The sequence below is a fragment of the Hippichthys cyanospilos genome, chromosome 1, assembly GCF_059441005.1.
Source record: "Hippichthys cyanospilos isolate Australia breed blue-spotted pipefish chromosome 1, RoL_Hcya_1.0, whole genome shotgun sequence".
In the NCBI taxonomy this organism is placed as follows: domain Eukaryota; kingdom Metazoa; phylum Chordata; class Actinopteri; order Syngnathiformes; family Syngnathidae; genus Hippichthys; species Hippichthys cyanospilos.
The window spans coordinates 35,890,441-36,034,619 of NC_142369.1; the positions used below are offsets into that span (position 1 = coordinate 35,890,441).

Consider the following 144,179-nt stretch of genomic DNA (forward strand, 5'->3'; position numbering starts at 1 on the left):
AATGAAATGTGAAATATGAAACGGGGGAAAATATGGAAATATGGGAAAATATTGGAATGTCCGAATTACTGGAATGATGGGAATGATCCCTAAGGCAAGATGAATGAGCTAAGTATTGTGAATATGAAATGTGAAAGCTGTAATATATGAAATGTAAAATCGCCCATTGTTAAATCAATGGGACTTTTGGCATGGAAAACAGGGAATTATGGGAAATCTGTAAATATTTGGAATGAGAAAAATGGAAGCAGTCGTCACACGATTAATTGGAATAATATGAAATTGGAACGGTGTGAATCGGATGAACTGGACATGAGATTTAACGCGCAGAAAACTGGTGGAGTAAAAAAGAGGAATACTGTAACATGTGTGAAGACAAAGCCACATTGCCGAGCCATATGAGTCCGACCGCTCTTTGATCTGAGCTGCTTTGTGGATGAGGTGCTCCAGCGCAGCCTACGCTGTCTTTCTCTCGCTCTCACCCTAACAAGTTCACTACTGTACAGTATATAAGGTTTAACAATTTGAGATTTAAGGGAATATGTGTACTGCAGATATATGTGTCTTATGTGTCTTTCATGTTTAATAAATTAAAAAAATATATGTATTTTTTTTTTTATATGAAAAGTGGGGGCGCTTCTTCGCGGATTTTCAGCCGGTTCAGAACCGTATCTATCAGGGCTCCCATGTTACGAGATTAAGCCGTTCCGCAGTTGGCCTCACCGTATGGCGGGCAATCCAAACCTATACTAAATAGCTAATGCGTTTAGAACCCCAGGTAAAAACATCAAAACTGTAGAAACATATTAAAAATTGGTACCAAAACAGTATAGTAAGTGCTACATGTATATAACATACTGTACATGTACATAATCAGAAAACATCATAAATTAAATGTCTAGAAAGGATTTATTTACCTTTGAGTGGTGCTAGTTATGCCCAAATTTCCTAGTAAGGGTAGCCTAGGCTAGGTTAGCTTTGTATTTCTTGATTATCTCCAGCTTCGTTTCCAAATAAATCATATTCTTACTTCTCTCTTTAACATCACTAGCAATGTTGGGACCCATGACTAACCCATTCAAGTTGGAATTAAGCAGTAAAATGCACTATAAATACGGTTTTGTAACCACTCACAATTGAACAAAGCTTTACCGTTCCGTCATTTTCAAATGAGTGAGGCCGACCAATAGCAGACCAGCATTGGAGTGACGCGTTGCACAAAAGTAGTTTGACAGCAATAGTAAATAAGTGCAATTACCTAAATACGCCAACAGATGAAGGCAAAACAACACAAATCCAATCAACCCCGTCGTTTCTTGACAGTTGTTTTTGTCGCAAATATGTAAAGAGGGGACGAAAAAAAAACTTTGTATTCCACACCACAACATGAAAAAATGTAAGCCAGGAACGCTGTAACACGGGGGTCCTGTGTGTGTGTGTGTGTGTGTGTGTGTGTGTGTGTGTGTGTGTGTGTGTGTGTGTGTGTGTGTATATATATATATATATATATATATATATATATATATATATATATATATATATATATATATATATATATATATATATAAATATTAAATAACATGCCATACAAAAATTGAAACTTAACTCTTAACTGCGAGATTTTTTTCAATAAAATAGTTTTCATATCCACCACCTTAATAGGATGTAGCCTCAAAATGGATAGTGATAATGGGATACTTTAAAAGTACAGTAGCTTGATGCAATTTTGCTACTTTGGCATTTAAAATGTTAAAAGGAAAAACAAAAAAGAAATACCTAAACAAATATTGTTAGTATATACTGTTGCTGCATCTTTGCATTCGTCAAGGTGAGCCTGAAATGAGGTTTTGTCTGTCACTACCTTTGAACAGTAGCAGCAATGATAGAGATTGAACAAAACTGTACACAATGACAAATCACAATATTTATACACTACCATATTTACACAGATATGAGTATGCACAATTCAGTAAACTAGAGATGGACAACTACCAATACTAGGTGATGGTATAGGGTCAAAAACCAAATTACTTCTATGTGCCGAGTTAGAAAGTTTCGGTTGTTTGTTTAATCGTAAATGTTCTTCATCAAAGGTACTAGTGCAATTGGTAAATTTTCATCAAAATGAACGAACACTGACACGTTTGAGTGGCCCAAAACAAATGTTTTGTACATCCCTTAAACTAACAAAACATTCAATTTCATATTGTTGTCATCATAAGCACTTGGTATGGCAAGTGCTTACCATGACAACAAGAAATCATTGAAGTCAAAAATTCATGCTTAACAGTCTAGCCTTGATTATTTTTGGACTTTGGTCTATCTTGAAAAAAGGTTGCAATAAGAGAATAATAAAGGAACCTGATTTTGTTAATTTATCAATCCTAAATAATAACAGTAGTTTTGTTTATTTTGAGCGTCACTCTATTGCAGAGTGACTGATATCTTGACACTGTCGATTAAGTGTTTACAGGAACATGCCCCCCCCCCATTTATGTCAAATTTAAAAGTTTCTTATTTCCTTACAATCATTGAATACAAACCATTTGCTATATGGTTTCCTTGCTAAATCGCCATTACTGTATTTAGAAAGAGCAAGCATGGACCGCGCTTCCGGGGTCGAAACGCCCCCGCCTGTGATTCATTGGTCAGCAGTTTAAGAACTGTCCAATCTCCAAGCACAAAAAAAGTTATGCTCCCAAAAATTGACGCCCCAAATAACGACGCCCCATTTCCATGTCTTGCAATCTGCACACAGACATATTTCATCCAAATTGTTGTTTGGCAATTCTTTCAAAAGACACATTACAAGACGCGCAAAAGAGTCAGTCAAGCTAGGATTGTCAATATAGAATCTACAACTATGCCTCGAATCCTGAACGGCATCGTTGCAATGTGTCCTGATTTGGGAATCGGTCGAGACGGACATCTGCCATGGCACCCCACAAGACTAAAGTAAGTGAAATTGTTATTCCTCGGTGAGCGGATCCTTGTGTTAGGTAGAGAAACCATAGACATTTAAATACGTTTGTATTCCCGGGACACGTGACCTGGCCGACGGGCAGACATTTTTTTCTACTGTTGTTTTTGCAAAGACTGCACTTTGTTGCTATCACATAACGTGTTTCGGAAGAAAAAAAAAGCACGTTCCGGTCCGAGGCAACAAAGAAAAATAAGTTTAAAATAGTTGCGGCGCGAGAATCTCATATATACCGCGAGCAAAACATCACATTGGTGCCGGATGAACCTCCACTCAGAAAGACTCATTGAAGCCTGCAGCAATATTGATTGTTAATATATCGCATTACGGTACAAGTTCCAAATAAGCGCCGTTGACCACCTTCAAAATAAAACCGCCCTAACTTATGCAACAGTGACTCCCATTACGCCTTAATTAAAAAGGCTGTTACATGATATTTAAACATTTTCGGCAGTCTAAAACGTCGTTTTAAGCATCAATATTTGCAACCAGGAAGTAAAACAGCTCAATTACAGAGACTGCACCTTACCATGTAGGTGTCAAACCCCCTTCATGATGTACCTAGCTCAATGCTGGCCGAAATATGCACACAACAACCATCATCTTTACTGCTCATCTTCACGAGTCAAGGATGATTGAGACTATTTCAAAAGTGTGAAAAATGGGGCCCAAACCAGGCGTTTTACGGATATTTAAATGCAGGACTGGAAAGAAAATTATTAAATATTCTAAATTTGCTATACCTTAACCAGCCCAGGAATCAAGCACCCATACAATTATCCAGATCATGTGTTATATTTTAAAATAAAAAGCCCCGGAATTCTGCAACTTTTAATTTTACAGTTGATTTAATAATAATGATGATCATAATACTAATTTACAATTTTATTTTTCCGCAAGCAGATTGGTTATACTTAGGAGTGAACTATGCCATTTATTCATCAAAACTACTTTCACACAACTCTTGTGATTTGATACAGTGGGTTGAGATTAACCTGTTCCGCGGTTGGGCTCATAAGGCGAATTCAGCGAATGGCGGGCAACCCAAACCTATGTTAAATAGCTAATGTATTTAGAACCCCAAGTAAGAACATCAAAATTGTGAGTGCTACATATGTATAATATACATGTATACAATCAGAAAACATCACAAATAATAACTATAGAAATGATTTATTTACCTTTGAGTGGCGCTTGTTATGCCCATATTCCCTAATAAGGGAATATTAGGGAGTATCCAGTATCCAATCTAACCCTTTCTTCTCTCTTTAACATCACTAGCAATCTTGGGACCCATGGCTAATCCTTTCAATTTTAAATTAAGCAGTAAAATGCACTATAAATACGGTTTGGTAAATACTCAAAATCGAACAAAGCTTTACCATTCTGCCATTTTGAAACAAGTGAGGCAGACCAATAGCAGACTACCATCTCCAAGTGGATATCCCGACCAATAGCAGACCAGAATTGTAGTGACGCGTAAATAAGTGTAATTACCTAAAAACGCCTGCAGATGGAGACAAAGTAACACAAATACATCCAAGCCCCTAGGGTCAAGACAGTTGTTTTTGTTGCAAAATTGGGAACATACCATAAAGAGGGTATGAAAAAACTCACTATTCCACGTCGCAACATGAAAATAACAAGTCAGGGATGCTGTAACACGGGGTCCCCCGTACATGTATACAGTCAGAAAACATCATAAATAAAAAAAATATAGAAAGGACTTATTTACCTTTTGAGTGGCGCTTGTTATGCCCATATTCCCTAGTAAAGGTAGCCTAGGCTAGGCTAGCTTCGTATTTCTCGATTATCTCCAGCTTGGTTTCCATATAAGTCAACTTTTCACTTCTCTCTTTAACATCACTAGCAATCTCGGAATCCATGACTAACCCATTCAAGTTGGAATTAAGCAGTAAAATGCACTCTAAATATGTTTTTTTAACCACTCCCAATAGAACAAACTTTTACCATTCCGCCTTGAGGTTGAGTGAGGCCGACCAATTGCCGACCAATAGCAGACAAGCATCTCCGTGAGGAGATGCCGACCAATAGCAGAACAACATTGTAGTGACGTGTTGCATGGATCCAGTATGACGGGCAACAGAACATAAGTGCAATTACCTAAAAAGGCCTGCAGATGGAAACTAAACAACACAAATACAGGCAAACCCCTAGGGTCATGATAGTTGTCACAAAGCTGAGGAAAAAATACCTTAAAGAGGGGACAAAAAAAAAACTCAGTATTCCACATCGCAACATGTAAAAAACATAAGCCAGGGACTCTGTAACCCGGGTGTCCACTATATTGGTGTCCCACAATCAGACCAGTTCTGGGTTGGAGGATTAAAAAAAAATACTTTTACACAAATCTGGTGTTGCCTTTTTAATACAACTCCTCTGAATTATGCATCATTAAACATTGTCTTTATCTTAAGGAGGCCGTAACATGAAGTCACCTTTTTGCTGCTCTTAACCATGTTTCAATGTTGTTTTCACATCCTAAACTTTCCCAAAGTTTTAGTTTTGTTTTCATGGATGCATTTCTAAGCATTCATCTCTCGCACCGGCCCTGCCTGTGCAAGTGAAAACAGCTTTAAGAGCACATGTGAGAAAAAAAAACCATTGCCACGACGCGGCGCTGCTGATACGCAGGATGTGGAAATCTACTGTGACGGTGAATATACCTCTGACTTCCTTGGATTAATTATAATTAACTGGGTCCTGAGCAAATTGCCCAAACCATAACTGATGGACTTCCGAAACTCCAAGGATGTTTGAATAATGCAAAGTCACTGTCTGCACACAAACAGTGCGATTAATGCGGAAGCGACAATGAGAATGACATTGAGGAAGACTTTTCAATGACCGAAGGCTGAGTACCAAACAGTTCACCCTGGTTCATATGTGAGTAACCCACGAAAATAATTACATGCACCCCTGTGTATGAGGGAGTCGCAGAGAAATATGTTCGAACAGTGCAGGACTTCAAACTGTATTTTTCCTTTTTATCAGACAATGGCAAGACTTAAAGACTTTACAATTCAGAAATAAAAACTTTAAAATCTTAAAAGTTTCGGTGTTATCTTTCGCCTTCTTCAGAGTTAGAATGGCCAGTTTAAGTGCCCCCCCCCCCCCCCAAAAAAAAAAAAAAAAAAAAAGGCTATACTGCGAAGAGACATGTTGAAGATTCCCTGCATGGTAGACAGATGAATTAACTGGAAATGCAAACTGCAAACAACTTCAGATGTTGAACTACTGCAGTACATATATTTACTTAAACCTTAAATTATTAAACTTATGTGTGACATTGAGCGTTCCCAAAGCGGATGGACTATCGGAACATGACTAGCTACAAAAGTTTAAAAGAAGTTTTGCGAGCTGGTGAAATGAGTGAAATTTTGCATGTTGCGTTGCTCCACATGTGTCGACCAAAGGATTTTCATGGCATGTTGCGCAAGGTGTGTTGATTGCAATTGAAACTCATTGCTTGTTTCATCGTCTACGCATTTGGTCTGAATGCAGCATTAAACATTTTGTCTTTACGGAAACCAGACTAATGGGTTCAGTCCTATTTAATTTCTTTTTTTAATGCTTCACAAAATCATCTTGTCGGCTAGAGTCAACCTCCTGGCAAGCTGGATCCAACCCACGGGCTGTACATTTAATACACCTGATTTAGAATATCCTATTTACCTACCATGCGTGTCTTTTTGAAATGCGGGAAGAAACTGGATTACCTGGAGAAAATCCATACGGGCACAGGGAAAACATGAAAACTTCACACAGGAAGACCACCAGAAGAAAACCTGGGACCTCAGCAAATGAGGCAGATATGCTAACCAGTCTGCCTAAAATACAAACTTTAAAATCAATCATCACCAATTTTCCTGTACTCTAGTAGTGAGGCCCGAGCACTCTTCATCGCAACTCTATGTGTGACAGCTAGCACAATCCTGCAATGTGTGTTTTTATAAATGTGTAAAAATAAGCCTTTTCTATTGGAAATGTTTTTTTCCTTTTATTTTTCTTTCAGTGAGGAATTCAAATATTTTCGGAAGATGACTGCGACGGCATCTGTGGAAGGTAAAAGTTGACGTGTGTGAAGTTTCTGTGAGGACACAAGGAATATAAACAGACCGAGATAAACCGAGACATGAGCATCATGACGCTCATCTCTCTCTCTCTCTCTATCTCTCTCTCTCTGTATATATATGTGTTGTGTGGGCTCGATACCCCACAAATGTGTGTATATATATATATATATATATACATATATATATATATATATATATATATATATATATACCCTTATATACATATATATATATATATATATATATATATATATATATATATACCCTTATATACATATATATATATATATATATATATATATATATATATATATATATATATGTATATGTATATGTATGTATGTATATGTATCGAAGCATCTTCCGGCGCCGTCGCGAGTGGTAGCCTTTCCAGCAGCTCCGTGTTATTTTGTGTTACTTTTCGTTCTTTTAGCGATTTACTTTATCTCACTTGGACTACCTTCATTCTATGGATATGGACTTTAACGCACAGAAACGCGTTTACACGAGAAAGCAACTCCTTGCCCTGAAAAAGTCCCGTGCCGGTGAGATCCCACATTTACCTGACGAGGTAAGGAGACCTTATCGTGGCTGCAGAGCTGGAGCCAAGCTAAAGGCTAAGCGGCTAGCGGCGAAGTGGCGATACAAGCCTTCTGTCCCGTCTGTGATCATGGGAAATGTGAACTCACTACCAAACAAGACTGACGAACTGGCTGCGCTGGTGAAAAATATCAGAGCCTACATGGAGTGCAGTTTGCTGTGCTTTACTGAAACGTGGCTCACGGCTAGCATCCCGGACGCCAACGTGGAGCTACCCGGCTTCAGCACAGTTAGGGCAGACAGAGACACAAAAGCCTGCGGGAAACGGAAAGGAGGCGGACTCGCTATGTACGTGAATACAAGATGGTGTAATCCCAGGCATATAAATACAAAGATTTCCACCTGCTGCAGGGACATCGAACTTTTGGCCGTAAGTTTGCGTCCCTATTACTTGCCTAGAGAGATCGGAACCGCCATTGTGGTCATTGTTTACATCCCACCGCGCGCCAACGCGGACGTAGCATGTGACGTCATCCACTCCGCTGTGGCTAAACTACAAACACAGCACCCCGAGGCCATTCTGTTAATCACTGGGGACTTCAATCATGTGACTCTGGACAAAACATTACCTGCCTTCTTCCAGTATGTGGACTGTAACACCAGGGGAAAAAGGACCATTGACCTGCTGTATGCAAACACTAAGGATGCATACAGTGCTACTCCACTGCCTGCACTGGGGAAAGCAGACCATAACCTCATTCTGCTTCAGCCCCACTACAAACCAAAAGTGAGGAGGCTACCAGCGACCACACGCTCATTCAGGAAGTGGTCTACTGAGGCAGAGCAGGCTCTGAGAGACTGCTTTGAATCTACAGACTGGGATGTACTGCAGGGGTCACATGGGGGAGACATTGAGGAGGTGGCAAACTGCACTACAGACTACATCAACTTCTGCATGGACACTGTTGTTCCTGTAAGAACTGTTCGCTGCTATGCTAACAATAAGCCCTGGATCACTAGCGACATCAAAGGCCTTCTGAACCAGAAGAAGAGGGCCTTTAAAGACGGTGATCAGCAGGAGCTAAAGCGGGTGCAGAGGGAGCTCAGAGTCCAGCTTTGGGAGGCGAAGGAGCAGTACAGGAGGAAATTGGAGCGGAAGCTGCAGAACAACAGCATAAAGGAGGTGTGGGATGAAATGAAGACTATCACCGGCTGCAGCACAAAGCGGGGTGCTGCCATGGAAGGAGATAGGGGGAGAGTCAACCAGCTGAATAACTTTTTCAACAGGTTTGACCACCCCCACTCGTTCCCACCCCGGAGTACTGCAGCTTCCCTCCTAGCTCACCCTCCCCCCCTAGACACCAGCACAGTGGAGGACATCTCACCCCCACCCAAGATCACTGCAGCCCAGGTGTGTGGAGAGCTGAGGAGGCTGCGACCCAACAAGGCAGCAGGTCCAGATGGAGTATCCCCGCGACTGCTGAAGGCTTGTGCGTTGGAGCTGGGAGACCCTCTACAGCGCATCTTCAACCTGAGCCTGCAACGGGGGAGGGTCCCCCAGCTGTGGAAGACATCCTGCATTATCCCAGTCCCAAAGAAACCACGACCGAAGGAGCTCAACGACTTCAGGCCGGTCACCCTGACATCACACGTGATGAAGACCATGGAGCGGTTGCTGCTACACCACCTGAGGCCACAGGTCCGCCATGCCACTGACCCCCTGCAGTTTGCCTACCAGGAGAAGGTAGGAGTGGAGGACGCTATAATCTATATGCTACACCGATCCCTCTCTCACCTGGACAGTGGCAGTGGTGCAGTGAGGATTACTTTTTTGGACTTCTCCAGCGCCTTCAACACCATACAGCCTCTGCTGCTCAGTGGTAAACTGACAGAGATAGGAGTAGGCTCACACCTTGTGGCATGGATTACGGACTACCTGACAGGCAGACCCCAGTACGTGAGACTGGGGGGCTGTACGTCCGACACTGTTGTCAGCAGCACAGGAGCGCCACAGGGGACCGTGCTGTCTCCTGTCCTGTTCACCCTGTATACGTCAGACTTCCAGTACAACTCTTGAGTCCTGCCACGTGCAGAAGTTTGCAGATGACACTGCTATCGTGGGATGTATCAGGAGTGGGCAGGAGGGGGAGTACAGGAAACTGATCCAGGACTTTGTCTCATGGAGCGACGCTAACCATCTGCACCTGAACACCACCAAGACCAGGGAGATGGTGGTGGACTTCAGGAGGCCTAAACCCCATCCGGAACCAGTAACCATCAAAGGAGAATGTGTAGAGTTTGTCCAGACCTACAAATACCTGGGTGTGCAGCTGGACAATAAACTGGATTGGACTACCAACACAGAAGCTCTGTGCAGGAAAGGACAGAGCCGACTGTACTTCCTCAGAAGGCTGGCGTCCTTCAACATCTGCAAAAAGCGCCTGCAGATGTTCTACCAGACTGTTGTGGCGAGCGCCCTCCTCTACGCAGTAGTGTGCTGGGGAGGCAGCACCAAGAAGAAGGACGCCTCGCGTCTGGATAAACTGGTGAGGAAGGCGGGCTCGGTTGTGGGCACAGAGCTGGACAGTCTGACAACTGTGGCTGAGCGACGAGCGCTAAACATGCTGCTATCAATCATGGACAATCCAACACATCCACTACACAGCATCATCTACAGACAGAGGAGCTGCTTCAGTGACAGATTGCTGTCACTGTCCTGCTCCACGGACAGGCTGAGGAGATCATTCCTCCCCCATGCCATGAGGCTCTTCAACTCCACCCGGGGCAGTAAAAGCTCACATTAAACTCTAAACCTCATACTCTGCACTGCACTATTCACTTTATACAAGCACCTTAATTATACTTGCACTAGACTCCAACGATTCACACTATTCTGTTTACGCTGTTAACAAGCACCTTAAGTATACTTCTGTACTGGACTTATGTGTATCTTTGTGTATTTTATTTCTCATATTTTATATCTCGACTTGAGGATACTGCTAGAAATGTGAATTTCCCTACGGGGATGAATAAAGTATCTATCTATCTATCTATCTATCTATCTATCTATCTATCTATCTATCTATCTATCTATCTATCTATCTATCTATCTATCTATCTATCTATCTATCTATCTATCTATCTATCTATATATGTATGTATATGTATATATATATATATATATATGTATGTATATGTATATATATATATATATATATGTATATATATATATATGTATATGTATATATATATGTATATATATGTATATATATATGTATATATATGTATATATATATATATATATATATGTATATATATATATATATATATATGTATGTATGTATTAAGTTAACATAGCATATTTTTGGTTTTCCATTAATAAAATGCCAGTATGTGTGTGTATAAATACATATACACACACACACACATATATATACAGTGGGCCCCCGGATAACGAACTTAATCCGTTCAGCGGCTATGCTCGTAACTCGAACTGCTCGTATGACGGGCAATCCAAACATGTTAATTCGTGAATGCGTGCAACGCGTGCAAAAACCTTAGGTAAAAACATCACGACTTTATACACATATTAAAAATGAGTAACATAATCTACTGTACAGTTAAATTAAATAACATATACAAAGGAAAAATGACATTTACCTTTGGAGCGACGTGACTTGAGCTGGGTGGAGGCGGAGGGGAGCAGAGACCAACCCGCAAAGTCAACACAGTGACGCTGATATGCTATTGCTCTTACAATGTCACAGTCACTGTTTCAGTCACGGTGTCAGTCACGGAGATGCTAAAACATATCACCGGCAATTTCCTTCTCTTTAATCCATAATAGAAGAAGCCTCTCCATTTTCTTGTCGAGTGAGGTCCGTACCCCGGCAAGGAAAGTCTTGCCCTTAGAAGATTGCTGAGCGGTTCCGTCCATAGTCACGAGCAAGGTTAATTATGTGTTTGCCTCCCTCTTTTTTTTTTTATTATCTCCTGCTTCGTTTCTATTGTCATCCTCCTCTTACTTCTTCCTTTACCGCTACTAGCAATTTTAGAAGCTATGTCTAACAGATAAAGTTTGCAAAGTCTTCACAACATTCCTTCCTTCCGTTTTTCACTCATTTTCTCTCCTTCCTTCCATCCCGACCAGCTGTGCCATCAAGCTAAATAAAGGCGTTCGGCCAATAGCATATCGGCATTTCTGCGATTGACGTGACACCGGCCAATAGCATCGTAGCGTGAGTGAGACCGGGTGACCTTAATCGACCAATAGCATATTGGTATCTTCGTGACTGACTCCGTGACTGAGACAGTTACTGTGACGTCGTAAGAGCAATAGCGTTCACGTTACTGTCACAAGCGTCAACTGCTGATTTTTTTGATGCATCTAAGCGAAAATATATTTGCATACACAATTGCTGGCATGTCGGATTGTTCGTAATACGAAAGGTTTGCTCGTAAGTGGGGGACAAAAATCTCCGTGGTCCACGCTCGTAAGTCAAATTAATTAAATTAATAGTAAAACAGGGTGTTCGTAAACCGGGGGCCGACTATATATATATATATATATATATATATATATATATATATATATATATATATATATATATATATACATACATACTGATGTCTTGTTCGTTGCAGGTAAGCAGAATGTGGTGATCATGGGCCGGAAAACATGGTTTTCCATCCCAGAAAAAAACAGACCTTTAAACAACAGGATCAACATCGTCTTAAGTCAACAACTAAAGTACGTGTCATTAGACATGCACAGGTGCAGACACACACACATGGACACACACACTCATTTTTGCTTATGTTATGTTTTCCCTTTGAGTTATAATAACAAAAGCAGTCAACATCCTTTTTGAAAGGGAGAGTTTTTTTCATAGGAACTGATGAACACAAGCTAACCAGTTTTAGACACACTTCTAAAAGTAGATATTTGCCGAAATAGCCTGTTATGTTCATAACTGATGAGATTTATTCTTGTTGTCACAGAAAATGATCTCAATCAAAGAATAAGCTTTGATTTAAAATGTATCTAAACTTTGACCCAAATCTTTTTATTTTACTAATCTTTAAATTCTACTCATTTAAAATGTTTGTATTCTACTAATTTTATTGAACCCAATGTATCGCGACATGTATTGAAATTAAATTAAACTATTTAAATATTTACCAGACCCGATAAGTGTGCGAAGTTTGAGTTTTATTACATGTTAAGTTCCCTAAAATATGATATAGTTTTAGAATAACAATGAAGACAATAATTATAATCAGTTATACAATATGTATGGGGGGCAAGTGAAGCGGCCTATCTATCCTGGCACTCCTAAGGCGAGCTGTCCTCGAGACCGTGGCGGGCGACCTGGCAAGCATAAAATTTCTCCAATCCTGCCAAACCTCCACTAGACATAGCTGGTCCTCGGCCTGCTCCTTCAGATGCTACCACCAGGATCGCGGCATCTCCAATAAAACCATATCCTGTTCATTTTAAATGTGGTGGTGGTTTGAGTAAAAACGATGTAATTTGTGTGTTACTGTCCCGTGACATCCATTAAAAGATCAGAAACAGCTTGGATAGGGGCAAAAAAATCGGAATTGGGTATCTTCAGCCTGCATTGTGGACCTAGCCTTCGTCTATGTGCATTGTATTATACACATTTGATTCTTTTAGCTTTTTGATAAAGGCATAATTTTTAGATAAGTGCTTTCCAATATGCCAATCTAAGGTATTTATTCCATTATTTTACATAAGAATAACTTCATGGTAAACCTCCTAGTAAAAACAACCAGACGTATGCACCAATGTAATAATGATCTTTTTACTTTATTTCTGTAAATCTGAGCCACTTTGCATTTTAAATGATTACTCTACACAAGTAGGAAATCGCAATGTCCCAGCACATTAGCGATGGGTAAACCAGGTCAACGGGCTACTCATGGTCCGTAACAGCTACCCGATACTCACAGGCATGTTCAGGACACCTAAATTAGAGCATGCAAATCGTCATGACAATGATTGTTTGCAATACCGTGTGCTGGTTTCTGTTATGTTTTCAATGGACTGCAGTGAGCATCTCGCTCTTATACCAATTGTGATGTTTGACCAACAGAGTCCCTCCTGCTGGCGCCCACTATCTGGCTCCTGATTTTTGTTCAGCGCTTAGGCTAATTGACACAGCCCTGCCAGGCAAAGCTGATCAGGTCTGGGTTATTGGAGGTAGCTCAGTCTACAAGGTAACCTTTTTTCTAGTGTTTTAGAAATTTTACAAGACAGTCAAGGTAGGCATGGGCCAGCTTTATGATATACTGCTATTTCAAAATTCACTTTAAAAAGTATCAGCGGTATGAGCTGCCCACCTTTTTTTTTTTTTTTTTTTTGAGTTGGTGCAGGCAAAAATAACAAGTGCTCTCTCTCATTGGTGCGAGTTGTCAATGAAGGCACCTTGGATTGCTAGAGGAATGATATCTTAAAATGAACATATCCATTCAGCTACAAGGACTGGACACAGAACGTGAAATAAATATAACACGGCCTTCCAGATTAAAAGCAGGTTTTCTGAGTAAGATATAATTGTCATTTCCTCATTCAGTGCCATGGACAAGAATTCTCGTCTTTTATAATAGTAATAACAATAAAAAATAAAATTCTGGTCAATTACATTTTTATAAAGAGGAGCTGACACACTTACCTAATGCTTACTTTTTATAAGCCAATTGAGCACTGTCGTGCTAACTGTGACCATTGGATGTCAGTGTTTCCACTTACAACACAGCTATTACATCAATTCTAACTGAAGAATGGAAGTCAATCATATGTCATATGGCAAATCATTCATATGGCAGCACCGTATTTACATAGACATAGCACACAATATCCTGTCGGCTTTGAAATGTGAGTTAAAATGCTAAATATACTGGCCCTCTAGTGGTGTCTTTTTCTAATAACACTTGGCACTGAAAGAGTTAAAACCAAAGAGTTTAAAGAATTCTTAATACAAAATAAATGTCATCTTAATTCGACTGCGTATGAGCAAGGCTGGACTCAAACATTGGGTCAGTCTGCTAGTTCTTTTAAAAAGAGAACAACATTTCTTAACACAAACACTGCTAAGTTCTAAATGACGAACGGAGAATGTAAACAAGAAAGACGGTGTGGTCTTCCAGATTAAGAGCAGGTATTTCAAAATAAGAAAGCATAACAAAGGGAAGTAAACACTACAAACTGAAGCGCTTGAAGAACTTTTAACAGAATAAATCTCATTTTAATGCCTTCTGTTTGTGAACACGGATGGATTCAGATGTTGGTTCGATCTGCTTGCTTCTTTTCATGAAAATAATGTGGTACAACCTTCACAAAAGCTGCTGCTTTCCCCTTTATATGTAATTAAGTGTTTGCAGCTCCCAGGGTTGTCTTATCCTTGGAGTCCAAGTTCAAATGGCTCAGAATGTCAAAGTTGCTGAACCCTGGTCTAGTCAGAAAAGTTGATAAAGTAATCAGCATTTTTTTTAAATTTGAAGACCTTGTTTAATTCTGGCCGATGCTGTTCATCTTTGAGGAACACTTGACAGTGCACTGTGAAATGTTCTGTATTTATCAAATGTCATCTTAATGTTCATTGTTGCTTTGCCATATAATTATTTTTTTTTACCATTTTTAGGAGTTGATGCAGAGCCAAGGAACCAGAAGGTTATTTGTCACAAAGGTTTTGAAACAGTTTCCATGTGACACATTCTTCCCTGAATTCTTCCCAAACGAGTACCGTCCTCTGCCTGAGTAAGATCAGCATGCATGTTATTCCTTTTGCAAAACATGGTGTTATGAAGTCTTGACTTCTTAGTTCTAGTAGCCATTTACAGGTTTTCCTCACCCTTGATATCTGTACTATTGTATAGGTTTACAAGTAGGACTGCATCATTTGGCCTACCATGAGGAATATGTTTGCTTGTGAGCTTGCGATGATTTTAAACTCTATCGCTTGCATTTTTGCCGATCTCTCTAGGTCCCCCTTGTCAGCTCCTCCCAACTCATTGGCTTACACTTCTTGGCCTAGCTGATCATGTGTCTTGTCCAGCAAGCACAACGGTGTCATCAAATGGTCACAGTTAATCACTACAGTGCTCATTTGGTTTAATATTAAGAGAAGCGTTGGTCATGAGGCTCATCCATCCATCCATTAAAAAAAAAAAAAAAGACATAATTGAAGAGAATTCTTCGTTGATGGCAAACAACATTTGTATTTTACATGACAAGAATTCTCATCCATGCCCGGGAAAGAGTTAACAAAAGGTGCACGTTACACGCGAGGGCAAATATAATCATCAAAGTAGCAGCACAAAACAAGGAGCTTTATAACTAACTCTGTAACCAACCACAAAGATAGAGAAGCCCAAGCCAGAGCCCCCAGATTCTGGTTCCTCAATGGAAAATGTGTTAGTAGAGTTGTTGGTCTAGGTCAGTAGCACTCCATCTCCACTTTACACAGTGCCTCCCTTTCCTGAGTCGCCGGATGTGGACTAGAATTTCCTCAAAACCATTCAGAAGTAATTCTCCATAGTCTCACCAAACTCCTCCCATGCCTGGGTTTTTCCTTTAGCTGAAGCTGCATTCTACTTAACCGGTACCCCTAAGCTGCCTCCCACTGGCTAAAAAGGCCCGATAGGAGTCCTTCTCTAGCTTGACTGCATCTCTTACTGCTGGTGTTCACCAGCTTTTTCTGGGACTGCCACAACGACAGGCACCTGAGAGCCACAACTTCGATGCGCCCCCTTGAGAATGGAGGAGCCTCAGGTCCTTTCGAACTTAAATGTTCTCCTCCACTCTTGAGATGTGGGAGGAATTCCGTTGAAGGTGAGAAGTGGAATGCCTGATAGTGCCAGACATTCCTATCTGACCATCACAATACACTTGGGCATCTTTGACCTTCATCGAAGCCAAAGCACCAATGGTTGGTGGTCAGTTGACCGTTCTGCCCATCTTTTCAATCAAGTGTCCACAACGTGTGGTCACAACAAAATTGATCATCGGACTACAGCTGGGGGTGTCCTGGTGCCAAGTGCACATATGGAAATATCACGTTACTACGCTTATTCGGTAGGCTTTCTCCGGGTGGTAACTGCCGTCATTTAGCTTGTTCAAATATTCGCGCGAGGGGTGGGGAGTGAGCTTGCTGTGTACTTTACAATGGATCTGGAAAGGAGAGCCCCACTGTGAACTTTCACTTTTCTGTGATGTAGCAGAGCTTTGGTTGTCACTCACTTTGCGGCAATACCCGTCTGACAAAAAAAAAAAAAGTGTCAACGTCACAATCAAGTGGCCGATACTGTTAAATACTGTGCTGTCAATGCTGCACTATCGCTACCTTGGCACAGTAACTACAGTTCAACAAAAGGAAGTTAATGCTGCACATACCAGTTATTCCAAGCTCCCACTTCGCCATTCTACAAGCCAGGTGAGTGCTCATCCTTGGCTCCGTTTTTGTACTGAAAGATCAGTTTGCCGTGTTGGATCGCTCCAGTTGACTCCAAACCGTACGCCATGATTTGTTCCTGCCTTCCACTTGCCATGCCCCGTCGTGACTCACTGAACCCCTCGAGTTTGATCCAGGCCAGGTTAATCAGGGGGCAATCGGCAGCCTCTCACAGTGGACAACTCTGGAGTGTAAGAGAGTCCAACCCCCCCTCAAGAAGACTGCTACCAGAACTATAGCTATGTGTGGAACCAAGTCTGATTATGCCTAGTCATACAGTAACTTTTCTGACGCCCAAGGTCAGGCTCCTTCCCTTAAGAGAGGTGATATTCCATGTCCTTAAAGCCAGCTTCTATAGCCGTGGATTGGGTCGCCAAGGTCCCCGCCCTTAGCTACTGCCAAACTCTCTCTACTCCCAACCACTATACCCTCTTCCATAGGTGGTGAACTCAAGGGAGGAGGGACCCCTTGTTGTCTCTTTTTGCTGTGCTGGGCCATATGACTACAAGCTCAGGCGCTCGCCAGCAAGCCCTGTCTCCAGAGAGGGTCACCGGTGAGCCACAGTACTATCTTTTGCCCACGTCCCTGAGTCCACAATGCATAATTTTTGCCATGGGACGCATACTTTCAAGTCAACGTGCGTCCTTCGGACGCAACGTTTTTTTGTAGGGGTGTTGCGAAACAAATGTTTCACACAAGGCAATTGTCCTACAGCGGGAGCCTGCTCTTTATGTGATTCATACGCTTTGGCTGCCTTAGCCAATCAAGTTCTCACGTTCACTTCCTGGTTTGTCGGCTTTAGTTACCGCTGTAAATTACCACAGCTAGATTTATGTTTCTTTCATTGGGCGTTTTTGATGTCGTTCGCGGCAGGACGCTAGCAGTATATTGAGCTAAAGTGTAGGTCAAGGAGACAAACCAATCAAACTTCCCCCCCGTCCAAACAAAGTCGGCTGTCTGGGAGTTTTTTGGCTTTCGAAAACGAGATTCTTATCGACATGAAATGACGGAATTGAAATTGTGCCTTTTAATAATAGATGTAGTAGATGATTCAGTTGAGTTGAAATAAACTTAATTTCAAATCAGTCATGTTTCAAAATATTGTTCATTTATACTAGAAACAAAACTGTTAAAATAATCTAGAAAAATGCTGTTTCCTAAAAGATTTTGAAATTTTATGTTTTGGAGCTGTAATGTCAATACCGGGATAATCTTGTTCAAGGTTAACATAACGTCAGATTCTGATATCGTCCCGTGCCGACTCACAAACATTAAAAATAATTGTGTGAAGGTGTAACCTTCACACATATGTTATTCCTGTCGACCATTTTCTTTATTGTGTGATGGTGGAACCTTCACACAAATGTTATTCCTGTCGGCCATTTTCTTTATTATTGTGTGAAGGTGAAACCTTCACACACGTTAGTCCTTGACTTTGTTATTGTGTGAAGGTGAAACCTTCCTTGACTTTATTATTGTGTGAAGGTGAAACCTTCACACATATGTTATTCCTTGACTTTATTATTATTGTGTGAAGGTGGAACCTTCACACGTATGTTATTCTACCGCTTTATTATTATTATTGTGTGAAGGTGGAACCTTCACACATATGTTATTCTACCGCGTTATTATTATTAGGGCCCGAGCAGCTACCGCTGCGAGAGCCCTCTTGTTTTTTCCGGATTATTAGGGCCCGAGCAGCTACCGCTGCGAGAGCCCTCTTGTTTTTCTCCGGATTATTAGGGCCCGAGCAGCTACCGCTGCGAGAGCCCTCTTGTTTTTCTCCAGATTATTATTATTATTAGGGCCCGAGCAGCTACCGCTGCGAGAGCCCTCTTGTTTTTCTCCAGATTATTATTCTTATTATTATTAGGGCCCGAGCAGCTACCGCTGCGAGAGCCCTCTTGTTTTTCTCCGGATTATTATTAGGGCCCGAGCAGCTACCGCTGCGAGAGCCCTCTTGTTTTTCACCGGATTATTATTATTATTAGCCCTCTTGTTTTTCACCGGATTATTAGGGCCCGAGCAGCTACCGCTGCGAGAGCCCTCTTGTTTTTCTCCAGATTATTATTATTATTATTATTATTATTTACTGTGCAGCGCTTTTCCATTTTTGAGGGCCTAAACATGCACGAAAAGTCACCAAAATTTGCACATTTGTCGGGCCCGGTGAAAAATTGGATATTTTTGTGTTTCCCAAAACAATGCAAAAAAAATGGCTCTGCAGCGCCACCTAAGGTCGAAAAAGTGCACCAGGTCCCGGCCCGTTTGACCTAGAGCTACGAAAATTTTTAGGCATATGTAGGACCTAGAGACCTACAAAAAAGTCAGCGTGAGCCATGTGCTCAGATGTACAGAAAGAGAGTTATGAATTTTTGAATGTGCATTTTTGGCCCATTTTTGCACGTTTGCAGGTCCCAAACTGCTCCTTGTTTCTCCTAAACGCTTTACTCAATCGCCTTCAAATTTGCTGTGGTCCATATTCACACATAGGGGCACAAGTGGGCAAAATTTGGTGCAGATCCGCTGACATATATGATAGGGGCGTGGCTTCAAATTATGTGTTCAATTTTTCCTTCGCCAAGAGGGACAAAAACCTTAATAACTTTGATGTACTAGCTTAAAAAAATCTAAAACTTCATAGACACATGGAAACTTATGTCTTTAACACCTTTATAAAAAGTTTTTTTAAATACCTACTAGCGCCACCTAGTGGTTGATTAAAATGTCATTTTTTACACTTTCATGTATTGTGCTCAGTCTGTTTGAGTAAAACAAATGAAAATTGGTCAGAATATCAATAAGACATGGAATATTAAGGTTTTAAAATTTTACGACTTTTCGATAATGGGCGAAGTCTGCACGCCACCTCAAAGTCAGATGACTCGCCAAAACGAAAAAAGTGGCTGTAATTGGCCCCAAAATGGCCTTATGAGTGGAAAATAGCCTCTCACTCCCGGCCCGTTTGACCTAGAGCTCTAAAAATTTGTAGCCTTATGTAGGACCTCGAGCCCTACAAAAAAGTCAGCGCGAGCCATGTGCTCAGATGTACAGAAAGAGAGTTATGAATTTTTGAATGTGCACTTTTGGCCCGTTTTTCCTCATTTGCAGGTCCCGAACTGCTCCTTTTTTCTCCCAAACGCTTGACCCGATCGACTTCAAATTTGCTGTGATGTTTTATCTGACTGTGAGGCACAATTATTCAAATTTTTGTGATGATCCGTCATCAAACATGTTGGGGGCGGGGCTTTATATTATGCCTTTGATGATTACTTTGCCACATGTGAAACAAACCTTTATAACTCAGCTTTACAAGCTTAGAAAAATCTGAAACTTCACATACACATGAAGACTTAAGCCCTTAACACAAGTGTTTAAAAAAATCTTCAATTGCTTATAAGGCCATCTAGTGGCTAACAAAAATCTCAGTCTGATGTCTCGCCAAAACGAACAAAGTTGCTGTGTTTGGTCCCAGATGGTCTTATCTTTTCTAAACTTCATATATTTGATGGGTTTCCAATGCAGTATACACCTATCAACGGATTTTTTGTTATAGTGCGAGCGCTACCTAGTGGCAGCCAAAAATATAGCAGTTTTTAAACGTTTTTATGTGTTTAGCTGAGCCCTTTCATGTAATATCGCTGAAATTAAGTCTGCAAAGCCTCTAGACAGCCCCGCTGACCTCCACCAAATTTTACAAAGTTTCGATAATGGGCGTGGTCTCTACGACCATTTTCATTCCGAAGCTTTATCTGTCCAGTAAAAGTTGCTGTAATTTGACCCATATGATCTGATCTTCTCACAATTTCACACATTGGATGAAAATATTCTCCTGAACATATCGACAAAAATATATTCCAGTTTAAAGCTAGCACCACCTAGTGGCTGCAAAAAATGTCATTAGTCGAAAGATTACAGTCAATCCTGTTTGGTTTGACCTACAGCTATGAAACTTTGTAGGCAAATGAAGGACTGTAAGACCTACAAAAAAGTCAATAGAAGTGATGTGCTAGGATGTACAGAAAAATTGTTATGATTTTTTTTAATGTGCAGTTTTGTCCCATTCTTAGACATTAGCTGGTCTCAAACTAGTGCCTTTTTCTCTTAAATGATTCACCCCATTACCTTCAACTTTGGCATGAATCATTATCCAACTGAGGGGCACACATAGTCCAAATATCGTGACGATCTCTTGACAGAAAAGATGGGGGCGGAGCTTCAAACTATGTTTAATACTTCCTTCGCCAAGAGTGACAAAAATATTAATAACTCAGCTATGACAGCTTCAAACCATCTGAAACTTTCCTGGGACTTTAAAAGTCATGCAATAATACAGCTATGTGATAAACTTTCAAATCATTTACAGCGCCACCCAGTGGCGTACAAAAATCTCATTTTTTATACTTTTATGTACTGTGAAATGCCTGTTTGACTAAATGAACTCAAAAATGGTCAGAAAAGCTATGACACATTGGAACATTAAGGTTCTCACCTTTTATGACTTTTCAATAAAGGGCGTGGCCTCTATGCCAACTCAAAGTCTTATGTCTCGCAAAAACGGTAAAAGTTGCTGTAATTGGACCTAGATGATCTGATGTTTGCAAAACTTCATATATGGGATGGGAGTCCAATGTGAAACACACCTACAAGCCTATTTTTCATCATAGTACGAGCGGCACCTAATGGCAGCAAAAAATATAGCAAATCCTTAATTTTTTATGTACTCTGCTGAGCCCCTTGAAGTGATATCCCTTAAATGTTTTCTGAAAAGCCAGTGGCCATGCCTTATGCCCTCCACAAATCAGTACAATGTTTCGACAGTGGGTGTGGCCTATATGGCATTGAAAGTCACAAAATTGGAACAATAAAAGCTGCAGTAACTCAACACACATTGTCCCACCTTGTCTAAATTTTACATATTTGGTAATAGTCCTGCACTGAAGTGATCTACAACTAATTTTTCATTATTCATAGTCCTTGTTCATACCCCGACCTGTTCATACCCCAACGTGCACAGGTCTGCGAGGGCCCTTTATAGCTGCTTGCAGCTCTAGTTAGGGCCCGAGCAGCTACCGCTGCGAGAGCCCTCTTGTTTTTCTCCAGATTATTATTCTTATTATTATTATTAGGGCCCGAGCAGCTACCGCTGCGAGAGCCCTCTTGTTTTTCTCCAGATTATTATTATTATTATTATTATTATTATTATTATTATTATTATTATTATTATTTACTGTGCAGCGCTTTTCCAATTTTGAGGGCCTAAACATGCACGAAAAGTCACCAAAATTTGCACATTTGTCGGGCCCGGTGAAAAATTGGATAATTTTGTGTTTCCCAAAACAATGCAAAAAAAATGGCTCTGCAGCGCCACCTAAGGTTGAAAAAGTGCACCTGGTCCCGGCCCGTTTGACCTAGAGCTACGAAAATTTTTAGGCATATGTAGGACCTAGAGACCTACAAAAAAGTCAGCGCGAGCCATGTGCTCAGATGTACAGAAAAAGAGTTATGATTTTTTGAATGTGCATTTTTGGCCCATTTTTGCACGTTTGCAGGTCCCAAACTGCTCTTTGTTTCTCCTAAACGCTTTACTCAATCACCTTCAAATTTGCTGTGGTCAATATTCACACATAGGGGCACAAGTGGGCAAAATTTGGTGCAGATCCGCTGACATATATGATAGGGGCGTGGCTTCAAATTATGTGTTCAATTTTTCCTTCGCCAAGAGTGACATAAACCTTAATAACTTTGATGTACTAGCTTAAAAAAATCTAAAACTTCATAGACACATGGAAACTTATGTCTTTAACACCTTTGAAAAAAGTTTTTTTAAATACCTACTAGCGCCACTTAGTGGTTGATTAAAATGTCATTTTTTACACTTTCATGTATTGTGCTCAGTCTGTTTGAGTAAAACAAATGAAAATTGGTCAGAATATCATTAAGACATGGAATATTAAGGTTTTAAAATTTTACGACTTTTCGATAATGGGCATAGTCTGCACGCCACCTCAAAGTCAGATGACTCGCCAAAACGAAAAAAGTGGCTGAAATTGGCCCCAAAATGGCCTTATGAGTGGAAAATAGCCTCTCACTCCCGGCCCGTTTGACCTAAAGCTACAAAAATTTGTAGCCTTATGTAGGACCTCGAGCCCTACAAAAAAGTCAGCGCGAGCCATATGCTCAGATGTACAGAAAGAGAGTTATGAATTTTTGAATGTGCACTTTTGGCCTGTTTTTGCTCATTTGCAGGTCCCGAACTGCTCCTTTTTTCTCCCAAACGCTTGACCCGATCGACTTTAAATTTGCTGTGATGTTTTATCTGACTGTGAGGCACAATTGTTCAAATTTTTGTGACGATCCGCCAACAAATATGTTGGGGGCGGGCCTTTATATTATGCCTTTGATGATTACTTTGCCACATGTGAAACAAACCTTTATAACTCAGCTTTACAAGCTTAGAAAAATCTGAAACTTCACAGACACATGGAGACTCAAGCCCTTAACACAAGTGGTTAAACAAATCTTCAATTGCTTGTGAGGCCATCTAGTGGCAAACAAAAATGTCAGTCTGATGTCTCGCCAAAACGAACAAAGTTGCTGTGTTTGGTCCCAGATAGTCTTATCTTTTCTAAACATTACATATTTGATGGATTTCCAATGCAGATTACACCTATCAACGTATTTTTTGCTATAGTGCGAGCGCCACCTAGTGGCAGACAAAAAAATAGCATTTTTGAAACATTTTTACGTGTTTAGCTAAGCCCTTTGAAGTAATATCGCTGAAATTAAGTGTGACAAGCCTCTAGACAGCCCTGCTGACCTCCACCAAATTTTACGAATTTTCGATGATGGGCGTGGCCTTTACGTCCATTTTCATTCCGAAAATTTAACGGACCAGTAAAAGCTGCTGTAATTTGACCCAGATGATCTGATCTTCTCACAATTTCACACATTGGATGAAAATCTGTTCCTGAAGATATCGACAAACATATATTCCAGTTTAAAGCTAGCGCCACCTAGTGGCTGCAAAAAATGTCATTAGTCGAAAGATTGGAGTTATTCCTGTTTGGTTTGACCTAACACTATAAAAGTTTTTAGGCATATGTAGGATTGTAAGACCTACAAAAAAGTCAATAGAAGTGATGTGCTAAGATGTACAGAATAATTTTTATGATTTTTTTTTATGTGCAATTTTGCCCCATTCTTAGACATTAGCCGGTCTAAATCTAGTGCCTTTTTCTCTTAAACGGTTTACCCGATTAACTTCTACGTTGGCATGGACTATTAACAGATATAGCGGCACAAATCTCCCAAAAATTGTGAAGATCCCATGACTTGTAAGATGTGGGCGGAGCTTCAAATTGTTTTGAATATTTTCTTCGCCAAGAGTGACAAAAACCTTAATAACTCAGCTGTTTCTGCTTCAAATCATGTGAAACACTTGCAGGGAGTTTAAAAGTCATGCCCTAATACAGCTATGTGATAAACATCCAAATCATTTACAGCGCCACCTAGTGGCGGACAAAAATCTAATTTTTTACACTCTCATGTACTGTGCAATGTCTGTTTGACTACATGAACTCAAAAATGGTCAGAAAAGCTATGACACATTGGAACATTAAGGTTCTCAACTTTTATGACTTTTCATTAAAGTGCGTGGCCTCTATGCCAACTCAAAATCTGATGTCTCGCGAAAACGGTAAAAGTTGCTGTAATTGGACCTAGATGATCTGATGTTTGCAAAACTTCATATATGGGATGGGAGTCCAATGTGAAACACACCTACAAGCCTATTTTTTATCATAGTACGAGCGCCACCTAGTGGCAGCAAAATATATAGCAAATCCTTAATGTTTTTATGTACTCTGCTGAGCCCCTTGAAGTGATATCCCTTAAATGTTTTCTGAAAAGCCAGTGGCCATGCCTTATGCCCCCCACAAATCAGTACAATGTTTCGACAGTGGGTGTGGCCTATATGGCATTGAAAGTCACAAAATTGGAACAATAAAAGCTGCAGTAACTCCACACACATTGTCCCACCTTGTCTAAATTTTACATATTTGGTAATAGTCCTGCACTGAAGTCATCTACAACTACTTTTTCATCGTTCATAGTCCTTGTTCATACCCCGACCTGTTCATACCTCAACGTGCACAGGTCTGCGAGGGCCCTTTATAGCTGCTTGCAGCTCTAGTTATTAGGGCCCGAGCAGCTACCGCTGCGAGAGCCCTCTTGTTTTTCTCCAGATTATTATTATTATTATTATTATTATTATTATTATTATTATTATTATTATTATTTACTGTGCAGCGCTTTTCCATTTTTGAGGGCCTAAACATGCACGAAAAGTCACCAAAATTTGCACATTTGTCGGGCCCGGTGAAAAATTGGATATTTTTGTGTTTCCCAAAACAATGCAAAAAAAATGGCTCTGCAGCGCCACCTAAGGTCGAAAAAGTGCACCTGGTCCCGGCCCGTTTGACCTAGAGCTACGAAAATTTTTAGGCATATGTAGGACCTAGAGACCTACAAAAAAGTCAGCGCGAGCCATGTGCTCAGATGTACAGAAAAAGAGTTATGAATTTTTGAATGTGCATTTTTGGCCCATTTTTGCACGTTTGCAGGTCACAAACTGCTCCTTGTTTCTCCCAAACGCTTTACTCAATCGCCTTCAAATTTGCTGTGGTCCATATTCACACATAGGGGCACAAGTGGGCAAAATTTGGTGCAGATCCGCTGACATATATGATAGGGGCGTGGCTTCAAATTATGTGTTCAATTTTTCCTTCGCCAAGAGGGACAAAAACCTTAATAACTTTGATGTACTAGCTTAAAAAAATCTAAAACTTCATAGACACATGGAAACTTATGTCTTTAACACCTTTAAAAAAAGTTTTTTTAAATACCTACTAGCGCCGCCTAGTGGTTGATTAAAATGTCATTTTTTACACTTTCATGTATTGTGCTCAGTCTGTTTGAGTAAAACAAATGAAAATTGGTCAGAATATCATTAAGACATGGAATATTAAGGTTTTAAAATTTTACGACTTTTCGATAATGGGCGTAGTCTTCACGCCACCTCAAAGTCAGATGACTCGCCAAAACGAAAAAAGTGGCTGTAATTGGCCCCAAAATGGCCTTATGAGTGGAAAATAGCCTCTCACTCCCGGCCCGTTTGACCTAGAGCTCCAAAAATTTGTAGCCTTATGTAGGACCTCGAGCCCTACAAAAAAGTCAGCGCGAGCCATGTGCTCAGATGTACAGAAAGAGAGTTATGAATTTTTGAATGTGCACCTTTAGCCCGTTTTTGCTCATTTGCAGGTCCCGAACTGCTCCTTTTTTCTCCCAAACGCTTGACCCGATCGACTTCAAATTTGCTGTGATGTTTTATCTGACTGTCAGGCACAATTGTTCAAATTTTTGTGATGATCCGCCACCAAATATGTTGGGGGCGGGGCTTTATATTATGCCTTTGATGATTACTTTGCCACATGTGAAACAAACCTTTATAACTCAGCTTTACAAGCTTGGAAAAATCTGAAACTTCACAGACACATGGAGACTCAAGCCCTTAACACAAGTGTTTAAAAAAATCTTCAATTGCTTATAAGGCCATCTAGTGGCAAACAAAAATGTCAGTCTGATGTCTCGCCAAAACGAACAAAGTTGCTGTGTTTGGTCCCAGATGGTCTTATCTTTTCTAAACTTCATATATTTGATGGGTTTCCAATGCGGAATACACCTAACAACGTATTTTTTGTTATAGTGCGAGCGCCACCTAGTGGCAGCCAAAAATAGAGCATTTTTTAAACGTTTTTATGTGTTTAGCTGAGCCCTTTGATGTAATATCGCTGAAATTAGGTCTGAAAAGCCTCTAGACAGCCCTGCTGACCTCCACCAAATTTTACGAAGTTTCAATAATGGGCGTGGCCTCTACGACCATTTTCATTCCGAAGCTTTATCTGTCCAGTAAAAGTTGCTCTAATTTGACCCAGATGATCTGATCTTCTCACAATTTCACACATTGGATGAAAATATTCTCCTGAACATATCGACAAAAATATATTCCAGTTTAAAGCTAGCGCCACCTAGTGGCTGCAAAAAATGTAATTAGTTGAAAGATTACAGTCAATCCTGTTTGGTTTGACTGACAGCTATGAAACTTTGTAGGCAAATGAAGAACTGCAAGACCTACAAACATGTCAATAGAAGTGATGTGCTAGGATGTACAGAAAAATTGTTATGAATTTTTTCAATGTGCAGTTTTGTCCCATTCTTAGACGTTAGCTGGTCTCAAACTAGTGTCTTTTTCTCTTAAACCATTCACCCCATTACCTTCAACTTTGGCATGAATCATTATCCAACTGAGGGGCACACATAGGCCAAATATTGTGAAGATCTCTTGACATAAAAGATGGGGGCGGAGCTTCAAATTATGTTTAATACTTCCTTCGCCAAGAGTGACAAAAATCTTAATAACTCAGCTTTGACAGCTTCAAACCATCTGAAACTTTCCTGGGACTTTAAACGTCATGCAATAATACAGCTATGTGATAAACTTTCAAATCATTTACAGCGCCACCCAGTGGCGGACAAAAATCTCAATTTTTATACTTTTATGTACTGTGAAATGCCTGTTTGACTAAATGAACTAAAAAATGGTCAGAAAAGTTATGACACATTGGAACATTAAGGTTCTCAACTTTTATGACTTTTCATTAAAGGGCGTGGCCTCTATGCAAACTCAAAGTCTGATGTCTCCCCAAAACGGTAAAAGTTGCTGTACTTGGACCTAGATGATCTGATGTTTGCAAAACTTCATATATGGGATGGGAGTCCAATGTGAAACACACCTACAAGCCTATTTTTATCACAGTACGAGCGCCACCTAGTGGCAGCAAAAAATATAGCAAATCCTTAATGTTTTTATGTACTCTGCTGAGGCCCTTGAAGTGATATCCCTTAAATGTTTTCTGAAAAGCCAGTGGCCATGCCTTATGCCCTCCACAAATCAGTACGAGGTTTCGACAGTGGGTGTGGCCTATATGGCATTGTAAGTCACAAAATTGGAACAATAAAAGCTGCAGTAACTCCACCCACATTGTCCCACCTTTTCTACAAATTACATATTTGGTAAGAGTCCTGCACTGAAGTCATCTACAACTACTTTTTCATCGTTCATAGTCCTTGTTCATACCCCGACCTGTTCATACCCCAACGTGCACAGGTCTGCGAGGGCCCTTTATAGCTGCTTGCAGCTCTAGTTATTATTATTATTATTTACTGTGCAGCGCTTTTCCATTTTTGAGGGCCTAAACATGCACGAAAAGTCACCAAAATTTGCACATTTGTCGGGCCCGGTGAAAAATTGGATATTTTTGTGTTTCCCAAAACAATGCAAAAAAAATGGCTCTGCAGCGCCACCTAAGGTCGAAAAAGTGCACCTGGTCCCGGCCCGTTTGACCTAGAGCTACGAAAATTTTTAGGCATATGTAGGACCTAGAGAGCTACAAAAAAGTCAGCGCGAGCCATGTGCTCAGATGTACAGAAAAAGAGTTATGCATTTTTGAATGTGCATTTTTGGCCCATTTTTGCACGTTTGCAGGTCCCAAACTGCTCCTTGTTTCTCCCAAACGCTTTACTCAATCGCCTTCAAATTTGCTGTGGTCCATATTCACACATAGGGGCACAATTGGGCAAAATTTGGTGCAGATCCGCTGACATATATGATAGGGGCGTGGCTTCAAATTATGTGTTCAATTTTTCCTTCGCCAAGAGTGACAAAAACCTTAATAACTTTGATGTACTAGCTTAAAAAAATCTAAAACTTCATAGACACATGGAAACTTATATCTTTAACACCTTTAAAAAAAGTTTTTTTAAATACCTACTAGCGCCGCCTAGTGGTTGATTAAAATGTCATTTTTTACACTTTCATGTATTGTGCTCAGTCTGTTTGAGTAAAACAAATGAAAATTGGTCAGAATATCATTAAGACATGGAATATTAAGGTTTTAAAATTTTACGACTTTTCGATAATGGGCGTAGTCTGCACGCCACCTCAAAGTCAGATGACTCGCCAAAACGAAAAAAGTGGCTGTAATTGGCCCCAAAATGGCCTTATGAGTGGAAAATAGCCTCTCACTCCCGGCCCGTTTGACCTAGAGCTCCAAAAATTTGTAGCCTTATGTAGGACCTCGAGCCCTACAAAAAAGTCAGCGCGAGCCCTATGCTCAGATGTACAGAAAGAGAGTTATGAATTTTTGAATGTGCACCTTTAGCCCGTTTTTGCTCATTTGCAGGTCCCGAACTGCTCCTTTTTTCTCCCTAACGCTTGACCCGATCGACTTCAAATTTGCTGTGATGTTTTATCTGACTGTCAGGCACAATTGTTCAAATTTTTGTGATGATCCGCCATCAAATATGTTGGGGGCGGGGCTTTATATTATGCCTTTGATGATTACTTTGCCACATGTGAAACAAACCTTTATAACTCAGCTTTACAAGCTTAGAAAAATCTGAAACTTCACAGACACATGGAGACTCAAGCCCTTAACACAAGTGTTTAAAAAAATATTCAATTGCTTATAAGGCCATCTAGTGGCAAACAAAAATGTCAGTCTGATGTCTCGCCAAAACGAACAAAGTTGCTGTGTTTGGTCCCAGATGGTCTTATCTTTTCTAAACTTCATATATTTGATGGGTTTCCAATGCGGAATACACCTATCAACGTATTTTTTGTTATAGTGCGAGCGCCACCTAGTGGCAGCCAAAAATATAGCATTTTTTAAACGTTTTTAAATGTTTAGCTGAGCCCTTTGAAGTAATATCGCTGAAATTAAGTCTGAAAAGCCTCTAGACAGCCTTGATGACCTCCACCAAATTTTACGAAGTTTCGATAATGGGCGTGGCCTCTACGACCATTTTCATTCCGAAGCTTTATCTGTCCAGTAAAAGTTGCGGTAATTTGACCCAGATGATCTGATCTTCTCACAATTTCACACATTGGATGAAAATATTCTCCTGAACATATCGACAAAAATATATTCCAGTTTAAAGCTAGCGCCACCTAGTGGCTGCAAAAAATGTCATTAGTCGAAAGATTACAGTCAATCCTGTTTGGTTTGACCTACAGCTATGAAACTTTGTAGGCAAATGAAGGACTGCAAAACCTACAAAAAAGTCAATAGAAGTGATGTGCTAGGATGTACAGAGAAATTGTTAAGAATTTTTTTAATGTGCAGTTTTGTCCCATTCTTAGACATTAGCTGGTCTCAAACTAGTGCCTTTTTCTCTTAAACGATTCACCCCATTACCTTCAACTTTGGCATGAATCATTATCCAACTGAGGGGCACACATAGTCCAAATATCGTGAAGATCTCTTGACAGAAAAGATGGGGGCGGAGCTTCAAATTATGTTTAATACTTCCTTCGCCAAGAGTGACAAAAATGTTAATAACTCAGCTATGACAGCTTCAAACCATCTTAAACTTTCCTGGGACTTTAAAAGTCATGCAATAATACAGCTATGTGATAAACTTTCAAATCATTTACAGCGCCACCCAGTGGCGGACAAAAATCTCATTTTTTATACTTTTATGTACTGTGAAATGCCTGTTTGACTAAATGAACTAAAAAATGGTCAGAAAAGCTATGACACATTGGAAAATTAAGGTTCTCAACTTTTATGACTTTTCATTAAAGGGCGTGGCCTCTATGCAAACTCAAAGTCTGATGTCTCCCCCAAATTGTGAAAGTTGCTGTAATTGGACCTAGATGATCTGATGTTTGCAAAACTTCATATATGGGATGGGAGTCCAATGTGAAACACACCTACAAGCCTATTTTTTATCATAGTACGAGCGCCACTTAGTGGCAGCAAAAAATATAGCAAATCCTTAATGTTTTTATGTACTCTGCTGAGCCCCTTGAAGTGATATCCCTTAAATGTTTTCTGAAAAGCCAGTGGCCATGCCTTATGCCCTCCACAAATCAGTACGATGTTTCGACAGTGGGTGTGGCCTATATGGCATTGAAAGTAACAAAATTGGAACAATAAAAGCTGCAGTAACTCCACCCACATTGTCCCACCATGTCTAAATTTTACATATTTGGTAAGAGTCCTGCACTGAAGTCATCTACAACTACTATTTCATTGTTCATAGTCCTTGTTCATACCCCGACCTGTTCATACCCCAACGTGCACAGGTCTGCGAGGGCCCTTTATAGCTGCTTGCAGCTCTAGTTATTATTATTATTATTATTTACTGTGCAGCGCTTTTCCATTTTTGAGGGCCTAAACATGCACGAAAACTCACCAAAATTTGCACATTTGTCGGGCCCGGTGAAAAATTGGATATTTTTCTGTTTCCCAAAACAATGCAAAAAAAATGGCTCTGCAGCGCCACCTAAGGTTGAAAAAGTGCACCTGGTCCCGGCCCGTTTGACCTAGAGCTACGAAAATTTTTAGGCATATGTAGGACCTAGAGACCTACAAAAAAGTCAGCGCGAGCCATGTGCTCAGATGTATGGAAAAAGAGTTATGAATTTTTGAATGTGCATTTTTGGCCCATTTTTGCACGTTTGTAGGTCCCAAACTGCTCCTTGTTTCTCCTAAACGCTTTACTCAATCACCTTCAAATTTGCTGTGGTCCATATTCACACATAGGGGCACAACTGGGCAAAATTTGGTGCAGATCCGCTGACATATATGATAGGGGCGTGGCTTCAAATTATGTGTTCAATTTTTCCTTCGCCAAGAGTGACATAAACCTTAATAACTTTGTTGTACTAGCTTAAAAAAATCTAAAACTTCATAGACACATGGAAACTGATGTCTTTAACACCTTTGAAAAAAATTTTTTTTAATACCTACTACCGCCGCCTAGTGGTTGATTAAAATGTTATTTTTTACACTTTCATGCATTGTGCTCAGTCTGTTTGAGTAAAACAAATGAAAATTGGTCAGAATATCATTAAGACATGGAATATTAAGGTTTTAAAATTTTACGACATTTCGATAATGGGCGTAGTCTGCACGCCACCTCAAAGTCAGATGACTCGCCAAAACGAAAAAAGTGGCTGTAATTGGCCCCAAAATGGCCTTATGAGTGGAAAATAGCCTCTCACTCCCGGCCCGTTTGACCTAGAGCTCCAAAAATTTGTAGCCTTATGTAGGACCTCGAGCCCTACAAAAAAGTCAGCGCGAGCCATATGCTCAAATGTACAGAAAGAGAGTTATGAATTTTTGAATGTGCACTTTTGGCCCGTTTTTGCTCATTTGCAGGTCCCCAACTGCTCCTTTTTTCTCCCAAACGCTTGACCCGATCGACTTCAAATTTGCTGTGATGTTTGATCTGACTGTGAGGCACAATTGTTCAAATTTTCGGGATGATCCGCCATCAAATATGTTGGGGGCGGGGCTTCATATTATGCCTTTGATGATTACTTTGCCACATGTGAAACAAACCTTTATAACTCAGCTTTACAAGCTTAGAAAAATCTGAAACTTCACATACACATGAAGACTTAAGCCCTTAACACAAGTGTTTAAAAAAATCTTCAATTGCTTATAAGGCCATCTAGTGGCAAACAAAAATGTCAGTCTGATGTCTCGCCAAAACGAACAAAGTTGCTGTGTTTGGTCCCAGATGGTCTTATCTTTTCTAAACTTCATATATTTGATGGGTTTCCAATGCGGAATACACCTATCAACGTATTTTTTGTTATAGTGCGCGCGCCACCTAGTGGCAGCCAAAAATATAGCATTTTTTAAACGTTTTTATGTGTTTAGCTGAGCCCTTTGATGTAATATCGCTGAAATTAAGTCTGCAAAGCCTCTAGACAGCCCTGCTGACCTCCACCAAATTTTACGAAGTTTCGATAATGGGCGTGGTCTCTACGACCATTTTCATTCCGAAGCTTTATCTGTCCAGTAAAAGTTGCTGTAATTTGACCCAGATGATCTGATCTTCTCACAATTTCACACATTGGATGATAATATATTCCTGAACATATCGACACAAATATATTCCAGTTTAAAGCTAGCGCCACCTAGTGGCTGCAAAAAATGTCATTAGTCGAAAGATTACAGTCAATCCTGTTTGGTTTGACCTACAGCTATGAAACTTTGTAGGCAAATGAAGGACTGCAAGACCTACAAAAAAGTCAATAGAAGTCATGTGCTAAGATGTACAGAAAAATTGTTATGAATTTTTTTAATGTGCAGTTTTGTCCCATTCTTAGACATTAGCTGGTCTCAAACTAGTGCCTTTTTCTCTTAAACGATTCACCCCATTACCTTCAACTTTGGCATGAATCATTATCCAACTGAGGGGCACACATAGCCCAAATATCGTGAAGATCTCTTGACATACAAGATGGTGGCGGAGCTTCAAATTATGTTTAATATTTCCTTCGCCAAGAGTGACAAAAATATTATTAACTCAGCTATGACAGCTTCAAACCATCTGAAACTTTCCTGGGCCTTTAAAAGTAATGCAATAATACAGCTATGTGATAAACTTTCAAATCATTTACAGCGCCACCCAGTGGCGGACAAAAATCTCATTTTTTATACTTTTATGTACTCTGAAATGCCTGTTTGACTAAATGAACTCAAAAATGGTCAGAAAAGCTATGACACATTGGAACATTAAGGTTCTCAACTTATATGACTTTTCATTAAAGGGCGTGGCCTCTATGCAAACTCAAAGTCTGATGTCTCGCCAAAACGGTAAAAGTTGCTGTAATTGGACCTAGATGATCTGATGTTTGCAAAACTTCATATATGGGATGGGAGTCCAATGTGAAACACACTTACAAGCCTATTTTTATCATAGTACGAGCGCCACCTAATGGCAGCAAAAAATATAGCAAATCCTTAATGTTTTTATGTACTCTGCTGAGCCCCTTGAAGTGATATCCCTTAAATGTTTTCTGAAAAGCCAGTGGCCATGCCTTATGCCCTCCACAAATCAGTACGATGTTTCGACAGTGGCTGTGGCCTATATGGCATTGAAAGTCACAAAATTGGAACAATAAAAGCTGCAGTAACTCCACACACATTGTCCCACCTTGTCTAAAGTTTACATATTTGGTAATAGTCCTGCACTGAAGTGATCTACAACTACTTTTTCATCATTCAAAGTCCTTGTTCATACCCCGACCTGTTCATACTCCAACGTGCACAGGTCTGCGAGGGCCCTTTATAGCTGCTTGCAGCTCTAGTTCTTATTATTATTATTATTATTATTATTTACTGTGCAGCGCTTTTCCATTTTTGAGGGCCTAAACATGCACGAAAAGTCACCAAAATTTGCACATTTGTCGGGCCCGGTGAAAAATTGGATATTTTTCTGTTTCCCAAAACAATGCAAAAAAAATGGCTCTGCAGCGCCACCTAAGGTCGAAAAAGTGCACCTGGTCCCGGCCTGTTTGACCTAGAGCTACGAAATTTTTTTGGCATATGTAGGACCTAGAGCCCTACAAAAAAGTCAGCGTGAGCCATGTGCTCAGATGTACAGAAAAAGAGTTATGAATTTTTGAATGTGCATTTTTGGCCCATTTTTGCACGTTTGCAGGTCCCAAACTGCTCCTTGTTTCTCCTAAACGCTTTACTCAATCGCCTTCACATTTGCTGTGGTCCATATTCACACATAGGGGCACAAGTGGGCAAAATTTGGTGCAGATCCGCTGACATATATGATAGGGGCGTGGCTTCAAATTATATGTTCAATTTTTCCTTCGCCGAGAGAGACATAAACCTTAATAACTTTGATGTACTAGCTTAAAAAAATCTAAAACTTCATAGACACATGGAAACTTATGTCTTTAACACCTTTAAAAAAAGTTTTTTTAAATACCTACTAGCGCCGCCTAGTGGTTGATTAAAATGTCATTTTTTAAACTTTCATGTATTGTGCTCAGTCTGTTTGAGTAAAACAAATGAAAATTGGTCAGAATATCATTAAGACATGGAATATTAAGGTTTTAAAATTTTACGACTTTTCGATAATGGGCGTAGTCTGCACGCCACCTCAAAGTCAGATGACTCGCCAAAACGAAAAAAGTGGCTGTAATTGGCCCCAAAATGGCCTTATGAGTGGAAAATAGCCTCTCACTCCCGGCCCGTTTGACCTAGAGCTCTAAAAATTTGTAGCCTTATGTAGGACCTCGAGCCCTACAATAAAGTCAGCGCGAGCCATGTGCTCAGATGTACAGAAAGAGAGTTATGAATTTTTGAATGTGCACTTTTGGCCCGTTTTTGCTCATTTGCAGGTCCCGAACTGCTCCTTTTTTCTCCCAAACGCTTGACCCGATCGACTTCAAATTTACTGTGATGTTTTATCTGACTGTGAGGCACAATTGTTCAAATTTTTGTGATGATCCGCAATCAAATTTATTGGGGGCGGGGCTTCATATTATGCCTTTGATATTTACTTTGCCACATGTGAAACAAACCTTTATAACTCAGCTTTACACGCTTGGAAAAATCTGAAACTTCACAGACACATGGAGACTTAAGCCTTTAACACATGTGTTTAAAAATATCTTGAATTGCTTATGAGGCCACCTAGTGGCAAACAAAAATGTCAGTCTGATGTCTCGCAAAAACGAACAAAGTTGCTGTGTTTGGACCCAGATAGTCTTTTCTTTTCTAAACTTCATATATTTGATGGGTTTCCAATGCGGAATACACCTATCATCGTATTTTTTGTTATAGTGCGAGCGCCACCTAGTGGCAGCCAAAAACATAGCATTTTTTAAACGTTTTTATGTTTTTAGCTGAGCCCTTTGAAGTAATATCGCTGAAATTAAGTCTGAAAAGCCTCTAGACAGCCCTGCTGACCTCCACCAAATTTTACGAAGTTTCGATAATGGGCGTGGCCTCTACGACCATTTTCATTCCGAAGCTTTATCTGTCCAGTAAAAGTTGCTGTAATTTGACCCAGATGATCTGATCTTCTCACAATTTCACACATTGGATGAAAATATTCTCCTGAACATACCGACAAAAATATATTCAAGTTGAAAGCTAGCGTCCCCTAGTGGCTGCAAAAAATGTCATTAGTCGAAAGATTACAGTCAATCCTGTTTGGTTTGACCTACAGCTATGACACTTTGTAGGCAAATGAAGGACTGCAAGACCTATAAAAAAGTCAATAGAAGTGATGTGCTAGGATGAACAGAAAAATTGTTATGAATTTTTTTAATGTGCAGTTTTGTCCCATTCTTAGACATTAGCTGGTCTCAAACTAGTGCCTTTTTCTCTTAAACGTTTCACCCCATTACCTTCAACTTTGGCATGAATCATTATCCAACTGAGGGGCACACATAGTCCAAATATCGTGAAGATCTCTTGACATAAAAGATGAGGGCGGAGCTTCAAATTATGTTTAATACTTCCTTTGCCAAGAGTGACAAAAATCTTAATAACTCAGCTATGACAGCTTCAAACCATCTGAAACTTTCCTGGGCCTTTAAAAGTAATGCAATAATACAGCTATGTGATAAACTTTCAAATCATTTACAGCGCCACCCAGTGGCGGACAAAAATCTCATTTTTTATACTTTTATGTACTGTGAAATGCCTGTTTGACTAAATGAACTAAAAAATGGTCAGAAAAGCTATGACACATTGGAACATTAAGGTTCTCAACTTTTATGACTTTTCTTTAAAGGGCGTGGCCTCTATGCCAACTCAAAATCCGATGTCTCGCGAAAACGGTAAAAGTTGCTGTAATTGGACCTAGACGATCTTATATTTTTAAAACTTCATATATGGGATGGGAGTCCAATGTGAAACACACCTACAAGCCTATTTTTTATTCATAGTACGAGCGCCACCTAGTGGCAGCAAAAAATATAGCAAATCCTTAATGATTTTATGTAGTCTGCTGAGGCCCTTGAAGTGACATCCCTTAAATGTTTTTTGAAAAGCCAGTGGCCATGCCTTATGCCCTCCACAAATCAGTACGATGTTTCGACAGTGAATGTGGCCTATGTTGCATTGAAAGTCACAAAATTGGAACAAAAAAAGCTGCAGTAACTCCACCCACATTGTCCCACCTTGTCTAAATTGTACATATTTGGTAAGAGTCCTGCACTGAAGTCATCTACAACTACTATTTCATCGTTCATAGTCCTTGTTCATACCCCGACCTGTTAATACCCCAACGTGCACAGGTCTGCGAGGGCCCTTTATAGCTGCTTGCAGCTCTAGTTATTATTATTATTATTATTTACTGTGCAGCGCTTTTCCAATTTTGAGGGCCTAAACATGCACGAAAAGTCACCAAAATTTGCACATTTGTCGGGCCCGGTGAAAAATTGGATAATTTTGTGTTTCCCAAAACAATGCAAAAAAAATGGCTCTGCAGCGCCACCTAAGGTTGAAAAAGTGCACCTGGTCCCGGCCCGTTTGACCTACAGCTACGAAAATTTTTAGGCATATGTAGGACCTAGAGACCTACAAAAAAGTCAGCGTGAGCCATGTGCTCAGATGTACAGAAAAAGAGTTATGAATTTTTGAATGTGCATTTTTGGCCCATTTTTGCACGTTTGCAGGTCCCAAACTGCTCTTTGTTTCTCCTAAACGCTTTACTCAATCACCTTCAAATTTGCTGTGGTCAATATTCACACATAGGGGCACAAGTGGGCAAAATTTGGTGCAGATCCGCTGACATATATGATAGGGGCGTGGCTTCAAATTATGTGTTCAATTTTTCCTTCGCCAAGAGTGACATAAACCTTAATAACTTTGATGTACTAGCTTAAAAAAATCTAAAACTTCATACACACATGGAAACTTATGTCTTTAACACCTTTGAAAAAAGTTTTTTTAAATACCTACTAGCGCCGCCTAGTGGTTGATTAAAATGTCATTTTTTACACTTTCATGTATTGTGCTCAGTCTGTTTGAGTAAAACAAATGAAAATTGGTCAGAATATCATTAAGACATGGAATATTAAGGTTTTGAAATTTTACGACTTTTCGATAATGGGCGTAGTCTGCACGCCACCTCAAAGTCAGATGACTCGCCAAAACGAAAAAAGTGGCTGTAATTGGCCCCAAAATGGCCTTATGAGTGGAAAATAGCCTCTCACTCCCGGCCCGTTTGACCTAAAGCTACAAGAATTTGTAGCCTTATGTAGGACCTCGAGCCCTACAAAAAAGTCAGCGCGAGCCATATGCTCAGATGTACAGAAAGAGAGTTATGAATTTTTGAATGTGCACTTTTGGCCCGTTTTTGCTCATTTGCAGGTCCCGAACTGCTCCTTTTTTCTCCCAAACGCTTGACCCGATCGACTTCAAATTTGCTGTGATGTTTTATCTGACTGTGAGGCACAATTGTTCACATTTTTGTGACGATCCGCCAACAAATATGTTGGGGGCGGGGCTTTATATTATGCCTTTGATGATTACTTTGCCACATGTGAAACAAACCTTTATAACTCAGCTTTACAAGCTTAGAAAAATCTGACACTACACAGACACATGGAGACTCAAGCCCTTAACACAAGTGGTTAAACAAATCTTCAATTGCTTGTGAGGCCATCTAGTGGCAAACAAAAATGTCAGTCTGATGTCTCGCCAAAACGAACAAAGTTGCTGTGTTTGGTCCCAGATAGTCTTATCTTTTCTAAACATTACATATTTGATGGATTTCCAATGCAGATTACACCTATCAACGTATTTTTTGCTATAGTGCGAGCGCCACCTGGTGGCAGACAAAAAATTAGCATTTTTGAAACATTTTTACGTGTTTAGCTAAGCCCTTTGAAGTAATATCGCTGAAATTAAGTGTGACAAGCCTCTAGACAGCCCTGCTGACCTCCACCAAATTTTACGAATTTTTGATGATGGGCGTGGCCTTTACATCCATTTTCATTCCGAAAATTTAACGGACCAGTAAAAGCTGCTGTAATTTGACCCAGATGATCTGATCTTCTCACAATTTCACACATTGGATGAAAATCTGTTCCTGAAGACATCGACAAACATATATTCCAGTTTAAAGCTAGCGCCACCTAGTGGCTGCAAAAAATGTCATTAGTCGAAAGATTGGAGTTATTCCTGTTTGGTTTGACCTAACACTATAAAAGTTTTTAGGCATATGTAGGATTGTAAGACCTACAAAAAAGTCAATAGGAGTGATGTGCTAAGATGTACAGAATAATTTTTATGATTTTTTTTTTATGTGCAATTTTGCCCCATTCTTAGACATTAGCCGGTCTAAATCTAGTGCCTTTTTCTCTTAAACGGTTCACCCGATTAACTTCTACGTTGGCATGGACTATAAGCAGATATAGCGGCACAAATCTCCCAAAAATTGTGAAGATCCCATGACTTGTAAGATGTGGGCGGAGCTTCAAATTGTTTTGAATATTTTCTTCGCCAAGAGTGACAAAAACCTTAATAACTCAGCTGTTTCAGCTTCAAATCATGTGAAACACTTGCAGGGAGTTTAAAAGTCATGCCCTAATACAGCTATGTGATAAACATCCAAATCATTTACAGCGCCACCTAGTGGCGGACAAAAATCTAATTTTTTACACTCTCATGTACTGTGCAATGTCTGTTTGACTACATGAACTAAAAAATGGTCAGAAAAGCTATGACACAGTGGAGAATGAAGGTTCTCAACTTTTATGATTTTTCAATCAAAGGCGTGGCCTGTATGCCAGCTCAAAGTCCGATTTCTCACCAAAACGGTAAAAGTTGCTGTAATTGGACCTAGATGATCTGATGTTTGCAAAACTTCATATATGGGATGGGAGTCCAATGTGAAACACACCTACAAGCCTATTTTTTATCATAGTACGAGCGCCACCTAGTGGCAGCAAAATATATAGCAAATCCTTAATGTTTTTATGTACTATGCTGAGCCCCTTGAAGTGATATCCCTTAAATGTTTTCTGAAAAGCCAGTGGCCATGCCTTATGCCCCCCACAAATCAGTACAATGTTTCGACAGTGGGTGTGGCCTATATGGCATTGAAAGTCACAAAATTGGAACAATAAAAGCTGCAGTAACTCCACACACATTGTCCCACCTTGTCTAAATTTTACATATTTGGTAATAGTCCTGCACTGAAGTCATCTACAACTACTTTTTCATCGTTCATAGTCCTTGTTCATACCCCGACCTGTTCATACCTCAACGTGCACAGGTCTGCGAGGGCCCTTTATAGCTGCTTGCAGCTCTAGTTAGGGCCCGAGCAGCTACCGCTGCGAGAGCCCTCTTGTTTTTCTCCAGATTATTATTAGGGCCCGAGCAGCTACCGCTGCGAGAGCCCTCTTGTTTTTCTCCAGATTATTATTATTATTATTAGGGCCCGAGCAGCTACCGCTGCGAGAGCCCTCTTGTTTTTCTCCAGATTATTATTATTAGGGCCCGAGCAGCTACCGCTGCGAGAGCCCTCTTGTTTTTCTCCAGATTATTATTATTATTATTATTATTATTATTATTATTATTATTAGGGCCCGAGCAGCTACCGCTGCGAGAGCCCTCTTGTTTTTCTCCAGATTATTATTATTATTATTATTATTATTATTATTATTATTATTATTATTATTATTTACTGTGCAGCGCTTTTCCATTTTTGAGGGCCTAAACATGCACGAAAAGTCACCAAAATTTGCACATTTGTCGGGCCCGGTGAAAAATTGGATATTTTTGTGTTTCCCAAAACAATGCAAAAAAAATGGCTCTGCAGCGCCACCTAAGGTCGAAAAAGTGCACCTGGTCCCGGCCCGTTTGACCTAGAGCTACGAAAATTTTTAGGCATATGTAGGACCTAGAGACCTACAAAAAAGTCAGCGCAAGCCATGTGCTCAGATGTACAGAAAAAGAGTTATGAATTTTTGAATGTGCATTTTTGGCCCATTTTTGCACGTTTGCAGGTCCCAAACTGCTCCTTGTTTCTCCCAAACGCTTTACTCAATCGCCTTCAAATTTGCTGTGGTCCATATTCACACATAGGGGCACAAGTGGGCAAAATTTGGTGCAGATCCGCTGACATATATGATAGGGGCGTGGCTTCAAATTATGTGTTCAATTTTTCCTTCGCCAAGAGTGACAAAAACCTTAATAACTTTGATGTACTAGCTTAAAAAAATCTAAAACTTCATAGACACATGGAAACTTATGTCTTTAACACCTTTAAAAAAAGTTTTTTTAAATACCTACTAGCGCCGCCTAGTGGTTGATTAAAATGTCATTTTTTACACTTTCATGTATTGTGCTCAGTCTGTTTGAGTAAAACAAATGAAAATTGGTCAGAATATCATTAAGACATGGAATATTAAGGTTTTAAAATTTTACGACTTTTCGATAATGGGCGTAGTCTGCACGCCACCTCAAAGTCAGATGACTCGCCAAAACGAAAAAAGTGGCTGTAATTGGCCCCAAAATGGCCTTATGAGTGGAAAATAGCCTCTCACTCCCGGCCCGTTTGACCTAGAGCTCCAAAAATTTGTAGCCTTATGTAGGACCTCGAGCCCTACAAAAAAGTCAGCGCGAGCCATGTGCTCAGATGTACAGAAAGAGAGTTATGAATTTTTGAATGTGCACCTTTAGCCCGTTTTTGCTCATTTGCAGGTCCCGAACTGCTCCTTTTTTCTCCCAAACGCTTGACCCGATCGACTTCAAATTTGCTGTGATGTTTTATCTGACTGTCAGGCACAATTGTTCACATTTTTGTGATGATCCGCCACCAAATATGTTGGGGGCGGGGCTTTATATTATGCCTTTGATGATTACTTTGCCACATGTGAAACAAACCTTTATAACTCAGCTTTACAAGCTTGGAAAAATCTGAAACTTCACAGACACATGGAGACTCAAGCCCTTAACACAAGTGTTTAAAAAAATCTTCAATTGCTTATAAGGCCATCTAGTGGCAAACAAAAATGTCAGTCTGATGTCTCGCCAAAACGAACAAAGTTGCTGTGTTTGGTCCCAGATGGTCTTATCTTTTCTAAACTTCATATATTTGATGGGTTTCCAATGCGGAATACACCTAACAACGTATTTTTTGTTATAGTGCGAGCGCCACCTAGTGGCAGCCAAAAATAGAGCATTTTTTAAACGTTTTTATGTGTTTAGCTGAGCCCTTTGATGTAATATCGCTGAAATTAGGTCTGAAAAGCCTCTAGACAGCCCTGCTGACCTCCACCAAATTTTACGAAGTTTCAATTATGGGCGTGGCCTCTACGACCATTTTCATTCCGAAGCTTTATCTGTCCAGTAAAAGTTGCTCTAATTTGACCCAGATGATCTGATCTTCTCACAATTTCACACATTGGATGAAAATATTCTCCTGAACATATCGACAAAAATATATTCCAGTTTAAAGCTAGCGCCACCTAGTGGCTGCAAAAAATGTCATTAGTCGAAAGATTACCGTCAATCCTGTTTGGTTTGACCTACAGCTATGAAACTTTGTAGGCAAATGAAGAACTGCAAGACCTACAAAAAAGTCAATAGAAGTGATGTGCTAGGATGTACAGAAAAATTGTTAAGAATTTTTTTAATGTGCAGTTTTGTCCCATTCTTAGACATTAGCTGGTCTCAAACTAGTGCCTTTTTCTCTTAAACGATTCACCCCATTACCTTCAACTTTGGCATGAATCATTATCCAACTGAGGGGCACACATAGTCCAAATATCGTGAAGATCTCTTGACAGAAAAGATGGGGGCGGAGCTTCAAATTATGTTTAATACTTCCTTCGCCAAGAGTGACAAAAATGTTAATAACTCAGCTATGACAGCTTCAAACCATCTGAAACTTTCCTGGGACTTTAAAAGTCATGCAATAATACAGCTATGTGATAAACTTTCAAATCATTTACAGCGCCACCCAGTGGCGGACAAAAATCTCATTTTTTATACTTTTATGTACTGTGAAATGCCTGTTTGACTAAATGAACTAAAAAATGGTCAGAAAAGCTATGACACATTGGAACATTAAGGTTCTCAACTTTTATGACTTTTCATTAAAGGGCGTGGCCTCTATGCAAACTCAAAGTCTGATGTCTCCCCAAAACGGTGAAAGTTGCTGTAATTGGACCTAGATGATCTGATGTTTGCAAAACTTCATATATGGGATGGGAGTCCAATGTGAAACACACCTACAAGCCTATTTTTTATCATAGTACGAGCGCCACCTAGTGGCAGCAAAAAATATAACAAATCCTTAATGTTTTTATGTACTCTGCTGAGCCCCTTGAAGTGATATCCCTTAAATGTTTTCTGAAAAGCCAGTGGCCATGCCTTATGCCCTCCACAAATCAGTACGATGTTTCGACAGTGGGTGTGGCCTATATGGCATTGAAAGTCACAAAATTGGAACAATAAAAGCTGCAGTAACTCCACCCACATTGTCCCACCTTGTCTAAATTTTACATATTTGGTAAGAGTCCTGCACTGAAGTCATCTACAACTACTATTTCATTGTTCATAGTCCTTGTTCATACCCCGACCTGTTCATACCCCAACGTGCACAGGTCTGCGAGGGCCCTTTATAGCTGCTTGCAGCTCTAGTTATTATTATTATTTACTGTGCAGCGCTTTTCCATTTTTGAGGGCCTAAACATGCACGAAAAGTCACCAAAATTTGCACATTTGTCGGGCCCGGTGAAAAATTGGATATTTTTGTGTTTCCCAAAACAATGCAAAAACAATGGCTCTGCAGCGCCACCTAAGGTCGAAAAAGTGCACCTGGTCCCGGCCCGTTTGACCTAGAGCTACGAAAATTTTTAGGCATATGTAGGACCTAGAGACCTACAAAAAAGTCAGCGCGAGCCATGTGCTCAAATGTACAGAAAAAGAGTTATGAATTTTTGAATGTGCATTTTTGGCCCATTTTTGCACGTTTGTAGGTCCCAAACTGCTCCTTGTTTCTCCTAAACGCTTTACTCAATCACCTTCAAATTTGCTGTGGTCCATATTCACACGTAGGGGCACAAGTGGGCAAAATTTGGTGCAGATCTGCTGGCATATATGATAGGGGCGTGGCTTCAAATTATGTGTTCAATTTTTCCTTCGCCAAGAGGGACAAAAACCTTAATAACTTTGATGTACTAGCTTAAAAAAATCTAAAACTTCATAGACACATGGAAACTTATGTCTTTAACACCTTTCAAAAACGTTTTTTTAAATACCTACTAGCGCCGCCTAGTGGTTGATTAAAATGTCATTTTTTACACTTTCATGTATTGTGCTCAGTCTGTTTGAGTAAAACAAATGAAAATTGGTCAGAATATCAATAAGACATGGAATATTAAGGTTTTAAAATTTTACGACTTTTCGATAATGGGCGTAGTCTGCACGCCACCTCAAAGTCAGATGACTCGCCAAAACGAAAAAAGTGGCTGTAATTGGCCCCAAAATGGCCTTATGAGTGGAAAATAGCCTCTCACTCCCGGCCCGTTTGACCTAGAGCTCCAAAAATTTGTAGTCTTATGTAGGACCTCGAGCCCTACAAAAAAGTCAGCGCGGGCCATATGCTCAGATGTACAGAAAGAGAGTTATGAATTTTTGAATGTGCACTTTTGGCCCGTTTTTGCTCATTTGCAGGTCCCGAACTGCTCCTTTTTTCTCCCAAACGCTTGACCCGATCGACTTCAAATTTGCTGTGATGTTTTATCTGACTGTCAGGCACAATTGTTCAAATTTTCGGGATGATCCGCCATCAAATATGTTGGGGGCGGGGCTTCATATTATGCCTTTGATGATTACTTTGCCACATGTGAAACAAACCTTTATAACTCAGCTTTAAAAGCTTAGAAAAATCTGAAACTTCACATACACATGAAGACTTAAGCCCTTAACACAAGTGTTTAAAAACATCTTCAATTGCTTATAAGGCCATCTAGTGGTAAACAAAAATGTCAGTCTGATGTCTCGCCAAAACGAACAAAGTTGCTGTGTTTGGTCCCAGATGGTCTTATTTTTTCTAAACTTCATATATTTGATGGGTTTCCAATGCGGAATACACCTATCAACGTATTTTTTGTTATAGTGCGAGCGCCACCTAGTGGCAGCCAAAAATATAGCATTTTTTAAACGTTTTTATGTGTTTAGCTGAGCCCTTTGATGTAATATCGCTGAAATTAAGTCTGCAAAGCCTCTAGACAGCTCTGCTGACCTCCACCAAATTTTACGAAGTTTCGATAATGGCCGTGGTCTCTACGACCATTTTCATTCCGAAGCTTTATCTGTCCAGTAAAAGTTGCTGTAATTTGACCCAGATGATCTGATCTTCTCACAATTTCACACATTGGATGATAATATTCTTCTGAACATATCGACACAAATATATTCCAGTTTAAAGCTAGCGCCACCTAGTGGCTGCAAAAAATGTCATTAGTCGAAAGATTACAGTCAATCCTGTTTGGTTTGACCTACAGCTATGAAACTTTGTAGGCAAATGAAGGACTGCAAGACCTACAAAAAAGTCAATAGAAGTGATGTGCTAAGATGTACAGAAAAATTGTTATGAATTTTTTTAATGTGCAGTTTTGTCCCATTCTTAGACATTAGCTCGTCTCAAACTAGTGCCTTTTTCTCTTAAACGATTCACCCCATTACCTTCAACTTTGGCATGAATCATTATCCAACTGAGGGGCACACATAGGCCAAATATCGTGAAGATCTCTTGACATAAAAGATGGGGGCGGAGCTTCAAATTATGTTTAATATTTCCTTCGCCAAGAGTGACAAAAATATTATTAACTCAGCTATGACAGCTTCAAACCATCTGAAACTTTCCTGGGCCTTTAAAAGTAATGCAATAATACAGCTATGTGATAAACTTTCAAATCATTTACAGCGCCACCCAGTGGCGGACAAAAATCTCATTTTTTATACTTTTATGTACTCTGAAATGCCTGTTTGACTAAATGACCTCAAAAATGGTCAGAAAAGCTATGACACATTGGAACATTAAGGTTCTCAACTTTTATGACTTTTCATTAAAGGGCGTGGCCTCTATGCCAACTCAAAATCCGATGTCTCGCGAAAACGGTAAAAGTTGCTGTAATTGGACCTAGACGATCATATATTTTTAAAAATTCATATATGGGATGGGAGTCCAATGTGAAACACACCTACAGGCCTATTTTTTAATCATAGTACGAGCGCCACCTAGTGGCAGCAAAAAATATAGCAATTCCTTAATGTTTTTATGTACTCTGCTGAGCCCCTTGAAGTGACATCCCTTAAATGTTTTTTGAAAAGCCAGTGGCCATGCCTTATGCCCTCCGCAAATCAGTACGATGTTTCGACAGTGAATGTGGCCTATATCGCATTGAAAGTCACAAAATTGGAACAATAAAAGCTGCAGTAACTCCACCCACATTGTCCCACCTTGTCTAAATTTTACATATTTGGTAAGAGTCCTGCACTGAAGTCATCTACAACTACTTTTTCATCGTTCATAGTCCTTGTTCATACCCAGACCTGTTAATACCCCAACGTGCACAGGTCTGCGAGGGCCCTTTATAGCTGCTTGCAGCTCTAGTTATTATTATTATTTACTGTGCAGCGCTTTTCCATTTTTGAGGGCCTAAACATGCACGAAAAGTCACCAAAATTTGCACATTTGTCGGGCCCGGTGAAAAATTGGATATTTTTGTGTTTCTCAAAAGAATGCAAAAAAAATTGCTCTGCAGCGCCACCTAAGGTTGAAAAAGTGCACCTGGTCCCGGCCCGTTTGACCTAGAGCTACGAAAATTTTTAGGCATATGAAGGGCCTAGAGACCTACAAAAAAGTCAGCGCGAGCCATGTGCTCAGATGTATGGAAAAAGAGTTATGAATTTTTGAATGTGCATTTTTGGCCCATTTTTGCACGTTTGTAGGTCCCAAACTGCTCCTTGTTTCTCCTAAACGCTTTACTCAATCACCTTCAAATTTGCTGTGGTCCATATTCACACATAGGGGCACAACTGGGCAAAATTTGGTGCAGATCCGCTGACATATATGATAGGGGCGTGGCTTCAAATTATGTGTTCAATTTTTCCTTCGCCAAGAGAGACATAAACCTTAATAACTTTGATGTACTAGCTTAAAAAAATCTAAAACTTCATAGACACATGGAAACTTATGTCTTTAACACCTTTAAACAAAGTTTTTTTCAATACCTACTAGCGCCGCCTAGTGGTTGATTAAAATGTCATTTTTTACACTTTCATGTATTGTGCTCAGTCTGTTTGAGTAAGACAAGTGAAAATTGGTCAGAATATCATTAACACATGGAATATTAAGATTTTAAAATTTTATGACTTTTCCATAATGGGCGTGGTCTGCACGCCACTTCAAAGTCAGATGACCCGCCAAAACGAAAAAAGTGGCTGTAATTGGCCCCAAAATGGCCTTATGAGTGGAAAATAGCCTCTTACTCCCGGCCCATTTGACCTAGAGCTACAAAAATTTGTAGCCTTATGTAGGACCTCAAGTCCTACAAAAAAGTCAGCGCGAGCCATATGCTCAGATGTACAGAAAGAGAGTTATGAATTTTTGAATGTGCACCTTTGGCCCGTTTTTGCTCATTTGCAGGTCCCGAACTGATCCTTTTTTCTCCCAAACGCTTGACCCGATCGACTTCAAATTTGCTGTGATGTTTTATCTGACTGTGTGGCACAATTGTTCAAATTTTCGTGACGATCCGCAATCAAATATGTTGGGGGCGGGTCTTCATATTAAGCCTTTGATGATTACTTTGCCACATGTGAAACAAACCTTTATAACTCAGCTTTCCAAGCTTGAAAAAATCTGAAACTTCACAGACACATGAAGACTCAAGCCCTTAACACATGTGTTTAAAAAAATCTTAAATTGCTTATAATGCCACCTAGTGGCAAACAAAAATGTCAGTCTGATTTCTCGCGAAAACGAACAAAGTTGCTGTATTTGAACCCAGATGGTCTTATCTTTTCTAAACATTACATATTTGATGGATTTCCAATGCGGAATACACCTATCAACGTATTTTTTGCTATAGTGCGAGCGCCACCTAGTGGCAGCCAAAAATATAGCATTTTTTAAACGTTTTTATGTGTTTAGCTGAGCCCTTTGAAGTAATATCGCTGAAATTAAGTCTGACAAGCCTCTAGATAGCCTTGCTGACCTCCACCAAATTTTACGAAGTTTCGATAATGGGCGTGGCCTCTATGACCATTTTCATTCCGAAGCTTTATCTGTCCAGTAAAAGTTGCGGTAATTTGACCCAGATGATCTGATCTTCTCACAATTTCACACATTGGATAAAAATATTCTCCTGAACATAGCGACAAAAATATATTCCAGTTTAAAGCTAGCGCCACCTAGTGGCTGCACAAAAAGTCATTAGTCGAAAGATTACAGTCAATCCTGTTTGGTTTGACCTACAGCTATGAAACTTTGTAGGCTAATGAAGAACTGTAAGACCTACAAAAAAGTCAATAAAAGTGATGTGCTAGGATGTACAAAAAAAATTGTTATGAATTTTTTTAATGTGCAGTTTTGTCCCATTCTTAGACATTAGCTGGTCTCAAACTAGTGCCTTTTTCTCTTAAAATCTTCACCCCATTACCTTAAACTTTGGCATTAATCATTATCCAACTGAGGGGCACACATAGTCCAAATATCGTGAAGATCTCTTGACATAAAAGATGGGGGCGGAGCTTCAAATTATGTTTAATATTTTCTTTCGCCAAGAGTGACAAAAATCTTAATAACTCAGCTATGACAGCTTCAAACCATCTGAAACTTTCCTGGGACTTTAAACGTCATGCAATAATACAGCTATGTGATAAAATTTCAAATCATTTACAGCGCCACCCAGTGGCGGACAAAAATCTCATTTATTATACTTTTATGTACTGTGAAATGCCTGTTTGACTAAATGAACTCAAAAATGGTCAGAAAAGCTATGACACATTGGAACATTAAGGTTCCCAACTTTTATGACTTTTCAATAAAGGGCGTGGCCTCTATGCCAACTCAAAATCCGATGTCTCGTGAAAACGGTAGAAGTTGCTGAAAATGGACCTAGACGATCTGATATTTTTAAAACTTCATATATGGGATGGGAGTCCAATGTGAAACACACCTACATGCCAATTTTTTATCATAGTACAAGCGCCACCTAGTTGCAGCAAAAAAAAAGCCAATCCTTAATGTTTTTATGTACTCTGCTGAGCCCCTTGAAGTGATATCCCTTAAATGTTTTCTGAAAAGCCAGTGGCCATGCCTTATGCCCTCCACAAATCAGTACGATGTTTCGACAGTGGGTGTGGCCTATATGGCATTGAAAGTCACAACATTGGAACAATAAAAGCTGCAGTAACTCCACCCACAATGTCCCACCTTGACTAAATTTTACATATTTGGTAAGAGTCCTGCACTGAAGTGATCTACAACTACTTTTTCATCGTTCATAGTCCTTGTTCATACCCCGACCTGTTCATAGCCCAACGTGCACAGGTCTGCGAGGGCCCTTTATAGCTGCTTGCAGCTCTAGTTATTATTATTAGGGCCCGAGCAGCTACCGCTGCGAGAGCCCTCTTGTTTTTCTCCAGATTATTATTATTATTATTATTATTATTATTATTATTTACTGTGCAGCGCTTTTCCATTTTTGAGGGCCTAAACATGCACGAAAAGTCACCAAAATTTGCACATTTGTCGGGCCCGGTGAAAAATTGGATATTTTTGTGTTTCCCAAAACAATGCAAAAAAAATGGCTCTGCAGCGCCACCTAAGGTTGAAAAAGTGCACCTGGTCCCGGCCCGTTTGACCTAGAGCTACGAAAATTTTTAGGCATATGTAGGACCTAGAGACCTACAAAAAAGTCAGCGCGAGCCATGTGCTCAGATGTACAGAAAAAGAGTTATGAATTTTTGAATGTGCATTTTTGGCCCTTTTTTGCACGTTTGTAGGTCCCAAACTGCTCCTTGTTTCTCCTAAACGCTTTACTCAATCACCTTCAAATTTGCTGTGGTGCATATTCACACATAGGGGCACAAGTGGGCAAAATTTGGTGCAGATCCGCTGGCATATATGATAGGGGCGTGGCTTCAAATTATGTGTTCAATTTTTCCTTCGCCAAGAGGGACATAAACCTTAATAACTTTGATGTATTAGCTTAAAAAAATCTAAAACTTCATAGACACATGGAAACTTATGTCTTTAACACCTTTGAAAAAAAATTTTTTTAATACCTACTAGCGCCGCCTAGTGGTTGATTAAAATGTCATTTTTTACACTTTCATGTATTGTGCTCAGTCTGTTTGAGTAAAACAAATGAAAATCGGTCAGAATATCATTAACACATGGAATATTAAGGTTTTAAAATTTTACGACTTTTCGATAATGGGCGTAGTCTGCACGCCACCTCAAAGTCAGATGACTCGCCAAAACGAAAAAAGTGTCTGTAATTGGCCCCAAAATGGCCTTATGAGTGGAAAATAGCCTCTCACTCCCGGCCCGTTTGACCTAGAGCTCCAAAAATTTGTAGCCTTATGTAGGACCTCGAGCCCTACAAAAAAGTCAGCGCGTGCCATGTGCTCAGATGTACAGAAAGAGAGTTATGAATTTTTGAATGTGCACTTTTGGCCCGTTTTTGCTCATTTGCAGGTCCCGAACTGCTCCTTTTTTCTCCCAAACCCTTGACCTGATCGACTTCAAATTTGCTGTGATGTTTTATCTGACTGTGAGGCACAATTGTTCAAATTTTTGTGATGATCCGCCATCAAATATGTTGGGGGCGGGGCTTTATATTATGCCTTTGATGATTACTTTGCCACATGTGAAACAAACCTTTATAACTCAGCTTTACAAGCTTGGAAAAATCTGACAATTCACAGACACATGAAGACTCAAGCCCTTAACACAAGTGTTTAAAAAAATCTTCAATTGCTTATAAAGCCATCTAGTGGCAAACAAAAATGTCAGTCTGATGTCTCGCCAAAACGAACAAAGTTGCTGTGTTTGGTCCCAGATGGGCTTATCTTTTCTAAACTTCATATATTTGATGGGTTTCCAATGCGGAATACACCTATTAACGTATTTTTTGTTATAGTGCGAGCGCCACCTAGTGGCAGCCAAAAATATAGCATTTTTTAAACATTTTTATGTGTTTATTTGAGCCCTTTGAAGTAATATCGCTGAAATTAAGTCTGAAAAGCCTCTAGACAGCCCTGCTGACCTCCACCAAATTTTACGAAGTTTCGATAATGGGTGTGGCCTCTACGGCCATTTTCATTCCGAAGCTTTATCTGTCCAGTAAAAGTTGCTGTAATTTGACCCAGATGATCTGATCTTCTCACAATTTCACACATTGGATGAAAATATTCTCCTGAACATATCGACAAAAATATATTCCAGTTTAAAGCTAGCGCCACCTAGTGGCTGCAAAAAATGTCATTAGTCGAACGCTTACAGTCAATCCTGTTTGGTTTGACCTACAGCTATGAAACTTTGTAGGCAAATGAAGGACTGCATGTCCTACAAAAAAGTCAATACAAGTGATGTGCTAGGATGTACAGAAAAATTGTTATGAATTTTTTTAATGTGCAGTTTTGTCCCATTCTTAGACATTAGCTGGTCTCAAACTAGTGCCTTTTTCTCTTAAATGATTCACCCCATTACCTTCAACTTTGGCATGAATCATTATCCAACTGAGGGGCACACATAGTCCAAATATCGTGAAGATCTCTTGACAGAAAAGATGGGGGCGGAGCTTCAAATTATGTTTAATAATTCCTTCGCCAAGAGTGACAAAAATGTTAATAACTCAGCTATGACAGCTTCAAACCATCTGAAACTTTCCTGGGACTTTAAAAGTCATGGAATAATACAGCTATGTGATAAACTTTCTAATCATTTACAGCGCCACCCAGTGGCGGACAAAAATCTCATTTTTTATACTTTTATGTACTGTGAAATGCCTGTTTGACTAAATGAACTAAAAAATGGTCAGAAAAGCTATGACACATTGGAAGATTAAGGGTCTCAACTTTTATGACTTTTCATTAAAGGGCGTGGCCTCTATGCAAACTCAAAGTCTGATGTCTCCCCAAAACGGTAAAAGTTGCTGTAATTGGACCTAGATGATCTGATGTTTGCAAAACTTCATATATGGGATGGGAGTCCAATGTGAAACACACCTACAAGCCTATTTTTTTATCATAGTACGAGCGCCACCTAGTGGCAGCAAAAAATATAGCAAATCCTTAATGTTTTTATGTACTCTGCTGAGCCCCTTGAAGTGATATCCCTTAAATGTTTTCTGAAAAGCCAGTGGCCATGCCTTATGCCCTCCACAAATCAGTACGATGTTTCGACAGTGGGTGTGGCCTATATGGCATTGAAAGTCACAAAATTGGAACAATAAAAGCTGCAGTAACTCCACCCACATTGTCCCACCTTGTCTAAATTTTACATATTTGGTAAGAGTCCTGCACTGAAGTCATCTACAACTACTATTTCATTGTTCATAGTCCTTGTTCATACCCCGACCTGTTCATACCCCAACGTGCACAGGTCTGCGAGGGCCCTTTATAGCTGCTTGCAGCTCTAGTTATTATTATTATTATTTACTGTGCAGCGCTTTTCCAATTTTGAGGGCCTAAACATGCACGAAAAGTCACCAAAATTTGCACATTTGTCGGGCCCGGTGAAAAATTTGTTAATTTTGTGTTTCCCAAAACAATGCAAAAAAAATGGCTCTGCAGCGCCACCTAAGGTCGAAAAAGTGCACCTGGTCCCGGCCCGTTTGACCTAGAGCTACGAAAATTTTTAGGCATATGTAGGACCTAGAGACCTACAAAAAAGTCAGCGTGAGCCATGTGCTCAGATGTACAGAAAAAGAGTTATGAATTTTTGAATGTGCATTTTTGGCCCATTTTTGCACGTTTGCAGGTCCTAAACTGCTCCTTGTTTCTCCTAAACGCTTTACGCAATCACCCTCAAATTTGCTGTGGTCTATAATTAGACATAGGGCCACAACTGGGCAAAATTTTCGTGCAGATCCGCTGACATATATGATAGGGGCGTGGCTTCAAATTATGTGTTCAATTTTTCCTTCGCCAAGAGTGACATAAACCTTAATAACTTTGATGTACTAGCTTAAAAAAATCTAAAACTTCATAGATAGATGAAAAATTATGTCTTTAACACCGTTGAAAAAAGTTTTTTAAAATACCTACTAGCGCCGCCTAGTGGTTGATTAAAATGTCATTTTTTACACTTTCATGTATTGTGCTCAGTCTATTTGAGTAAAACAAGTGAAAACTGGTCAGAATATCATTAAGACATGGAATATTAAGGTTTTAAAATTTTACGACTTTTCGATAATGGGCGTAGTCTGCACGCCACCTCAAAGTCAGATGACTCGCCAAAACGAAAAAAGTGGCTGTAATTGGCCCCAAAATGGCCTTATGAGTGGAAAATAGCCTCTCACTCCCGGCCCGTTTGACCTAGAGCTCCAAAAATTTGTAGCCTTATGTAGGACCTCGAGCCCTACAAAAAAGTCAGCGCGAGCCATGTGCTCAGATGTACAGAAAGAGAGTTATGAATTTTTGAATGTGCACTTTTGGCCCGTTTCTGCTCATTTGCAGGTCCCGAACTGCTCCTTTTTTCTCCCAAACGCTTGACCCGATCGACTTCAAATTTGCTGTGATGTTTTATCTGACTGTGAGGCACAATTGTTCAAATTTTCGTGACGATCCGCCAACAAATATGTTGGGGGCGGGGCTTCATTTTAAGCCTTTGATGATTACTTTGCCACATGTGAAACAAACCTTTATAACTCAGCTTTCCAAGCTTGGAAAAATCTGAAACTTCACAGACACATGAAGACTCAAGCCCTTAACACATGTGTTTAAAAAAATCTTAAATTGCTTATAAGGCCACCTAGTGGCAAACAAAAATGTCAGTCTGATTTCTCGCGAAAACGAACAAAATTGCTGTATTTGGACCCAGATGGTCTTATCTTTTCTAAACATTACATATTTGATGGATTTCCAATGCGGAATACACCTATCAACTTATTTTTTGCTATAGTGTGAGCGCCACCTAGTGGCAGCCAAAAATATAGCATTTTTTACACGTTTTTATGTGTGTAGCTGAGCCCTTTGAAGTAATATTGCTGAAATTAAGTCTGACAAGCCTCTAGAGAGCCTTGCTGACCTCCATTAAATTTTACGAAGTTTCGATAATGGGCGTGGCCTCTGTGACCATTTTCATTCCGAAGCTTTATCTGTCCAGTAAAAGTTGCTGTAATTTGACCCAGATGATCTGATCTTCTCACAATTTCACACATTGGATAAAAATATTCTCCTGAACATAGCGACAAAAATATATTCCAGTTTAAAGCTAGCGCCACCTAGTGGCTGCAAAAAAAGTCATTAGTCGAAAGATTACAGTCAATCCTGTTTGGTTTGACCTACAGCTATGAAACTTTGTAGGCTAATGAAGGACTGTAAGACCTACAAAAATGTCAATAGAAGTGATGTGCTAGGATGTACAGAAAAATTGTTATGAATTTTTTTAATGTGCAGTTTTGTCCCATTCTTAGACATTAGATGGTCTCAAACTAGTGCCTTTCTCTCTTAAACGATTCACCCCATTACCTTCAACTTTGGCATGAATCATTATCCAACTGAGGGGCACACATAGTCCAAATATCGTGAGGATCTCTTGACATAAAAGATGGGGGCAGAGCTTCAAATTATGTTTAATACTTCCTTCGCCATGAGTGACAAAAATCTTAATAACTCAGCTATGACAGCTTCAAAACATCTGAAACTTTCCTGGGACTTTAAAAGTCATGCAATAATACAGCTATGTGATAAACTTTCAAATCATTCACAGCGCCACCCAGTGGCGGACTAACATCTCATTTTTTATACTTTTATGTACTGTGAAATGCCTGTTTGACTAAATGAACTCAAAAATGGTCAGAAAAGCTATGACGCATTGGAACATTAAGGTTCTCAACTTTTATGACTTTTCAATGAAGGGCGTGGCCTCTATGCCAACTCAAAATTCGATGTCTCGCGAAAACGGTAAAAGTTGCTGTAATTGGACCTAGACGATCTGATATTTTTAAAACTTCATATATGGGATGGGAGTCCAATGTGAAACACAACTACAAGCCTATTTTTTATCATAGTACGAGCGCCACCTAAAGGCAGAAAAATATATAGCAAATCCTTAACGTTTTTATGTACTCTGCTGAGCCCCTTGAAGTGATATCCCTTAAATGTTTTCTGAAAAGCCAGGGGCCATGCCTTATGCCCTCCACAAATGAGTACGATGTTTCCACAGTGGGTGTGGCCCATACGGCATTGAGAGTCACAAAACTGTAACAATAATAGCTGCAGTAACTCAACCCAAATTGTCCCACCTTGTCTAAATTTTACATATTTGGTAAGAGTCCTGCACTGAAGTCATCTACAACTAAGTTTTCATCTTTCATACTCCTTGTTCATACCCCGGCCTGTTCATACCCCAACGTGCACAGGTCTGCGAGGGCCCTTTATAGCTGCTTGCAGCTCTAGTTATTAGGGCCCGAGCAGCTACCGCTGCGAGAGCCCTCTTGTTTTTCTCCAGATTATTATTCTTATTATTATTATTATTATTATTATTATTATTATTTACTGTGCAGCGCTTTTCCATTTTTGAGGGCCTAAACATGCACGAAAAGTCACCAAAATTTGCACATTTGTCGGGCCCGGTGAAAAATTGGATATTTTTGTGTTTCCCAAAACAATGCAAAAAAAATGGCTCTGCAGCGCCACCTAAGGTCGAAAAAGTGCACCTGGTCCCGGCCCGTTTGACCTAGAGCTACAAAAATTTTTAGGCATATGTAGGACCTAGAGACCTACAAAAAAGTCAGCGCGAGCCATGTGCTCAGATGTACAGAAAAAGAGTTATGATTTTTTGAATGTGCATTTTTGGCCCATTTTTGCACGTTTGCAGGTCCCAAACTGCTCCTTGTTTCTCCTAAACGCTTTACTCAATCGCCTTTAAATTTGCTGTGGTCCATATTCACACATAGGGGCACAAGTGGGCAAAATTTCGTGCAGATCCGCTGACATATATGATAGGGGCGTGGCTTCAAATTATGTGTTCAATTTTTCCTTCGCCAAGAGGGACACAAACCTTAATAACTTTGATGTACTAGCTTAAAAAAATCTAAAACTTCATAGACACATGGAAACTTATGTCTTTAACACCTTTAAAAAGAGTTTTTTTTAATACCTACTTGCGCCGCCTAGTGGTTGATTAAAATGTCATTTTTTACACTTTCATGTATTGTTCTCAGTCTGTTTGAGTAAAACAAATGAAAATTGGTCAGAATATCATTAAGACATGGAATATTAAGGTTTTAAAATTTTACGACTTTTCGATAATGGGCGTAGTCTGCACGCCACCTCAAAGTCAGATGACTCGCCAAAACGAAAAAAGTGGCTGTAATTGGCCCCAAAATGGCCTTATGAGTGGAAAATAGCCTCTCACTCCCGGCCCGTTTGACCTAGAGCTCCAAAAATTTGTAGCCTTATGTAGGACCTCGAGCCCTACAAAAAAGTCAGCGCGAGCCATGTGCTCAGATGTACAGAAAGAGAGTTATGAATTTTTGAATGTGCACTTTTGGCCCGTTTTTGCTCATTTGCAGGTCCCGAACTGCTCCTTTTTTCTCCCAAACGCTTGACCCGATCGACTTCAAATTTGCTGTGATGTTTTATCTGACTGTGAGGCACAATTGTTCAAATTTTTGTGATGATCCGCCATCAAATATGTTGGGGGCGGGGCTTTCTATTATGCCTTTGATGATTACTTTGCCACATGTGAAACAAACCTTTATAACTCAGCTTTACAAGCTTAGAAAAATCTGAAACTTCACATACACATGAAGACTTAAGCCCTTAACACAAGTGTTTAAAAAAATCTTCAATTGCTTATAAGGCCATCTAGTGGCAAACAAAAATGTCAGTCTGATGTCTTGCCAAAACGAACAAAGTTGCTGTGTTTGGTCCCAGATGGTCTTATCTTTTCTAAACTTCATATATTTGATGGGTTTCCAATGCGGAATACACCTATCAACGTATTTTTTGTTATAGTGCGAGCGCCACCTAGTGGCAGCCAAAAATATAGCATTTTTTAAACGTTTTTATGTGTTTAGCTGAGCCCTTTGAAGTAATATCGCTGAAATTAAGTCTGAAAAGCCTCTAGATAGCCATGCTGACCTCCACCAAATTTTACGAAGTTTCGATAACGGCCGTGGCCTCTATGACCATTTTCATTCCCAAGCTTTATCTGTCCAGTAAAAGTTGCTGTAATTTGACCCAGATGATCTGATCTTCTCACAATTTCACACATTGGATAAAAATATTCCCCTGAATATATTGACAAAAATATATTCCAGTTTAAAGCTAGCGCCACCTAGTGGCTGCAAAAAATGTCATTAGTCGAAAGATTACAGTCAATCCTGTTTGGTTTGACCTACAGCTATGAAACTTTGTAGGCAAATGAAGGACTGTAAGTCCTACAAAAAAGTCAATAGAAGTGATGTGCTAGGATGTACAGAAAAATTGTTATGAATTTTTTTAATGTGCAGTTTTGTCCCATTCTTAGACATTAGCTGGTCTCAAACTAGTGCCTTTTTCTCTTAAACGATTCACCCCATTACCTTCAACTTTGGCATGAATCATTATCCAACTGAGGGGCACACATAGTCCAAATATCGTGAAGATCTCTTGACAGAAAAGATGGGGGCGGAGCTTCAAATTATGTTTAATACTTCCTTCGCCAAGAGTGACAAAAATATTAATTCAGCTATGACAGCTTCAAACCATCTGAAACTTTCCTGGGACTTTAAAAGTCATGCAATAATACAGCTATGTGATAAACTTTCAAATCATTTACAGCGCCACCCAGTGGCGGACAAAAGTCTCATTTTTTATACTTTTATGTACTGTGAAATGCCTGTTTGACGAAATGAACTCAAAAATGGTCGGAAAAGCTATGACACATTGGAACATTAAGGTTCTCAACTTTTATGACTTTTCAATAAAGGGCGTGGCCTCTATGCCAACTCAAAATCCGATGTCTCGCCAAAACGGTAAAAGGTGCTAAAATTGGACCTAGATGATCTGATATTTTTAAAACTTCGTATATGGGATGGGAGTCCAATGTGAAACACACCTACAAGCCTATTTTTTATCATAGTACGAGCGCCACCTAGTGGCAGCAAAAAATATAGCAAATCCTTAATGTTTTTATGTACTCTGCTGAGCCCCTTGAAGTGATATCCCTTAAATGTTTTCTGAAAAGCCAGTGGCCACGCCTTATGCCCTCCACAAATCAGTACGATGTTTCGACAGTGGGTGTGGCCTATATGGCATTGAAAGTCACAAAATTGGAACAATAAAAGCTGCAGTAACTCCACCCACATTGTCCCACCTTGTCTAAATTTTACATATTTGGTAAGAGTCCTGCACTGAAAACATCTACAACTACTATTTCATTGTTCATAGTCCTTGTTCATACCCCGACCTGTTCATACCCCAACGTGCACAGGTCTGCGAGGGCCCTTTATAGCTGCTTGCAGCTCTAGTTCTTATTATTAGGGCCCGAGCAGCTACCGCTGCGAGAGCCCTCTTGTTTTTCTCCAGATTATTATTATTATTATTATTATTATTATTATTATTATTATTATTATTATTATTTACTGTGCAGCGCTTTTCCATTTTTGAGGGCCTAAACATGCACGAAAAGTCACCAAAATTTGCACATTTGTCGGGCCCGGTGAAAAATTGGATATTTTTGTGTTTCCCAAAACAATGCAAAAAAAATGGCTCTGCAGCGCCACCTAAGGTCGAAAAAGTGCACCTGGTCCCGGCCCGTTTGACCTAGAGCTACGAAAATTTTTAGGCATATGTAGGACCTAGAGACCTACAAAAAAGTCAGCGCGAGCCATGTGCTCAGATGTACAGAAAAAGAGTTATGAATTTTTGAATGTGCATTTTTGGCCCATTTTTGCACGTTTGCAGGTCACAAACTGCTCCTTGTTTCTCCCAAACGCTTTACTCAATCGCCTTCAAATTTGCTGTGGTCCATATTCACACATAGGGGCACAAGTGGGCAAAATTTGGTGCAGATCCGCTGACATATATGATAGGGGCGTGGCTTCAAATTATGTGTTCAATTTTTCCTTCGCCAAGAGGGACAAAAACCTTAATAACTTTGATGTACTAGCTTAAAAAAATCTAAAACTTCATAGACACATGGAAACTTATGTCTTTAACACCTTTAAAAAAAGTTTTTTTAAATACCTACTAGCGCCGCCTAGTGGTTGATTAAAATGTCATTTTTTACACTTTCATGTATTGTGCTCAGTCTGTTTGAGTAAAACAAATGAAAATTGGTCAGAATATCATTAAGACATGGAATATTAAGGTTTTAAAATTTTACGACTTTTCGATAATGGGCGTAGTCTTCACGCCACCTCAAAGTCAGATGACTCGCCAAAACGAAAAAAGTGGCTGTAATTGGCCCCAAAATGGCCTTATGAGTGGAAAATAGCCTCTCACTCCCGGCCCGTTTGACCTAGAGCTCCAAAAATTTGTAGCCTTATGTAGGACCTCGAGCCCTACAAAAAAGTCAGCGCGAGCCATGTGCTCAGATGTACAGAAAGAGAGTTATGAATTTTTGAATGTGCACCTTTAGCCCGTTTTTGCTCATTTGCAGGTCCCGAACTGCTCCTTTTTTCTCCCAAACGCTTGACCCGATCGACTTCAAATTTGCTGTGATGTTTTATCTGACTGTCAGGCACAATTGTTCAAATTTTTGTGATGATCCGCCACCAAATATGTTGGGGGCGGGGCTTTATATTATGCCTTTGATGATTACTTTGCCACATGTGAAACAAACCTTTATAACTCAGCTTTACAAGCTTGGAAAAATCTGAAACTTCACAGACACATGGAGACTCAAGCCCTTAACACAAGTGTTTAAAAAAATCTTCAATTGCTTATAAGGCCATCTAGTGGCAAACAAAAATGTCAGTCTGATGTCTCGCCAAAACGAACAAAGTTGCTGTGTTTGGTCCCAGATGGTCTTATCTTTTCTAAACTTCATATATTTGATGGGTTTCCAATGCGGAATACACCTAACAACGTATTTTTTGTTATAGTGCGAGCGCCACCTAGTGGCAGCCAAAAATAGAGCATTTTTTAAACGTTTTTATGTGTTTAGCTGAGCCCTTTGATGTAATATCGCTGAAATTAGGTCTGAAAAGCCTCTAGACAGCCCTGCTGACCTCCACCAAATTTTACGAAGTTTCAATAATGGGCGTGGCCTCTACGACCATTTTCATTCCGAAGCTTTATCTGTCCAGTAAAAGTTGCTCTAATTTGACCCAGATGATCTGATCTTCTCACAATTTCACACATTGGATGAAAATATTCTCCTGAACATATCGACAAAAATATATTCCAGTTTAAAGCTAGCGCCACCTAGTGGCTGCAAAAAATGTAATTAGTTGAAAGATTACAGTCAATCCTGTTTGGTTTGACTGACAGCTATGAAACTTTGTAGGCAAATGAAGAACTGCAAGACCTACAAACATGTCAATAGAAGTGATGTGCTAGGATGTACAGAAAAATTGTTATGAATTTTTTCAATGTGCAGTTTTGTCCCATTCTTAGACGTTAGCTGGTCTCAAACTAGTGTCTTTTTCTCTTAAACCATTCACCCCATTACCTTCAACTTTGGCATGAATCATTATCCAACTGAGGGGCACACATAGGCCAAATATTGTGAAGATCTCTTGACATAAAAGATGGGGGCGGAGCTTCAAATTATGTTTAATACTTCCTTCGCCAAGAGTGACAAAAATCTTAATAACTCAGCTTTGACAGCTTCAAACCATCTGAAACTTTCCTGGGACTTTAAACGTCATGCAATAATACAGCTATGTGATAAACTTTCAAATCATTTACAGCGCCACCCAGTGGCGGACAAAAATCTCAATTTTTATACTTTTATGTACTGTGAAATGCCTGTTTGACTAAATGAACTAAAAAATGGTCAGAAAAGTTATGACACATTGGAACATTAAGGTTCTCAACTTTTATGACTTTTCATTAAAGGGCGTGGCCTCTATGCAAACTCAAAGTCTGATGTCTCCCCAAAACGGTAAAAGTTGCTGTACTTGGACCTAGATGATCTGATGTTTGCAAAACTTCATATATGGGATGGGAGTCCAATGTGAAACACACCTACAAGCCTATTTTTATCACAGTACGAGCGCCACCTAGTGGCAGCAAAAAATATAGCAAATCCTTAATGTTTTTATGTACTCTGCTGAGGCCCTTGAAGTGATATCCCTTAAATGTTTTCTGAAAAGCCAGTGGCCATGCCTTATGCCCTCCACAAATCAGTACGAGGTTTCGACAGTGGGTGTGGCCTATATGGCATTGTAAGTCACAAAATTGGAACAATAAAAGCTGCAGTAACTCCACCCACATTGTCCCACCTTTTCTACAAATTACATATTTGGTAAGAGTCCTGCACTGAAGTCATCTACAACTACTTTTTCATCGTTCATAGTCCTTGTTCATACCCCGACCTGTTCATACCCCAACGTGCACAGGTCTGCGAGGGCCCTTTATAGCTGCTTGCAGCTCTAGTTATTATTATTATTATTATTTACTGTGCAGCGCTTTTCCATTTTTGAGGGCCTAAACATGCACGAAAAGTCACCAAAATTTGCACATTTGTCGGGCCCGGTGAAAAATTGGATATTTTTGTGTTTCCCAAAACAATGCAAAAATAATGGCTCTGCAGCGCCACCTAAGGTTGAAAAAGTGCACCTGGTCCCGGCCCATTTCACCTAGAGCTACGAAAATTTTTAGGCATATATAGGACCTAGAGACCTACAAAAAAGTCAGCGCGAGCCATGTGCTCAGATGTACAGAAAAAGAGTTATGAATTTTTGAATGTGCATTTTTGGCCCATTTTTGCACGTTTGCAGGTCCCAAACTGCTCCTTGTTTCTCCTAAACGCTTTACTCAATCGCCTTCAAATTTGCTGTGGTCCATATTCACACATAGAGGCACAAGTGGGCAAAATTTGGTGCAGATCCGCTGACATATATGATAGGGGCGTGGCTTCAAATTATGTGTTCAATTTTTCCTTCGCCAACAGTGACATAAACCTTAATAACTTTGATGTACTAGCTTAAAAAAATCTAAAACTTCATAGACACATGAAAACTTATGTCTTTAACACATTTGAAAAAAGTTTTTTTCAATACCTACTAGCGCCGCCTAGTGGTTGATTAAAATGTCATTTTTTACAGTTTCATGTATTGTGCTCAGTCTGTTTGAGTAAAACAAGTGAAAATTGGTCAGAATATCATTAAGACATGGAATATTAAGATTTTAAAATTTTATGACTTTTCGATAATGGGCGTGGTCTGCACGCCACTTCAAAGTCAGATGACTCGCCAAAACGAAAAAAGTGGCTGTAATTGGCCCCAAAATGGCCTTATGAGTGGAAAATAGCCTCTTACTCCCGGCCCATTTGACCTAGAGCTACAAAAGTTTGTAGCCTTATGTAGGACCTCGAGCCCTACAAAAAAGTCAGCGCGAGCCATATGCTCAGATGTACAGAAAGAGAGTTATGAATTTTTGAATGTGCACTTTTGGCCCGTTTTTGCTCATTTGCAGGTCCCGAACTGCTCCTTTTTTCTCCCAAACGCTTGACCCGATCGACTTCAAATTTGCTGTGATGTTTTATCTGACTGTGAGGCACAATTGTTCAAATTTTCGTGATGATCCGCCATCAAATATGTTGGGGGCGGGGCTTCATATTATGCCTTTGATGATTACTTTGCCACATGTGAAACAAACCTTTATAACTCAGCTTTACAAGCTTAGAAAAATCTGAAACTTCACATACACATGAAGACTTAAGCCCTTAACACAAGTCTTTAAAAAAATCTTCAATTGCTTATAAGGCCATCTAGTGGCAAACAAAAATGTCAGTCTGATGTCTCGCCAAAACGAACAAAGTTGCTGTATTTGGACCCAGATGGTCTTATATTTTCTAAACATTACATATTTGATGGATTCCTAATGCGGAATACACCTATCAACTTATTTTTTGTTATAGTGCGAGCGCCACCTAGTGGCAGCCAAAAATATAGCATTTTTTAAACGTTTTTATGTGTTTAGCTGAGCCCTTTGAAGTAATATCGCTGAAATTAAGTCTGCAAAGCCTCTAGACAGCCTTGCTGACCTCCACCAAATTTTACGAAGTTTCGATAATGGGCGTGGCCTCTACGACCATTTTCAATCCAAAGCTTTATCTGTCCAGTAAAAGTTGCTGTAATTTGACCCAGATGATCTGATCTTCTCACAATTTCACACATTGGATGAAAATATTCTCCTGAACATATCGACAAAAATATATTCCAGTTTAAAGCTAGCGCCACCTAGTGGCTGCAAAAAATGTCATTAGTCGAAAGATTACAGTCAATCCTGTTTGGTTTGACCTAGAGCTATGAAACTTTGTAGGCAAATGAAGGACTGCAAGACCTACAAACAAGTCAATAGAAGTGATGTGCTAGGATGTACAGAAAAATTGTTATGATTTTTTTTAATGTGCAGTTTTGTCCCATTCTTAGACATTAGCTGGTCTCAAACTAGTGCCTTTTTCTCTTAAAAAATTCACCCCATTACCTTCAACTTTGGCATGAATCATTATCCAACTGAGGGGCACACATAGTCCAAATATCGTGAAGATCTCTTGACATAAAAAATTGGGGCGGAGCTTCAAATTATGTTTAATATTTCCTTCGCCAAGAGTGACAAAAATATTATTAACTCAGCTATGACAGCTTCAAACCATCTGAAACTTTCCTGCGCCTTTAAAAGTCATGCAATAATACAGCTATGTGATAAACTTTCAAATCATTTACAGCACCACCCAGTGGCGGACAAAAATCTCATTTTTTATACTTTTATGTACTGTGAAATGCCTGTTTGACTAAATGACCTCAAAAATGGTCAGAAAAGCTATGACACATTGGAACATTAAGGTTCCCAACTTTTATGACTTTTCATTAAAGGGCGTGGCCTCTATGCAAACTCAAAGTCTGATGTCTCGCCAAAACGATAAAAGTTGCTGTAATTGGACCTAGATTATCTGATGTTTGCAAAACTTCATATTTGGGATGCGAGTCCAATGTGAAACACACCTACAAGCCTATTTTTTATCATAGTACGAGCGCCACCTAGTGGCAGCAAAAAATATAGCAAATCCTTAATGTTTTTATGTACTCTGCTGAGCCCCTTGAAGTGATATCCCTTAAATGTTTTCTGAAAAGCCAGTGGCCATGCCTTATGCCCTCCACAAATCAGTACAATGTTTCGACAGTGGGTGTGGCCTATATGGCATTGAAAGTCACAAAATTGGAACAATAAAAGCTGCAGTAACTCCACCCACATTGTCCCACCTTGTCTAACTTTGACATATTTGGTAAGAGTCCTGCACTGAAGTCATCTACAACTACTTTTTCATCGTTATTAGTCCTTGTTCATACCCCGACCTGTTCATACCCCAACGTGCACAGGTCTGCAAGGGCCCTTTATAGCTGCTTGCAGCTCTAGTTATTATTATTATTATTTACTGTGCAGCGCTTTTCCATTTTTGAGGGTCTAAACATGCACGAAAAGTCACCAAAATTTGCACATTTGTCGGGCCAGGTGAAAAATTGGATATTTTTGTGTTTCTCAAAAGAATGCAAAAAAAATTGCTCTGCAGCGCCACCTAAGGTTGAAAAAGTGCACCTGGTCCCGGCCCGTTTGACCTAGAGCTACGAAAATTTTTAGGCATATGAAGGGCTTAGAGACCTACAAAAAAGTCAGCGCGAGCCATGTGCTCAGATGTACAGAAAAAGAGTTATGAATTTTTGAATGTGCATTTTTGGCCCATTTTTGCACGTTTGCAGGTCCCAAACTGCTCCTTGTTTCTCCTAAACGCTTTACTCAATCGCCTTCAAATTTGCTGTGGTCCATATTCACACATAGGGGCACAACTGGGCAAAATTTGGTGCAGATCCGCTGACATATATGATAGGGGCGTGGCTTCTAATCATGTGTTCAATTTTTCCTTCGCCAAGAGGGACAAAAACCTTAATAACTTTGATGTACTAGCTTAAAAAAATCTAAAACTTCATGGACACATGAAAACTTATGTCTTTAAAACCTTTAAAAAAAATTTTAAAATACCTACTAGCGCCGCCTAGTGGTTGATTAAAATGTCATTTTTTACACTTTCATGTATTGTGCTCAGTCTGTTTAAGTAAAACAAATGAAAATTTGTCAGAATATCATTAAGACATGGAATATTAAGGTTTTAAAATTTTACGACTTTTCGATAATGGGCGTAGTCTGCACGCCACCTCAAAGTCAGAAGACTCGCCAAAACGAAAAAAGGGGCTGTAATTGGCCCCAAAATGGCCTTATGAGTGGAAAATAGCCTCTCACTCCCGGCCCGTTTGACCTAGAGCTCCAAAAATTTGTAGCCTTATGTAGGACCTCGAGCCCTACAAAAAAGTCAGCGCGAGCCATGTGCTCAGATGTACAGAAAGAGAGTTATGAATTTTTGAATGTGCACTTTCGGCCCGTTTTTGCTCATTTGCAGGTCCCGAACTGCTCCTTTTTTCTCCCAAACGCTTGACCCGATCGACTTCAAATTTGCTGTGATGTTTTATCTGACTGTGAGGCACAATTGTTCAAATTTTTGTGAAGATCTGCCAACAACTATGTTGGGGGCGGGGCTTCATATTATGCCTTTGATGTTTACTTTGCCACATGTGAAACAAACCTTTATAACTCAGCTTCACAAGCTTGGAAAAATCTGAAACTTCACAGACACATGGAGACTCAAGCCCTTAACACATGTGTTTAAAAAAATCTTCAATTGCTTATAAGGCCACCTAGTGGCAAACAAAAATGTCAGTCTGATGTCTCGCGAAAACGAACAAAGTTGCTGTATTTGGACCCAGATGGTCTTTTCATTTGTAAACTTCATATATTTGATGGGTTTCCAATGCGGAATACACCTATCAATGCAATTTTTGTCATAGTACGAGCGCCACCTAGTGGCAGCCAAAAATATAGCATTTTTGAAACATTTTTATGTGTTTAGCTGAGCCCTTTGAAGTAATATCGCTGAAATTAAGTGTGACAAGCCTCTAGACAACCTTGCTGACCTCCACCAAATTTTACGAAATTTCGATAATGGGCGTGGCCTTTACGACCAGTTTCATTCCAAAAATTTAACGGACCAGTAAAAGCTGCTGTAATTTGACCCAGATGATCTGATCTTCTCACAATTTCACACATTGGATGAAAATCTATTCCTGAAGACATCGACAAACATATATTCCAGTTTAAAGCTAGCGCCACCTAGTGGCTGCAAAAAATGTCATTAGTCGAAAGATTGGAGTTATTCCTGTTTGGTTTGACCTACAGCTATAAAAGTTTTTAGGCATATGTAGGATTGTAAGACCTACAAAAAAGTCAATAGGAGTGATGTGCTAAGATGTACAGAATAATTTTTATGATTTTTTTTTTATGTGCAATTTTGCCCCATTCTTAGACATTAGCCGGTCTAAATCTAGTGCCTTTTTCTCTTAAACGGTTCACCCGATTAACTTCTATGTTGGCATGGACTATTAGCAGATATAGCGGCACAAATCTGCCAAAAATTGTGAAGATCCCATGACTTGTAAGGTGTGGGCGGATCTTCAAATTGTTTTGAATATTTCCTTCGCCAAGAAGAACAAAAACCTTAATAACTAAGCTGTTTCAGCTTCAAATCATGTGAAACTCTTGTAGGGAGTTTAAAAATCATGCCCTAATACAGCTATGTGATAAACTTCCAAATCATTTACAGCGCCACCTAGTGTCGGACAAAAATCTAATTTTTTACACTTTCATGTACTGTGCAATGTCTGTTTGACCACATGAACCAAAAAAATGTCAGAAAAGCTATGACACAGTGGAAAATGAAGGTTCTCAACTTTTATGATTTTTTAATAAAAGGCGTGGCCTATATGCCAACTCAAAGTCCGATTTCTCGCCAAAACGGTAAAAGTTTCTGTAATTGGACCTAGATGATCTGATATTTGCGAAACTTTGTATATGGGATGGGTGTCCAATGTGAAACACACCTACAATCCTATTTTTTATCATAATTCGAGCGCCACCTAGTGGCAGCAAAAAAAAAGCAATTCCTTAACGTTTTTATGTACTATGCTGAGCTCCTTAAAGTTATATCCCTTATAAAATGTCTGAAAAGTCATTGACCACGCCTAATGCCCTCCACCAAATAGTAAGATGTTTCAATAATGGGCGTGGCCTATACGACAGTGTAAAGTCACACAAAAGTAACAATAAAAGCTGCAGTAACTCAACCCACATTATCCTACCTCTAAATTTTACAAATTTGAGAGGAGTCCTGTACTGAAGTCATCTACAACTAAATTTTCATCGTTCATAGTCCTTGTTCATACCCCGACCTGTTCATACCCCAACGTGCACAGGTCTGCGAGGGCCCTTTATAGCTGCTTGCAGCTCTAGTTATTATTTTTATTATTCCTACCGCTTTTTAGGTTCGTTTTAACTCTTTCCCAGTTCATTCATTTCATACCGTTCAAACTTCATATCATTCCACATATTCATGTTTAGTGCGGGTCTATTTTTCAAGTTTCAACTTTTCATCGTTTTCTTACAATTTAAGTTTTTGTACCGTAAAAATGGCCTAATGTTAAGTGAATGGGGTGGTCTTCGTACTTTATTTTTAAACTTTAACGGTTTCCGCATTTCCTATGTCCCAGTGGCTCATGGGATTTGTGTACTGCATTCGCACTTCATGTTCGTGGGTTCAATCCCAGGCTGCGCCTTTTCGCACATTCAGTGTTTTTTTTTTTTCAGTTAATTCCGTATTTTTTTTTGCTTTCAACTCCTTCCCAGTTAATCCAATTAATGCCGTTCATGCCGTGCTTTTGTATTTTTCAAGGTTCAACTATTCATCGTTTTCCTACAATTCACGTTTTTTTTTTACTATTCATATTTTAAGAATTTAGCCTTTTCAAACTGTTCTTACTTTCATTTCATCTTACTTTTCATTCGACAGTTGAACTTTTTTCAGTTTTTTTAACTTTGTATAATTCGTAATACTTCACAGATTCACCTTCAAACATACTTCATTCCCTTTATATAAAGCTTTTTTACAGTGTGGTCTGACACCGCCCCCCAGTGGCCCAGTGGTAGAGTTGTCATCTTCAACGTGTCCGTGTCCCGGTTCGGGCAAATCGCGTTTCACGTTTACAGTTGTTTTTTCTCTTCTGCTTTTAATTCGGATCATCCACACTTTTTTAAGATTAAAACATTCGTTTTTTTTTTCAGTTTCTCAGTTTTTCAACTTTGTCGGATTCATAATTTTTCACAGATTCACTTCATTCTCCAGTTCAACTTTTTCAGTTTTTCATTCATGTTCAAATTCCACAGTTCAACTTTTATTCAGTTTTTCAACTTTGTATTCATATTTCTTCACAGATTCACACCATTCAATCGTTCCACGTAATTCCACTTTTCTTTCTTTTTTTTCAGTTTTCAACTTTGTGTTATTCATATTTTTTCACACATTCACATCATTCCACAGTTCAACTTTGTTCAATTTTTCAACTTTGTATTATTCATATTTCTTCACATTACCATTATACCACAGTTCAACTTTCAGCTAAAATTCAAGTTTTTCTACCGTAAAAAATGGCCTAATGTTAAGTGAATGCTGTGATTCAAAAACATGCAGGATACAAGCCCTCGAGGACTGGAGTTTGAAACCTACAGTTTAGTTACACAAAGTACACCATTTCCCATGATGCCGTCGGGCGGCCATCTTAGACCACTGAAGACTCCAACTCCCATCTGCCCTCATGGGCGGCCATCTTGGATATTTTCTTAGACGTCTCATTACCTGTCACTTCTGCTTCCACCTAGTACAGCATCTGGCTTGGTGAACTCAGCTTGATTCATACATTCAGTTTTTTTCAGTTTTTCAGTTTTCAACTTTGTATTATTCATATTTCAAGCACTAAAAAAACTGAAAAGTTTGCTTAGGGATTATTTTTTAACTCCTGATAATGAGCTAATCATTTGAATGAGGTGGATTTGAATGAGGTGGATTGTGGATTGCTTGAAACAGTGAAGCATTGTGAATAATACAAAGTTGAAAAACTTTGTATTTTCTCTTCTGCTTTTACTTCGGATCATCCACACTTTTTTACGATTCAAACATTCGTTTTTTTTTTCAGTTTCTCAGTTTTTCAACTTTGTCGGATTCATAATTTTTCACAGATTCACTTCATTCTCCAGTTCAACTTTTTCAGTTTTTCATTCATGTTCAAATTCCACAGTTCAACTTTTATTCAGTTTTTCAACTTTGTATTCATATTTCTTCACAGATTCACACCATTCAATCGTTCCACGTAATTCCACTTTTCACCTCCCAAACCTTCAACGGTTTCACCTTCACACGCAATTTCTTCAGAAATTGCACATTTTCTAGTTGTGTGAAGGTGAAACCTTCACACATATGTTATTCCTTGACTTTATTATTATTGTGTGAAGGTGAAACCTTCACACTTATGTTTTTCTCCACCTTTATTGTGTGAAGGTGAAACCTTCACACTTATGTTTTTCTCCACCTTTATTATTGTGTGAAGGTGAAACCTTCACACTTATGTTTTTCTCCACCTTTATTATTATTATTATTATTATTTTTATTCCGACCGTTTTTTAGGTACGTTTCAACTCATTCCCAGTTCATCCAATTCATGCCGTTCAAACTTCATATCATTCCACATATTCATGTTTAGTGCGGGTCTATTTTTCAAGTTTCAACTTTTCATCGTTTTCCTACAATTTAAGTTTTTGTACCGTAAAAATGGCCTAATGTTAAGTGAATGGGGTGGTCTTCGTACTTTATTTTTAAACTTTAACGGTTTCCGCGTTTCCTATGTCCCAATGGCTCATGGGATTTGTGTACCGCATTCGCACTTCATGTTCGAGGGTTCAATCCCAGGCTGCGTCATTTTTTAGTTGTGTGAGTCTTTTTTAGTTAGTGCGGGTCTATTTTTCAAGTTTCAACTTTTAATCGTTTTCCTACAATTTAAGTTTTTGTACCGTAAAAACGGCCTAATGTTAAGTGATTGGAGCGTTCTTCCTACTTCCTTTTAAAGCGTTCACGGTTTCGTCATTTCCCGTGGCTCAGACGTTCTGTTGACCTATATCTACTACATGTTCGTGCGTTCGATCCCCGCTGTGTCTTTTCACACATTCAGTGTTTTTTTTCAGTTAATTCAGTATTTTTTTTTTTGGTTTCAATTCCTTCCCAGTTCATCCAATTCATGCCGTTCGAACTTCATATCATTCCACATATTCACGTGAAGTGCTTTTTTATTTTTCAAGGTTCAACTATTCATCGTTTTCCTACAATTTACGTTTTTTATACTATTCATATTTAAAGAATTTAGCCTTTTCAAACTGTTCTTACTTTCATTTCATCTTTTCATTCCACAGTTGAACTTTTTTCAGTTTTTTAACTTTGTATTATTCGTAGTTCTTCATAGATTCACGTTCAAAAATACTTCATTCCCTATATTTCAAGCTTTCCCAGTGTGGTCTTACACTGCCCCCCAGTGGCCCAGTGGTAGAGTTGTCATCTTCAACATGTCCGTGTCCCGGTTCGGGCAAATCGCGTTTCACGTTTACAGTTCAACTTTCAGCTACAATTTAAGTTTTTGTACCGTAAAAATTGTCTAATGTTAAGTGAATGGTGTTGTTAAGAAGTTTCTGATTATACTTAACGATTTCGTGTTTGAATCGTTCTGTTATTACTATTTACGTCTGGACATGTTTCTCCTGTGGTCATGTGATCTTCCTAGCAACCGCCTAGCAACTAATCACAAGTTGTGTTTCATTCCTGCACTACCAATCAGGACTCTGTTTACACTATCATAGGTTGTTTTGCTCTTTCACCGGTAGTCGGCAGGTATCGTTGTAACGGACAGTCATTTTTTCTGCTTTCAATCATTCTGTGGATTATCTCATTCCTTTCATTATTATTCCGTGCGTCCATGAGAATGTAAGTACAGTTTGAATATGTTGTCCGTTCGTGGTTTTGGATACATGTTTACGTTTGCACTGCTTCACTTTGTCCATTAATGTCTAAGTTGTTATTGCACCTAAGTTTGGTATAAATGCTAAAGGCAAATATACCGTACTTTTCATACTTCACTTTTAGTATTCACGTTAAAGTTTCATCCACAAAATGTGCATGTTTGTCGCATGTTTGCCGTGTGTGCCAATGTGATCTTTCCGCCGTAAGGGAGTGACGTCACCGCCCACTCAAATCTATTCGGCTCCATTAACCCTTTCCTACCTAACGCACATTTTGGAACGATTGGGTTGAATTCATTCTTCCTATCATTGTACGGTATGTTTGCCTGTGTTGTTTATGTTATTCTAAGCTAATATAGAGTCATGTGAGCATATGATGTAACATATTGTACAATGTTAGTTATGTTAGTTATCAATGTTTAGTGAATGTTCTCTGCTCTCCTTTGCAGAGACCACACACCCACAATCAAACATAGAACACACACAGAACACACAAACACAGAAACACACACACACCAACCCAGATAAATAAATAGAACATTATATACAAATAAAGAGTGGCATGAGAGTGTGCATCGTCTTCATGTTCTGGCCGGACAACCTGATAAGATTGAGGATCCTCTGAATCAGTCAAGTACAGTCCTTTCAAGGAGGTCACAAGTTTGGACGCTACTCCGACACCTCCATTACAGGTGTGATTCAAAAACATGCAGGATACAAGCCCTCGAGGACTGGAGTTTGACACCTATAGTTTAGTTACACAAAGTAATCCATTTCCCATGTTGCCATCGGGCGGCCATCTTAGACCACTGAAGACTCCAACTCCTATCTGCCCTCATGGGCGGCCATCTTGGACATTTTATTAGACGTCTCATTACCTCTCACTAGTGCTTCCACCTAGTACAGCATCTGGCTTGGTTAACTCAGCTTGATTCATACGTTTTAGTTTTTTTCAGTTTTTCAACTCTGTATTATTCACATTTCTTCACTGTTTCACATCAATCCACAATCCACCTCATTCAATCCACCTCATTCAAATGATAAGCTCATTAACAGGAGTTTAAAACTCCAGTCCTCGAGGGCTGATATCCTGCATGTTTTTGAATCACGTCATTCACTTAACATTAGGCCTAATGTCACAGATTCACACTATTCCAGTTCAACTTTTCTCAGTTTTTCAACTTTGTAGGATTCATAATTTTTCACAGATTCACATCATTCTCCAGTTCAACTTTTTCAGTTTTTCATTCATCTTCAAATTCCACAGTTCAACTTTTTTACAGTTTTTCAACTTTGTATTCATATTTCTTCACAGATTCACACCATTCAATCGTTCCACATTATCCCACTTTTCAACTCCCAAACCTTCAACGGTTTCACCTTCACACGCAATTTCTTCAGAAATTGCACTTTTTCTAGTTATTATTATTTTTTTTATTCCAACCGTTTTTTAGGTACGTTTCAACTCATTCCCAGTTCATCCAATTCATGCCGTTCAAACTTCATATCATTCTACATATTCATGTTTAGTGCGGGTCTATTTTTCAAGTTTCAACTTTTCATCGTTTTCCTACAATTTAAGTTTTTGTACCGTAAAAATGGCCTAATGTTAAGTGAATGGGCTGGTCTTCGTGCTTTATTTTTAAACTTTAACGTTTTCGATATTTCCTATGTCTCCGTGGCACATGGGATTTGTGTACCGCATTCGCACTTCATGTTGTGGGTTCAATCCCAGGCTGCGTCATTTTTTAGTTGTGTGAGTCTTTTTTAGTTAGTGCGGGTCTATTTTTCAAGTTTCAACTTTTCATCGTTTTCCTACAATTTAAGTTTTTGTACCGTAAAAACGGCCTAATGTTAAGTGATTGGAGCGTTCTTCCTACTTCCTTTTAAAGCGTTCACGGTTTCGTCATTTCCCGTGGCTCAGACGTTCTGTTGACCTATATCTACTACATGTTCGTGCGTTCGATCCCCGCTGTGTCTTTTCACACATTCAGTGTTTTTTTTCAGTTAATTCAGTATTTTTTTTTTTGGTTTCAATTCCTTCCCAGTTCATCCAATTCATGCCGTTCGAACTTCATATCATTCCACATATTCACGTGAAGTGCTTTTTTATTTTTCAAGGTTCAACTATTCATCGTTTTCCTACAATTTACGTTTTTTATACTATTCATATTTAAAGAATTTAGCCTTTTCAAACTGTTCTTACTTTCATTTCATCTTTTCATTCCACAGTTGAACTTTTTTCAGTTTTTTAACTTTGTATTATTCGTAGTTCTTCATAGATTCACGTTCAAAAATACTTCATTCCCTATATTTCAAGCTTTCCCAGTGTGGTCTTACACTGCCCCCCAGTGGCCCAGTGGTAGAGTTGTCATCTTCAACATGTCCGTGTCCCGGTTCGGGCAAATCGCGTTTCACGTTTACAGTTCAACTTTCAGCTACAATTTAAGTTTTTGTACCGTAAAAATTGTCTAATGTTAAGTGAATGGTGTTGTTAAGAAGTTTCTGATTATACTTAACGATTTCGTGTTTGAATCGTTCTGTTATTACTATTTACGTCTGGACATGTTTCTCCTGTGGTCATGTGATCTTCCTAGCAACCGCCTAGCAACTAATCACAAGTTGTGTTTCATTCCTGCACTACCAATCAGGACTCTGTTTACACTATCATAGGTTGTTTTGCTCTTTCACCGGTAGTCGGCAGGTATCGTTGTAACGGACAGTCATTTTTTCTGCTTTCAATCATTCTGTGGATTATCTCATTCCTTTCATTATTATTCCGTGCGTCCATGAGAATGTAAGTACAGTTTGAATATGTTGTCCGTTCGTGGTTTTGGATACATGTTTACGTTTGCACTGCTTCACTTTGTCCATTAATGTCTAAGTTGTTATTGCACCTAAGTTTGGTATAAATGCTAAAGGCAAATATACCGTACTTTTCATACTTCACTTTTAGTATTCACGTTAAAGTTTCATCCACAAAATGTGCATGTTTGTCGCATGTTTGCCGTGTGTGCCAATGTGATCTTTCCGCCGTAAGGGAGTGACGTCACCGCCCACTCAAATCTATTCGGCTCCATTAACCCTTTCCTACCTAACGCACATTTTGGAACGATTGGGTTGAATTCATTCTTCCTATCATTGTACGGTATGTTTGCCTGTGTTGTTTATGTTATTCTAAGCTAATATAGAGTCATGTGAGCATATGATGTAACATATTGTACAATGTTAGTTATGTTAGTTATCAATGTTTAGTGAATGTTCTCTGCTCTCCTTTGCAGAGACCACACACCCACAATCAAACATAGAACACACACAGAACACACAAACACAGAAACACACACACACCAACCCAGATAAATAAATAGAACATTATATACAAATAAAGAGTGGCATGAGAGTGTGCATCGTCTTCATGTTCTGGCCGGACAACCTGATAAGATTGAGGATCCTCTGAATCAGTCAAGTACAGTCCTTTCAAGGAGGTCACAAGTTTGGACGCTACTCCGACACCTCCATTACAGGTGTGATTCAAAAACATGCAGGATACAAGCCCTCGAGGACTGGAGTTTGACACCTATAGTTTAGTTACACAAAGTAATCCATTTCCCATGTTGCCATCGGGCGGCCATCTTAGACCACTGAAGACTCCAACTCCTATCTGCCCTCATGGGCGGCCATCTTGGACATTTTATTAGACGTCTCATTACCTCTCACTAGTGCTTCCACCTAGTACAGCATCTGGCTTGGTTAACTCAGCTTGATTCATACGTTTTAGTTTTTTTCAGTTTTTCAACTCTGTATTATTCACATTTCTTCACTGTTTCACATCAATCCACAATCCACCTCATTCAATCCACCTCATTCAAATGATAAGCTCATTAACAGGAGTTTAAAACTCCAGTCCTCGAGGGCTGATATCCTGCATGTTTTTGAATCACGTCATTCACTTAACATTAGGCCTAATGTCACAGATTCACACTATTCCAGTTCAACTTTTCTCAGTTTTTCAACTTTGTAGGATTCATAATTTTTCACAGATTCACATCATTCTCCAGTTCAACTTTTTCAGTTTTTCATTCATCTTCAAATTCCACAGTTCAACTTTTTTACAGTTTTTCAACTTTGTATTCATATTTCTTCACAGATTCACACCATTCAATCGTTCCACATCATCCCACTTTTCAACTCCCAAACCTTCAACGGTTTCACCTTCACACGCAATTTCTTCAGAAATTGCACTTTTTCTAGTTATTATTATTTTTTTTATTCCAACCGTTTTTTAGGTACGTTTCAACTCATTCCCAGTTCATCCAATTCATGCCGTTCAAACTTCATATCATTCTACATATTCATGTTTAGTGCGGGTCTATTTTTCAAGTTTCAACTTTTCATCGTTTTCCTACAATTTAAGTTTTTGTACCGTAAAAATGGCCTAATGTTAAGTGAATGGGCTGGTCTTCGTGCTTTATTTTTAAACTTTAACGTTTTCGATATTTCCTATGTCTCCGTGGCACATGGGATTTGTGTACCGCATTCGCACTTCATGTTGTGGGTTCAATCCCAGGCTGCGTCATTTTTTAGTTGTGTGAGTCTTTTTTAGTTAGTGCGGGTCTATTTTTCAAGTTTCAACTTTTCATCGTTTTCCTACAATTTAAGTTTTTGTACCGTAAAAACGGCCTAATGTTAAGTGATTGGAGCGTTCTTCCTACTTCTTTTTAAAGCGTTCACGGTTTCGTAATTTCCCGTGGCTCAGACGTTCTGTTGACGTATATCTACTACATGTTCGTGCGTTCGATCCCCGCTGTGTCTTTTCACACATTCAGTGTTTTTTTTCAGTTAATTCAGTATTTTCTTTTGGTTTCAACTCCTTCCCAGTTCATCCAATTCATGCCATTCGAACTTCATATCATTCCACATATTCACGTGAAGTGCTTTTTTATTTTTCAAGGTTCAACTATTCATCGTTTTCCTACAATTTACGTTTTTTATACTATTCATATTTAAAGAATTTAGCCTTTTCAAACTGTTCTTACTTTCATTTCATCTTACTTTTCATTCGACAGATGAACTTTTCTCAGTTTTTTAACTTTGTATTATTCGTAGTTCTTCACAGATTCACGTTCAAACATACTTCATTCTCTTTATTTAAAGCTTTCACAGTGTGGGTTAACATCGCCCCCCCATGGCCCAGTGGTAGAGTTGTCATCTTCAACATGTCCGTGTCCCGGTTCGGGCAAATCGCGTTTCACGTTTACAGTTCAACTTTCAGCTACAATTCAAGTTTTTGTACCGTAAAAATTGTCTAATGTTAAGTGAATGGTGTTGTTAAGAAGTTTCTGATTATACTTAACGATTTCGTGTTTGAATCGTTCTGTTATTACTATTTACGTCTGGACATGTTTCTCCTGTGGTCATGTGATCTTCCTAGCAACCGCCTAGCAACTAATCACAAGTTGTGTTTCATTCCTCCACTACCAATCAGGACTCTGTTTACACTATCATAGGTTGTTTTGCTCTTTCACAGGTCAGTCGGCAGGTATCGTTGTAACGGACAGTCATTTTTTCTGCTTTCAATCATTCTGTGGATTATCTAATTCCTTTCATTATTATTCCGTGCATCCATGAGAATGTAAGTACAGTTTGAATATGTTGTCCGTTCGTGGTTTTGGATACATGTTTACGTTTGAACTGCTTCACTTTGTCCATTAATGTCTAAGTTGTTATTGCACCTAAGTTTGGTATAATTGCTAAAGGCAGATATACCGTACTTTTCATACTTCACTTTTAGTATTCACGTTAAAGTTTCATCCACAAAATGTGCGTATTTGTCGCATGTTTGCCGTGTGTGCCAATGTGATCCTTCCTCCGTAAGGGAGTGACGTCACCGCCCACTCAAATCTATTCGGCTCCATTAACCCTTTCCTACCTAACATGTTAACATGATACATGTTTACGTTTGCACTGCTTCAATTTGTCCATTAATATCTAAGTTGTTATTGCACCTAAGTTTGGTATAATTGCTAAAGGCAGATAACAAGAAACATGCAGGATACAAGCCCTCGAGGACTGGAGTTTGACACCTACAGTTTAGTTACACAAAATAATCCATTTCCCTTGTTGCCATCGGGCGGCCATCTTAGACCACTGAAGACTCCAACTCCAATCTGCCCTCATGGGCGGCCATCTTGGATATTTTATTAGACGTCTCATTACCTCTCACTACTGCTTCCACCTAGTACGGCATCTGGCTTGGTTAACTCAGCTTGATTCATATGTTTTAGTTTTTTTCAGTTTTTCAACTCTGTATTATTCACATTTCTTCACTGTTTCACATCAATCCACAATCCACCTCATTCAATCCACCTCATTCAAATGATAAGCTCATTAGCAGGAGTTTAAAACTCCAGTCCTCGAGGGCTGATATCCTGCATGTTTTTGAATCACATCATTCACTTAACATTAGGCCTAATGTCACAGATTCACATTATTCCAGTTCAACTTTTCTCAGTTTGTTAACTATGTAGGATTCATAATTTTTCACAGATTCAAATCATTCTACAGTTCAACTTTTTTTCAGTTTTTCATTCATCTTCAAATTCCGCGGTTCAACTTTTTTTCAGTTTTTCAACTTTGTATTTATATTTCTTCACAGATTCACACCATTCAATCGTTCCACATCATTCCACTTTTCAACTCCCAAACCTTCAACGGCTTCACCTTCACACGCAATTTCTTCAGAAATTGCACTTTTTCTAGTTATTTTTATTATTCCGACCGTTTTTTAGGTTTGTTTTAACTCTTTCCCAGTTCATCCATTTCATTCCGTTCAAACTTCATATCATTCCACATATTCATGTTTAGTGCTGGTCTATTTTTCAAGTTTCAACTTTTCATCGTTTTCCTACAATTTAAGTTTTTGTACCGTAAAAATGGCCTAATGTTAAGTGATTGGAGCGTTCTTCCTACTTCCTTTTAAAGCGTTCACGGTTTCGTCATTTCCTGTGTCCCTGTGGCTCAGACGTTCTGTTGACGTATTCCCACTTCAAGTTCGTGCGTTCGATCCCCGCTATGTCTTTTCACACATTCAGTGTTTTTTTTTTCAGTTAATTCCATATTTTCTTTTGGTTTCAACTCCTTCTCAGTTCATCCAATTCATGCCGTTCAAACTTCATATCATTCGCGTTTCACGTTTAAAGTTGTTTTTTCTCTTCTGCTTTTACTTCGGATCATCCACATTTTTTTTTTATTATTCAAACATTCGTTTTTTTTTTCAGTTTCCAACTTTGTGTTATTCATATTTTTTCACACATTCACATCATTCCACAGTTCAACTTTGTATATTCATATTTCTTCACATTAACATTATTCCACAGTTCAACTTTCAGCTACAATTTGACACCTCTAGTTTAGTTACACAAAGTACTTCATTTCCCATGATGCCATCGGGCGGCCATCTTTGACCACTGAAGACTCCAACTCCCATCTGCCCTCATGGGCGGCCATCTTGGATATTTTATTAGACGTCTCATTACCTCTTACTACTGCTTCCACCTAGCACAGCATCTGGCTTGGTTAACTCAGCTTGATTCATACGTTCAGTTTTTTTCAGTTTTTCAACTCTGTATTATTCACATTGCTTCACTGTTTCACATCAATCCACAATCCACCTCATTCATCCACCTCATTCAAATGATAAGCTCATTAACAGGAGTTTAAAACTCCAGTCCTCGAGGGCTGGTATCCTGCATGTTTTTGAATCACATCATTCACTTAACATTAGGCCTAATGTCACAGATTCACATTATTCCAGTTCAACTTTTTTCAGTTTTTCATTCATCTTCAAATTCCTCAGTTCAACATTTTATCAGTTTTTCATCTTTGTATTCATATTTCTTCACAGATTCACACCATTCAATCGTTCCACATCATTTCACTTTTCAATTCCAAACCCTTCAACGGTTTCACCTTCACACGCAATTTCTTCAGAAATTGCACATTTTCTAGTTATTACAGCTTTCCCTTTTCACATTTTCAATATTTACCTCATTCATCTCGTTTTAGGGATCCTTCCCATCATTCCAGTAATTAATACATTCCTATATTTTCCCATAATTCCGTATTTTTCATCCTTCAAAAATTCATAATTCATTTCCAATGGGAGGGCTTCCCATTCATTCCCAATGGGAGATTAAACATTTCACATTTTGAGCTTTCCTATTTCATATTCATAACATTTAACTCATACATTTTGCCTTATGACTCATTCCCACTATTGTAACAGTTAATAAGTTTCAATATTTTCCCATAATTCCATATTTTTCTTGTATAACAATTCATAATTCATTCCCAGTGGCGGATTTAACATTTTTTACTTGAAGCTTCTCCACTTCACACTCACATTAATCAGTTAATACATTCCCCAATTTCAATACTACTCATATTCACACCTTCCAGTAATTCATAACTATTTTCATATTTTTACCCATAATTCCTCATTCCCATTTTCCTCACCAAAACTTTGTAACCTTCTATCTTGGCCATTCCTGCTCCGATTTCCACCGTTCCAACTTTAATGGATTCCCCCAAATCCCGGCATTCCAAAGGGGTAGCTTCCCAGTACTTAAGATTTTACCCACAATTCCTCACTCTGTAGTCACAAAGAATCCATTCATTTTCTATGGGGTCATTCATTATGTGAGCATGTGACCTTCTTGGACTACTGTTCAGGTACACGTTGTACTCTACCATGGTACCCCCACCCAGCGGCCATCTTGGATGAACTCTGACCTACACCAAATACTACAGCTCCCATAAACCCCTGTAAGGCAGCCATTTTGGACATTTGACAAGCTCTCGCCCCAGCCCATTCACTTTGAATGGGGAAAAGTGGAAAAAAAATGTTTTTTTGAAAACCCTCACGTGGAAATGAGCGGAACCACCTAACTCATGGACCATCGTTGTGGATTTTTAATGATAACGCCGCGACAATCCGACATTCCGATAAGCGAATAGAGCCGATCTTCCGAAGTTCGATAATGGCCGCCCGCTTAACCTGTATAATAGTAGCTATTTTAGATTACCTCTTGCGTTTTCTCCATTTGCGTTAGACCTATACTGGTCGTTCCAACTTAAGGTGTTTCCCGTAATTGGGTAGATTGCCAAGAACACCCTTGCACCAAACATTTCAAGTTTTTTCCTATTTTTTTTTACCCATAATTCCTCAGTTAATTGTTCGTGCCTAAACTTTGTAACCTTCTGTCTTCGCCATTCTTCATCCGATTCCCACCGTTCCAACTTTATACGATTCCATTCATCCCCGCCAATTCATTGGTGTATTAATTTACCTCTTACCAGAATTTAAAGTTTTCCCACAAATCCACACACTGTACCTTTAATGAACCAATTCATTTTCAATGAGCTCATTCATTGTGTGGGCGTCTGGCCTTCGGTGACTACTGTTTAGGTAGACAAAGTACTCCATTTCCCATGGGGTCGTCAAGCGGCCATCTTGGACACTTGCCCACATACACTGAGACTCCATTTCCCATCAACCCTCAGGGGCGGCCATCTTGGATATCTGATTAGACATCTCATGAGCGCTCAGCCCAACTTCCACCCAGGATGGCGGCCATCTTGGTTTACTCAGGACAAAAAAACAACACACTTCTAATGTTGAACATCCGAACTATTAAATATAATCCCCCAAAATTCAGAATTTGAACTTTAAGTGTACTTTTTTCTCACTTTTTGAAATTTTGTGATATTTTACAAAATACGAAAAATTATTGTTTTTTTCACTTTAATGACTACAGGTGTTTGTCCGATTCAGGCCGATTCAGCGTTTAACCGTTCAGCTTGACCCTGCCTATGACCTCAGAGAGTCATTTATCCATAATGCATCCTTTTTGCATAAGTAATAGCCCCCTAAAACTCTCCATATCTCCATTTGCGTCCGACCTATACTTATCGTTCCAACTTTACGTGTTTCCCATTATGGGTTAGATTGCCAAGAACACCCACGCACCAAAATTTCAAGTTTTTCCCATTTTTTACCCATAATTCCTCAGTTAATTGTTCTTGCCAAAACATTGTAACCTTCTGTCTTCGCCAATCTTCATCCGATTCCGACCGTTCAAACTCTAATTGATTCCATTCATCCCCGCCAATTCATTGATGTATTCATTTACCTCTTACCAGAATTCAAAATTTTCCCACAATTCCACATACTCTACCTTTAATGAACCAATTCATTTTCAATGAGGTCTTTCCTTGTGTGCGCGTTTGGCCTTCGTGGACTACTGTTTAGGGAAACACAGTACTCCATTTCCCACGGGGTCGTCAGGTGGCCATCTTGGAAACTTGACTACATACACTGAGACTCCATTTCACATCAACCCTCAGGGGCGGCCACATCTCATTCAGTTTTTCCCTTCTATCTTTGCCATATCTTCATCCGATTCTGACCCTTCCAATTTTAATCGATTCCCCCGATGCCTGCCATTCCATTTTTACCCACAAATCAAAAATTACCCACAATTCCACTTTTTCAGTTTTTCCCTTATATCTTTGCCATCCTTCATCCAACTCCTACCGTTCCAACTTTAATCGATTCCCCCAATTCCCGCCATTCCATGGTGGTATCCATTTTCTTCTTCCCAGAATTCAAAATGTACCCACAATTCCACTTTTTCAGTTCTTCACTTATATCTTTGCCACTCTTCATCCAATTTTGACCGTTCCAACTTTAATCAATTCCCCAAAGACCCACCACTCCATTTTTACCCACAATTCAAAAATTACCCATAATTCCACTTTTTCAGTTTTTCCCTTCTATCTCTGCCATTCTTCATCCGATTCCCACCGTTCCAACTTTAATCCATTTCCCCGATGCTCGCATTCCAATTTTATCCACAATTCAAAAATTACCCACAATTCCACTTTTTCAGTCTTTCCCTTCTATCTCTGCCATTCTTCATCCGATTGCGACCGTTCCAAGTTTAATCGATTCATCTAATTCCTGCCTTTCCACGGTGTTATCCATTGTCCTCTTTCCAGAATTCAAAAATTACCCACAATTCCACTTTTTCAGTTTATCACTTCTATCTTTGCCATTCTTCATCCGATTCCGACCGTTCCAACTTCAACTGATTCCCCCAATTCCCACCATTCCATGGTGGTATCCATTTTCCTCTTCCCAGAATTCAAAATTTACCCTCAATTCCACTTTTTCAGTCTTTCCCTTCTATCTCTGCCATTCTTCATCCGATTGCGACCGTTCCAAGTTCAATCGATTCATCTAATTCCTGCCTTTTCCATGGTGTTATCCATTGTCCTCTTTCCAGAATTCAAAAATTACCCACAATTCCACTTTTTCAGTTTATCACTTCTATCTTTGCCATTCTTCATCCGATTCTGACCGTTCCAATTTTAATCAATTTCCCCGATGCCCGCCATTCCAATTTTATCCACAATTCAAAAATTACCCACAATTCCACTTTTTCAGTCTTTACTTTCTATCTTTGCCATTCTTCATCCGATTCTGACCGTTCCAACTTTAATCGATTATCCCGATGCCCACCATTCCATTTTTACCCACAATTCAAAATTTACCCACAATTCCACTTTTTCAGTTTTTCCCTTCTATCTTTGCCATTCTTCATCCGATTCCGACCGTTCCAACTTCAACTGATTCCCCCAATTCCCACCATTCCATGGTGGTATCCATTTTCCTCTTCCCAGAATTCAAAATTTACCCACAATTCCACGACTTCAGTTTTTCCCTTCTATCTTTGCCATTCAACACCTTTGCCTTCAGAGGTTACACCTTCACACGCAATTTCTTCAGAAGTTGCAAATATTCTAGTTAAATAATATTGTACAAATTTGACTGATAATTCTCCCAATATGGTCAGAGATAAACTGGCACACATTAAATGCTTTGCACATATAACTTAGAGGCTCACTTGGAAAGTTGTAATTTATTCTCTCGTTTGTCAAATTACTGAAAATACTAATATTTTTCCTTTGGGCTACATTTTTTACATTTTTGTTCATTCTTATTTTATAATGTGAAAGCTGTAGAATTTATAGCTAACTTCAAAGTGGTGGTTTTCCACCTGTTATTTTGGGGGAAAAAGGCATGTTTCTTACAAATCAAAACTTGGTGAATGTAAACAAAAAAACTGAAAAAAGACATTTCTTTTTTCTTAGCAGCCTGAAGTTGTGTGATTATTTTTTGCATATCAAATTGATTGAAGCAGAATTTTTTTTGATTGAATCGAATCAGTTTGATTTGAAAAGCAATTCTTAATTGAATCGGAGACCACAAAATCGGAATCGACTCGTCAGACAATCAAAGATTCATGCTCCCAGTTTTTGGATTTCAAAATATTAATCATCAATTTACTTTTTTATTCAACAAAACTTGACCACTTATATTTTTTTATAACTTCATTCGCCATGTTTGTTTTGATATCGCAGATCAGGTTTTCTCGTTCTTACCCAAGATCTTGTTGTCGTGAGATTTTGTCTGCAGGATCTTGTTCTAGAAAAAAAAAAGCCTTCTAAAAGTGCTATATTCAAGCCCAAAACAACATCAACCCAGCATTTTTTTCATATCAGTGACAAGTGCAGTAAAACACGATCAGGTAACAATGAGTCGGAAAGTAAACAGTGAAATTGAAATTCTTCTGAATATTTAGAAGTGGAACATGTTATGTTGACGTTAAGCGGACTTTTATACCAAAATAGACTAAGTTATATCAGTGGTTGCGATATGGAGAAGATAGGGGTGGACCGTCAGGGCCAGCAAGGCCTTCTCTGCTGGCCTCATATAACCTGGCGTTATCATAACTATAATAAGCTATAATAATTATAAGTCACTTTCATTTTAAATTTGTTTTTACTAAGTGACTATTAGTGACTCAACATTAGATGAACATGGAAGGAGACTTAATAAACAAATATGTATACTTGGACAGACCAATCCATCAGAAGGTCACAGAAGCAACCTACCTTTTTATTTATTTATTTTTATTTTTATTTTTCCCCAAGATGGCGGCGCGTGTAGACGCAGCGGCCACTCGCTCTTCCGACAATGCGTTGTTTTGTACGTCAAACAAGTGTTTGTCTGAAAGTTTTTCCGCTCAGTTTACGGCACGATATGTGTACAGTCGACGTGTCTTCTTACAAATCCGGAGAAGCAACATTTGCCAAGTTTTAAACACGAAACTGGAGAACTCGCAAAAGGGAACTGGGACTGCTACGCCGGCCTGCTAACTCACCGGACTCGCCTGCTACCTCTCCTCCGGAAAGGAGGCGCAGGAAGCGGTGCGCCAGGACGAGGATGCCGGGCAAGCGTGGAGGTATCCGAGCTGGGCTAGAGGCTAACCCAACTCGCTCGGCCATACCATCTATCCTTTTGGCGAACGTTCATTCACTGTACAACAAAATGGACGATATCCGAGTTACTGTTGAGTATTAGTTTTCACTGAAACCTGGCTAAATAGTAACATTCCGGACTCCGCTATACAACTAGAGCAGCTAACATGCTACAGATCCGACAGGGCTCTCGCTGAGGGGGGGAAGTCGCACGGTGGCGGCGTGTGTGTTTACATCCGCGAAGCGTGGTGCTGGGATGCCACTGTAGTCTAAAAACACTGCTCACCTCTGGCGGAATTCGTGATCGTGAAGTGTCGCCCCTTCTACTTGCCAAGGGAGATAAGTTCAATCCTGCTGGTCACTACCTATATCCCCCCAACTAACAACAACAGAAGTGCGGCACTGAATGAACTGCACCAGGCTATCAGTGAACAACAAAAAGCACAACCAGACGGCTTCATCATCCTCGCTGGGGATTTCAACCATGCTGATCTCAAAACTGTTCTCCCGATGTTTCATCAACAAATCCACTTTGCAACAAGAGGACATCATATTTTGGACTGTGTTTACACTCAGCACAAAGGAGCGTACAAAGCCACCCCCCTCCCCCACATCGGTGCCTCTGACCACCTCACTATAATGCTAATGCCTGCATACAGACCAAGAGTGAAAGTCATCAAACCTGCACTGAAAGAAGTAAGGGTGTGTGGCCACAGGAGGCGACCTCAGCCCTACAGGACTGCTTTGAGTCAACAGACTGGGACATTTTTAAGGAAGCAGCCACCTACAACGGCATCACAGATATTGAGGAGTACACAGACACGGTGACCTCCTACATCACCAAATGCGTGGACGACGTGACCCACATCAAGAGGATCACCACACGGGCCAACCAGAAGCCATGGCTAACAGGAGACGTCCACAGGCTGTTGAGGGCCAGAGACAAGGCCTTCAAAGCTGGGGAGAAATCAGCCCTGAGAACAGCGAGAGCCAACCTGTCCCGTGGCATCAGGAAAGCCAAACAAGAATACACAAACAAGATGACTTCTCACTTCAAAGACAGCAAGAATGCACACAGCCTATGGCAGGGCATTCAGGCTATCACAGATTACAAACCTGCACCACAAAGCTGCGAGAGCAACATCACTCTGCTCAACAACCTAAACAGTTTCTTTGCACGCTTTGAGGAACAGAACACCACCCGCCCACAGAAAACACCACCACCTTCACACTACCAGCCTCTGTGCCTGTCTGCTACCAGCATGAGGAGGACACTCTCCGCCAGCAACACCCGGAAAGCAGCAGGTCCAGACAACATCCCTGGCAGGGTGCTGAAAGACTGTGTAGAGGAGCAGGAAGATGTTTTTACAGACATCTTTAACACCTCCTTGAGGCAAGCCATAGTGCCATCAGGCTTAAAAGCTGCCACCATCATACCTGTGCCAAAGAAGTCCTCCCCATTCTGCTTCAACGACTATCGTCCAGTGGCACTGACACCCATCATCATGAAGTGCTTTGACGACTAGTCCTGTCAAACATAAAATCCATCCTTCCCCCTGGACCCGAATAAGTTCGCCTACGAACAAAGCGATCCACAGACGACGCAATCTGCTCTGCCCTCCACCCGGTACTCACCCACCTGGACAAGAAAGACTCATATGTGAGAATGCTGTTCATTGACTTCAGCTCAGAGTTCAACACCATAATACCACAACTCACCTGCCAACTGGACAAACTGGGCATCAGCACCTCACTCTGCAACTGGCTGCTGGATTTCCTCAGCCAGAGGCCTCAGGTGGTGTGTGTCGGCAACAACAACTCAGGCAGGATCACCCTGGGCACGGGGGCCCCACAAGACTGTGTGCTCAGCCCCCTCCTCTTCACCCTACTGACACATGACTGCACAGCAACCCACAGCTCCAACCACCTCAAGAAGTTTGCTGATGACACAACACTGGTGGGCCTCATCTCCAACGGCGACGAGACCCACTACAGCAGTGGTGTCAAACAAATTTTTATTTTGGGCCGCATTGTAGTGATTGTTTCTGTCAGAGGGCCGGAATGACTGTGAATTCAAATACATTTTAAGTGTGTTGATCACACATTTACCAAGATTTGATATCAGAAGCCGGCAAAAAATGTTCAAAAGCGATTTGGAGAATAAGAAAATGTTTGTTTTTCTTCCCCCAAATTTTTAAAAGTTAAAGACAACTTGCAATTTTGGTATTTTAGTCAGAAACCTGAAGTCAAATCAGCATTTCAAGGGCCACAAAGAGTGAGGTGGTGGGCCGGATCTGGCCCCCGGGCCTTGACTTTGACAGCTGTGCACTACAGGAAAGAAGTGGAGCTTCTGACCATATGGTGCAAAGACAACAACCTCCTGCTAAACATCAGCAAGACCAAAGAGATGGTCGTCAGCTTCCAGAGAGGCCGCACCCAACACCCTCCACTGACCATCGATGGTGCTGCAGTGGAGAGGGTGAGCAGCACCAAGTTCCTGGGGGTGCACATCAGCGATGACCTCTCCTGGACCACCAACACTGCATCTCTGGCCAAGAAAGCACAGCGGCATCTCTACTTCCTGCGCAAACGGAACTGGGCAAGTGCCGCGCCACCCATCATGACCACATTCTACAGAGGAACCATCGAAAGCATCCTCACCAGCTGCATCATCGTGTGGGGCGGCAGCTCCACTGATTACAACAGGGAGGCTTACAACGTATCGTGAGGACACCTGAGAGGATTATTGGTGCTCCACTCCCCTCCCTGCAAGACCTGTACACCACCCACCTCAGCCGCAAAGCCGTCACGATTGTCACCGATACAAGCCACCCTGCACACAGTCTGCTCAGCCTCCTGCCCTCCGGAAAGAGGTACAGGAGCCTCTGCTCCCGCACCACCCGGCTCAGTAACAGCTTCATCCACCAGGCCGTGAGACTGCTGAACTCTCCCCCCTTCCCTCCTGTGACACTGCTAAACTCTCTCTCTCTCCCCTCCTCTCTCCCACATTCAACTACCTCAAATGCACACAACTGTAACTACCACAGTCAGAGTTGTCTTGCTTTGTCTCGTACTGTTAGATTGTCTTGTCATATGCTGCTACTTATGTCTTGTCTTGGAGTACTCTTGCCATACCTGGTATTTGTATTTAGTTTTTAGTTTTCGTTATTAGTTTAGCAACACTAGGCAAAGTAGATCTAACATACTGCACATTACATTACTATAGATAAGAATCTAGTTTTTAGGATTGTCTCGTCTTGCACACCTGCACTTTGTTATTGTACATGTAAAACGCAGTGGATGAAGAGAAACACAATTTCAATTCCTTTGTATGTTAAGCACATGTGAAGAAATTGACAATAAACCCTACTTTGACTTTGACTTAACTCAATAGTTGGAAATAAATCACAAATGATTTGATGGGAGTATAGCTGCTGTTCGAAGCAACTTATTTATTTTCTTCATTTTTTTCCTCATAGTTCTAATTTTGTTCAAATAAATGAAGTAAGGAGAAAATTCTATGTTGTATTTTTATTTTTGTGTTGTTTTTGTCATAGTTTACAACTTCATTGAAGAGAGCGAACTTCTTTTGTTCCACATACAGTATACACAAGTGTTAAGAGTCACAGCTGATTGACAGGTATTAAGAGAGCCATGAGGCACTGCATTAGTGCATTTGAAACGACAATAGACTGTTGGAGAAGACAAGTGTTCCCAAGAAAACTTTATTACCTTCATTGCGAAAGTGGCCAATGATGTGAATAATGTGCGATTGTATTTATTGTTTCAGATTAAGCTTCGTGTGTGCTCATTATTTTTGCATTTTCTTTGTAGTTCTGATTGCATTGTTGGATATGTTTACATGTGAAGGCATGTAAAACGACATTAAGTCTAGTTGAGCCTTGATTTGAAACCCAAAGGGAGTAACATAACTATTCTAATAATTCAGTTTTTTTTTCAGTCATCGTTAATATAAATGTCATATGTATATATTTTTTACAATCATTGCCCAAGATATTGTAATACACTTTACACTGTGTGTGCGTGTGTGTATATATATTACATAGTACACACGTATATATATTACAGTGAGCCCCAAGTTACAGCATCCCTGGCTTATGTTTTTTCATGTGGAATACTGACTTTTTTCATACCCTCTTTACTTTGCAACAAAAACAACTGTCATGACTCTAGGGCAGGGGTGTCCAAACTTTTTGCAAAGTGGGCCAGATTTGGTGTGTTAAAAATGTAGGGGGGGCAACCTGGGCAGGCGCTCTGTAAATGTAACAGCAATTAATTTAAATACATTTCAGTGAACCGTTCCATGTTTAACATTTGCTTTTTTATTTTAATTTCAGCTCTCTTAACCATGTGTTTTGGTTAATTTGAAACATGCATATCAAAAATGAATTGACAAAAAATATTGAAATAGAATAATCACTTAACTTCACTTTTTTTAACACTTTAATTCACTTTTTTTGTAACAGTTGAACAGAAATAATTGTACTCTTAGGTGCAAATTACATTTGAAACATAAAAAACATATCTCACCATGGCAGTTTAATATTGATAGAATTTTTAAACACAAAACAGAGAAATGAACAAGTAATCATCATAACAAGTGCAGGGCTCATTTAAAATATGAAATTAGTTACTATAAATGTTGATTGGAGTCTTAAATGATTACTATTCTGGAGCGAAAACTTAAAAAAAAAAAGGTTTCAGGATTATAGTAAATGAAAAATAACTTGTCTGCATGAGTGTGATGGGTGAAACTGAGATCTGGGGTGCAGGACAAAGGCCAGGTGTGGCTCTATGACAGTAGTATGGATGCGCAAAATGTCTTGTAAGTGAGAGTCTGATAGCCGTGTCCTCACATGGCTCTTATTTAAGTTCATAACTGAAAATGTCTTATCACACAAATACGTCAAAGTAAACAAGCTTAGCATTTTCTTACCAAATGCTCAAATCTCTCGGAAACTTGTCCTTCTCCAGCTGTCAGTAAACGTTGGCGATATAAAGCTGCTGGTGCTGACCGCAGCTCACTGCGCCATACTGCAGCTCAACTTTCCTCCTTTTGTTGATTGTTGCCATTTTAGAAAGATAGAAGCTCATACAGTCAATTACTCATATACTAATTTGCTGTTCCTAATTGAGCCTATAGATGGCAGCAATTAGCATATGCAGGTAACAGCGCTGCTGCCCAATGTATTAATTCTCCATGCAGGCCACATGTTATTGATTTTATGACAGAGGGTGTGGGCCAGATGGAAATTGACCACGGGCTGCATTTGGCCCCCGGGCCTGACTTTGGGCATGTCTGCTCTAGGGGGTTGGCTGTATTTGTGTTGCTTTATCTCCACATGGAGGCGTTTTTAGGTAATTGCACTTATTTTCTGTTGCCTGTCATACTGGATCCATGCAACACGTCACTACAATGCTGGTCTGCTATTGGTTGGCCTCTCCTCATTGAGGTGGTGGTCTGCTATTGGTCAGCGTCTCCTCACAGAAATGCAGGTCTTCTATTGGTCGGCCTTATGCGTTTCAAAATGGTGGAAATGGTAAAGCTTTGTTCTATCGTGATTGGTTACAAACCCCTATTTATAGTGAATTTCACTGCTTAATTCAAACTTGAATGGGTTAGCCATGGGTCCCAAGATTGCTCGTGACGTTAAAGAGAGAAGTAAGAAAATGGTTTATATGGAAACAAAGGTATAGATAATCAAGAAATACGAAGCTAGCCTAGCCTAGGCTACCCTTACTAGGGAATACGGGCATAACAAGTGCCACTCAAAGGTGAATAAATCCTTCCTATATACAGTCGGCCCCCGGTTTACGAACACCCTGTTTTACGAACACTTCGGCTTACGAGCGTGGACCACGAAGATTTTTGTCCCCCGCTTGCAAACAAACCGTTCGTCTTACGAACAATTCAACATGCCTGCCATTGTGTAAGCAAATATATTTTCGCTTGGCTGCGTCAACAAAGTCAGCAGTTGACGCTTGTGACAGTGACGTGAACGCTATTGCTCTTACAACGTCACAGTCACTGTCTCAGTCACGGTGTCAGTCACGTGACTGAGACAGTGACTAACCCCATATTGGATGGATGCCAATATGCTATTGGTCGATTAAGGTCACCCGGTCTCACTCACGGAGAAGCTATTGGCCGGCGTCACGTCAATCACAGAAATGCGGATATGCTATTGGCCGAACGCCTTTATCTAGCTTGATGGCACATCTGGTCGGGATGGAAGGAAGGAGAGAAAATGAGTGAAACGGAAGGAAGGAATGTTGTGAAGACTTTGCAAACTTTATCTGTTAGACATAGCTTCTAAAATTGCTAGTAGCGGTAAAGGAAGAAGTAAGAGCAGGGGTGGGCAACTCCAGCCCTCGAGGGCCGGTGTCCTGCATGTTTTCCAGTTTTCTCTCCCTAACACACCTGATTTAAACCATTAGCTCATCAACAAGCTCTGCTGGAGCTTGAGAATAATCCTAATCATTTGATTCAGGTGTGTTTGAGAGAGAAAACAGGAAAACATGCAGGACACCAGCCCCCGAGGCCTGGAGTTGCCCACCCCTGAGTAAGAGGATGATGTTTTAGCATCTATGTGACTGACACCGTGACTGAAACAGTGACTGTGACATTGTAAGAGCAATAGCAAATCAATGTAATTGTGTCAACTTTGCGGGTTGGTCTCTGCTCCCCTCCGTCTCCACCCAGCTCAAGTTACATTGCTCCAAAGGTAAATGTCATTTTTCCTTGGTATATGTTATTTAATTTAACTGTACAGTAGAATGTTACTCATTTTTAATATGTGTGTAAAGTCATGATATTTTTGCCTAAAGTTTTTGCACGCATTCATGAATTAACATAGGTTTGGATTGCCTGTTATACGAGCAGTTGGAGGTACGAGCGTAGCCGCTGAACGGATTAAGTTCGTAACCCGGGGGCCCACTGTGTGTGTATATATATAATATATATTATCTATGATGCTTTCTGATAGTATACATGTATATTATATATACATAGCACTAACTAGACTTCTTTGGTAACAATTTTCATATGTATGCACAATTTTACCTGGCGTTCTATTATTTCTTTTTCATAAGGCATTCAATTCCTCAAAATGGTCAGTCAATCATTTTGATTTTCTTAAGTAAATTACTGCAGGCCAAGTGAAGTTGACAACAGTAAAAAGCGTATGTTCCAAAAGTCTTCTAAGTATGTGATTTCAAACCAGAAAATATTTGCACAGTATATAATACAAGTCATTATACATAATATATATACATAAACATAAAGGTTTAAACAGCCCTAAGAAAAGTGCACTCTTCTGTTTTTCTTACAGGTTTCCAGGTGTACCACAGGGCCTGCAAGAAGAAAATGGTATCCAGTACAGATATGAAGTGTATGAGAGCATTGCCCATTGATACCAATTATGCAGTAAATGGATTGCTGAGAAATTAGATTTTTTGGAGTACTGTATTTTTTCACAAATGGTATGTTGTAAAGCACAGGTGTCAAACTCCAGTCCTCGAGGGCCAGTGTCCTGCATGTTTTTTAACCCTCTCTTTCCAACACACCTGATTCAAATAAGGATAGTTTTCAAGTTTGCTAATGAGCTAATCATTTGAAACAGGTGTGTTTGGGTGAGACAACCTGAAACGGGCAGGATATCGGCCCTCTAGGACTGGTGTTTAACACCTTTTTTTGTTAAGGGTCTGTATCATGCTATTCTAAATTTTCCACAGTGAATTATAGGTATAGCTGTGTTTTTGGTGAGGAAATAGAATATTAACAAGTTCAAGTTCATTTTTTTCTTTTTTATATATGAGGAGAACGGAGGAGACCACAAGAATGCTTTTGCTACGTTCTGAGGAGCTTCTCCGGACCCCCTTCTTTTTTTAGCTAAGGAGATCCCTAGGTACAAAAGATGTTACTGCCCTAGAGGATTGGGGAGACATTTGGCAGCAATGTAAACAATTGGTTTACGATGGTGAGGAATGCAGTTTATCTCCTTTACCCCAGGATGCGCAAAAAAAAAAAAAAAAAAAAGGTCACGGGCCTGTCTCCATCCCGCAGCTGCCGGAGATGCGTCATTTCCTCTTCTTCACAACCAACAGTATCAGAAATCATTCATCCTAATCTACCGACATACTGATCACGTAATAAACATACTAACTGATTGCATAAAAAGCATACCAAGTGATTGCATAACAAATATGGGATTAATTGTCCACTGGAATATGATCAAAGAACGTATTTGTCCAACACTAATAAGTCACATGTCCATCTGCGCTTGTGCAGAAGCCTGCAACTGTTGTTGCGAATACCCAAGCCCCTGGCTGGGTGAAGGAAGATTTCATACTGCCTGGCAACACAAGTTAGCTGAATTCTTATTGGTTAAAAACTCCAACTTAAAACTACAACACTAGCAGGAGCATAACCAAATGGATATAACAAGACACAAAAAGAACAGAATATGGAGAATAATTTTATACATTAAATAAATATATATTTATTTAGTAAAAATACATTTAAAACGATAGACTTTTATTATAGTTATTATAATTAATATAGTTTATTATAGTTATGATAATGATGTCACCGTATGTTAGGCCAGCAGAGAAGGCCTTGCTGGCCCTGACGCCCCACCACTGGATTATACATTTGTCACAATCAATATAACTGCTTGCAATGAAGAAATGCTTTGTTGTGAGAAGGTTGCCGCGACAGGTTTGGCCATGCTCAAACCGCAGACAGATGTTACTTCACTTATGATTAAAAAGATTTGCAGAATGTCTTGCTCCATGAAATGTTGTGCCATACATGTACTAATCTTCCACCTACACATGTAGACACATACCTAGATGAACAAATACACTGGGTTCCAGCCCTGCTCCCCTCAGCTGCACTTTTGCCCGTTTAGGGTTGGAACCTTCATGTAACCGAGGCACCTCTGAACCAAATAAAAAGAGAGGGTTTGGAGAGATGTCAGAGAAATCTCTAAAAGAAGACTAGGACAAGCCTTTTTTGGTCCAATACATGTATATACACATCACAAACCATATCAACATCCTATGTCTAAAATATTTTCTGTAGGTGCATCTTGAATGTTTCAGACAGTTGTTGAATCGCTGTCAGAGTCAGGGTCAGAGACAACAGGTTGATAGTCAGTCATGGCCACGGTCACTTGCGCTGCTAACCCCAACAGCATCCATGATTGTCTGTTTTGGATGGTTATAAGTTAAGTAGCATGTAGTTGTGAGGCTGTGTGCGTAAAAGGTGCCTCCGTGATATCAGTCAACGTGTATATTTTATGATTGAACTAATTGAGAAACTCGGGGTGTTTGTACACTGGAAATAGAGCACCAATTATGGCAAATGCGAACCTGCTGCATTTGCTTCGTCAATCAATTTGTCCTTGTCAGTAATGCTCCAGGGCATGCCAATCTGCATCAAAAATAGACTGAAGTTTGTCTGGTGATTGGGACTGGTGGTTTGCGTTTGGACCTATGGATGGAGTTCTCAACACTGGAACAAACGTAGTGTTTATCACTGTTCCCGTGATGTCCGTCAGGAGCTGGAGGTTGCCCATGACGCTGGTGGGCAAACGCTGTCTGTTTGAGGTAGGCGTTGTTGGTCGTCCAGACATAAGGGCGCCGCCCAGCACCAAACAGCATGCTGCTCCGGGGAATGCTGGCGGACAGGCCATTCTCCTGAGAGGGAAGTGTTTACCACAAAAACCCTTTCTCCCACTGTGGTCTTTCGTTGGTGTACCGTCCGTGCACTTGGGGGTGCTGATCCTCACTTCTAGGGACTGGCGTCGCTAGGTCCGTCAACAGGGGGTCGAAGGATCTTGCATTTCGACTGGTGGATCCACCGGTTGCGTCCTTCATCTTTCACTGCAGTTGGTGTTGCTGCGATCATCTGGAATGGGCCATCCCAGCGTTCACTGTCCCAACGAGGTCGTCAGCACCTTGAGGAATACATGGCCGGATTTTCTGTGGGATAGAACACACTGGCCAGTCATTGTGCTTATGCATCACCCTTGTGCCAAACAGTCTTTTCATGTGAACTGGAAAAGAAAATCCTGGCTGGTCATGGGTTAGGTCTGCTAGTCCATATGGTCCTCCATATACTATTTCAAATGGTGATAAAGTTTTTTCTTCAGCGGAACAATTCTCATTCCTGTGGCCACAATAGGAATCCAATCTGGTCGCTGTCGTTTTATCGCTTGCATTGTTTTTATGCGTATAACCTTGACTGTCCGATTTGTTCTTTCAGCAAGCCCTTCTAATATTCAACAGTTCTCCAACTTTTGTAACAGCTTTTCCACAAAATGTAATTCATTGTCACTTCTAATTACTCTCGAAATGCCAAATGTCAGAATGATTCGATCACACAATGCTTTGACAACTGTTTTTGCATCACAATGCGCTGTTGGGAATAAGTCAACCCACTTTAAAAACACATCTAATATGACAAAACAATATTGCTTTCCTAATGCCTTATTTGATTCATATCATATCATATGAAATGGTTCGGGTGGTTCTGGAAATTTGCCTCTATGTGGTCACAAATAAACTTGCGCATTATTGCAAAAACAGATAACAACATTTACAAAAACAAAAAAAAAATTGAGTATAAGGTGAACCCATATGCAACTGATCATACATATTCCCCCCTGTTGACAGATGGCAAAGCTCATGTGTCAACTTTGCTGCTCATTCAAATCAAAACTTTAGTAACCATGGTTTTCTAACTGCCAATCTACTTATTTCTTCAACATCTTGTTACGCTCTTTTATTTAGCCAATTTTGCTGCTCCAGTTTGGGAGCTGATGTTTTCCTTGATATCAAGATGGTCTGTGTGTCTTGTTCATCATGTAGTGTGTTAACGCGGCTGTCTTGTGCTTTGGCAACTGTGGGCACACCTATGACTGTTTTTTTGGCTGCTTTGTTTGCCTCATCGGTTTCCTGCTGTAATTTGGTCATTTCTTTTCTTATTGTGATTTTGAAGCCGCAGTTAGCCCAAAGTTGACAAAACACATGCCATACTCGCTGTCTGTCCATATTGTAACATCTTTGCTTTCAAATATTTCACATGCTTTGATCAGCGCGGCCAATTCATATGCTTGCAATGAACTTGTCAATTTTAATGTTTCTTGAAACAAAATTTTCATTTATGTAGTAACTACATATCCCACCCTTTTGCGGCCGTCTTCCCCTTTGCTAGCTGAACCGTCAACAAAAACAACTTCTCCAGTCGGGAGAGGGGTGTCATTCAGGTCAGGTCGTCAGTCATGTGGGGTGCCGTCTACTGGTGTGGGCAAAGGTGTCGCTGGGTTTGATGCTCCACATCTAACAATTACAATGTGTCCCTGTGGTACAAGTAACGCGGTGCAATATAAATGTCATGCAGGCGATAAGAGTGTCATTTTTTGGGGGGGGAGGGGTTTCTAGCAACAAAACAAATACATAGGGAATCCTCCACGTGAGGGGGTGAAATTACACAACCTCCGCTGAAGCCTCCACTGCCAATGCTGCGGCCAGTACCACAACTGCATCCAATCCCTTTGAATAAAATTCATCTGGCCTCAGTTTCCTGCCATGCTTCTGCAACAAAACTGAAGTCATGAATCCCTGTTTAGCGGTCACTCTTTGCTCAAATGGTTTGCTATAATCCGGTAGTGTCAATACGGATGAATTAATTCATTCCAATTTTGCACTCTCAAATGCATCGTCAGCTTTTTTCATAACTGAAATAAAACAGTGGCCTAGTCAATTCAAAATAATTTTTGGAATCCATATGCTACAATAATTATTCAGCTTAAAAAATGACATAATTTGTCTTTTGGTCAGTGTTTTTGGGCTTTTGCAACGGCCTCCTTTTGTCTGTCAATAATAATTCTGCCATCCTTATCTCGTTAGTTCTGCCAACCTTCTTCCATTTGTTTTCACTTGCCCAAAATCTTTCTTTCCACAACTCCAAAATTCTTATGCATTCAATTTTGTCTTGCAACTCTCTCTTACAACCTTCTTTTCCTCTACCACAATTCCTGTTTCCAACACAATGCACTTCCTCTTCTCCATCACACCAGAAAGTCTGTTTTTGTCCCTACATTCTTCTACCTTTCTTCTACTACTCCACTCTAGTCAATTTATCTAATCTCTGAGTGTTGGAGGTCACTCACGTCTACATTTTTGTTTGTAGTATAATTCTATTTAGCCTTCAATGTCAATATGTCAATATGCTGTCAATATGTTCAGCCAGTTCATCCATTATCTACCATAATGCGATTTGTTTTTAGAAAACTCTTGCAAACTATACTATATCAAACAATTAACATATCAACTGGTTCATCCTCCTTTTGCACAGTTGAATCTATTTTACTGTAAAATCTGATACTATCATGCTAATCTCTCCAAACAATTATTACACTAAAAGGCATCAATCTTCTACCTTCTAGATGCATATTTTGTAAGGTGCCAGGCTGTCCTCCGCTTTTATGTACTTGTTTTTTTGAGCAGGGCCAGTCTACGAAAATAATTCTGCCCTTTCTGCCTCCTTTTGTCTTAACATGCAGGGTTTGCTACTTGGATCATGAAATACAACCCCCTATCATGTATCTATGCAATTTTCTATACAGGTGTGGTTGGCAGAGAAGGGTCACATTCCTGTTTTCAGAAAGTGGAAGATAAATTACAAAATAAGTCATAGTTGCGGTAAAAAAGGGAGGCAGAGGCCTCAGATTGCCACCCCTGCTCTCCGCGCCCCTGCTTTGTCCCGTTATCTGCAATTCTTGCAAGCAGCTTTGTTTGGTGTCTACTTGGCTGTTTTATTTTCTCTACAGGTCATTTAGTGGCTGCTGCTATTTCCTTATTCAACTTTTTCTCTTTTATCGATTTTGCTATTTGAAATTTTTCTTCAGCTTTGTTCTAACAAATTCAGTGGTCTCTATCAATTTCCCAATTTCGAATATTTTCCACTTTGAAGAAGAACAACAACAACAGCAACAACAACAAAATCAACTTTAGCAATAACGACAATTCTCACAACTATGGCAACAACAATAACAGCAACACATGCAGCAAAATGTGTGAACCTTTCAACAGAGCAAGCTTCACAGGCTTACACTCACAATCACTTCTCATTTTTATATCACAGTCTCCCAAGCTGGCTATCATACGACAACATGCCTACATGTTATTAAGCTATGAAAACACAACATTTACAATTAATTCAACATCATCTGGCTATCCACCCCTGGCATAGCCTCACATATAACACAACAACTTTGAGTATTTTATTTGTGTTTCAACCACTAATTATTCATTGCCAGTTAATCTGGCATTTGAAAACATCCTAATTCATAATTTAGTCTCAACTGATCCACTAATAAATTTTTTCCATTTTTCTCATTTCTCATGTGTGCTGAGAATTAACTCTGTGAATGGACCAGTTTCTGCCCACAAACCTCAGGTTTGAAACCATCTAAAAATTGTCATTTTGACTTTTAACCATGCACCCTAGATAAGGCATGATCTAACAATGTCTTTTAGCCAAATTTCAACCAATATCATTGTTTATTTCTAACAATCTAACATAGGAACATGTAACACATCAATAGTTACACACCAGCAAACTGACAGATACACACGCAGGTCCATATCACACAACATACAATTTACAACGTATATGCGGACTCTATTTAGCACATACAAGACACATTTTTTACACACACCATTTCAAATGGCTTTATTCCTTTGGCTTCATGTCAACCATCAGTACTCAGATGTGGAGCTGAGACCCAGTCCCGAAAAGGGTCTTACTGCCGTGGCCACAGTCTTGCCTGATTGTCATCTCCGCCTCTGACAACCTCAGGTGTCTGGGTTTAAGAATATGGTGGTAAACTCAGGTACAAATTGTTGGTGTCTGTTTTCCACCGTTAATTTGGGTTTCCTGTCTGGATACATTAGTTGCTGACAGGGCAGTGGCTATAGTCAGATCATTGTCTACTTTCTTTTTTCTCTTTTTTTGTCAGCCACTTTCCTCTCTCCTTTCTGTCTGGCTCTATCAACTAAAGTCTTGCATTTAAACCACTGTTTATCATCACTGTTTTTACTCTTTTCTCTGTCCTTCAATGACAACTTTCTCAACACTTTCTCCAATCCACCACAGTCATCTACATCCCCTAAAACAGTGTTTTTCAACCACTGTGCCGCGGCACACTGGTGTGCAGCGAGACGTTGTCAGGTGTGCCGCACTTGACTGTCACCTACGACTGTGCTGCGGACAGCCCCCCGCCCCCCGGCCCGCTGTATAAATTTACGGCATTGACTGTGCCGCGAACAGCCACCCCCCCCCCCCCCCCCCCCCCCCCCCGATCTGCCCTAAAACACTGCCCTAAAAATCATATTGGATTTTCCATTTTTCCACAAACTTCGTACATTCTACTCCTGCCAAACGTACATTTTCTTTCAATTCCTCTACAATGTAACGACATTCATTTTCCCATTCTGCTTCCTTGGGCTGAGTTGCGACCTCGGAGGACTTATTTTTGTTCCTCATGATTGACTATGTTTCCTTTGTTACGGGAAAAATGCTAAGTGCCTAGTGTTTTGTTGGATACCGAGCTTCTACCTCGAAAGGCAGATATCCCCAGGTGTTTGTACTTACGACCGTTTCACTAGTTTTACATTTCCCGTCACTCAGGACATTCGCTCCACATTCATTCCACACTCATCCATCACAGAAATGATCAGTAACTGGTTGTTAAACTTTCTCTTTTTAAGTCAGGCTATCTGTTTAAAGTCCGATGGACTGTTCGTTTAAGGTCCAATGGACCGTTCAGTCTCGTCAGACTGAACCCATCAAGGCGTTCGTTTAAGGTCCGATGGACCAGCCGTTTAAAGTCCAATGGACTGTTCAGACTGAACCTGCCAGACTTGTCAGGCTGACCTTTACTGTTCCTTTTAAGGTCCGATGGACCGTTTGTTTAAAGTCCGGTGGACTGTTCGTTTAAGGTCTGATGTACCGCGCAGACTGACCTTTTTGTTCTTGCAATCTCTCTGCTGGTCGAGTCACTCTGGTTCGTGGATAGTGTTTATGTTCCTCCGGTGAGCGGTGTCCCGACGTCTGGCCTCGTGGAAAGGAGGGCTTACAGAATCCAAGATTCCAACGGTGCACCGATTGGTTCAGTCGTCGTCGATTGTCCACCGAAGAGAAGGCGTTTTAACTATCCGGCTCAGAAGGACCATGTTAGAAATTCAGAGAAATCTCTAAAAGAAGACTAGGACAAGCCTAGCTGCTAAGCAGCAAAAAGAGTAACTCAGATCAGCCAAGATTGACTTTTCTATTCCATGGCATAGGGAAAAAGCTTCGGCGAAAGAAGTTGTGCGCTCCCCGGCACTGATTCACCTGCCCAAGCGCCCCTGCCTGGTTTTTATTCATTCAGCAAAGCGTTGCACATTACAAGACATAACAAAAAGAGCCAGTCGGGCGCCACCAACAGCTGGGCCAAGGTCCCAGCTCACACTTTCCTGCGTCAACAGCTTTATCTAAGGACTGGGGCGAGATGAAGTAGGACTGCACACATGCATAGCAATGCACTATTCTAGACAAGAAATAAGCACACAATGATTCAACCTAATATATGATTTCCTTCACATTATACTTAAATGTAGGAAAGAGCCAAGCCCATCTCACCTCTGCAGCAGCATGCAAATTTCCACTCTACACTATTGTATTCCCCTTTTTCTCACAGGGTAGAAGAATGGGTGCCCAAATACATACATCACAGAGCACTGACTTGTAAACCAAGGTGGCAGCCAAGCAGGCCTTCTCTTCATTCCAGTGTAAGTTACTGTAAACTATGTCAGTTAAAACTAATTGTAGGTCTGCCTATTTTTGGAGCATTCGTCCTCACCACTATCGATTTTGTTAATATTTCGTAGATCTGGATTAAACCAAGTCTGTTTTCTGCTCTCTTCAGACTGTTTTCTTTTATTCGTAGGAAAAGGTAAGTAGCTCTTCAGTCAACCTATCTTCCTTTGTAAAGCCAGTAAAAATAAATTTTGTCCCATACTGTTTATCAGGATATTTGTTCAGGGGAAAGAGCCGCCCGTACTAGGACGGAAGCCACTCATGTGCGTTTTTCATGTCACTTTTTGATTGTACATGCATATGAATGGACATTAAGCAGGACATATGAATTTAAACAGCATGGCATTGTAGAGAGATAAATGGAAACGATATTTACATATACTGTAAGACAAAGCCAAGTCTATTTTACTTTTGTATTTATTTATATATGTTATATATTTGTACTCAATGGTACTGTATTCTTTTTTCTTTCCCCAAAGTAAAATGATCGTGCCCATAAACATACATCGTGGAGCACTGACTTGAAAACCAGGGTGGCAGACAAGCAGGACTTCTCTTCATTCCAGTGTAAGTTGCCGTGAACTGTGTCAGTTAATGCTTTATGGTTAACCCTAACCCTAAAATAAGCTCTGTAAGCACTGTAGTGATAAAATGTTACAGTGTTTTCACATATAAAACATATTGTCAAAAACTATTGTCAACTGAACATGCATTCATAGGAATGTTAGTCAATCTTTCATATGATATACAGCATTCATATTTTCATGTTTTTTACACTTACATATTTACATAGACATAGCATCTAATATTCTGTTGGCCTTGAAAGATGAGTGAAAATACACTGGCCCTCTCGAGGTTTCCTTTTTCGATAACGCTTGGCACTAAAAGAGTTAAAACAAACTATAATTTCGCCTCTCTTTTGCAGTTTGTCCTCACCCCCTGAATGTGTTCCTTGTTTGCAGGCCTATGTGTTCCCCATGTTGCCTGTGGCTCCACACATTGCATTCATCCAAAGAACAGATCACCACCGTGTGCAAGAGTTTGATGACACATTATCAGGCTTGTCCATTGGCAGTTTCCCTCTGGATTAAAACAAGTCTATTTTTTCCTTCTTTTATTGGTAGGAAAAGGTAAGTAGCTCATCATCATCTTTTGTAAAGACAGTAATTTTTGTCGCATCTACTTCTAACAGGTTCTTTGTTCAGGAGAAAGCCAGCAATCAAGCAGGACTTGTCCTCATTCTGGTGTAAATTGCTGTGATTTATTTCAGTTAAAACTAAAAATGTGCATATCTCTATCAGCTTTTGTTGTCACCTCCTCAGTGTATTTTGTTTCTTTTTTGTAGACCGATGTTTTCCACTTGTTGCCTGTGGCTCCACATGTTGCCTTCATCCAAAGAACGAGTGGAAGATCACCACCGCGTGAAAGGCTTTGATGACACATCATCAGGCTTGTCCAGTGGCAGTTCCCCTCTGGATTAAAACACGTCTGTTTTGTGCTTTCTACCGACCATTTTCTTTCTATTGGTAGGAAAAGATAAGTAGCTCATCATAAGTAATTTTTGTCCCATCTACAGTATTTCTAACAGGTTCTTTGTTCAGGAGAAAGGAGAGAGTTGCCGTAATTTATGTCAATTACAGCTAAAAAAAATGTGGATATCTTTCTCAGCTTTTGTTTTCACCCCCTTAACGTATTTTGTTTCGTTATTGTAGACGGATGCTGTCCACTTGTTTTCTGTGGCTCCACATGTTTCATTCATCCAAAGAACAGCTGGACGTTTGCCACCTAGTAGAAGATTTTGATGAGCCATTGTACTGCTTGCTCAAGGACCTGTTGTCATCTGGAACATCTCCTCTCTTCAAGCTAAGCTGCTAATCATTAAGCCTATCTTTTTTCCTAAAGCCATTAAATGTTGTAAATATATTTCCTTCCTTTTTTAACAGGCTCTTTGTTTGGGTACACGAGCAGTTTATAGCAGAATCACAGTAACAAATATGTGAGTGTATTCATGTCACTGGATACTTGATTGAGCATGAGTAAGATATACTAATTTACTGTATTGTAGAAAATGAAAGATGATGTCAGCATCATGGAAGTTTTGTCCTGTGTTCTCCTTTTTCCCCAAGAGACAAAAAAAAAGTAAAAATGAAGAAGAAAAAGAAAAAAAGTGCCAACAACATGAAGATCATGGACAACCAAGCACCACTTCTGCCGATTAATTTGTAAATCGCCAATTGGAGTAGCCAAATTGCCGTTAAGTGGTGTTTTAAATGCAGCGTTATCTTTTTACAGCTTTAGTCTTCACCACCTCCTTCATGTTTTCATCATGCGACCTTGCTAAGGCGTTTACAAGGACCATGACGCCATCCTATCCTTAGAATGTAATCTCTTTTCCTGTTCTTACGCTGTTGTCCCTGCATTGAAAAGAACACTCCTCGTCCCCCAATCCAACCTACATGATTTGTATCCATAGATACATTTTTGCCATCATCCGTGTGCTCTGCAAAGGTTGCTGTATGAAATACCTTTTCACTCATGCATTTGTTTAAATACATTTGTATGTACCATACTCATGATTTTCCGTTAAATCTCTGAGATCAAACAAGCATTCTGGGAGGCACATCTACCTCAATTTGTTATTGCCTATGTCAACTTTTACCCTCGCAAATTATATCCATCCATCTATCTGTCGGCGCATAGTCTCACGCGGACCGCTCACTTGCTGGTGTCTATGCCAGCTGTCTTCGGCAATGGGTGAGGGACACTCTCAACTGGTTGCCAGCCAATCGCAGCCCTAGCAAATTATGGAATGAGAACACATCAGCTCCAAAATCTAACCACTGCCGTTGATACAGACAATGTTTCATGTAACATCTTAATATTCCAAAACATAAATACACTCTCTCACTCTGACACATGAAGCTATAATGTACTGCTTCACATCACACAACTACAGTGGACCCCCGTGTTACGAACTTAATCCGTTCAGCAGCTATGCTCGTAACTCGAATTGCTCGTATGACGGGCAATCCAAACCTATGTTAATTAGTGAATGCGTGCAACGCGTGCAAAAACCTTAGGTAAAAAATCACGACTTTATACACATATTAAAAAATAGTAACATAATCTACTGTACAGTTAAATTAAACAAATATACAAAGGAAAAATGACATTTACCTTTGGGGCGACGTGACTTGAGCTGGGTGGAGGCGGAGGGGAGCAGAGACCAACCCGCAGAATTTATTTATTTATTTTCTTAAACGAGAACTTTTCTCAAACGAGAACATATCACAGGCGATTTCCTTCACTTTAATCCATAATAGAAGAAGCCTCTCCATTTTGTTGTTGATCGAGGTCTGTCGCCTGGCAAGGAAAGTCTTGCCCTTAGAAGAATGCCGAGCGGTTTCGGCCATACTCACGAGCAAGGTTAACTATGAATGCGCCTCCTTCGTATTTTTTTATTATCTCCTACTTCGTTTCTATTGTCATCATCCTCTTACTTCTTTCTTTACCGCCACTCGCAATTTTAGAAGCCATGTCTAACAGATAAAGTTTGCAAAGTCTTCACAACACACCGACCGGCTGTGCCATCAAGCTAGATGAAGGCGTTCGGCCAATAGCATATCGGCATTTCTGTGATTGACGTGACGCTGGCCAATAGCATATCCGCATCTCCGTGACTGAGACTGGGACTGTGACCTTAATCGACCAATAGCATATCGGCATCTCCGTGACTGACACTGTGACTGACACAGTGACTGTGACATTGTAAGAGCAAGAGCATATCAGCGTTACCGTGACATGCGAGAACAGTTAATTTTGTTGATGCAGCAAAGCAAAAAAAATAATACGGACACATTGACCGGCATGTTGGGGCATGTTGGATTGTTCGTAAAACGAAAGGTTTGTGCATAAGAGGGGGACAAAAAACGCCACGGTCCACGTTCGTAGAATGAAAAGTTCGTAAAAGAGGGCGTTCGTAAACCGGGGGCCCATTGTATTTATATTTGTTGGTCTCCTTTTTCAATGGTTTGCACACAATTTTGACAAGCTTGTTTAATCTTAGAGATTTGTTTTTATTCCTTTAATCCATTTTTTTTACAAGTCTTTGTGCATCTTTTCATCCACTATTTTATCATTACGTCTTCATTAAGAAATCTTAAAGCAGTTATTTTAAGATTAAATTCTGTCTTTCCACTGTATGAAAACCCCTCAGCTAAAACAGTGTAATGGACTCTTATGATGCAGCACTTCTGTTTTAGGTGTAAGGTGACATTTAAATGTACAGTCATGAAATGAGAAGCCTGTTATCAAAAAATAAAAAATAAAAATAAATAAAATATATATATATATATATATATATATATATATATATATATATATATATATGTGTGTGTGTGTGTGTGTGTGTGTGTGTGTGTGTGTGTGTGTGTGTGCGTGTGTGTGTGTGTGTGTGTGTGTGTGTGTGTGTGTACATACACACACGCACACACCCTCTGCTGTTTTTAAGCCTATTGTATTAACCAATTTCCTCCGAATCGTCTTAGTAACTACTTTTCAGCTGTTGTAACCAACATTCAGTTCAGGATCATTCAGTGTTTCATCAATTACCGGTTAATGCTGCCAGCATACTTGAGTCCGTTACAGTAATAAAATGAATGACTCAGACAGTGGAAACACCTTTGATGCTATTTTTTTGTGCATCAATTCATCTATTTTATCATTAATTCTTCATTAAGAAATTTTAGAGCAGTTAGAATGAGGACTTTCCACTGTTTGATACTGCCTTTACTAAAACACTGTACTTCTTCATATTTAAAGGTAAAGTTACCCTTTACAGTAAAAAAAATGAAAGTGCCTTAAAGTGGAAACACCTTTGATGCGATTGGACCAGATTTGTTCCCATTATTTTATTTTATTTTATTTTATTTTTTACTACTCTCTGTGCATCTATTCATCTCCTATTTTATCATTAATTCTCCATTAAGAAATATTACTGTAGTTAGTATGAGGACTTTCCACTGTATGATACCCCCTCTACTAAAACAACATTTGTTCATATTTAAATGTTTATTCACCCAATGGGAAACATGTTCAAACTACAGGAAAACAAGACATTGCTCAACCTCTTCCACTGTCTTTTAGCCTATTCTACCATGCAGTTTCCTTTGAACCTTTTTTTCAAACATTCAATTCCGTGTCATTGAATAATACATTGCTTGAGAGTTTAAGCTACCAGTATAATTGAATGACCTAAAGCAGGGGTCATCTACCTAGTGGCCGCAGGCACTGGGTCGCCCCCAAAAATCACATGAATAACCAGCAGACCTGGTCTGCTATAATAGTCCAAGTGATAGACCATTGTGATTTTCCAGGAATTTTACTAACGATTATGCAAATCACATATGCATTACATATTACACTTGATTCACTACAGGTGATCCTTAATTCTTGTGAGAAATCAATCACATGATCAGGATCTTCACATAAACTGGTAGTCCTTCGTATTACTCAGTACCAAAGAATTGCTCTCGGTTTCAAAAAGTTTGGTGATCCCTGCCCTAAAGTTTGAATAAGAAAAAAAGTCCAGTGGAAACACCTTTCTTTGCTGCTGGAACAGATTTGTTTCTATTCACTTTTTTTTTTTTTTTTTTTACATTTCTTATTGTGCAGCTATTCAACTATCTTATCTTGATTTATTTAATAAGACATTTAAAAAAACACTCTCCACTGTGTTCAGGCATATTCTACCAACTAATTTTGTTCTTAACTTCTTAGTAATTACTTTTCGCGTTTGTATCTCGCATTCAGTTTAACACCATTCAGTGTTGCATCGATTATGCTGCCAGAATACTTGAGTGCTTAACAGTAAAATTGTGTCATACAGCGGAAACCCCTTTGATGCAAATTGGCCAGATTGTTAAATGCCACAAAATACATTTAATTCTCTGGATATTATAATCATTATAATATCCAGAGAATTAAATGTTTTTAATTAAACATTATAATATAATGATATTCAAATTCAGAGAGGTTTTTCCTTTGTGCTTTTACTTGATGCATTTTAGACAAGCTGCTTGTAGCTCTCAGTAACTTTATTCCAACAAAATGTTGGAATAACACTTTGGAATCACACTTTGTCCACATTACCCTCTTCAAACCTCATAAGACAACCTGGACAACACCCAGACTGCTCACACTTGTCTACCACAAGAATTTTGGCCGAAGCAGTCAGTCCATCTGGGACCTCGCTCTTCTTCCTCTGAGCACTGGCTGTGTGTTGAACTCTAAGCTCTACACACATTACAGACCCCACAACTCCAGCAACACTTTTGTGAACTATGTACAATGTGACTAATTCATGTCATATGTCTGACAAAATACAGTACCCTTATACAAAAAAAAAAAAAAAACATGTATGCCTGTATGTATACAGCATTTTGTCCACAGCCATTTAACAACCTATTGTTGAAAAAATCTTTCGTTCTGAAATGTAGGTAATGCATACTGTTTCCTTATGTAGAAACGATCTGCATGCCCCCTCCTTATAGCATTTGAAGTTTGGCTAAGAATGCATTATTCACCTGCGAGTTTGGTTGTTGGCTTCATCACCACCACTTGACGCTGGAAGCTCACTGTGAAGCAATCTAGATGTTGATCGTAGGACATGTTATGTTGTTTTTGTTGTTTATGCCTGTCTGTTTGTCTCTCTTGATGCACGCTTCCTCATTGTCATAAAAAATGTTTTTGCCACTGAAGAGTCTTTCGATTCATAAATATGTTTTAAATAAAATTCTATCTGGTTTGATCTCTTGACATATTTCATCCGTTTTTTTCCCAATGCTTCTAGTGCTATGTACTTGAAAGCTGTTTTTTTTTTCATCTTGTCTTTTTTCAGATACCTTGTGTTGCCAGTTTACCTGAAGTCTGCAAAAGCTTTCAAACATGCTCCTGTAGCGCACAGCACCTTCGCTGTCAGTAAACTGACACTATATGGAATTGTAGTTCGGCTTTAAGAGAGCTTGACCTGTTGCTTTTGTTGCTCAGCACTGACACCTGGTGGATCTTTAAAATCATTGCTCTCAACTTCATCCACTGACTCATGACATTTTATTTCGTTACAAATACAGGAATTTTTGCATTATTTGGTTTTGTTGTACATAATACTATCTTTAAATCCAGTCAATAAATGTAATATAATGCTTTTGTGAAAATTTATTTCTTTTTTATGATATTACGCTGACGTTAGAAAAGGCAGACGTTCCTATTTGACATGAAATTATTTAATTGAAATTAAATTGATGCTTTGTGGTTATCCCCTCAACAATTCACTCTTGTGGAAATTGCGCGTCATCATACCACTAAACTTTAAATGATGTTGTGCATATACTAGGTTCGGTACAACTTTGTACCGTTTTGGCAACCTTTTAGAATTTATTTGATAAAATATCACGGTCTTAATAGTGTGGCAACACAGATGCTCATCGCGAAAGCAGTAAAAGTAGAAACACGCATCACGGCCAAAAACTGGATTTTTTGCCCTAACGGCCGCATAGAGATGGACGGATTTTATGAAAACAAAGTTATTGCCCTCTGTGAAGGGCAAAGCGTGTACAAACTTGTACTATTTCCAGATTTGGCTGCCAAAGTCACAGAGGGCAACAACTTTGTCTTTTGTAATTGTGTGGATAGCCGGACCCCAAATGTCCTGCTAAGCAGGAGGGGGATGAAGATTTATTCTGGTCCCCAACTCACCATCTCCCCTGACCTGGAGGCCCAAGCCAAGCTCCTTTTGTGCCCCCCATCGCCATCATCACCCCTCAGGCAATCAAAAATCAGGCGCCTGAGGGGATGGTTTCCCTTGAAGGCCAAGTAACTCATGTAAGTTTATTAGGTCACATATGCACCTATAAGCACTGCCACACACATGCTTGTACATACGCTTAAAGATAACGTGTGAAAAAAAAATCATTCATTCATTCATTCATTATTTTTCTATTATTCTATTTCCATCATGTGTATTACGCCCATTTTTTTTGTGTTCTAACACGATTACTTGCTTTCTCTTGCAATACTGTATTTGGAATACTTTTCGTTTTTCATTAAGTGTCAACTTGTTTGTTTTACAGTCACAATGTGATTGACTAAAACTCACCGTTACTTTGGTTTGTCGAGAGGTTGCCCCAGAAGGACATGAATGCATTTGAAATAAAGTTACGTGCAGGTTAACACAATTATTGCAATGAACTGTTTATTACAAGGACACCTGAATGACTTTTTTCTTCCCTTTCAGTTTCATGGTTGTTTATACACACACATTCCAGGCACACACACGCGCGCACACATAATTATGCCTTTGACTTTTATGTTTACCTTGGTCCACTTTAGATGCAGTCAATGCGGATGGTGAGGCAGAGGGGCACCCGGGATGCGGATCACAATTCAAAAAGTAAGCACACAGTTAGTAATTTTCAGTTGTCGAACTTCAACAACACATACAGAGCATTTTTAAACCACTACAGGATGAAGCATCCGTGAAGATCACCCTCTAGAGGGAGGCCACCCTCAATAATGTTTCTGTGGGGATCAACTATAGCTTCACCCATTTGAGTGTACGAGGCAATGACTACAGTATCACCATGCACACAACGCAGTACACCAAAGTAGATGTGAGTAATTAATTGCTTCTATGTCAGTGGTACTCAAAAATTGCCTGTGTTCAAGGTATTTTAATACTTATCAAGCAACATCAAGACAAAAACAAATAGCAGTACTCAAAGTACTTCTGTCTCAGTCGTGCTCTTGGTAAGATGCTGCCATTTATAGCATGTGAACTACAATCTCACAACACATTTCAGTCAAGACCAAACCATTGACGTAGCTTGGCTATTCTGATTGAACCATACACGTGACATGTGTGTTTGGCTTAATAAAATGAATACAACACACCTGTGAATCCAAATGAAAGTCAACTTAGGTTTTTGCCTTTTAATTCCAATTGAGGTGTTAATATGAAGCATTTTCCTAACTATGAGTCATTCATATCTATTCTAATTTGAATAAATGGAATGAATTAGACACATGAGTCAACCCAGTCACCATCCCCCTGGCAGTGTGGGAAGCCACATTTGATGAGCGCCCACTTATACCGGCCGGTGGCCTGTGCCTCACACTTTTGTTCATGAGTCATTCATATCTATTCTAATTGGAATAAATGGAATAAGTTAGACACTCAGCTATGGTTGAACTTAAAATTGCACAAATCCTGTGAATTCCGACTTTTAATGGTAATTACAATATGAGTTCTCTAGTCCTCTTTCATTAACGCAAAATAAGGTTTTGTGTCAAAAACTGAAAGTTAAGTATAATGATGACCATCACGCGCGTGCGTGTGCCTGGAATGTGTGTATGTAAACAACCAGTACTTTTGTTTTGAATTTCATCCATTGTGACACTTCATTTTATTATTCCACTCAACAGATCTGCGAGTCAAGCAAAAACATCACCATAATTGGTGTTGATTACTTGGTGGACATAGTGGAGGTGGTGGAGGACTCGGGGAACCCAGTCATCATCCCCCTGGCCATGTGTATACCTGCCGGTGGCCTGTTCCTTCCACTTTTGTTCAGCACAGAGGGGGAAGTCATGAGGCTCCATATGGAATAATTTTTTACATTGTTTCTTTTTTTTCTTTCTAATGTTAATAATCCAGCCTGTTGGCATAAGTTTTTTATACTCGTTTTTTATTTTGTAATGAGTGAGTGGCAACAACACACTAAAGCTTCCTACTTTTACTTTCAGTTTTGCGTTGGAGTTGTGGAGAAGAAATTTGTCACGGGGGACCCCGAGCCCGAACAGGACGTGACCGAGAACCGAGGGGTTGGGTTCAAAGAGTTTATTATAACAAAGGGCGCACGTCTGGCGTGGAAAAAAAGGGTGTCGAAAAAGGGAACGGGAAAGTACAAACAAAAGTCACAAAGTACGAAATAAGGGAGAGACGAAAACGTCTAGGAGGGATCAGTCCAACAGAGGAGTAAGGCAACGAGGGGGCGGAGGCTACAGGAGAACGACTGGGAACAAAGTAACAACAAAAAAACATAAAGCAAGCATAAATACAACTAGAGAAAAGTACCAACCAAAAGAATGACAAGCGAGAGGAACGCGAGGCATGGGAGTTCGCTGAGCGCAGGGAGGATGGCGAAGGAATAACCCAGCGTCGCTCTCCTGTAGCGACCAGCCTTAAAAAGACCCTGATGGGTAATGGGGAACAGGTGCGCAAGGCTGGTGACCCCGCCCCCTCGTGGCACAATCGAACACTGCCTAGGCACAGAGCAAAACACACACGACAAAATTTAGCACTAAATCGGCCTAGTAAATACTGTATTTTTTTATTTATTTCATTTTCTTTACTGAAGTAGTCGCACCTGTGAACTTTTGAAGCACACGGCCAGGCAACCAGCAGATGTTTGTCATCGTCCTCATTTCATTGAGGACTGCATGGTGCAAGTTGCAGATGCAAAAGCGGATTTGATGTGGCAACGTTACCTGTCCAGATGTAAATTCATTATGTTTAAAAAGAATTACGAGACTGACCGTTCATAATACGTCACAGAATAAAGGCGATGTCTGGTGAGAGCCCTGGTGGGGACCCTTGGCCAATGTTAATCTCTTCTAGGGCGATCGAAGTATTTATCTATTCTGCGCTGACTAAAGGAACGACGAAGCTAAGATGCTAATGCTATAGTAAACTGAGAGCCATGTAGTTTTCCGCCTAATGCCATTGCCTTGCTCGCAAAAAAAGTATTCTTGCATGTCCTAAGACTATCTCGTTGCATATTGCAATGCTTGTTAGGCACGATAATTTTTGTTCATTTACAATGAGCTCATTCGTTATTTTGAATACGTTATAATAAATTTATAGTACTGTAGTTCTTCATTTAAAATGATTATTTAATAATTTACATAAATTCTTTTTATACTATCTAAGTATCTCTTATTTCCCTAATTTTAAAATATATTTGATGCCTTAAATGCAGTCCAAATATGAAATATGAAACGTAATGTAATAATACAAAACTATTTATTATACTATTTATTATAGTACAAAAGTGACGTTTGAAATGGAAGCCATCCTTGTGCTTAAATGGGTGCTTTGCGGCTGTGCTTCACCTGATGGCTAAAGTTCACATTGAGGTTGTGTAGATACCAGCTTCTGTTGTACTTCATGCAGTTTCAGCGACTCTCTTGAAACAATTAGAATATATCAAATCAAAAACCGTGTTTTTGGCTTTCTCTTTCAGAATGGCAACAGCATTGCTCATTGTTTAGGTGGTTGCAGAACACATAAGTGTCAAGATAGATAGATAGATAGATAGATAGATAGATACTTTATTCATCCCCGTAGGGAAATTCACATTTCCAGCAGTATCCTCAAGTCGAGATATAAAATATGAGAAATAAAAAAAATATATTATTTTGAGATTTTTCTATATTTTATGTATTTTTTGCAGTGTGTGATCTGCAATATTTATATTTTTCACAAATTACATACATACTGTACAAACATACATACAAATATACTGTACATACATGCGCACCACATATTATACAGTACATACCTACTGTACTGTACACAAGCATATGCACATGCATACACAATGTACATACTGTACAGTACATACTATACATACATACATACATACCTAAAATAGGTACCTAAAATATATTTTCATATGCCTGCAACTCCAAAAAATAGGAACCAATGCGACAGAAATTATTTTATTTTTGAAAAAAAAATATGTAAAACACAAATACCGATTCCAGTGTTTGAAGCATTTTATATACCTATTCATCCATTGATCCATTCATTTTCTATCTATATATATTATATACCTATCCATCCATTGATCCATCCATTTTCTGTCTTCCAGCAAGCCTGCGATCTTTGTGAGGACAAGGATCGCAGGCTTGCTGGTACCTATCCCACCTTACTTCAGGCAGTAGATGGAGCACGCCCTGAACTGGTTGCCAACCAACTGCAACAAGGTACCATCACAATATCTTGTTGCACAAGTATTTCTTTTTTTTGTTTTCTAAGAATGATACAATAGTTTTTGTTTTTTTTTTATTATACATTGCCCAAATGTCAAATAGAAATGCAATGTGGTTTTATCCAAAATATGTCACCATACTGAATTGTGTCAAATGCTTTGAAACTCTGATCCATTTTGACACAATTGTCCCATTGATGCAGTGTTTCAGGAAGCAGTCATGATGCTCAACATGGATTCATGTGAGTGCTCGCGATACTGACCCATTTCAACACAGTTGCTTCAGACGGATTCAGCTTTGATTTCTACAACACTAGATTTTATTCGACCCTGCATAAATTTTAGTCTGTCAAAAAAAGCGAGTCTGTAGTTCATCTCTATCAAAAGTTTTGATTTTTAAAAGAAATCAAAACAAATGCTCCCTTCGGCCTAGAGAGCAGTAAATGTGAAAAAATCCCTCACGTCCAGTTTATTAAAAATAAAATTAATCTGGTTTCATGCTAAAGACGATTAATATTAATATGATATAACCTAATCTTATTGGCCATGCGCTGCTATAACGTTTTTTTTGTTTCAAAGTAGTATGACAATCAAGGCAAAAAAAAAAAAATCATAGCTTCCACTTCAGTTTGTTAGTGTGGTGAGTTGGTTCAGGAGTAAAACTGCATTCAGTCAACTGTTAAAATAAAGCCGTTGTTAACACATTCACCACCAAACACAAAAACATATTTTTTTCTAATGCAATCTGTACAGACTTTGCCTATAGGCTGGACAGCAGGGCAACTGGGTAAGTTTTGTTTTGACGCGTGCGTCGATCAAATAATTTCAATAGTCTCTTTGCGTTGCGTTGGATATGCCAATCCGTTTATTTCGTCCACATTCCTTTTCGTTCAATATCTTGATAAAACAATAATTCGGGTTACAAACCAAACTTAAAGACCACTCACGTTCGCACGTTCGCACGGTCGAAAACTGTTTGTCTCTTGCCCTGTCGCACCTGCGTGCAATCACCAACTGGCACGTATTTATGTAACCATGGCAACCATGGTTCCACCCACCATAGATTGGCATGTCTTCAGACAATTTGTTTAACTTTCTTAATATAAACAAATTAGAATATACAAAAAGCTTTTTGGCTCCAACACAATCGTTTGTGAATATATGTGTTTTGCTTAGAACAGATCTCGTCATCCGTGATTACAATAGGTATGTAGGATAGGCTACAAATGTAGGCTAATGATAAAACATAGTTCTGGGAAACAAAGCTAGAGTTGACATTTTTTTTACTGATCCACCTGAGAACAGAAGGTGTAGATCAGGCCCCAGAGCCAAAATGAGTTTGACATATATCAAATACAAAAAAAAACCCAACATGTCAATAGTTTTTACTTTTCTCTTTCAGAATGGATACGACATTGTTCATCGCTAAGGTGGTTGCAGAACACATGACTCAAGGTAAAAACTGCATCCAAAGTCAAAAAGAGGGCAGCAGTTTCGTGTTTGTCAATAAGTAGAAGGGCCACAAAATTGATGTCGGGCCCCAACTGCAATTACCAGGGGAAAAGGAGGGCCCAGCCAGAGAGAGCTCCTCTATGCCTCATCTGTGCCATCAATGCTATCCGTCATGAAACAAAAACTGCCTGAGGGGACGGTGACCGTGGATGGACAATTCATCCATGTAAGTGACAAACGAATACATACACTCATGCGCACACACAACAGGGCTCCATCCAGAATTTTTATTTTACTAGGAGAATGGTAACTACGAACCAGAAAATTGAGAGGTTACTGAAAATATTATGAAGAAAATAGTGTTAAAGTACTATTCATCATTTTCAGTATTTTCCTTGTATCTTCTACATTATTTGACTTATTCAAAATGTTCCAACTTTAATCGATTTCCCGAAGCCCGCTGTTCCATGAATTCCATTTTCCTCTTCCCACAATTCAAAATGTGCCCACAATTCCTAATTTTTTATTTTTTTTATCTTCTACAAAGATAGGCCTATTTAAAACAATTCCAACTTTGTATATTTCACATAATGTCACAGGTTCAAGCACAACATTCAACATAACTCCAGCATTCAACACCTCTCCCTTCAGCTGTTTGCCCTTCACACGCAATTTTTTCAGGAATTGTACATAATCTAGTTGTAGAATGATGTTTGCCAAGAAGGGTCAAAATGTGCTCCATTCGGGCTGAAAACGCTGTTTTGGCCATTTCATTAATGTTGTCTGTAAAACAAAAACTAAACATATTTCAACAGAAAAGATTGTTATCCTAAATATTCTTGCTTCTAAAGCATAACCAAGCAGAAATTTCATTGTAGAATGATGTCTGCCAAATAGGGTAAAAATGTTCTTTCTCCACTCGGGCTAAAAACGCTGTTTTGGTCATTTCATTAACGTTGACTGTAAAACATAAACTAAATGTAGTTCAGCAGAAATGATTAATGTTATCCTGAATATTCTTGCTTCTAAAAAGCATAACCAAGCAGAAATTTCATTTTCGAATAATGTCAAGTGTTTTAACTTTTTTGCTGTGCTTCTCCCACACTTGAAGGGGTAGTACCAAAGCTGAGCTTCTAACTGGGTTCCACTCAATGACCAGACTCTTGTTTTTCCTTTTTTCCTTTCCTTTTTTATTTTGATTTTCTTCAATCCTTGTTCTGTTGGTCACAGGTAAAAAACCTTAAACAAAAAACATTAACTCTTTTCACACCTTATAAAAAAAAGATACACAATATTACATAATCAAAATACACAGTACGCGTTTGACATTAAACTAGCAGTGCCTTAAAATTAGACTACCTATTTAAATTAATTAACGCGCGAATACAACAAAGAATAACCTTCAGCAAGCCACTAACTACAATGCACACGCCGAATGATTGAACTGACACCCCATTGCTAGGAGTGACCAGAACCTCAACATCCCTCACGACCCCCTTCAAGTCAGGAGCTACACTGACAACTCTACCAAGTCTAAACTGCCCCCGCAAAGCATTCTGATCACAAAGTCAAACAACATCACCAACAGAGACATTTCTTTCCGTAGTGTGCCACTTCGACCTCACAAAAAGATCTGGGCCTGCCAGCTGGCACCACGCTTTCCAGAACTCATTCACTTGAGTCCGGATTTCCCGCAGTCCATTGTAGGGGTAGTTATTAAAGTCAAAAGTCCTGATGTCACCACTACAAGACGCTCGGCCTAGCAGGAGTGAGTTTGGCGTCACATAGTGAACACGATCCTCCCGACTTTGCACCCTTGCATCAATGGGCCGCTTGTTCGCCAGGTTAGCTGCCATATGGAGGGCTGTGAGGAGCTCGCTGAAGGTAAGGCTTGTCGACTTGCTCACACTTTGAAGAGCTCTCTTGACAACCCTTACGGCAGCTTCAGCAGCAGCAACCCATTTCTATGCGGTGAATCAGCGGGGAGCACTTTCCAAGTCCAGTTTGTCCCATTCTTCGCTGCATACTGCCCCAGGCTTACTGTATCCTGGCTGCTTAGGAAGGCATACAGGTCTTCCAGTACAGACCTCACCCCAATGAAGTTGGTACCAGGGTCTGACCAAACCTTGAGTGGGTGGCCCCTGAGGGCAGTGAATCTTTGGTAGGCCATTAGGAAGCTCTCTGTGGACATACTGTTGACTAGGTCAATATGCAGAGCCCGGCTTGCTTCTCCTAAATATCTTCTCCTTCTCCTTCTCCTTCATCCAGGTCCTTTGGACTTGCTCCTCTTGAGATAATGTCTGCGATATTGAGAGCCCCAGGGATCCACCACCAGTCCTGAACGTTCGTGCTAGCTTGAATTTCCCCAATTCTGTTGGCAAAAAATGTTTGGTAGCCGTAGCTCTTGCGTTGGATGGCTCCAGGACAGTCTGGCTATCAACCAGGTGATACCACTTTTCCACACGCATCCTGCAGTGCTTTCGGAAATGCTTCTTAAGGCGAGCCGCATAGACTGCCACGCATACCTCAGCTTTAACACCGTCCCCCTTGTGATCTAATGGCGTCAACTTGGCTTTGGCTTCGACCAGTCGTACGGTCACGTCCTCTTGATGCTCCCACCGGAGATACAGTACAGGGCCGTAGGAGCTTTCGCTCCCGTCAGAGAAGGTTACACCACAGGGCTTGGCACCAGGATCGGGTGGTGTCAAGGCTCTAGTGAATCTTAACTGGCCGAGCTCAACGTAGTCCTCCAGGAGGCAGATGGCATCTTCCTGGAGGCCCTCAGACAAAGGTGCATCCCACGTGTCTTGGGACGGACTAAAATTGATCTTAGCTTCCTGGAAAGCTCTTCTCACTAGGATAGCCCCCTTTTGCTTGACTGGTGTCGCCAAACCAAGAGGGTCGTACAGCCCAGAGACTTGACTGAGGAGCTCTCTTCGGGTGAGTGGACTTGGCACCTGCGCTCTGACTTCCTCTCTTAGCAGGTTTTCTTTCAGTCTCATTTTCTTTCTCTTCATAGAAAAGTTTACAGCTACCATCAAGTGAAGCTTGTCGCTCTCTGGATCGTACCCAAGGCCAGGGCTTTAATATTCTCCTCTGAGAGCTGGTTTGGGAGGACCATCACTGAGGGTTCTTTTTCCCTCAAGTCGCTGAATTCTGACCTCCCTCTCTGGCCTGAGTAGACCCACGGCTTCATGTAAAATCCTCCGCCTCCCAGGATATACTCAACATTGGCCGTTATTTGCTTGAGCTGGTGCAAGTCGTCATGGGAGGTCAAGATGTCATCTACATAAGCGTCTTGCTCTAGCACGCGACACTCTTCTGTGAGATGGTGGAACATTGGAAGGTTGGCGTTTTCCCGCATAGCAACTTGTGCTATACAGCCTGCTGGTTTGTCGCCGATAGACACTTGTTATCGCATACTCTTGGATGTCTTCCTTCTCAGAGCCTCTCCACAGAAAGTGATGAAGGTGCATCTCCTGGTCCTCAAGCCATTCGGAGTTGTACATTTTCTTGTATTCCCCTAGTGCAGCAAAGACACCTTGTCGGAACCGAATGAGGACAGCACGGATGTCGTTGAGGACGTCCGGACCTTTAAGGAGTAGATCATTCAGGCTCTGGCCCTTAAATTTCTGACTACTATTCCAAACGAGGCGCACTGGTGTAGTTACGGAGTGGGGTTTTGGACCAATTAAGTGGCTGATGTACCACACAGATCCATTCCATTTTTCCACATCTTCTTTGGACAATCTGACAGGAGCATTTCAATCTACCATCTCATGGACTTGCGCCGTATAGGTTGCCCTCCATTTTGGTTCCTTTGCCAACTGCTTCTCTGTTCTCAGAAATGTTGCTTCGACAGCTTTCCTGTTATTTGTCACTGGATCCTCCACCCAGGGATACTTAACATGCCAATGTGGATTCTCACTGTGCTGGTCTCCCCTGACGTAGGTCAACCCGCTCTTTATTTGCTCCAGCTCCCGCTCTTGAGCAATGGTCATCTCCTTCCCTCCAGGTTGGCAATTTCCACATCTGCATCCGCCACACCTGGGCTCGCATGTAGCCCCAATGCTATCCCACATCCACCAGTCCATAAAGTCTCGACTGGCAGCAGACGTCGTGGCTTGGCTGGCATGAGGTGGCTGATCTGGGCCATTTCTGATGATCTCCTCGCAACCTGCAGCTGGTGTGCGCATGGAGCGTGCAAAGTGGGTTCTAGAACCATGGGCAGTGACCTCAACATCTTCTAGGAGATCTGGGTGAGAGCCCCCCACTGTTTTCCCCAGAGGGCCTGAAGGAAATTCATATTTTTCAAATTCAATATATCAATAGAATAGTGTGTACATGGAACTGTGTTATTCTAATAAAGATTGAAACGATGTAATGTCAGTATAAAGCAGATATGGTCCTGGCCCAGGGGAAGTGGGGACAAGTCGGCACCTCCAAAAGGAACAGATGGCATCCCCCGACCAACATTACACCAGGAACAAAAGGCTAGGTGTGGCCTTCAAGAGAAGATATCAGTCAGGGTTTTATGGTGCTCAGACTTCCTCCCGCTTCAAAGAATGGCCGACAGAACAAAGACTTTTGAAGACACCATCCCCACGCAAACAGACCCCCGCGCACGCACACACGCACACACCGACAGGCACGCGTGCACGCACGCACACACACGCACACACCGACAGGCACGCACGCACGTGCACGCACACACACACACATTTGCATTCCACACTGGGACTACATGTCCCAAAAGGGTATAAGAACTGAATGCTGAAGGTGAAAGGTTGCCATTTTCTGCTCCGACCCGTGGCAGGACTGGCCCGAGGCCTCGTGTACTTTCCCACTCTGTCTGGATTAAATCAATTGTTTCACTATGTTGTGGTATGGGCGATCTTTCAACAAAAACGAACACGCTAGGAACTAGTTTAAGGCAAGAAGCTTTTTCTAGATTCCTTCAGGCCATCCCACAGAACAAGGTTACCAACTGAGTGCACCTTCTGAGGGACGAGTTGGCCTTCCTTGTGGCTGATGAGAAGCTTGAGTTTGGTGGGACGGACCAGTTCATTAACGGTCCACTCTTTCTTTAAATCCTTCGGCAGCTTACTTTCCAGGGACTTTGTGACGAGTGGATTTTTCAGGGCAACGGTGTTCCCTAGTCCACTGAGGTCATACAGGGCCTATTCCACAATTTGTATTAAGTCCACAATCTTCCTGGGATGGTGACTTTTAACTGGTGGCAGTGCCTGTAGCTCCTCCATGATTTCCAGCGCAATTGCCATTTTGTTTCCGAACCTGTTTTCGAGGACCCGAAAGATCTCATCCGCCGTCCCGTATGTTGACAGGCGAAGGTCCCTCACGACTTTGTCCTCCAGGCTACCCAGCAGTTGGATCTTCTTGACCTCCTCTGAGCCGGTCGGTTCCCCTTGCCTTTGGAGTGCCTCCCACTCTTTCCTCCAGGGGTAGAAGTCTCGTTTGTTGCCGTAGAACTGTGGTAGTGCCTTTGGTTTGAGTTTAATGGCAGGTGACTGGTGTGGCACTTCCTCTGAGGAACTACTTTCCAGTACTAGCAGTAGGGTAGCTTTTTCTGAGGTTAACTCCAGTAGCGAGCCCTCCACATTCCTGATGCGCTGCTGGAAGTCAGGCCGTTCCTCTTCTGGGACCCATCGAGTCCACTGGTGCATGGATTCCTTTGCCTTTTTCACCAACCCTTCAAGGTTGCTGAGCATTAGTTCATACACCTCCAGTTTAAGGCCGGATTTCCTTGCCAGGCGCCTACAGTCTTTTTCGGCTGCCTCCACAGCAAATGAGAGTTCGGAGCAGCCAAAACTTCACCACAGCACCTCCTGGACAGTAGTTTCCACTTCCTCAAGCTTCTGTTCCCAGTCTTCTGTCGTCTTCCTCAGATGCAAATTGATGTCCTCTTTAGCAGTAGTGATGTCCTCTTAAGCAGTCGATTCAAGCTGCGCTTCCTCAATAAAAGCTTCCACTTCCTCTTTTGCCTCCAATACCTTCTCAGCCTCGAATGTCACCTTGCTGAAGGCTCCCATTAGTTCTTCTGCCGACATTTTCTTGCAAGACTTTAGCAGTGACTTTGCTTGTCGGGTAAACCGCTGTTTGGCGGTCAATCTCTCTCTCTTCAACTGTTGCAGAGACTTCGACTCGGCCATCCTGGGCTTTGGTAACAACGTTGGCTTACTGAGCTTGGCAGGAGCGGACAAGATGTGGGCTCAGCAGCAGGAGCGGGCTGGCCTGGACGCAATGCTGGTTTGGTATGCTTCTTCAACCAGCAACTGCTCAGTTTTTTACTGTCAATGTTTTTTTTTTTGCTGTGCTTCTCTCACACTTGAAGGGGTAGTACAAAAGCTGAGCTTCTAACTGGGTTCCACTCAATGACCAGATTCTTGTTTTTCCTTTTTTTTTTCTCCTTTTTTATTTTGATTTTCTTCAATCCTTGTTATGTTGGTCACAGGTAAAAAACAAACAAAAAACATTAACTCTTTTCACATTCCTTGTAAAACCAGATACACAATATTACATAATCAAAATACACAGTACGCGTTTGACATTAAACTAACAGTGCTTTAAAATTAGACTACCTACTTTTAAATAATTAACGTGCGAATACAACAAAGAATAAACTTCAGCAAGCCACTAAATGCAATGCACGCACCGAATGATTTAGGTGCCCCTTGTGCCTATTTCCGCCACCGTACAACCATCGCATGCGCAACGCGGAGGAACATACGGGGCTTACCGGCTGTCTGCTCAATTCTTCCTTTGGATCCACAGCTATAGTAATTTAATGTCTGCGCCTAAAATCACCTTGCAGAAATGATGACTGTAGTGCTCTTAATTCTTGCTTCTAAAGCATACCCAAGCATAAATTTTATTGTACAATGATGGTTTTTAAAAAGGGTCAAAATGTGCTCCACTCGGGCTGAAAACGCTGTTTTGGCCATTTCATTAATGTTGACTAAAAATCTTAAAATAAGCATTTTTCAGCAGAAATGATGAATGTAGTCCTCTTAATTCTTGCATCGAAAGCATATGCAAGCAGAAATTTCACTGTACAATGATGTTTTTTTAAAAAGGGTCAATGTGCTCCACTTGGGCTAAAAAAGCTGTTTTGGCAATTTCATTAATGTTGACTATAAATCTTAAATTAAGGATTTTTCAGCAAAAATGATGACTGTTGTCCTCCTAATTCTTGCTTCTAAAGCATACGCAAGCAGAAATTTTATTGTACAATGATGGTTTTTAAAAAGGGTCAAAATGTGCTCCACTCGGGCTGAAAACGCTGTTTTGGCCATTTCATTAATGTTGACTATAAATCTTAAATTAAGCATTTTTCAACAAAAACGATGAATGTATTCCTCTTAATTCTTGCTTCTAAAGCATACCCAAGCAGAAATTTTATTGTACAAGGATGGTTTTTAAAAAGGTCAAAATGTGCTCCTCTCGGGCTGAAAACGCTGTTTTGGCCATTTCATTAATGTTGACTATAAATCATATATTAAGCATTTTTCAGCAGAAATAATGAATGCAGTCCTCTTAATTCTTGCTTTTAAAGCATACGCAAGCAGAAATTTCATTGTACAATGATGTTTTTAAAAAGGGTCAAAATGTGCTCCACTCGGGCTGAAAACGCTGTTTTGGCCATTTGATTAATGTTGACCATAAATCTTAAATTAAGCATTTTTCAGCAGAAATGGTGGATGTTGTCCTCTTAATTCTTGCTTCTATAGAATACCCAAGCAGAAATTTCATTGTACAATGATGTGTTTTAAACAGGGTCAAAATGTGCTCCACTCAGGCTGAAAACACTGTTTTGGCCATTTCATGAATGTTGACTATAAATCTTAAATTGAGCATTTTCCAGCAGAAATGGTGGATGTTGTCCTCTTAATTCTTGCTTCTAAAGCATACCCAAGCAGAAATTTCATTGTACAATGATGTTTTTTAAACAGGGTCAAAATGTGCTCTAGTCGCGCTGAAAACGCTTTTTCCGCCATTTTATTAATGTTGACTATAAATCTTAAATTAAGCATTTTTCAGCAGAAATAATGAATTATGTCCTCTTAATTCTTGCTTCTAAAGCATACCCAAGCAGAAATTTCATTGTACAATGATGTTTTTTTAAAACGGGTCAAAATGTGCTCCACTCGGGCTGAAAACGCTGTTTTGGCCATTTCATTAATAATGACTATAAATCTTAAATTAACCATATTTTAGCAGAAATGATGAATGTTGCCCTCTTAATTCTTGCTTCTAAAGCATACCCAAACAGAAATTTTCTTGTAGAATGATGTCTTCAAAATAGGGTCAAAATTTGCTCCACTCGGGCTGAAAACGCTGTTTTGGCCATTTCATTACCGTTGACTGTAAAACATAAACTAAACGTAGTTCAGCAGAAATTATTAATGTTATCCTTAATATTCTTGCTTCTAAAGCATAAACAAGCAGAAATTTCATTTTCGAATATTGTCTGCCAAATAGTCAAAATGTGCTCCACTCGGGCTGAAAACGCTGTTTTGGCCACTTCATAATGTTGACTATAAAACTTAAAGTAACCATATTTCAGCTGAAATGATGAATGTTGCCCTGTTAATTCTCGATTCTAAAGCATACCCAAGCAGACATTTCCTTGTAAAAGGATGCCCTACAAAATAGGGTCAAAATATGTTCCACTCGGGCTGAAAACGCTGTTTTGGCCATTTGATTAACGTTTACTTTAAAACATAAACTTAACATATTTCAGCAGAAATTATTAATGTTGTCCCCTGAATTCTTGATTCTAAAGCATATCCAAGCAGCAATTTTCTTGTAGAATGATGTCTGCAAAATAGGGTCAAAATTTGCTCCACTCGGGCTGAATACGCTGTTTTGGTCACTTCATTAACGGTGACTGTAAAACATAAACTTAACATATTTAGGCAGAAATGATGAATGTTGTCCTGTTAATTCTTGCTTCTAAAGCATACCCAAGCTGAAATTTAATTGTAGAATGATGTTTGCAAAAAAGGGTCGAATTGGCTCCACTCGGGCTGAAAATGCTGCTTTCGCCATTTGATTAACCTTGACTGTAAAACATACACTTAACATATTTCAGCAGAAATGATGAATGTTGTCCTGTGAATTCTTGATTCTAAAGCATTTCCAAGCAGAAATTTTCTTGTAGAATGATGTCTGCAACATAGGGTCAAAATGTGCTCCACTCGGGCTGAAAATGCTGCTTTGGCCATTTGATTAACCTTGACTGTAAAACATACACTTAACATATTTCAGCAGAAATGATGAATGTTGTCCTGTGAATTCTTGATTCTAAAGCATTTCCAAGCAGAAATTTTCTTGTAGAATGATGTCTGCAAAATAGGGTCAAAATGTGCTCCACTCCGGCTGAAAACGCTGTTTTGGCCATTTCATTAACGATGACTGTAAAACATAAACTAAACATATTTCAGCAGAACTTATTAATATTATCTTAAATATTCTTGCTTCTAAAGCATAACCAAGCAGACATTTCATTGTAGAAAGATGTCTGCCAAATCGAACCTTTCGACATTCCTGGTCGCTGTTCCGGGCCGGGAGAGGCTCGGTTGTTGTTTTAGGCCAGGAGGCGCCGTGGGACGGTGTTAGGAAGAGGCCCCGGATCGGGTTGTTCTCAAATTTCCCCGGGTCGTTTTGTGGTGTCGGTTGTCGTTCGGTGAGGATACAGGTTATATGTGTGTGTGTGTGTGTATATATATATATATATATATATATATATATATATTTTTTTTTTTTTTTTTTCTACATACCTTTTTTTTCATACCCTGTGACCGCCCTGCTTGATGTCCAGAAGTTGATCTCCTGTCTCGACCTGTTTTCTCTTTTCTAGGGGGGGCTTGGCAAAATATAATGGAGAAGCACTGCCTTAAACTAATATCACACGTCACTTTAGCTTTCAAATATCACCTTATATTCACAAACAACTGTATACATACAGGTGTTGCCCCTGTAGAAGTTTCTTTTGTATGCTATGAAGAAAGTGACCACTTGCATGACTTCTTTTTTTGGGAGGTTTGTCGGTGCTTTTTGTGTATTATTAGCATATTTGTGACAGTAATTAAACTACACACTAAAATACAAAGAAATCAGCTTGGTGAAAGAGTGAGCACATCCACCTCATAGTTCAGAGGCCCGAATTCAAATCCAGCTGGCCTTCCTCTGGTCTTCCTGTGTGGAGTTTGCATGTTGTCCACTTGCCTGCGTGAGTTTTCCCTGGGCACTCTGGTTTCAGCCCACATTTCAAAAACGGGTATCACAGGTGTATAGGACATACTAAATTGTTCTTAGGTGTGATTAGGTCCGTGAATGGTTGTTTGTCACTGTGCCCTGCGATTGACTGGCAACCAGTCCAGGGTGCCCAAAGACTGCTGGAATAGGCACCTGCAAGCCTGCGACCCTATTGCTAACATGCTAACCACAGCTCCACCGAGTTGCTTGGCTGACAACAAGTCAAATTATTTGGGGTAAATCCTTAACACGAAAGTTACTAATTGATAAATTATAGTATGCATAACCAAGACCAGTCATCCTTGGAATCCAGCAAAACTACTTACCTCAATTGCAATAATAAGAGTAAACTAAATTAATTTTTTTCGGGTTTTAACTAATGCAAAACTATGTTGGAAACCCTATATTGAATATGTTAAAAGCAAATAGTCTAAAACTATAGGTGTTCTTTACAAATCCAAGGATTTCTTGAACAAGGAATTAGTATATATATTATATAGTTCATTATTTATTGCCATACCTTGTCTACTGTGTGGAGTTATGGGGGATATACTTATAAAACAAACACTAAACTGGTTACAATATACAAAAAAAAGCTATAAGAATCAATCATTCCAAATATACAGAACCAACCCATTTATTATTTATTAAATTAAAATTAAAATTCCACTAATAATGTATAAAGTATAATACAATTAACTCTGCTTCGGCATTCAAAAATTTTTTGAAAGATGTCATAATCTGAGAGGCATAAGTGATTTTAAAAAGACCAAGACAAGGGCCAACAAAAAGCAAATGTGTGTCTCTGTTAAAGGCTTTAATTTATGGAATAATTACGAATAATAATGTGAATCATTCACAGTCTTCAATAATAGGTTTTAAAAAGTCTTATTTAAATATGGGAATCAAGTATAAAACTTGATAACCTGTAAAAAATTGTGAATTAGTGTGTAGTTCCATTTTGTTTTATTCATGATATATTACATTACTTTACTATTTTATTCATAATATATTACATTACTTTACTATGTACTATGAATTACCTTATATAGATATATTATGGAACAACTTAGTGAAAACAAGGGGCAGGACCTGACAAGTTCTTTAACTTCTTCCTACTCCTTTTGAACATGTGAGCTGCTATATATTCTTTATTTTTTTTCTCTACTTTATTTTTATTATTTTATTCAATTTTATTCTTTTTGTTAATTAATATTGTGTTTCTATATAAATGTAATAAATCAAATCAAGTTAGACTTTGATCAGGAAATCATAAAAAATAACTTGCCATTGACTGCCATGGCCAAGAGGAATCTCCAGTTTCTCCAAGTGGTTTCTTCGCATCCATTAACAATAAATATATGTTTACATTTTTCAATTGGGTTTTCCGCGCTCAGTTTACTAACTGTCCATCCTCTGTCGAAGCATCAATGCTGCAAGAGAAATCATTCAGATAAATCGTCAATCATTCCTCAAACTAAAAATCCTAAAGGGCAAAACATTAAATCAGTATTCCATCTTTGCTTATCTGATGCACTACTGTAGCATATAAAAGCATGTTGTTGACTGCCTACTCGAGCACTTTGTTGCATAATTTCAGCTGCCAAAGCAACACAGAATGCTTGAATGTTGCTACCCCTGCTTTTAGTTTATTTATTATTATTTTTACAAAGATCATTAAAATGTTCCTGCACCAATTCTCTTGCATATTTTAGATCTCTCCTTGTTCCAACAAAACTGCACACATTTAAGTATTGTGTTAGATTAGTGCATAATTTACATACATGTAATAAGAAATTTAGGACAAAACCCTGTTCTGTCGGGACAAGAATGTTTTGTGCACACAAAACCTTTTTTTTCCTTTGCAAAAACATAAAATGACAGTGTGAGATGAGCAAGGACTCATGACTGATAATAGCCTAAGCGTCCTCCATATACTGTGCAATGTAAATCACCATTGTTGCTTTTACATTTGACATCCGCGTCTGTCAGTATGCAACTACATATACAACTGCAACATACTTAACCAAAATAGAGTTTTGTCGTCTTGGGTGCTTTCTCGTGCAAGTAATCAGCTTGGCTTGTAGCCTTTAAATGCAACGGATGTATTTTAAAAGGTGCGGTGCTCAAAACTGTTTAAAAATCACACACATCAGAATTTAATATGGCTACGTTTCGCATTAGTAATGTATCGAGTCGAATATATGAACGAACAAAGTTTGCCTTGCCTTACTTTAAATACTATGGAAGCATCAGGTAAATATAAATCGCAATACACAGCACGTAACTAAAATAATGAGATCCACCGGTCTTTTAAAAATACGTCATGTGCATTACCACCCAGCATTCTTTCGGGCATAGCAATATTAACATTTTTAAGCAAATACCACGATGCTTAAATCAGAGACTTAGCGAGCCAGAAATAATAATATTGATAATAATAAAAATAGAAGGAACAAATAAATTATCATGGCAAATAGTGTCTTCATCTGGGTGCTAATATAATATAATGGCCTTGTGTCATGGTTTGTTGGATTCTGGGTTGTGGGTTTATTTTGAGGGGTTCTGTTCCTTTGTTTACTTATATAATTCCTGCTTCTGCCCCTTTCGTGTCTCCCTGCGTTAGTTTTGATTTCGTCCACCTGTCCGCATTACCTGCCCCTCATGTGTCCTCCAATCCGCTCCCTTTGCCTATTGTTCCCTGCCCAGCTTCCGTGCATTAGTCTGATTAGTGTGTGAATGTATTTAAGCCGAGTTTTTGTTTCAGCCTGTGTCGGGTCATTGTCATATTGTCTCATTTTCGTACTGTCGTGTCCTTCCCGTCGTCCGTCAGCCCTGTTTTTTCCTGCTAGCCTGCCCGTAGTATTTGTTTTCTGTTTCACTAGCCTGCCTGCGCCCTTAGTTAGAGTTTTGCCGTTCTGTTTTTCTCGCTTTTGTTCCCATTCGTTAAGTCAATAAATATGGATTACATGAAGCCCCTGCATCGTAGCCTCCCTGCTTTTGGGCTCCACCTGCGCAACCACGCCAGCACTCCTACCCGCCGAGCACCCCCGTGACACCTTGAAGTCATCGGGACATTTAAATTTTAAAGACCTTGTGACATTAAGAAAACAACAAACACTATAAAAAAAATCGGCTTCAGGAAAATAGTGTCCCTCTAAAAATAGCGTACATGAGTTATTGTATTTTAGTTTTTAAAAGACAACAGAAAACAATCACTTACCTGTTTTGTAAGTTCAGTCCCAATGAATAGCGTCCCAGCTGCTAATCAACTCCAGCAAGAGACACGTCAGGCATGACGTCGAGCTCAATAGCCAATCGTTGTGTTGGCGCCACAAGAGGTACCCAGAAGTGAGCTGCATCATTGACTCAAAATTGTAACCAATTAGGAAGACAGCTGGCTTGAGTGACAGACTTGAAAACCAATTAGCCAATTACCAATTAACCCTGCCGTGATTGACTTTAATTTTGGCCAATTGATGACCACATATGTTAGCCAATGTACATCGATAATTTTTGTGTCTCGCCACGAAGAAATGTGTAAAGTAGTGAGTGCAGTACCTACAAGGTGCTGGTAGTAGGCGATTACACATTTCAGCACACACTGGGAGACACAAGATTTCTGGTGAAACGCATTGTGAGGACAAATTGAGAAAACGCGGGAGGTAGTTTATCTAACCCTCAGGAGTTGTTCGATGCTACCCCACACGTCCTTTGGTCCTCATGATGTAAGTATGTAATCAGACAGATTGTCCCCATAACCCTGTTATACCAACACGCACACACACACGCACACACACACACGCACGCACGCACACACACACGTACACACAGTGTGAGTAATAAAGTAATTGGCGTGGTCTATCAAAAGTTCTTTTCATGAAACCACAAGACAGGCAGATGTAGTATACACAATACTGCAATGACATTTGTTTTCCACCAGAGGTCAGTAGAAATCTAAATATCGCTTTGCCTTAAAACGGGTGGGCAATTCTTGTGTTTCCTGCATGTTTTTTTTTCTCTCTCGATACACCAGATTAAAATGATTGGGATCGTTTTCAAACTCAAGCAGATCTTGCTGATAAAATAATCATTTGAATTAGGTGTGTTAGGGAGAGAAAACTGGAAAAAAAAAGAATGAATTGCCCACCCCTGCTAAAATGAGGTCGCAAAACCTATTTTAATGTAATAACAGATACAAAGCAATTGCATTTTGAAGAGAAGCACATCCACCTTTTGGTTATAGTCCCCTTCAAATACACTTTAGTTGTATCATATATGAAGATTTTCACTCTTTGTGAGCGACATGGACTGGGCTTACCTGTGAGGTCCACCGTTTTCTTTCTATTAGATTTAATGCTTTCTATTAGATTTGCTGATGATGGTATTGATACTATGGTTTATTTCTTTTCCTTTTTTTTTTTAATACTATACATCCATCCATTAGCTTCCCCTCTTCCGGGGTCGGGTCGTGGGGGCAGAAGCCTCAGCAGGGAAGCTGAGACTTCCCTCTCCCCAGCCACTTTGTCTAGCTCCTCCACGGGGATCCCCATTTTTAATACTACACAATTTAAAAATTATGAGACATCTCTCAGGACCTCAAATCTTCGTAAAGCAACAATATTACAACATGGAAACACAAAAACTACAACCATATCATAAAACATCCACCTATCCATCCATTCATCCATCTAGCACTTTTTCTGGGGTTGGGTCGTGGTGGCAGCAGCTATAGCAGAGAATCCCATACTTGCCTCTCCTACGCCACTCTGTCTAGCCCCTCTAGGTGGATTCTCAGGCATTCCCAACCAGCCGAGAAATATAGTCCGTCCAGCTTGTCCTATGTTGTCGTTGGGAGGCCACTCCCGGTGGGACGTGCCCGGAAGACCTCATAATAGCATAGAATAATAATTGTTTATACCGATGTGTGTGTGTGTGTGTGAGTGTGTGTGTGTGGTGTGTACAACATCATATATTTGTATGTAGAGTTTTATTTTTTTGCTTTATTTTTCACATTCAATCTAGAATTATATATAACATCCTCTTATTGATCCAAATGTAAGAGCTCCCACCATAAAGTCAGAACTTTCCATTATACCCCATATGATATTATTTATTGTATAAAACATATACTAATATATAATACATAAAACATAATAATATAATGCCCAATATGAATAAATGCTATCATTGTGAGAATTGTGGCTATAGAAATTGAATGGATGGATCAATATGTTAAAATATTTAACACTCATATAAAATATACATATATGAATTGTATTGATAATATGTGTTTCTGATGCTATCAATGAGAATACTGTTGATTTTTTGTATAACTAACAATAATTTATAAAGCATCTAAGAAATAATACTGCTTGGGGCACACTACAAACCATGAGGAGATGTTAAAATAGTACGTAGTCTATCAATTATTGGAGATCCTGTGTGCATCTATGTTTAAAACACAAATTTGAATTTTATATACATTTAGAGGTGTGCTGTAATCCATAGCAGTGTGTGTTTTTAATCATTAAAAGGCAGGCTATGTCTTTGTAATGTCTTTGTCTTTGTCGCTGTAATGACATTATTACAGCAGGGAACAGACAAAAGCGAAGTTTGCAATGCCGATGCAGCCACATTTATGAAAAAGGCTTCGCGGTCATACATGAATAGCAGTCTTATCTTTGTCAAAAGACACACATGCAATATATGACTGAGTGGTTTTGCTATTAGTCATTTGTCAGTTGGTGCAGAACCTCTAGGGCTATCCCTTTGTCTGCAAAAAGTCACAACATGACATTTCCACCTTGAAAAAGCACATGACTGAATATACTATTCCACAAACCCATGTTACCACAAATTTAAAGAATGATGTTTTATTTCCCTCCAGAGGGCATCCCATAAGCTTGAAATAAGCATAAACAGAAACTTGTAAACTGCATCATCTTTGTCCCGGAAATGCTAAACGTATATGGTCTATTGTCCAATGCATCATGTTCACAATTGCAGTTTCTAGTATCATTTTCAGGTTGAACAAATTAATTCAACAAACACTTTTGCATTTTGTCACAGTAATGATGCCAATAGGCTGATTATATGTTAAGACTGCCAAACTGCATACTATAAGTTAAAATCTATTTTTTACGGTGACTAATTGCACTCCGTGGGGCCCTTGCTTTTGCAAAGACCAAAGACATAGTTACCATGGTTACAGCCATAATTTAAAGCAGGAAGGTTGGGGTTCAGGGGGCTTTGTTATTTGTGCACTACTTGTTTCCCCTCTAAAAGGTTTAATAATTTATGATTGTCTGACAAAGGAAGTACATTTTCAGGCAGCATTTGACTTTTGTGTATGGAGAATGTTTAAAGATGCAAGGGTTGACAAATTGAGAATCCATTCAATGCAGGCATTGACGAAGGCCTCAAATGTGCCACAAATTTAGACTAGATTTCATCTCAACAAATTCAAGAGGCCTAAATAATAATAATGCATCAGTTTTATATAGTGCTTTTCTGGACACTCAAATACACTTCTCAATAGATACATTATTCATTGCCCTTTAACATTCATGCCACAGTGGTGGTAATATACGTTCTATAGCTGCAACTGCCCCGGGGGAAAATGATGGAAGCACGGCTGCCACTTTGTGCCTACAGCCCCTCAACCACCAAACATTCACACTCAGTCATACAGCTATATGGGTGACACAGGAGGGTGAAATGTCTTGCCCAAGGATAAAACTCAGACAACGCAGGAATCAATCAGCTAACCTTTCAGTTACTGTATGTGCTGCTGTACAGCCCAAGCCACGGCTGCCCCTTCACAAAATACCATGTATTGAAAAAAAAAAAAAAGAGTCTTGATTGTTATTGTAATTCCTGTGTTTAGCTAAACGAGCAATTAATGTTTTGAGAAGGAAGAAAGTACTTACAAATTGATGTCACATCTCCAGATAGCTGCTTGTGAAAATCATGACAAGCAACTGTTTATAATGGGACTATAAAACAAATGTATTTTTGAGTTTAAAAAAAAAAAAAAAGGTCACAGTAATATATTTCGGAATTTGAAATATATGATTGGATAATTGTATTTAAAGCTGTCTTCAGCAAGAAGCAACTTCTGTGTTATAAAGATATGATAAAATGTCTTCATGTCCCTTATTTACTGCAATTTGGCTGTCCAATTAAAACCCATGGTGTGTGTTATTAAAATGACAAAATTAAAGTACTTCTAGATGCATTTCTTCTTCTTATATGAATAGCATACTTTTGGGGGTAGGGCGGAAACGAAACAAGTGCCAAGCAATAAGCTTATTTAACAAGCTACACTTGTAGACATGTAAACGATTGAGTAAAAGACAACATTTGATACTTTTGTTATGAATGATTCTATCCATCCATTCAAACAACCATCCATCCATTCAAACAACCATCCATCCATCCATGTTTTTTCTCATCCTCATAAGTCGCAGGTGTGTTGGAGCCTGTCCCAGCTGTCATTGAAGAGTGCTGTTGCCAGCCAATCGAAGGGCGCACCATGATGAACAATGGCCAACCTAGAACCTAGGGACAATTAAGAGTGTTCAAAATACTTATTATGCATGTTTCTTATTATGCAGTACCTGTACATTGGGGTTTACCCGAGTGGACGAGAGGGTAGCCTCCCTCCGCCTTCAGGTGGGGGGATGGGTCTTGACTTTTGTTTGTGTCTATGCACCAAACAGCAGTTCAGAGTACCCACCCTTTTTGGAGTGCTTGGAGGGTGTGGTGTATAGCGCTCCCTCCGTGGACTCCCTCGTTCTGCTTGGAGACTTCAGTGCTCAAATGGCCAATGACAGTGAGACCTGGAAGGGCGTGATTTGGAGGAACGGCTCCCCTAATCTGAACCCTAGTGGTGTTTTGTTATTGGACTTCTGTACTCACAACGGATTGTCCATAATGAACACCATGTTCAAACTTAAGAGTGTCAATATGTGCACTTGGCTCCAGGACACCCTAGGCTGCAATTCTATGATCAATTTTGTGGTTGTATCATTGGTGGAGTGTTTACCATGTCTGGCCGGCATCCTCCCCGACCATCAGAGCTGACACAAACATATCGTGAGGATCTGTTGGGAACATCTGGCAAAATCCCCTGTCAGAGGGAGTTTAACCTCCCACTTCCGGCAGAATTTCTCCCACATCCCGTGGGAGGTGGGGCACATAGAGTCCGAGTGGACCATGTTCTGTGCCTCCTTTGTCGAGGCGGCTGATCGGAGTTGTGGCCATAAGGTGGTCGGTGTCTGTCATGGTGGCAATCCCCGAACCCGCTGGTAAGGGATGCTGTCAAGCTGAAGAAGGAGTCCTATCGGGCCTTTTTTGCCTGTGGGACTCCAGAGGCAGCTGACTTGTACTGGCTGGCAAAGCGGAATGGGGCTTCGGTGGTCACCAAGGCAAAAGCTCGAGTGTGGGAGGAATTTGGTGAGGCCATGGAAAACGACTTCCGGATGGCTTTGAGGAAATTCCGGTCCACCTTCCGACGTCTCAGGAGGGGGAAGCAGTGCACCATTAACACGGTATAAAGTGTTGATGGGCCACAGCTGACCTCAACTCAGGACTATCCAGAGTTGCTTTATCACTTTATCCAGTCGGTTGGTGGTGGCAGTAGTTTCAGCAGGGAAGCCCAGATTTCATCCGGCTCCTCCAGGAGGATTCCCAGGCGTTCCCAGGCCAGCCGAGAAACATAGTCACTCCAGTGTGTCCTGGGTCATTCTTTAGGCCCCTCAGTGGAACATGCCCGGGGCACCTCATTTGGCATCTGGGAGGCATCCTAACTAGATGATCAAATCACCTCAACTGGCTCCTGTCAATGTGGACTAGAAGTGGCTCAAGACTGTGCCCCTCCCAGATGGCCAAACCTCTCATCTTATCTCTAAAGGAGAGCTGGGAGATGACGCTGAGGAAACTCATTTCAGCCGCTTGTATTCGGGATCTTGTTCTTTCAGTCATGACCCACAGCTCGTGACCAAAGGTAGGAGCAGGAATGGATATCAACTGGTAGACAGAGATCTTTGCCTTTTTTCACCATGACAGACTGGTACATAGTCCATATCACAGCAGACGCTGCACCAGTCTGTCAATCTCACGTTCCACCCTACCCTCACTCATGAACAAGATCCTAAAATACATGAATTCCTCCATTTTGAGCAGGACCTTAATGCTGACCTGGAGAGGGCACTCCACCATTTTCTGACTGAGGACCATGGTCTCAGATTTGGAAATGCTGAATGTCATCTTAGCCGCTTCTCACTTGGCTGTAAACTGCTCCAAACAGTAAAGTGTTATACAGTACGTTCATAAATAGTGCTTTAGCTTTGTGCCCATGAATGTGGACTCAACCGAAGTGTGCAACAAAGGCGTGGAGCAACAGAGCACTTTTGGAATTGGGACATCCATCACACTCACATCATCTGAACAGAGAATAGAAATACACAATGGAGGGGTAAAAGGTGTGAAGTGTGGGTATTGAGATTGGTCCTTAAAACGCATGTTCCCACTGAAAATGACATCACGTGCCCAAGGCTCAGGTTGCTACCATTCACAGCTCAACTTGTGAATGTCACATCGGCATACCAAGAAAACATGTGAGCCATGATTGGTCTTTACCTGAGCTTTGAGTACATATGCCATTTTCAGTTGACAGCATGTGAAAAAAATGTGTTTTTAAAATGTATTAAGTGTTTATGAACAATACACTAGTTATTCAATGAATTAAAGACAAAATATTACTGTATTACTGCTGAAAATTGCTAAATAAGTGGACTATCACTTTTGTGTCTGTATTGAATCTGAAATTAACATTTTAGGGTCTTAGCTGCCATGTATTTTGCACTGTTGAAAGAGCCTTTGAGAGTTTTTAGTTATATCAATTTATGATGGAATATTTGTCCTAGTTCAGGGTTCAGGGTGTTTGGAACAGATATGTTGTCAAGGATAATGCTAGAAATGTTATGCTGAATTTGTATTCCTTGAGGGGAAGCTTACTTTGCAACCATCAGGGTGTGGAACATTTTACAGACAAAATCTAGTTGTGCTCTGATGCGTTGAGCCTTTTATGTGGGCATGCTACTCTGATCCCTGAATGGAGCAACAGAGAAATAGATCCATTCAAAAAGAAGCCAGGCTTTTGATTTGGTTCATGAAATCATTTTTAGCTGTGGAAATGCATCAATACTGAGCAGTTTGCCATCTATGACTTCTAAACCAGTGATAGGGGGCTGTAGGGTCCTGGCTTTAGAATAAACTCTAATAACAGGGGTCTCTGTGCCACCAGCCGACGCCTGGCTGATTCACAATATTTTGGTTTTAATTTAAAAACCCATTACCAACCTTTCGACATGTATTATACAAAAAATAATGTAGATTTATTTTGGTCAAAATGACATACAAAACACTGCACTGCAAAGATTTAAGTACTGTTTGACTTTTATCATTTTCAACTGATAGTCTATTTGCTAAATTTGTGATAAAAAAAACTATCAATCAATCAACTCTTTATATAATTAGCACCGTTCAAATGTAAAAAGGTAGTGCTTTATCTACCTGTGTAAAGTGCTTTATCCAATCAATCAATCAATCAATCAATCAATCAATCAATCAATCAATCAATCAATCAATCAAATCAAATCAAATTTTTATTTGTATAGCCCTAAATCACTGAAGTCTCAAAGGGCTTCATGGATGAGAAGAGGTCATGTGGAGGCCTCTTTCGAAAAAAGAAGTCGTACAGAGACATCTTTTCAATAAAAGGTACACAACAGCATCCCCTGTCAAAGCTCCCAGAAGGGGAAGGAAAAACTCAAAAAACCCAACTAAATCAGAAACCTCCAGAAGGGACCACAGGTGGGAGGAGCCCCCTTCCAGGCCCACAGGTTGAACTGGATGCTGCATGTACAAAATACAGACATACACATAAACAATACAGATTACAGAAAACATTTTGTGCAATATAGTGCAGTGATGTCTTGACAGCAGGCAAAGCCATTGGGCAGGAACCATCCCACATTCCAACCAAGTGAACCGCAGACGGCCAATCTCCTAACCCGCGATGGACGATCAGCGCAGGACCAAATGGAGGCGGTCAAGTCAACCCTCATTATCTAGCTAGCCCCCTCTCCCAGCCGGAAGAGGGGGGCAGGAAAAAGGAAAAAAAAGAAGAAAGCTGCAGACAGGCTCAATTAACTAAATGCTTTTGAATATATATGTTTTTTTTAGTCGGGATTTAAAGATTTCTACTGAGGTGGCTGCGCGAACTTCCATAGGTAGGGCATTCCATAGTACTGGCGCGCGAATAGAAAATGCCCTTGATCCTGCGGACTCCTTTATAGCCCGTGGGGTCGATAGCAAACCGGCATTTTGTAATCGAAGTTTTCGGGACGGAACATATGGTGATACTAAGTTGACGAGATAAAATTTTATCAGTAATTAACAGCACCTTAAAATCACATCTCACGTGCATTGGAAGCCAATGCAGGTCAGCTGGAATCGGAGTAAAAAGTTGTTTAAATACACATATAAATTATTACTTTGTCCCTAGAGACACCCTTGTGTAGTAGTCCTTAAATTAACTATAAATAAATGTACGCTGACTGTTGAGACATAGCTAAGGCATTGATTGAAGTGAAGAATCACCATTGTAGAGGGCCTGCAGAAACAAGAGAGAAATAGAGGTCGGCAGAGACTGCCCTGCCCAGGCAGAAAGAAAAGTCAGGAAGAGACAAAACATATAAGATTGCTCGCAGGTATATATTTTATGCTCTCTTAAAAATAAATACTTTTGCTGCACTTTTGTTGCAATGGTCTTTGTGTTTAATCGTATTTATATTTATATTACTGTACAGGTATTTACTGTATGCATGTACTGTATGCAGGGCCAGCTAAGCCATTACAGAAAACACAGACGTTAAGGGCGCCTGATTTTAGGAGCTGCCAAACCTCAGGTGAAATTCACTTTCAATATAAATATTTACCCCCAAATTATTCTATAGTATATTCTCTAAATTTCTAGTCAAAAAGAAAGAAGGGTTAACATTTTTAACATTTTGAATTTGAACACAAACAAAGAAGTGAAATAAAGGTGATACGTTATATTGATGTGTTCAGGCTGTGACTCTACTTACATTACAACAGATTCAACTAATCAGCAAGCTCTGCAGAAGCCTGATAACGATCCTGATCATATGAATCAGGTGTGTTGTCGAAAGGAGACATCAAAACCATGCAGATTAGTATGGCGTTATATTTGTGCCACAATTATGAGCGTGCGAAAAAAAAATTTGAGCGGAGAAAATCAAACTGAGCGAGCGAAAACAGATTTTGAGAGCAAGAAAAAAACTATTGAGCGCGTAATTATAAGAGTTTGAGCGCGCGCCGATGGAGTTTGAACACAGAAAAAGAAATTGCTTGCTCAAAATTCCTTTTTGTTCGCTCGGGATAGCCCTCTCTTACTCAACATCTCGCTCTCGCTCGCGATACTCCTCCCTCCCTCGCTCAACATCGCGTTTGCTCAACATCTCGTTCTCGCTCGATCGAGTCGTCCTCTGCGCTCGCTCAGTTCTGCTCACGCGTTACGTTTGTGCCACAAAACCAGCCAATCAGAGCTTGTAAAAGCACTTTGATTGACACAGCTTAGTATCCAATGAGATTGCTTGTACGTTATCCGTTGACGCACTCTCGTTTGCCCTGTGTTCACCCGAAAAGGGCAAACGAGAGTGCCCTCAACACGAACTTGGGCTGGATAATTACTTTTAATATTATTATTACTGTATTGTATCATTTGACAGAAATACCTTGTTAGTTTTTGTACTTTAATAATATAAGCCCACCCCTCCCGCCCACGTCGATGTGACGCACTCTTGTTTGCTCTTTTCCGGGTGAACACAACAAGCAATCTCATTGGATACCAAGCTGTCAATCAATGTGCTTTTACAAGCTCTGATTGGCTGGTTTTGTGGCACAAACGTAACGCGTGAGCAGAACTGAGCGAGCGCAGAGGACGACTCGAGCGGGCGAGAGCGAGATGTTGAGCAAACGCGATGTTGAGCGAGGGAGGGAGGAGTATCGCGAACGAGAGTGAGATGTTGAGCGCGAGAATGCTATTGTGAGCGAGCAAAAAGGAATTTTGAGCGAGAAACTTCTTTTCAAGAACTTTTTTTCTGCGCTCTGTTTTCGCTCGCTCAGTTTTATTTTGAACGCTCAATTTTTTTTCCGCGCGTGCGTAATTGTGGCACAAATATAACGCCATAGATTAGAGGCTCTCTAGGACCTGAGTTGCCTACCCCTGCCCTAACCCTAAACCATTTCTAGAATTTCAAAAGGTCAAGATTTTTTTTCCCAATTATTTGAAGTTGGATGAACCATCGATTAAGTAGGGGCAAAAGTCAGACCCTTGTAAATGTCCAACAATGGATCCAAATTTACTCAAAAAAAATTCATGGCTCATATTCTGTAAATTGTAGCATCTCAATGGAATCAATTTATTGTAGGCCTCGAGATGCTTCACATGTCTACCGATTTTCGGTGATTTAGGTGAAACATAGGTTCTCTCCGGGAACCCCGGCTTCTTATAACATTCCAAAACCATGCATGGTAGGTTTATTGGACACTCTAAATTGTCTTGAGGAGTGATTTGGGTGCGTGAATGATTGTTCATCCCAGTGTGCCCTACAATTGGCTGCAACCAATTAAGTGTGTTCCCCGCCTACTGCCTGAAGGCGGCTAGGTTGGACATCAGCAAGCCAGTGATACTAGTTAGTATCAGAGGATATAGCAAATGGATGGATGGATACAGCTTGGCCTGCTTCCTTAAAAATCTGTTGGGGGTGCTACTCAGCCATTTTGTAAAATATGGACAATAATTTCAAAGGAGATCAGAGATCAGTGATTATGCCAAATCTTATGTGTGTGCAGACTTTCATGGGTTTTCATGTAATTTAAGAGAGACAAAATTTGTTTCATTGTCATGGTTAATAACTTGTTGCCGTGGCAATAGCATTTTACAAAAAACATTTTTCCAAGAAAATGTGAAGTTGATCAGGTAAATGGAGCAAAAAAACAAACAAAAAAAAAAAACAAAAAAAAACTACTAACAAATCTGTAAAACAGGGATGTCAAACTATTTTTAACTTAGGGGCCGCATGGACTCTACACTCAAATGAGCCGGACAGATACAATCATGGTATATAATTTGAAGACAGTTGAAATTATATGTCAGTTTTTGCTAAGAGCACCGGCCTTTTCTTGAACAAAATGATCCTAACTATAGTTCCTTTAAGTTGGAACTGTTAGGACTGAAGTGGGCAGTGACAGAAGTTTAAAGACGATCTGGCCTGAGCAAAATTTATCGTCTACACTGATAACAACCCCTTTGCACATTTGCCCTCTACAAAGCTAGATGAAACAGGTGGGTTGCCCAGCTGACCTCCTTTGACTTTGAGATGAAGTACCGACTAGGTGAAGAGAACACTAATGCAGATACACTGTCCAGATTTCCCGTGACCTCTTCAAGAACGTGGAATCCAGCAATTGACAACAGCAGCATTGGCGCAACTACAGTGGTGGATGATGCTATATTAGTAGCCAGTGGAGAAGATGACCAGGAGTCCATGCAAGACGATGATGAGGAGATCAAGCCAGTCAAAAGATATGTGGAGAGAGGATCCTGTCCAGGAAAATTTGAAAGGAAGGACTTATCATTCAGAACACAGAAATTGCTACACCACCGAAAGAAGCTCTGTCTAAGAAATGGTAAGCTGTATTGTAAGGCTGTTGACCCTTGGACTCATGAGCTTCTTCTCCAGGTCATTTGTCCAGCCTCCAGGAACTGTTCGGGCAGAGTACCACCAGGCCGCCGCGCATGCAGGTGTGGGTAGGAAACTGTCAGCAATGAGACGACTTATGTTAAATCCCTAAAATATGGTCTTGATTTTTTCTTTTTCATACAAAAATATTTTGCTATGGCAACTGCATTTTACAAAAAAAATGTGACAGTCATTATGGCCTTCCCATCCTTCCGAAAAAATATGACCTAAATCTGGTAAGCCCAATTTGGAGGAAATAAATGGTTGGCTCAGCACAGGACATAGGAAAACAAAACAAAACAAAACATTTTTTGCTACCACTGTGAGTCACTCATAGTCCAACGAGTTCCACCTCCAGGTCTGGCTCCAGACGCAAATTTGATGACCTGCATCTGGGCGAGGGAATAAGAGATCCAATATTTTTATTTGTCATAAGGGATCATTGTTATATTTGTTTTTATTGTTTTATTGAGGGTGTTTTTTTTGGTTTACATTTCTTGTTATACGTCTTGTTTTTCTCAATATCCTGATAAAAATAACAGCATGAATACAACTGTCAAAGACATTTTAAGTCATTGAGAGGATTGTAATTGGAATTCTGGTGCCAACCTGTTGGTTAAGATATAACCACAGTACATTCTTTCCTCTCCTGTCTGAGGCCAAACTAGCCAAATCAACGTTGTGGAAAATCTCAGCTCCCATTTGCAAGCATTTATACATTAACAAATGATGCCATTTTGGACTTCCATGCAATTTTATTAGATTTTTTTTTTTTTGTGTTTGACTTGTTTTTTTTTGTTTGTTTGTTTCACTGGTTTCTAATGTTTTTTAAAGTAGTTGCTTTTTTTCCTCACGATCACTATCACCACAAAAAAAAACAAAAAAAAACAAATACAACTGATAATTTTAATTTAAGTTAGTTAAAATTTAGAAGGGGTGTAAATTGGGAAGTATGCTCTCCCTTGAATCAGAACCTGAGGCAAAAACTCTGATGGAGAGGAGGGCCCTTTCAGAAGTTGAATGTTGGCTGGGCTGTTCAGTACCTGTTCCACCAATGTCAGAATTTGTTCTGCATTGCCAGTAATAAGTCAAATTTGTTTTAAGTGAGGCTGCACACATCTTTGTAACACATCTGTTGATGGTAGTGTATGCTGCTCGAAGTCCCGATGGGGTTAATTCAACACTTCTTTTTGGCACTGTGGCACCAAGAGACGAGCAGTCTGATGTCTGACATGAAGTTGCCTATGGCTGCTCTAGTTCAACCTCAGTTGTCACATGTAAAACAGGCTCATGCCGTCTGAAACTTTAATGGTGACATGAAGGCTCCTGCAGATACCACTCACAGATGTGCTTTGGGACCTTATCACTGTTTTTGAGAGAGGACGTTCAACTGATCTTCTGAGCGTGGTCAGTTAACAGTCTGTCTTCATCAAATGGAAATAGTAATGAACACTCGTGCATAATTATCAAATGTCATCAATTAGAAACACAATAAGAATGTATTCAATGTTACTAGCTCTCTTAACCCAGATACATGAATAGAGTACTCACACTGTTCGCGCAGCCTGCTCTTAGCTTCTGCATGACTTCCTTCACCACGCTGCATCACTCTCTGAGTAGCATGAAGTTAATTATTAAGCACATGAAGGGCAGTGCAGTTCCCAACCTGCTGTTGTCAGGTCTGATTGAAATAACAATCCAGACTTTGTTTATCTCATACAATACTAATGTGTACAATACTAATCTACACAAGTTAAGTGATCATGTAGCATCAGCAGCCTTTTGATAGAGTATCATGGAAACCAAAGACAGAATCTATTTTTATCTTAATAACATAGATTTTGAACATATATTTTTCATTCTTTTCACGTTTTAGTTGCGTCAAAAGGTGAAGAGAATGCAAAACGGGGTTGTTGGAATTCAGACAAAGGATCAGATCATGTAAATAAGTGCATGATCACTCCCTTATAGTCAGTAAGTAATGGTAATGAACCTCAGGAACACAACTAAAGCCTGATATTGATTAAATCTAGATGCATTCGGAAGAAAGTTTTAACTTTGTAAATTATCCCTTGTCTTATGAAGTGTACTCTGTCCTGTGAGATTTCTCAAATGCAAAAAAGCTTCAAAATTCAACACATAATTTTAAACCAACGTGTATTCTTTGTCGGACGGACGTGGACCGCGGTGTTTTTTGTCCCCCTCTTACGCACAAACCTTTTGTCTTCTGAACAATCCAACATGCCTTTCAGTGTGTCCGTACTATTTTTTTCGCTATGGCGTCACGTCAATCACAGAAATGCCGATATGCTATTGGCCGAACCGCCTTCATCTACAGTAGCTTGATGGCACAGCTGGTCGGTGTTTTGTGAAGACTTTGCAAACTTTATCTGTTAGACATGGCTTCTAAAATTGCTAGTGACAGTAAAGGAAGAAAAAAGAGGATGATGACAGTAGAAACGGAGCAGGAGATAATAAAAACATACGAAGGAGGCGCACGCATAGTTAACCTTGCTCATGAGTAACTCGATACTCAGCAATCTGAGGGCAAGAATTTCCTTGCCAGGGGACGGACCTCAGTCAACAACAAAATGGAGAGGGTACTTCTATTATAGATTAAAGAGAAGGAAATCGCCGGTGGTAGGTTCTCCTTTGAGAAAAGTTATCGTTTAAGAAAATAAATAAATAAATTCTGCAGGTTTGTCTCTGCTCCCCTCCGCCTCCACCCAGCTCAAGTCACGTCGCCCCAAAGGTAAATGTCATTTTTCCTTTGTATATTTATGTTATTTAATTTAACTGTACAGTAGATTATGTTACTAATTTTTAATATGTGTATAGTCGTAATGTTTTTACCTAAGGTTTTTGCACGCGTTGCATGCATTCACTAATTAACATAGGTTTGGATTGCCCGTTATACGAGCAATTCGAGTTACGAGCGTAGCCGCTGAACAGATTAAGTTCGTAACACGGGGGCCCACTGTATATATATATTTATTTATTTAATTTGGACCCCCAGATTACGATGTCCCTGCCTTATGTTTTCTCACCTTACAACGTGGCCAGCAACGTTTTTTTGTCCCCCCTTTACGCCATATCTTTTGCCTTACAACACTTTGGATGTCGGCACACAACAGTGTGCGCAACACATCCAACATGGCTGTCAGTGTGTGCTCATACCTCTATACACTCGTCACCGCTTCCGTCACTACAATGCTGGTCTGGGTCACGACTCCCGAAGATACTGGTCTACGACTGGTCGGTGTCATGGGCTCATTAAGATTCTGGTCTGCTATTGGACGGCGCACAAGGTCACAAAGATGGCTGCCTAAAAACTTGATTTCACTTGAGAGTGCTTTGAATGTGGCATTTATCATCATTGTAGTGCTTAATTCAAATGAAATGGTTAGCCATGGTTTCCAAGATTGCTAGTGATGTTAAAGAGAGAAGTAAGAAGATGATTTATATGGAAACAAAGTAGGAGATAATCAAGTAATACAAAGAAGTCTAAGTCTAAGCTAGTCTAAGCTGCACTCACTAAGGAGTATGGTCATAACAAGCTTGTCACTCAAAGGTAAAAATTTTCCTTTCTTTATCTTTTATTTATGATGTTATTTAATTGAATACATGTATACTATATATATGTAGCACTTAGTATACTATCTTGATCCCAATTATTAATATGTATTTACAATTTTGATGTATTTACCTGGGATTTTACATGCATTAGCTGATTAACATATGCCATACGGCAAATTCGCGTTACTATCTCAACCACGGAACAGATTAATCTTGTAAACCATATATATGTGTGTGTGTGTGCTTGTGTTTGTTTGTGTGTAAATGCATGTATTTTGTATGTATTTAAATATGAGTGTGCATACAGTATTGCATACTAATGACTCTAGCAACCAGTGTAGGGTGTCCTTCTTTTCATAGAGTAACTAAAAGAGAGAAAAAGAGCACTAATATGTTGAGGAAGAAAATCCTACCCAAAAGAAAGAGGATTTTTAATGCTTCATTTAGAGTAAATCAGCCTGGCAAGCAGACAGTCCCTCCCAAGTGACCTAAATAGGAAGTCACAAGAGAATACTTGTATGAGCTACTCTCCATTAAATGCACTCTCATATTAATATTTTAAAACCCCCTAATGCGGTTGGAAAAGAGGAGAGATCCAGGAAAGAGGAAAAGGCATGCATCAAGGGTCCAAAGCCCTCACTCCAGGTACTTGAAATGGAAGGCCATTTTACAATTAAAATTAAACAAAACTGTTCCTCGTGCGGCTCTCTCTCTCTCTCTCTCTCTCTCAGCCCCTTTGTGAAAAACTAACAAAACACCTTACCCCAAATATATACAACGTATTTACTTCAATCCAAAACGTATTACAGCATTGAGACAATATATTCATTTTTACTGTTAACTGTAGATGAATCACCAAGATCAACATTAAAGTTTTTTTTTTGTTGGCATCAACATTATTATGCCAGAATTTGACACCAAACATTTGCCATGTAAATAAAATTTTGTAAAATCCATATTTAGTTGCCCAAGCATGCACGGCATTTGAAAACAGTAATTTACACAGAATGTCAATGCTCAATTTCAGATTTGGATTTAGTCTGTCAACAATACAGTCATACGAGTTAGCAGTGGCGGTCCGTGATTTTTACACATACAACTTCAGTGATGTCAGACTCTCGAATAAATACTCCTCATGCACACACATACGCAATAATGGGCTAAACAAGCTGTTTTCCGGAGCATTAAAACGATAAATAAACCTGCATCAGCAATTAAAACTTGTCATTATACGCACTCAAAACTTAAGAGAATTAAGAATAATTTAAAATAAATATAAAAAAAATGTTATCAAGTCCAAATTATATATCGCAGTTTAATATAAGAAAACATCATTTTATTTCTTACTATTAATTGAATATGAA

General features: G+C 39.8%; 1 protein-coding gene and 1 long non-coding RNA gene across 8 annotated transcripts; both read left to right on the top strand.

The window, feature by feature from the left end:
* Positions 1-2,683: 2,683 nt before the first annotated feature.
* Positions 2,684-107,438, top strand: dhfr (dihydrofolate reductase). Of its 7 annotated transcripts, none has more exons than XM_088411623.1 (14): positions 2,684-2,955; positions 7,017-7,066; positions 12,262-12,367; positions 13,737-13,860; positions 15,285-15,400; positions 92,083-92,142; positions 100,504-100,594; positions 100,694-100,758; positions 100,835-100,885; positions 101,102-101,189; positions 101,585-101,752; positions 101,828-101,868; positions 101,968-102,658; positions 102,749-107,438. In XM_088411623.1, the coding sequence occupies exons 1-10, from the start codon at positions 2,693-2,695 to the stop codon at positions 101,145-101,147; spliced, it is 972 nt and encodes a 323-aa protein (XP_088267749.1). In that variant the 5' UTR covers positions 2,684-2,692; the 3' UTR covers positions 101,148-101,189; positions 101,585-101,752; positions 101,828-101,868; positions 101,968-102,658; positions 102,749-107,438. The 7 variants fall into 7 exon arrangements, with proteins under 7 accessions (XP_088267749.1, XP_088267740.1, XP_088267732.1 ...); XM_088411614.1 differs by having other exon boundaries at positions 101,968-102,618; XM_088411606.1 differs by having other exon boundaries at positions 101,968-102,148; positions 102,335-107,438.
* A 5,160-nt stretch (positions 107,439-112,598) lies between these two features.
* On the top strand, positions 112,599-114,353 carry LOC148430241 (uncharacterized). Its single transcript, XR_015865226.1, has 4 exons — positions 112,599-112,667; positions 112,876-112,914; positions 114,075-114,127; positions 114,230-114,353. It is a non-coding gene; the product is annotated as an uncharacterized LOC148430241 (long non-coding RNA).
* Positions 114,354-144,179: the final 29,826 nt, after the last annotated feature.

Coding starts and splice junctions, on each gene's coding strand:
- dhfr (XM_088411598.1), top strand. CDS start 2,693: ATGCTCCCAAAAATTGACGCCCCAAATAACGACGCCCCATTTCCATGT. Junction 15,401..92,082: donor GAGTACCGTCCTCTGCCTGA/GTAAGATCAGCA, acceptor TTTTTCTTACAG/GTTTCCAGGTGTACCACAGG. Junction 92,143..100,503: donor ATCCAGTACAGATATGAAGT/GTATGAGAGCAT, acceptor TTTTTCTCACAG/GGTAGAAGAATGGGTGCCCA.